Source organism: Phascolarctos cinereus, unplaced genomic scaffold, assembly GCF_003287225.1.
Source record: "Phascolarctos cinereus isolate Bilbo 61053 unplaced genomic scaffold, phaCin_HiC Scaffold_3;HRSCAF=262, whole genome shotgun sequence".
In the NCBI taxonomy this organism is placed as follows: domain Eukaryota; kingdom Metazoa; phylum Chordata; class Mammalia; order Diprotodontia; family Phascolarctidae; genus Phascolarctos; species Phascolarctos cinereus.
In genome coordinates, this window is record NW_027555736.1 from 155,090,646 (window position 1) to 155,234,824 (window position 144,179).

The 144,179-nt window shown below is 38.6% G+C and overlaps 1 protein-coding gene across 1 annotated transcript; it reads right to left on the reverse strand.

Moving 5' to 3' along the window:
* Positions 1–25,349: 25,349 nt before the first annotated feature.
* AQP9 (aquaporin 9) lies at positions 25,350–85,556 on the reverse strand. Its single transcript, XM_020981790.2, is given in 7 exon segments — positions 25,350–25,921; positions 30,156–30,261; positions 30,264–30,372; positions 33,978–34,096; positions 36,950–37,087; positions 45,458–45,584; positions 85,069–85,556. Coding segments are annotated over 7 exon segments (879 nt in total). The 5' UTR covers positions 85,183–85,556; the 3' UTR covers positions 25,350–25,755.
* Between the last annotated feature and the right edge of the window lie 58,623 nt (positions 85,557–144,179).

A 144,179-nucleotide genomic window follows, 5' to 3' on the forward strand; every position in this document is an offset into this window, starting at 1 on the left:
GGAGAACCAGTGGGGAGGAAAGGTTAGTAGGTATCCTTCAGGGCTGAAATTAGATTTAAAGGGATTAAGGCAAAGGGAATTGAACAAAAGGGTAGAACTTTAGGTTGTTGCAAAATGCTAAATATTCAAATGATCTGAATGGCCAGCACTGGGGCAGTGTCCATATAATGAGCAAAGGATCATTAAAGTAGTAGAAAAGGAAATGGCAAACCACTCCAGTGTCTTTGCTAAGAAAGCCCCCCAAAAGGTCATAAAGAGTTGGACACGACGGAAGAATGACTAAAGAGCAGCAGCAAGTTAGAAGTAGGCATGTGAATAAAACAGCAAGTCTCCAAACAAGTGGCTCATGGTGCCCCCCTACAGGGCTGAGACAGAGACTTGAATCGGGATGGGGACAAAGATTCACAAGGTAGGAAGACAATCTGAGGTCATGTCAGGCAGGACAGCCAAGAAACACTTTGAGCTGCTCAGTGACGTGAGTGCACCCATGACCTCAAGCGGACATTGGGTGGGCATTGGTCTCCTCCCCTCCATTCATTCTGACTAAGGTAGTGATTCTGGGCTTATTTTACTTGTGAGACAGTGTACATGAAGGTAAAACATTTCTTTAATACAGTGTTTGCCACCCACCCTACTTAACTCCAAAATTCTTATACCCCATGCTTATCCCAGGGTACTGAAGACTCTCTTAAAACAGTGTTTATGGGTTCTTTCACAATAGCCACCAGGATGAGGTAAAAGATGGCAGAGAGGGCTCTCTGTGCCTTCTTGGAAAGAATATAAAAAAATAAACTTCACCAACAACTTTCTCAGAACCATCCCTAGCTGCCTTGTTCACATATGGTTACTCAAGAACCTGATAAAAACATCTGATCTTTACCTCGTGCTCCCTCTGCTGGACATGGAGTAGGAGGACATTTCTTGGCTAAACAAGTTGCCTGGTGGAATCCTGGTTAGTTGATGAGGTGACTTAAACTGCAGATGATTTAATATTACTTGTCAATGTTTCCACCACAAAAATGCAAAGACTGAAAGCCATATTTGCAAACAAATAGAGGTACAGGTGCAAATAGTTTCCCGTGCTCTTAGAAAACAAGAAATAAGAGAATCATATGGTTTCAGAGCTGTATGGGATTTTATGTATAGTCTCAAAAATATTATCATAAAATCTTACTAGACTCAGAAGGGATCTCAGAAATTCTATGGTCCAACCTCACAAGGGACTATGTGGCCTTCACGTGGAGACTTCCAGTGATAAGGAACCAAATACCACATAAGGCAACCCAATCCACATTTGGACAGCTCTTATTTCAAACTTTTTCCTTAAGTAATTTGGCTGCAATAGCCTCTTTGCAAACTGAAGGTGCCTAATATTTTCCCATTCATTTTCCATTGGGTACCTAATAAATGGAATTTTGGGTTGGAAAGACTCAGCACTTATAAAGGGAAATAGGTCATGGGTTTAGAGAGATCCTTATAAAAATGATTTTCTGATATAGTCACACCAACTGTATCAAGTTGAAGTTTTTCTCTCTATAACTTCCGCTAATTGCTCATAGTTTGCCTGCTGGGAGTGGGCAGGACAATTTGCTCTTCTACCCAACAGCCCCTCAAATATTTGAAATCAAAGATCATGTCCCTTCTAAGCAAAGTTTGCAAAAAATGTGATTCAATTCGATTAAACAAACATTTATTATTCACATACAATGCCTGAGGCATTGTACCAGGTAGGGGGCCTACAGAAATAAAACAAAACACAAAAACAGGTCCCTCTTAGAGGCTACATTCTACTTGTTGGGGAAACACAAAATTATACATATAAGTAAATGCAATATAATTTTAGGAGTACTAGGTCACCAACAACTAGAGAAATCAGGAAGGGTTTCCCATAAGAAGTGACATGAGAAGAGCCTAAAAAAAATAAATAAGTAAAAATTCAGGTAAAAGTTTAAAAATAAAAGGGTAAAGAGGCAGAGATGGGGAGAAGGAGACCTGTGCAAAGGCATAGGCAAGAAATAAAATATTGTGTACAGAGAATAGCAATTAAGTCAGTTTGGTTGGAATGTGTGGGAGCAATTTGAAGTTAAGTATGGAAAGTAAATGTCTGGAGCAAGATTGTGATGAGTTTTAATATTATAAGATGAGGAGGTTGGATCTTATCGTAGAAGCAATAGGGAACCACTTAGAGTGCTTGAGCATGAGCAGATTTAACAAAATTTGCCAGCTGCATGAAGAAGAAGGGCTTGGAGAAAGGAGCCTGGAAGTAGGGAGAACAATTAGGGAGCTTATTCAATAGTCCAGTAAGGAGTAAGGAAGGCTTGGGGGGGGGGGAGCAGAGCCAAGATGGCAGAGTAAAAGCAGTGACTTGCTTGAGCGCTCCACCAAACCCCTCCAAATACCTGTAAAAATGGCTCTAAACAAATTCTGGAGCAGCAGAACTCACAAAAAGACAGAGTGAAACAAATTTCCAGCCCAAGGCAACCTGGAAAGTCATCAGGAAAAGTCTATTGTGCCCAGGCTGGGAGAGGAGTGCAGCAGTTCAGCATTGGCTCTGCAGGCAAAGACCAGGCCTCAGAGAACCTGGAGCAGGCCTCAGAAGACTGAATCATGGGCAGCTATGGCAATTTCCAGACTTCTCAACCCACAAACACCAAAGACAACTTAGAAGGTCAGTAGGAAAGGTCTGTTGGACCACAGTGAGAGAGGAGCTTGGTCCCGCACCAGTCCCAGTGCACTCCTGGGGAGGCAGCTGCTTCCAGAGCTCTCTGCCCACAGACAGAGGGGGAATCGAGTGACTGATCATGAGGGGATTGCAGGGATCTCTTTGCTGCCACTGAGGCAGGATTCTCTTACTTTGCCCATGCTTGGATCTGGGTCATAGTTCTGGGTGGAGATCCTGGGGCAAGGAGGAGCTCTGGCATGGTGGAACTTGTAGTGGCAAGGAGAAGGAATTCTCCTCACAGTTCTAAGGCAGAAAAGAGTGCTTGTGGTCACTCATAGACCAGAGCACAGGCCAGGATCATGCCACCTTGGAAGGACTGAAAACTTACAGGTCCCTAGAAGTATCTCTGAAAACAGCTACACAAAACCCCCGAATGTACTGGGACAGTACATTCTCCACACTGGATGCAGGCCCCTACCTTAACAAAGAATTTAAAAGTCAAATAATTGGCTGGGATCATGAGCAAACAGTGCAAAAAAGTCAGACCACATAATCTTACTTTGGTGACAAAGAAGATGAAAACATACAACCAGAAGAAGACAACAAAGTCAAAGCTCCTACATCCAAAGCCTCCAAGAAAAATGTGAATCAGTCCCAGGCCATGGAAGAGCTCAAAAAGGATTTGAGAAGCAAGTAAGAGAAGTAAAGGAAAAACTGGGAAGAGAAATGAGAGAGCAAGAAAATCATAAAAAGCAAGTCAACAGCTTGCTAAAGGAGACCCAAAAATAATACTGAAGAAAATAACACCTTGAAAAAATAGACTAACCCAAATGGCAAAAGAAGTCCAAAAAGCCAATGAGAGAAGAATGCCTAAAAAGCAGAATTGGCCAAATGGAAAAGGAAGTCCAAAAGCTTACTGAAGAAAATACTTCCTTAAAAATTAGAATGGAGCAATTGGAAGCTAGTGACTTTATGAGAGATCAAGAAATTGTAAAACAAAATGAAAAAAATGAAAAAAATAGAAGACAATGCGAAATATCTCATTGGAAAACAACTGACCTGGAAAATAGATCCAGGAGAGAGAATTTAAAAATTATTGGACCACTGAAAGCCATGATCAAAAAAAGAGCCTAGATATCATCTTTCAAGAAATTATCAAGGAAAACTGCCTTGATATTACCCTTTACCAGAGGGTAAAATGGAAATTGAAAGAATGAACTGATCACCTCCTGAAAGAAATCCCCAAAGGAAAACTTCTAGGAATATTGTAGCCAAATTCCAGAGTTCCCAGGTCAAGGAGAAAATATTGCAAGCAGCCAGAAAGAAACAATTCAAGTATTGTGGAAACACAATCAGGATAACACAAGATTTAGCAGCTTGTACAGTAAGGGACCGAAGGGCATGGAATATAATATTCTGGAGGGCAAAGGATATAGGATTATAACCAGGAATCACCTACCCAGTAAAACTGAGTATAATCCTTCAGGGGAAAAAATGATCATTCAGTGAAATAGAGGACTTTCAAGCATTCTTGATGAAAAGACCACAGCTGAAAAGAAAATTTGACTTTCAAATACAAGAGTCAAATGGAACATGAAGAGGTAAACAGGAAAGAAAAATCACAAAAGACTTATTAAGGTTGAACTGTTTACATTCCTGCATAGAAAGATGATATTTGTAACTCATGAGACCTTTGTCAGTATTAGGGTAGTTGGAGGGGGGAAAAGTATATGTATGTATGTAGATAGATAGATAGATAGAGGGCACAGGGTGAGTTGAAGATAAAGGGGTGATAAGTGGAGAATAAAATTAAGGGGTGAGAGAGGATTATACTGGGAGAAGGAGAAAGGGAGAGGTAGAATGAGTTAAATTATCACACAAAAAAAAAGAAAAGAAAAAGCTCTTACAGTGGAGGGGAAATGGGGGAAGGTGAGAGGGAATGAGTAAATCTTATTCCTACATTTGGCTTAAGGAGGGAATAACATACATACTCAATTGGGTATGGAAATCTATCTTACTCTACAGGAAAATGGGGGGGGGAAGGGGACAAGAGAGCAAGGGGGATGATAGAAGGGAGGGCAGATTGGGAGAGGAGGTAATCAGAAGTACAAGACTCAAGTGGAACATGAAGAGGTAAACAGGAAAGAGAAATCATTAAGTTTGAACTGTTTACATTCCTACATGAAAAGATGATATTTGTAACTCATGATACCTTTGTCAGTATTAGGGTAGTTGGAGGGGAAAAATATGTACAGATAGATAGACAGAGAGAGAGAGCACAGGAAAAAAAAAGTTATGAAAGCTTGAACCAGAATGATAGCCAAGTGACTAAAGAGAAGGGAACAGGTGTGAGAGATGCTGAAAAGGTCAATGGAACAAAACTTGGCAACTGACTGGATAGGAAGCACATTGAGAGAGAAGGGAGAGTTGAGGATGACTCTAAGGTCATAAATCTTACTGATTGAAAAGATGGTGGTGTTGATGGGGGATGGGCCCAAGCCGAGACCTTTGTCCCTCACCCCAAAAAGAATTTGAGTCCTATTTGTCTATGGGCCCCAGAAAACCCTTAAACTTTCCTTGAACTCACCTGGTCAAGGAAGTCTAGCAGTCTCCTGATTATTATTCCTATCAGCTGGATGTCCCTTGTAGACCTAGGCCCTATGTTCCAGTTCTTTGTTACCCTAATAAAGCCTAGCCCTACATTGTCTACTCTTGGATGACCCCATTCAACCTCCCAGACACTCCCATCAGGATTCTCCCAGGACCCACCCCAGTCACCCCAGCTTCAAGATCCTGCCTAAACTCCTCCTCCAGTACTGGCCACTCACATCAAGATGCCCCTTCTCCCAGCCCCCTCCAGTCACCCCAAAACTACTTGACCACTCCCAGATCCCTCCCATAGTCTTTCTATATGTAAGATCCATCGTGGCCACCATTTAGGGGCTGAGACTTCATCATGCCCACTCGTCCTTATGAGCTTCACAAATGTTCAGATTTCTTAATAGTCTGGCCTGGAAGGGCAGTAGGTGGCACAGTGGATAGAGCTCTGGCCTTGGAGTCAAGAGGACCTGAGTTCAAATCTGGCCTCAGACCAAACACTTGACACTTACTAGCTGTGTGACCCTGGGCAAGTCACTTAACTGCAATTACCTAAGCTCCCCCCCAAAAAAAAGTCTGGCCTGTATGGTTCATCTTTAATAAACCTTGTCTTTGGCTAAAAGAAGGCTTGGGTCGAATTCTTTCAGGCAGGACATAATGTTGGGGTCTCAGCACCCCTAACATCTATACCTCAATAGTACCCTTAAAAGAAACAGGGAAGTTTGGAGGAGGGGTGGGTTTATAAGGGAAGAAAATGCTGTAGAAGTATCCTAAAATTTCAATATTAGCCTTTTATTACTGGAACATTGGAGTCTAGCTAAGAGATGTGAATAATAAGTATTGCAACTAAACATTACTGTCTTGGAGCTTTCTTCACTTGCACCTCATAGATGCACAGTGTCCAGATCATGAAAGGCAACACTTCCATTATGCTTTAAACCAGCAGCTCTCAAAGTGTGGACTCCCAGGGGTCCTCAAGACCCTTTCAGGGGACCCAGGTGGCCAAAATTATTTTTAAATAATTCTGAGGACTTTTAATTCTGAATATGGTAAGTATTGATAGGTATAAACCACATTAAAATTTTAGGAAGGGGTCCTCAATAAATTTTAAGAGTGTAATTTTGTCCAAGAAGGTTGGTGACCACTGCTCTACCCTGCTCTCTCCTCCACTGTCTGGAGTATTGTATTCAGTTCTTGTCATAGCATTTTCAGAAGCTTATTGCCAGATGAGTGGGCATTTAGAACAGGATCTGGAAACCATCTCAAAAGAGTAGGGGTTGAATGAAGGGGTGGTTCAGTACAATGGTTAGTGTGTAAGACTGAGCAACTAGAAGACTCAGATTTGAATCCTACCTTTCTCACGTGCTAGCCATGATCTTGGGCAAGTAACCTATTCTCTCTGAACCTCACATCCTTATCTGTAAAGTAATAATAAAAACAATAACTAGCATTTACATCTACTTTAAAGTTTGCAAAATGTTTTATAAATGAAGTAAATAATTTAAAAATATGTTATCTTTACAGCAAACCTATTTCACCATTTTACAAATGAGGAAACTGAGGCAAAATACAACAGCTCACTTTGTTCAGTGAGTATTGAAGCTTTGGCTGAAGGATCTGTCAGGTTTAATGTAGAAAGATGGGAGTTTGTTCTCTTAAGATCCCTTCCATGTTGAAGAACACCCGAGAACCTAAAGGCACTTGGAGCCTCAGTCTGTACCCCTGGGTAAAAATGGTGGAGAAAGGAAGCCCAGAGATATGGAAGATAAACTTCACCCGCTTTCCCATTTTGCCTAAGGCTGGCTCTGTTTTTGTTTAAGCATACACACAAACAGAAGCTGTGTGCAAAGGGAGGCCAATACCAAGGGTGGCTGCATAAGTCAACTCCTCAGAGCCACTACTACCCCCATCCCTTCTTTTCATCTCAGAGAACACATGTGGCCATGGGGCCTTATTGTAGTCTTGCTTTATACAATGCTTTTCAAAAAAAAAAGAGGCCTGCTAAAAGGAAGGCTACGTTTTAGGAGATTTATATTAAAATGATCTTTGCTGGGGATTCAGTATTTTTTAAAAACATGATTCTTCATGAAAAGAGGATGAAAATCTCAACGAATAATGAAAGTAGACTCAAGACAGAAACCAAGTTCCTCCCCAACCCTTTCTAAAGGGAAAATATTGAGGAAAGGGGAAGAGTGTGTGTGTGTGTGTGTGTGTGTGTGTGTGTGTGTGTGTGTGATGGTCACATTTTTACGTTTTGAGAAATTTGGGCTGCTTCAATCCTTCCTGCCTGAAGGTTAATTCAGAACTACCATCCATTTCATTGTTTTAAGTTCTTCTAAAAAAATGTAAATAAAAGTCCTGGTTTGGAGTCAAATTATGCCTTACTAAGGGAATGTGAAGCAGACAATAAAGAAAATAACCTTGATGATAAATCCTTCAGGGTTCATGTGTGAATCACTGGTAGTCGCTTCAATTCAGTTTTTACATGCTGTACTCAAAAGAGGATGAATATTGCCGATAGTCTTAACAGGCTGCCAGAGGGGAAATTATGTACTGGGTGCAGTTCACCCAGAGTTCACTGCTGTAGAAGCAAGATCCTTACCAAATTCACCTGATTCCAACTATCTTAAAGTACTCTGAAAAAACAAAGGGTGAAATCAGTGAGTTCCTATATTGCTCCCTACTCAAAGATATGCACCTTAACAATTTTCATCTTAGACTTTTGGGGAAATGGCAAAATATTTTATTAGAAGATTTGTTTGTGATATCAACTCTGTTCAATGGAGTGATTCTGATTTTAACATCTGTCAATGAAGTATGCATTCTTAATCATGCAAAATGAGTTTTTAAAAAGACATTCTATGTACCATTCCCTCCATTAATTATATCTTACTATAATCAAATGGCTATTTTTGTTTTTATTTTTCAATCAGCAAACATTTATTTTCTACCCTTTCCACTTCAAAAATTGAAAAAAGAAGTTAATAGAAACTGTTACCTTTTAGTTTTCTGAAATACAAGGCCAGGTGTCTTCATCAACAAAAGGTGATCCCTGAAGAGTCCCAGATTGAAGAAGTGGCTTCATATTATGAATAGAATAGGACCTTTTTAATTTAAAACTGTGAGCCCCAATGGTCATATGAACTAGATTGAGGGGGCACTTTTCTTTTTATTAATTGAGGGAGGGCCCTTCAACTCCAAAGGGATTCCCTGTTGTAAAAAAGAGGAACTGCTATAATTGAGCTTCAAAGGTGATAGAGCCTTGAATATAGAAGACAAGATGATGCCTGTCCTGTGGGGGAGGAATTAAGGTGTGGGGTTGGCTCAGAGGTATGCTGGCAAATATTTAACAACTGGGGAAAAATGTATGCATGACACACATAAATTTAATCTGCATTACTATTTTCTCCATCATTTTATCAAGTCTAAATAATCAACAAAATAATAAATCAAGCATTAATTAATTAATTTATTTTTAGGCAATTGGGGTTAAGTTACTTGCCTAGGGTCACACAGCTAGTAAGTGGCAAAGTGTTTGGTCTGCAGCTGGATTTGAACTCAGGTCCTGCTGACTTAAGGGCCGGTTCTCTATCTACTGTGCCACCTAGCTGCCCCAAATCAAGCATTAATTTAAAGCATCTGCCAATTTCTTTCTTTTTTTTTTTTGGTTAGTTTTTGCTAGGCAATGGGGTTAAGTAATTTGCCTGGGTCACACAGCTAGTAAGTGTCAAGTATCTGGTCTGAGACCAGTTTTGAACTCAGGTCCTCCTGATTCCAGGGCTGGTGCTCTATCCACTGCACCACCTAGCTGCCCCATCTGCCAGTTTCTGAGGTATGAATGGCCACACAGAAAATTTCACAGTTAGCTCTATCAAACTGGTTCAAGATGGCTCCAGTATAGCATTAAGATGGATACTCATTAAGAACCCCATGCTAATTAATGTTATCACAGATACCTCAATTGAATCATTCAGTCAAAAGTATAAAGTAGGTATGAATAAGTCCTTAATCAATTTGAAAATCTTATAAGCACTCTAGTAATTTAAGGAAAGGCAGTTTCAGGGAACATGCCTTATGTGATGGAGTGAAATACTGCTCTCTATAGACTACAAAGATACTGACTCTCAGAGCCCAGGAGAGAACTACATTTAAGGTGGACTTCATGAAGACTCTATGAAGGGTGAAAAAAACTTCCAAGAACCAGAAGTTATGCTTTCTACATTTGTGATTCACTGCCTTTATGCTATAAGTTTTTGCCTACTCTCCCCATGCATCCTGCATATATTTGTGGGAGAATGTGCCCCAGATATCTGGGGAAAATAAAATGTTTTTACCAATTTTCTTACTATACCATCTTAATGAATACCTTTCCTAAAAGCAGATTGAGGCCACCATCTGATTATTAATAGGAATCACACTAGGAGAGAGAAGGAATGTCTTGTTTGACGAACAACAAAGAGGCCAGTGTCATGAGTTTGCAGAATATGTGGTGGGGAGAAAGGCATAAGAAGGCTGGACATAGTAGAAAAGGGCTGTTATGAGCTTTGAAAGCTAACCTGGATCCTGGAGACAGTAGGGAGCCACTGAAATTTATAGAATAGGGGGGTGATAGTGCTTTAAGAAGATCAATTTTACAGCTAAGTGGAGGATAGATTGGAATGGAGAGAGACTTAAAGGAAGGGGACCAACCAGCAGGCTATTGCAATAGTCCAAGAATGATATGATGAGAGCCTATCCCACGATGGTGGCAGTGTCAAAGGAGAAAAGTGATGTGACAAGTTGACAATGGATTGGATGTAGAGGGCTAAAGAGGGTCAAGAGTCAAGGATGATACCTAGCTTGTGAGCCTGGTTGACTGGAAAGATGGTGATACCCTTGACAGTAATAGGAAAGTTAGGAAGAGGGAAGAGTTTTAAAGAAAAAATAATTAATGGCTTAAATTTTGGACATGTTAAGTTTAAGAAGTCTTTGGGACATCTAGTTTGAGATACCTCACAGGCAGTTGGAGATGTGAGACTAGAGAAGTTAGAGTTGAATGAGTACATTTGAGAGTCATCTGCAGAAAGATGACAATCAAAAAACCATGAGAGCTGATGAGATCATCAAGTGCAATAACACAGAGGGAAAATGAAAGAGAGCCCAGGACACAATTGATATTACACACCAAGAAGGGAGCATACGACCTGACTGGACCATAAGTGACAGTAAGATACTTGTCTTCTGTGATATTTCTATTGTCTTTCCTTTTTTCTTTCCAGTTAAGTAGGAGAAAATAGACTGTGTTCCTCAGTGCTCTCTCTTTCTCTCTTTCCTCTCCTCTCCTCTCCTCTGCCTGTCTTTCTCTCTCTCTCCCCCCCCACCTTTTCTCCATCTCTCTTCCTCTCCCTTTCCCTCCCTCCTTCTACCTAGTAGAAGTTACTCTCTCTGCCCTGCTTGTCTTCCTTCCTATCCAGGGAAGCAAAGCACACTTTCTGTTTTGCTTGGTGTGGTGGAGAGGGTACAACACTTGGAATTGTTAAAGACATGGGTTCAAATCCTGCCTTAAAGAGCTGTGTGACCATGGGAAATTCACTTATCTATAAAATGAAAGGTTGGGATCTGATGGTCTCTAAAATCCCTTCTAACTCGAAGCTTAAGATCTATTTTTTTCTCTCTTAAATCTTGTTGGATAAGGCCATTCCTTGATTCCTCACCCTTTTCAAACGATGTAATGGCAAGCTTTTCTCAAATGATACAAGAGCAGGCCCTACTAGGCATAGGATAGAACAATAGGATCATGGATTCAGACCTGGAAGTGATTCTATCTATCTATCTTATTGTTAATATTCATTTAAAAAAAATTTGGATTCCAAATTCTCTCTCTCCCTCCTGCCCCTCCCCCACCCATGAGAAGGCAAGCAATATGATATCAATTACACTTGTGAGGTCATGCAAAACATTTTCATATTAGCCATGTTGAAAATAATAATAATAAAAAGCAAGAAACATAAGTATGCTTCAATCTGTACTTAGAGTTCAGCAGATCTCTTTCTGGAGATGGATAGTATTTTTCATCATGTGGTCTTTGGAATTGCCTTGGATCGTTGTATTGATCAGAGTAGTTAAACATTTCATAGTTATTCATTTTGATATTGCTATTAATGTATGCAAAAACATCCTGGTTCTGCTCATCCCATTTTGCATCAGTTCATATAAGTCTTCTCAGGCTTTTCTGAAACCAACCTGATCATCATTTCTTATAGTACAATAGCATACTATCACAATCATATAGTACAACTTGTTCAGCCATTTCCCAATTGATGGGCAATTTCCAATTCAATTTCCAATTCTTTGCCACCACACCAAAAGAAAAGCTACTACAAATATTTTTGCATATATGGTTCCTTTTCCCTTTTCATTGATCTCTTTGGGATATAGACCTAGTATCTGTATTCCTTGGTCAAAGGGTCTGCACAGTTTTATAGCCCTTTGGGCATAGTTCCAAATTGTTCTCCAAAAAAGGTTGGACTAGTTCACAGCTCTACCAGCAGTGCACTAGTGTCCCTATTTGCCCACATGCTTTCCAGCATTTGTCATTTTCCTTTTCTGTCATGTCAGCCAATCTGATAGGTATGAGGTGGTACCTCAGAGTTGTTTTAATTTACTTTTCTCTAATCAATAGTTATTTAGAACATCTTTATGTGACTTGATATCTTTAATTTTTTCTGAAAGCTGCCTATTCACACCCTTTGACCATTTATCAATTGGGGAATTGTTCATATTTTTATAAATTTGGCCCACTCCCCTATATATTTGAGAAATGAGACCTTTATTAGAGAGGCTTGCTGTAAAAAAAAAATTTCCCCAGTTTCCTGCTTTCCTTCTAATTTTGGTTACATAGGTTTTGTTTGTGCAAAACCTTTTTTAATTTCATATACTCAAAATTACCCATTTTACTTCCAATGATTCTCTTTATCCCTTGTTTTCTCACAAATTCTTCACTTATTCATAGTATGACAGGTAAATTTTTCCATGCTCCCCTAATTTACTTATGACATCACCCTTTATGTCTAAATCATTTACCATTTTGACTTTATTTTATTATATGGTATGAGATGTTGGTCTACACCTAGTTTCTGCCAAACTACTTTTCAGTTTCCCCAGCAATTTTTGTCAAATGGCTATTTCTTGCCCCAAAAGCTTGGATCTTTGAGTTTATCAAACACTGGATGACTTTGGTCATTTATTACTGTGAATTGTGCATCACTGGAAGGAACTCATTTTACGGATGAGGAACGCAAGGTCCAGAGAGATAAAGTGCTTTGTTCAGTGTTACAGTGGTAGCAGGGCTGGAATTTGAACCCAGATTTTCTTATTCCAAACTCAGTGCTCTTTGCACTGCTCTAACCTAACATATTGATAAGTAATCCATTGCTGCTTTTTTTCCTCCAGTAATAATTGTGTGTATGACCCTTACTACATAGACTTTTAGTATCGTTAATAATTTCAGTTTGATTATGTAGAACTCATTATGGATTGTGGGATTGTCTTACGCTGTGGGATTGGTAATAGCTTGTGCTCAACTTATGCTGAATTTGTGTGTTCATTATTAAGCTAAGAATTTCCCCTAGGACATATGTGCCTGATAATGCTCATTCAGTGCCTCTCAATCCCTCACAAAACTGTTTCAAATTAATGGGGTTCAGTTTTCAGTGTTCTAGTGGTTGGTGCCTAGAAGATCCCAAGAATGCTGGTCCCCAATAGATCGATATGGCAGGCTTGATAAAAGATAGTGGAAGATACAGGTATGGGGTTTAGCAGATATGTTTCAACAGTGGTTCTTGCTCAATTAGAAGAGAAAAGGCAAGGCTGGGAAGAGAGTGTTGGAACGCCACTGAGAGACAAGAGAAACAGAGATAGACTCTGATCTCCTTGAGGGAAAGACACAAGGGCAGGACTGAGATCCTGGGAGGGGCCTGTGTCTTGAACTCTCCCCAATGCTTCGATTGCATTGGCTTTGTTTGTGCAAAACCTTTTTAATTTCATATACTCAGAATTACCCATTTTACTTCCCATGATTCCTTCTTTCTCTTGTTTTCAGATCACATACTCCTGGTCATATTCTTGTTAGCCTTATAACTCAGACCCTCCCCCAAGGGTGTTTTGGCTGGAGCCTAGTGAAGGAGGGCTAGATATTCTGCACATACATTCTCCCCAACATTTCCAAACAACTCAAAAGTAACTTGACATCACTTGTGAACTTTGATATGTTCCAAGCTTTCCTGGGTTCCATGAAAAGACTGCTGAATTTGGAGTCAGAGAGTATGGGTTCAAATCCTGGCTCAGCTATTTATTCCTTATATGACTCTGAGCAAATTAGTTCATCTCTCTGGGCCCCAGCTATTCACAAAATGAGAAGATTGAACTAAATGACCCTGTAGTCCCTTCCAGGGCTAGGTGGCGCAGTGGGCCTGGAGTCAGGAAGACCAGAGTTCAAATGACCTCAGACACTTATTAGCTGTGTGACCATTGGCAAGTCACTTAGCCCTGCTTGCTTTAGTTTACTCATCTGTAAAAAAGGCTGGAGAAGGAAATGGCAAATTAGTCCAGTATCTTTGTGAAGAAAACCCCAAATTGGGTCATGAAGAGTCAGACATGACTGAACAACAACAATGTGATCCTTTTCAGCTCTGAATTCATGCTGCCGTGATCCAGCAACTTCAGCTTACAATTGTGTCTTTGCTTCACATTTTAGTGGGAATATAAATTGACTGAAAAATAATAATTATAGCTAACATTTAGCATTTACTATGTGCCAGACACTGTATCAAGCATTTTTAAGAAATAATTATCTCATCTGTTCTTCACAACACTGTGAGGTAGGTAGTATTATTATCCCCATTTTACAGATGAGGAAATTGAGGCAAACAGGTTAAACATCTTCCCCAGTGTCACACAGCTATTATCTGAGGCTGAATTTGAATTCAGGCCTTTCTGACTTCCAGTCTAGTGTTCTCTTCACCCATTGCACCACCTTACTACCCCTCCTAAGCCACAGCAAGGAAAAATAGGCTATCTTTCAGGGAGGAGTAGGAAATTAGAAAGTTTAGTGTTTTGGAGATGCTGCCTATTCAGATAGACTCTATCATGGAAGTAACTTCTTCCTAAGCAAAAGTACTATTCATGCTTCCTTCCTTCCTTCCTTCCTTCCTTCCTTCCTTCCTTCCTTCCTTCCTTTCTTCTTTTTTTTTTTTGGAAGGGAGGGGAAGGGGGTGAATGGGTGTCCAAGCTTCATAATTAATTTCTTTGTATTGTTTGCAGTTTTGCATATATGCCCATCATATATATCTGTAGTAGACCTTTTTAAAAATAACCAGAACCTTCTTTGTAGTTCATTCTGATAGTAGGATTTTTTTTCTCTATCATTCTCTTTCCTCTTAATTCAGTAGAAGCTAAATAAAGTACTTTTCCTTCATCTCTAAAATAAAGGAGTTGGTCTGGATGAGCTCTTGGATCCCTCCTAACTCTAAAATTTCATGATAATTCTAAAATTTATAAAATGACTTACAAACGTCTGTTTCCTGCCTACTGTTTACTTGTTCTTTTGTTGGGCTAGGTGGCACAGTGGATAGAACTCGGTCCTGGAGAGAAGACCTGAGTTAAAATCCTCCCTCTCTAGCTGATGATTTTGGGCAAGTTATTTAACCTCTGTTTGTCCCATTTTGTCTCTTCCCTTCCCCTTCCCTTTCTCCTTTGCCTTCCTTTTCTCCTTTCCTTTCTCCTCTTTCCTCTTCCCATCCCCTTTCCTTTTCCCATGTACAGACTCTTCTTCCTCTACCCAGCTCCAAATAGTTATTTGTGTTCAAATGCCTTTTGAAGTTCCACTTCCAGAGAGAGGTCAGGATTTAATTCTTTGTGTATTTGCAGAGACACTTTAAGGCTAAGCTAGTCAGTTGTCTCTCATCTCCATATATTGCTACTGACAGTAAGTGTTATTTATTTCTTTAGACACAAATCCTTATATGAGAACTGACACTAAACATTTCTTTGATGCTTAAAGGCATCTTCTGGATTGATTGAGTTTTCATTCGCTTCCTTTAATCTTTCTAAATTATTTACAGAAGAAACTCTGGGAACTTTATGAGCTTAGGCCTTCAGTATAGTCCAAGGCCTGTTTTGACCTATTTATAATACTTTAAAAAAATTTACGTGATTAAATTATTGTCTCAGACCCTATATATTTAGAAATTTTAATTCTACTTCCATGATGGCATCTTTTCTACATTCTGACCTATAACTTGTTATTAAAAAATAGACAGTCCATTCTTTATCAGATTTTTTAAATGAAAGGAAATATGTACTGAGTTGGGGAAAATTTAATTCTTTTGAGTAGATCTACTCCTATTGCCACCAAGCTCTCACTTCTCTCATCTGGCCTTCACACAGGTGCCAAAATAATCTTCCTATTCTATAGGTCTGGCCACTTCTCTGTTCAAAACCTTCTGTCATCACCTTCTTTGCTTTCTTCTTGTACTTTGTCCCTTACTAATACTGCATGATAGAGTAGATGGTGTGCTGAACTTTGGAGTGACCTAGGTTGGACAATCTACCTCAGACATTGAGAGACCATAGAATAGATGGACATGTCACATAACTCTCCACCAAAGCCCTTCACAACTTGTCTCCTATTTGCCTTTCCAGCCTTATGTATTGCTCCTCTTGGCCTACTTATCAGTCCAGCCAGATTGGCTTTATTTCAGTTCCTTGCACATGATCCTCCATCTTATCTCTCATATCCATGCCTTTATATGTGTCTGGAATTCACTCCCTCCTTATCTCTGACACTTAGATTCCCTAACTGCCTTCAAAACTAAGTCAAGCATCACCTCCTACATAGAGTCTTTCCTGAACTCCCAGCTAGTAATGTCTTCCCCTCCCTCAAATTATATTACATTTATTTTGTACAAAAATATTTACATACATATAAGTATAAACATAACACACACACACACACACACACACACATATATATATATATATATATATATATATATACATATATATATATATATATATATATATATATGTAAATGCTGTCTTACCAGTTAGAATAGTAAGATACTTGAGAGAAGGGACTACTTTAAGCCAGTGCCTGGCTTAAAGTAGATGCTTAATAAATGCTTATTTTTCTAAGATACATAGTTCTCCAATCATCATGAAGCTAAACTTTTATCACATTTGATGTTAAGCATATCTTTCACCTACAATCCATTTTTCTAAGTTTAGACTTGATAATAGCTCATAAATCTACTTTTCTTTAAAAAATTTTTAAATTTCATTTATATGCATTTAAAATCCTTCCCTCTCACTGCTCCACCCCAATTCAAGAACAACCAAAAAACTCCTAAAATAAAACCCTGATCCATGTATAATCCAACAAAATAAACTTCTGTATTGGACATATCCCAAAATGTATGTCTCTCTCTCTGCCTTTTAACTTCATCTCCTCTCTGGCAGGAGATGAGTGTCTTGTTTCATCTTCAGTCTTCTGGACTTGTGGTTTATCATAGCATTGATCAGAGTCCTTAAGCTTTCTAAAATTGTTTTCTCTATAATGATAGTCATTGTATAAATTATTGCCCTACTTCTGCTCACTTCGTTCTGCATCATTTCATAGAGGTCTACCTATATTCCTCTTAAACTGTCCATTTCATTCATTCATTCTTTCTTTTTGTAAATAGCTTTTTTTTTTCCAATTACATGTAAAGATAGTTTTCAACATTCATTTTTAAAAGATTTTGAGTTTCAAAGTTTTTCTTCCTCCCTCCTCTCCCACCTCCCCAAGATGGCAAGCAATCTGATAATAGGGTATACATGTGTAATCATGCAAACGTATTTCCACATTACTCATGTTGTGAAAGAAGAAACAGAACAAAAGGGAAAAGCCATCAAAAAAAAGTGAAAAGGGTATGCTTCGATCTGCATTCAGACTTCATAGTTCTTTCTTTGGATGTGGATAGAACTTTCCATCATGAGTATTTTGGAATTGTCTTAGATACTTGCAGTGCTCAGAAGACTTAAGTCAATCATAGTTAATCATCGCACAATGTTGCTGTTACTGTGTACAATGTTCTGCTGGTTCTGCTCCCTTCACTCAACACCAGTTCAGGTAAGTCTTTCCGGATTTTTCTGAAATCTGCTTTTTCATTGTTTCTTACAGCACAATAGTATTCCATTACATTGATATACCACGACTTGTTCAGCCATTCCCCAAATGTTGGGTATCTCTTCAATTTCTAATTCTTTGCCCCAATAAAAAGAGCTGCTATAAATATTTTTGCGCATGTGGGTCCTTTTCCCTTTTTTATGATCTCTTTGGGATATAGACCTAGTAGTGGTATTGCTGGATCAAAGGGTATGTGCAGTTTGGTTACCCTTTGGGCGTGGTTCCAAATTGCTCTCCATGGTGGTTGGATCAGTTCAAAACACCAACAATGCGTTAGTGTTCCAATTTTCCCACATTTTCTCCAACATTTATCATTTCCCTTTTCTGTCACATTAGCCAATCTGATAGGTGTGAGGTAGTACCTTAGAGTTGTTTTAATTTGCATTTCTCTTATCAGTGGTGATGTGGAGCACTTTTTCATATGACTATAGATAGCTTCAATTCCTTCATCTGAAAACTGCCTGTTGAGATCCTCTGACTATTTATCAATTGGGGAATGACTTGTATTCTTATACATTTGCCTTAGTTCTCTATATATTTGAGAAATAAGGCCTTTATCAGAAACACTGGCTGTAAAAATTGTTTGCCAGCTTTCTGTTTTCCTTCTAATCTTGGTTGCATTGGTTTTGTTTGCACAAACCCTTTTTAATTTAATGAATTTTAATGTAATTAATAAATTTAATTTAATTTAATTTAAAATTATCCATTTTTCATTTCATAATGTTTTCTATCTCTTGCTCAGTCATAAATTCTTCCCTTCTCCATAGATCTGAAAGGTAAACTATTCCTTGCTCTCCTAATTTGCTTACGGTGTCACCCTTTATATGTAAATCTTGTACCCATTTTTACCTTATATTAGTATATGGTGTGAGATGTTGTATACCTCATTTTTGCCATAATGTTTTCAAGTTTTCCTAGTAGTTTTTGTCAAATAGTGAGTTTTTCATGCCAGAAGCTGGAGTCTTTGGATTTCTCGAACAGTAGATTACTATAGTCATTGACTACTGTGTCTTGTGTACCTATTCTATCCCACTAATCCACCACTCTATTTCTTAGCCAGTATAAGATAGTTTTGATGATTGCTGCTTTATAATATAGTTTTAGATCTGGTATGGCTAGGCCATCTTCCTTCACATTTCTTTTCATTTATTCTCTTGATATTCTTGATCTTTTGCTCTTCCAGATGAATTTTGTTATTACTTTTTCAGGCTCTATAAAATATTTTTTGGTAGTTTGATTGGTATGGGACTGAGTAAATAAATTAATTTAGGTAGGATTATCATTTTTATTATATTAGCTCAGCCTACCCATAAACAATTGATGTTTTCCCAGTTGTTTTGATCTGACTTCATTTGTGTGAAAAGTGCTTTGTAATTGTATTCATATAGTTCCTGGATTTGTATTGGCAGGTAACCTCCAAGTATTTTTATATTGTCTACTGTTATTTTAAATGGAATGTCTCTCTTTCTTGCTGCTGGACTTTGTTGATAATATATAGAAATGCTGATAATTTATGTGGGTTTACTCTAAGTATGCCATCTTATCATCTGCAAATAGTGATATTTTTTTCCATTCTAATTCCTTCAATTTCTTTTTCTTCTCTTATTGCTAAAGGTAGCATTTCTAGCTTATCCCTATTATAGATAATGCTTGCTAATGGTTTTTAGATAGATACTACATATTATTTTAAGGAAAGCCTCATTTGTTCTTATGTTCTTATGTTTTTAATAGGAATGGGTATTGTATTTTATCATCTCCTTTATTTTGCCAAAGGCTTTTTCTGCATCTATTGAGATAATCATATTATTTCTGTTGGTTTTGTTAGTGATATGGTCAGTTATGCTGATATTGATATTGATACTGAACCAGCCATGCATTCCTGGTATAACGCCCACCTATTCATAATGTATCATGATATATTGCTGTAATCTCCTTGCATTTGTAATTTATTTACAATTTTTGCATCAATATTCATCAGATAAATTGGTCTAGTTTTCTTTCTCTGTTTTTGCTCTTTTTGATTTAGGTATCAGCACCATATTTGTGTCATAAAAGGAATTTGGTAGGACTCCTTTTTCACCTGTTTTTTTCCAACTAGTTCATATCGTATTGGAATTAATAGTTTTTAAAATGTTGGGTAGAATTAACTTGTGAATACATCTGGCCCTGGGGATTTTTTCTTAGGGAGATCATTCATGGCTTGTTCAATTTCTTTTTCTAAGATAGAGTTATTTAAGTATTCTATTTCTTCTGTTAATTTGGGCAATTTATATTTTTCTAAATATCCATCCATTTTGCTTAGACTGTCAGATTTATTGGCATATAATTGGGCAAAATAGCTCCTTATAATTGTTTTAATTCCCTCTTCATTGCTGGTGAATTCACCCTCTTCATTTTTGATGCTGGTAATTTGGCTTTCTTTTTTCCTTTTTTAAATCAAATTAACCAATGGTTTTTCTATTTAAACAGTGTATTTCCCTCCATCTTATTTTCCCCTTTTTTCTCTTACCTTCGACCCTATCCCTTCTCTCAAGTGTTTTACTTCTTACCACCCATAGCCTCTGTCTATGTATACTCCTTATAATTGCCCTTATAGTGATAAAGTTCTTAAGAGTTACAAATGTCATCTTCCCAAGTAGGAATATAGCTGTTTAACTTTATTGAATCTCTTATGTTTTCTCTTTCTTGTTTACTTTTTTATGTTTCCTTGAGTCTTGTACTTGAAAATAAATTTTTTTGTTCAGCTCTAATCTTTTAATTAGGAATGCTTGAAAGTCTTCTGTTTCATTAAATATCCATTCCCCACCCCCAAAGGATTATTATACTCAGTTTTGCTGGGTAGGTGATTCTTGGTTCTAATCCTGACTCATTTGCCTTATGGAATATCATATTCTAAGCCCTCCAATCCTTTAATGTTGAAGCTGCTAAGTCCTATGTAATCCTGACTATGGCTCCATGATTTTTTAGTTATTGCTTTCTGGCTGCTTGTAATATTTTCTTCTTGACCTGAGAGCTATGGAATTTGGCTATAATAATCCTAGGAGTTTTCATTTTGGGATCCCATTCAAGAAGTGATCAGTGGATTCTTTCATTTTCTATTTTGCCCTCTGCTTCTAGGATATCAGAGGAGTTTCCTTGATAATGTCTTAAAACATGATATCCAGGCTCTTTTTTTTATCATAACTTTAAAGTATTCCAATAGTTCTTAAATTATCCCTCCTTGATCTCTTTTCCAGGTCAGTTGTTTTCCTAATGAGAAATTTCACACTTTCTTCTATTTTTTCTTTCTTTTGATTTTTTTTCATTTCTTGATATGTTATGAAGTCATTAGCTTCTACTTGCCCAATTCTAATTTCTAAGAAATTATTATTTTTTTTTAGTGAACTTTTGTGTCTCCTTTTCCATTTGGTCAATTCTACTTTTTAAAGAGTTGTTTTCTTCAGTGATTTTTTTTGTATATCTTTTTCTATTTTCTGTTCATCCTTTACCAAGCTATTGATTCTTTTCTCATGATTCTCATGCATTACTCCCATTTCTTTCCCCAATTTTTCTTCTGCCTCTTATTTGATTTTTAAAATCATTTTTGAGCTCTCCCTAGAGTTCTTGGATCTGAGACCAATTCACATTTTTTTTAAGGCTTTCCATGTAGCCATTTTGACATTGCTGTCCTCTTCTAAGTGTGCCTTGAGCCTCCTTGTCACCATAGCAACATTTTATTGTTTTTGCTCATTTTCCCAACCTATTTTTTGACTTTTCACTTTATGTTAAAATTGGGCTCTGCTTCTGTAGTGAAGAGGGCAGTGTCCCGGTTTCTTGTGCTAGGACTTGGCCCCTAGCTGCTAGTTTGTACTGTGGGTGGCATCTCAATGCTGGCCTGCCTTAGGGGTGGGTCCTTGCTGTTGGCTTGTGCTGGGGTGGGGGGAGTGGGACCTTGTTGCTGGCCTGCACCAAGGGCAGGGCCTTGCTGCTGGCTTGCCCTGGGGCACAGGGCTTTGCTGCTGGCCCTCTGGGGTGTGATCTGCTGCTAGCTTACTCACAGGCCATCTACGCCAAACCACTCTTTTGTCCCACCCCAGTGAGGCAGACCTTTCCTGATGACTCTCTAAGCTGTCCTGGGCTGGAAAATCTCCCCCCACAACTTGCCTATTTCTAACCTACCTAGCATCATCCAGGCCCCAACCTATGGAATCATCTCTGATTCTTATCCTTTTCTAACCCTTTTTACCCAACCCTTTGCCAATTCTCTCAGTTCCATCTCCATATTATCTCTTATATCATTCCCCTTCTTTCTACTCAGCTATCTGACAACCTAGCTCACTCACACAACCAATGCTAGTTAATGTCCTTATAACCTCTTACTTGTATTATGGTCACAGTACCCTAGTTTCTCCCATCTCCGGTGAATCTTTCACAGAAACACCAATAATCTAAGGCACAGGTCTGACCATGATGTTGCCTTTGTTCAGCAACCTTCAATGACTTTCCATTGGATAATATGAAAATATCTTAGCCTGGAATTTAAAATTATTTACAATCTTGTTCTAACCTAATGCAGGTCTTGGCACATATTTGATATTTAATAAATTGATGATTTGAATATTTATTTCACATTACTTCCCTTCATGTGTTCTATATTCTAGTCAAACTGGACTATTAGCTGTTTGCCCTATCTCTTCTAGTCTTTCAGCCTTCATGAAACTATCAGGATGGTCCTTGGTGCCTGAAAAAGAGTCTCTAAATCTCCAGCTTTTGAAATACTTTTGCTTCCAGACCCAGCTCAGCTTCCAGCTCCTCCATTAATTCTTCTCTAATCGCTGCCACTTAAAACAATGTCTTCTTCCTCAAATTTCCTTGGAGTACAAATGGTAGTATAAAGGGAGAGACTACTAGGTTAGGAGTTGGTAAGGATGGTGAATCTGAATCCTGTCTTTTACATTTACTAGTTGTGTGACCTTGGGCAAATCACTTAATCTCTTTGAGACTCAGTTTCTTCATCTGTAAAATGGGGATGCTATACATTTAGAAATTACCTCAAAGAATACTTGTGAGCTAGAATGACATGATATACGTAGAGCCACAGGGACAGTGCTCTTCCAAGTCATGAATCAGCCAGATAAGAGAATAAGAATCAATGAGATATATCCACTGCAATCTTGTATGCCTTGGGTATGTCATTTCCCCAAATTGGTCCTCATGTGAACAATGAGTAGCTTTAGTTAGATAATATCTAAGATTCTTTTTCCCTTAATACCATGGGTACAACCATACTCTTAACAGTTTTTTTAAAGCTACTTTTATAGAGTTGCATTGTTTAAAACAAAATTAAGGAAAATTTTAGGTAGCTGGGACTATTTTGCTAGAAGACTGAAGGGAGCCCCAGGAACAGGTCTTCATATATTTGAAGGGTTCTTCTGAGATACTGGTGACCAGATACTAGGAAATGAGGGCTAAAAAAGGTTTAGAGGGGACTTTATCACCTGTCCTTGGTGAAAATGACACCTGAACTTTTACTGGGAAGTAGTGAAATTACATCACCAGGTCTACAAACTGTTGCTGGAAGAGGTTGTACAATCTCCCTTTCTGGGAGTCTTTTCAAAGAGAGTAGATTCTCATCTTCCTTGAATAGCTGGATTGTGAATCTAACAGAAGACAGGATTGTGGGCTAAGCAATCGATAACAGCATTGTGGATACGGTGCTAGGGAAAACTTGGACTCAAATTCCACTTCGAACACTAACTATATGACTCTGAGCCTCATTTCCTTATCTGTATACTGGGAGGTTTGGACTACATGGCCCCAGATCTATATCTATGATCTTTTGATGTCTCTGAGTGCCTCCCAATCTGAGGATTCAGAGACTTGCTATTTTGGATGTTGGAAGAAAAATTATGATTCACAGAGTCTCTGAGTTGGAAGAAACCTCAGAGATCCTCTAGTCTAACAACCTGGATAATTCCTGCTGTACTATTTCCCACAAATCCAGCCTTTGTTGAAATCCCCTTTAGTGAAAGGGAACCCATTATTCTTGAAAATAACCTATTCTTCTTTTGAACATCTGATTATTAAAGTTGTCCTTACATAAAGCAAAATCTGTCTTCCTGCAGATGTCATCTGTTATTCCTTGTTCTATTTGCTGAAGCCTGGCGAAGGAAGACCTCCTTAGGACATTTTTCTAGTACTTGAATACTCCTCCCTCCCATGTCTTCCTTTCTCCAGTCTAAATGTTCCCAGGTCCTTCAACCAATCTCCACGTTTCATGGTTTTCAGTCCTCTCACCATTTTCTTTGGGATATGTTCCAGTTGTCCATGCTCTTCCCAAAATGTTGTACTCAGAATTAAAAACTATACTCTAGAGAGAATCTGATTAGAGCAAAACACAGTGGGACTCTCACTTCCCATAGTCTGGAGTCTGGGCATCTCTTAATACAGTCTGGATCTTGGTAGCTTTTTCACTTGCCTTTTCATATGAATGATTGTCAAGCCAACTTCCCCCTTGGACACACGCAGTTACATAGTTGAGTTTTTTGAATCAAAGTGTAAGAACTTATATCTATCACTATTAAATTTAATCTCATTAGAGTTAGTAGCCCAGTGGCCTGGCCCATCTAGAATATAAAGTGTAATAGATAAAGCACAAGACTACTGTAACATGCCAAGTAGTACTTGACTGATAGTGGGCAAGTACTTTAGAGCTAAAGGACTCAGAGAAAGTGAAATAGGTCCTGTCACATTTTAGAAGATTGTGTAAGAATTCCTGCCCTCTAAAGAGGTGTCAGACTAGTGGGCACTGGGCTTCAAAACGCCTCTGTGTGGCCGGAACTAGTTTAAAATGTAATTGGGAAATGTTCAACAAAATAAATAAAAATACAATAAAACATAGATCATGTTAATTTGTGTTTTTTTAAAAGACATTATGTGGTCTGCAGGGATCCATGTTCTATTTGAGTTTGATACCACTGCTCTAAAGGAGATTAACCCAATTTTCAAATATTGCTGCTACAAAAAAATCCCATTTGGGCCTCCAAAATTTATACAACCCCCACAATAGTGTCCAGTGACATGATCTTCTTTCTTGGGTACTCTTTTCTATATTAGGTGGTGTGCAAAACACAACTGCCTACCAAATCTTTATAAGACAAAATGCTGACCAGAAAAGAGGTCAGTCCATTGTATTTAGCCTTCTTGAAAAGCAGACCAGGAGTGAACAAATACTTAATCCGTCCCATGGTACAGCCATTCATTGCTCAGTTGGCTTATAAAAATCCAGTGGCTCTGCATTGATAGTGTCTGAGAGCACCCTCAACAGATACAGATTGCATGGGAAACCAACACATTGGGAACAGAAAAGAGAGGTGAAAGATAGTAATTTTTTTGTAGCATATCAAAGTCTTGATTCCTATTCAGTCTTCCCCTGATTTATTAAAGACATGAATACATGGGCCGGTGCTCTTTTTTTTTTGTGTGTGGCTGATTTAAAAGACTATGAGAATATTTTATATTTTCTTTTGAAAGACATTTTCAGTTTTTTTTTTTTTTTTTGCAAAACCATTTCTAGGATGCATGATTTCACCAGTGAATGTGTTATAGCAGCAGAGTTGACAACTGGCCAGAACCTTAAGTTCTTCCTTTTTTTTTTTTGCTAGGCAGTGGGGTCAAGTGACTTGCCCAAGGTCACACAGCTAGTAAGTGTTATGTGTCTGAGGCTGGATTTGAACTCAGGTCCTCCTGAATCCAGGGCCGGTGCTCTATCCACTGCTCCACCTAGCTGCCCCCTAGAACCTTAAGTTCTACAAGCTTCCACTCAGAGATAAGTTGACTGAGTCAACTGTAAGTCTTTGAATATATACCTTGGTACTCAGAAAATAATCTTTAGGACTCACATGATAAAAGGTCTGGTGCATGATGGCACTGAATGAAATATTTCTTTATAGATAATGCAGCTGGGATAAATCCAAGTGAGCATGTCAGTAATCAAGCATCCTACCCCAAAGGGCTAACATCACAAGGATGAAACCACAAGGTAGGGGGAAAAATTCTGCTCTGTTAGAAGATTCCATCACAAGTGCTCTCCTAGGGGAACACCGAACCTGCAGAGCCAAAGGTAACAGCCTCCATCCCAACTTCTACTGCTTTTCAGTGGAGCATATATCCCATTGGGCCCAGTACAAGTAAATGGATTTTCCCCTAGCTTTCAGTCTTACAACTTCATTAAATTTGTACTTTTAGTGAATAGACACAGTTATAGACCCTTGGCTGCAATCAACTGTACAACCCAGGGTGGGGCACGCTATTACATTATCACACTAAGTTCATGTTTCTCCTCCACTTGTTTCCTCTTTTCATCTGAGTCTGGGTCTGTATGGTGGATTTCAATGCCGTAAATATAGATGAAGCCTCCTAAGGCGCCACCAAGGAAAGGCCCCACGACTGGGATCCACCAGAAGTAACTTCCAGCTCTGAAATGCAAACAAGAAATTCACATTACAATTCATGTTTAGTTTGGATGACTCATTTTTCTCTGACTTCCTCTGGCTTTCTACCCACCAAAAGCTGACTCCCTATGGACCTCTACTGTGTATGCATTCAGTTTCTTTTGTCATTTTTCCAGAGTTAGGGGAAGAGAGTAGGTGAGTGCAGTGAATATGCCCTAAAGAAGTAGTGAGGCAGGGATTTCCCAGGCTGTCAGGACCAGTGCCCTGCTGAGTTGATTTCCAATCAAACTAATCTACGTGATTTATTGGGTGAGTAGCAAACAAACAATAGGACCTGTGAGAGTTAAGAACACACCTATACTTAAGGCTGAGGAGCCTTAGATGCAGCCTGGGTAGTTCATTCAGGGAAAACTAACTGATCCTTTTTAATACGTGTGTGTGTGTATGTATACACATATATGTATATGTACACATACGTGCATATACATATATGTGTATGTATATATATACATATATACATATATGCATATATACACACATACACACACTAATCTTTATATATAATATGCTAACTAATCCATATATCCACATATATATATGTATATATATACATACATACATACATACATACATACATACATACATACAAACATTTTTAGTTTTCAACATTCACTTTCATAAGATTTTGATCCCTGGGTATATTAATATCAAATTAGAAATATGTGAAGTGTTTTTGAGGGCCTGGGCTGCTATTAAAATTTTGTCTTTCTATTCCAGGGTCTAGCATAGTTCCTTAAATCTACTTAATAAATGTCTGTTGGACTGACTTGAGTGTGCAAGTCAAATGAATGATTGAAAAAAATTATAAAATATTTACAATAAATATACAATAAAATAAAAATATTATTAACATTCATTAAGTGCAAAGTACACAGTAAACCACTGTTCATTTTTGAGGTCACAATCGCTTTCTGATAGAATTTGTCCCACATGTATCTCTCGCACTTAAGTGTTTAAAAAACTAATTTGGGATGTTAGAGTGTCCTTGATTCCACATTAAGGCAGCTGAAATTGGCCGTGATTTCTCACCATATTCTCTAGAGAGGCAGTAGTTTAGCTGGCCAAAGCTAGGAAACTAGGTAAAGCATTTGTTAAGCAGTTACTAAGTGTGAGGTACTGTGTTAGGTATCAGGAATACAAATATAATAATAACAGCAATGATGACGATGATGATACAGCCTCTTCTATCAAGCAGCTTACTTTCTGATGGGAGAAGGCAACACATAAAAGGGGACTGAAAAGGGACATAGGATGGGCAGAGCTTTGTATTATTGGCTGTCAAGGCAAACTAGCTTCTAGTACCCAGTACTGTTACTAACTAGCTAAATGATCTGGGGTAAACAGGGTAGAATCTTTGTGTGTTCTGCGTGGGCAAAGTTAAAAAATTGCTCTCTAACCCACTATGGAAAACCATGCCCCCTGGATATTTCTGTCCAGTGGAAGCTTGAGCCCACAACACACGGAGACTTAATTTAGCACCATATAAATCTATACCGCAGAAAGTGGAATTTTCTTTGTTAAAAATATGTACTCTATTACAGTATAATCTAGCTAATTAGTAGATAATAAACTCAAGTTATGGTCTATTCTGTTTTTATCTCAATATACTCAGCATTAATCTTCGTGCCTGTACATAATGTGCTTAATGCTTGTTGAATTGAATCATACATCAATCAACAACCATGTTGTTACTGCTGACATCAACAAAAATTAATAGTGCAGATATTAATGGCAAGTATTAGTTTGCAGATATTTTTTGCAAAAAAAACAAAACAAAACTCCTTTGTGTTGTATCCTGAGTGATCTCCTATCTACCTTGCTTTCCCCAGTCTTGGCTCTGTGGGAAAACTCTCTGACCTCTCTGGGCCTTTATTTTCCATGTTTAAAATGAAGGGATTGGATTAGATCAAGATTCTATCTGATTCTAATATCGTTAAGTCCTATTTTTAAGGTTTTTTTTCTTTTTTCTGGAAGGGAGCCTGATATTGGATGAAGCCGCCACCAGATGTCACTATTATTGCACAGTAAAGTTAAATTTTTTTTTCTCTCAGATCTGGGATCTCAGAGGCAAGTGACAAAAGTCTCCTTGTTCTATCTGTCCCTCTTAGACCCAAAGCCTGTGGCTTAGTCTGAGACTGAAGAAATAAGGTACAGCTGCAGATGAGGAATAATAAGAAAATCACAAGGGTCACGGGGGAGGGAGCCTACGACCTGAAGGCCACATGTGGCCTTCTAAGTCATTGGGTACAGCCTTTTGACTGAGTCTAAGTTTTACAGAACAAATCCTTTTATTATGAAGATTTGTTCTGTGAAGTTTGGATTCGGTCAAAGAGCCGCACTTGAGGACCCTGAGGGCCACCTGTGGCCTTGAGGCCGCAGGTTCCCCACCCTGGCAGCAGCTCCAAATTGAGGAAACAAGAACACATGGCTGAGTAGAAGCTGCCAGAATGGCTAAGGATCTAAACTGGTCCCTGAACAAGCTCATGGCCCTGTGAAAATCTTGGCCGTCTACCAAGCCTACTGCCAACAAATTGGTGCCGTAGAAGGGTGAGGTCACCCCATGGCAGGAGGGGAAAGGCTCACTAGAAAGCTCAACTCTACATTTCTACTTAAGTGCACCTGGCAACTGGAGAAATCTACCACTCTCAAGCTGCCAGTCCACAATGGCCAGCCTTTGTCTGACCACACTAAGCAAGGAGCATAGCACCAGGACAAGATTCGCTCTGCCCTGTGATCAGTGGTCACTGTGTCTCGTGCACTGTTCCTATTAATTCACTTGTCCCTTCTTGGCACATGGGTAGTCACCGCCCACAGTCTTCAATGTTTTGTTGAAGGCCTTATGATCTACTCGTGTTCTGTGTACAAACTTTTATCAGTTGGTCGGAAAAGCCTTGGTTCTTTGCCTCAGATCAAGGCCAACCCAGCCTCCCATCCTGCTTAGAAAGATGAAGCTAATAATTGTGTGTGTGTGTGTGTGTGTGTGTGTGTGTGTGTGTGTGTGTGTATGCCCACGTGAAAATTTAGGAACTCAGGTTCTATCCTCTCCATAGAAAACATCAAGCCAGAGCTTGCTTTGGTGTTTTTGCCATGCGTGAGGCTTAGGATGAGAGTTTGCTCATGGAATGATAGGGTGCTCTCTTGAAACTGGCTGTGACTGGCTGGGGCGGGGAGGTTTGGAACTTTGGAAGTAGATGAGACATAAATTCCTGTGGGAGGGAGGGAGCCTGTAGGATATTGGCCAATAGTTAGTCCAATATCCCCTTGGGTCATTCTGAGAAAAGGAGAAAGACCAACAATTATAACTAACATTTCTGTAGCTCTTTAAAGATTGCGAAGAACTCCTGTGTAGATTATCTCATTTCAGTTGTCACAGCAACTCATGGCAGATATGGTATTGTTATCCCCATTTTATGGATGAGAAACTACATCTTAGGGAATTGAAACAACTTGCTTGTGTCCACGCAGCTGGTGGGAGGTGAGGTCCAGCACTGTGCTCACTGTGGGCAAAGGCTCCCAAATCTCTGAATCCTACCATTTAGGGGTGGGGATGGGTAGGGAACAAGCATTTATAGCACCTACTCTGTGCTAGGCACTGTGCCAAACATCATCATCATCATCATCATCATTTCATAATAGCTAACATTTATATAGTGTCTACTCTGTGCCAGGCACTGCATTAAATGCTATAATTAGTAATAATAATAAAAAATTTGGTCATTTAACTTAGAAATTTCTCTATCAAGCTTAGTACAAGTTATCTCTGTGTGGGACAAATCATTTTCTACATACATCCCAGCAACAGATTTTTCCTCAACATAAAAATCAAAGTCTTTTTCGATAAAGAACTGGCCTCAGAATCAGGAAGGCCTGGGTTCAGATCCTGCCACTGATATACTGGCTGTGTGACCCTGGGCAAATCACTTAACCTCTCAGTGCACTGGGCAACTAAGACTATAAGTAGCAGAGCAGTTCCTTAGCTACATTATCAGGAGGTTTCTTCACTGGAAGTTCCCCATACCAGTACTAAAACAAAACAAAAAACAAAACAAAAAACAAACCCATACCCTTTCATCAGTGAGATAATACATGTGTATAATTTCTCCTAAATGCTATCCCTTTTAAATGTTCCCTTATCATCAGTCAAAAGCCCCATACGGGGCATAAGAGTTCTTTAACAGTTCCATCTAAGGTCACTTACGTGAAGACTTCAAGCCCCCACCCTGCCAGAGCTGTGAATACTCTGGGACCCAGGTCTCTAGCTGGATTCATGGCACAACCACTGTTCATTCCCAATGAGGAAGAAAGACAAGGATCAGTAGGCCAAGGACAATGGGTTCTAGGCCCTTGGGGACCCTCCAGTTTTTCTCATCAAAAACGGCAAATACTACCAGGAGAAGGAATGCGGAAGACATCACCTGGAGAGGGAGAAGAATGCATCAGTGAGTTAAATCTGTGGCCTTAGGGCTAAGAAATTGGGACTTACCAAGACAAGAAATTTAATGCCGTAGTTTTGGAGAGCAGAGGTTTTATTTGGCAAGACTGGGGATTTTCATTTTAGAATGCTTCCCAAGGGCAGAGATTCTTTATGCATCTCCAATGGCTTCTCTCCCTTGCCCCCAACCTACAGTAGCTCAGGGCTTCTTACAATCATTTCAATTGTCATTGACCCCTGCGACTGGGCCTTGAAGAGACCAATTTCTGAATGAGAGGAAAGTACTTAGTGTGAACTTTTCTGGACGTTGGGGCTCTGGATGAATTTCGCTAGAGTGACTAAAAACAGCTAACCAGTACTATCCTTAATTTGATCAGAAGGCCAGGAAAATACCCTGGATGCCAGGCCCTCTGGGTAGCCTTCTTTGGGGCTGTGAATCAATGAAATCTTGAATGATTTCAGAAGAGAAAAATTGAGGGTGTATATCAAAGAGGCAACTCCTTGAATGAATTAGTCAATCAACAAATTCTTATTAAGTTTACCTTCTACGTGTCAGGCACTGGTGATCAATGCTATCTGATCCTGACTCAGTTTTAGCCACTAGGGATATAAAGACAAAAATTAAACAATCCCTGCCCTCAGAGAGCTCACATTCTATTAAGGGAAATGTGCACACATAAGACCAGGATTGCAACTTCTCTTGACTTTTTTTGGCAAAGTACAAGGTATGCCTGAGGTTATTGTGTAAACACTCTTTGGGTTAGTCTTAATGTTGCCTTCAGCACTTCTTGTCATTGGGAAAGACCAAAGAATGGACATCTCTGAGGGAGATTATAATACAAGAAAGGACCATGTTAGTGTTTTCTGTTGAGAACAGGATATAATCCACAAGGAAGGATTAAAAAACTGATGGATTTTCCCCCATTTTCATGGTGTTACAGTGGCTCTGGTGGGTAATTCTTCGCTCAAATCCTGAGAAAGAAAAATTAAATCCTTGCCAGGGCAAGTTCAACTTGGTGAAAGTAAATAAATAGGCCTTATCATCTTCTACCTTAGATGGAAACAGATCCAGTAGGTCTCCTGTTTCTTTTAAAGGGAAAATCCTCATAAGAAATCCCCCCACACCCATCATGTGAAGAAACAGGGGGGTGGAATTCACTGGCAAACAGAACCATTCACCAAGGATCATTGTATCTTTCACCCACCCCAGTACCTATATATGTTCCTATTGAAACCCCTAAAGCCCTTAATGTCTGCAACCTTCCTCATAATCCTAGAAGTAAAACATTTCTTATACAGAAAGCTGCTAGTTTATACAGGCCTATAGGCCTGTACCTCTGGCTGAAAATGACAAAGTTTTCTATTGGCTGGCCCTACCCTACCTATAATTTTATCTCCCATTATGCACCCTCAGCTTCCCCTTCTTCTCCTGACATCCCTCCTTCCTGCTGATGGGTCTTTACCTTTTAATACATGAAATCATTGCTCTCCTAATCACCTTGGAGCATCCTTTCCCTATCTCAGATAACAGCTTAAGATCCATCTCTTTGGCTTTCCCCAGAAAGCCTCCTCTCTTCTGCCCTACTCTATCCTCCAATATACTTTGATAACGTATTATACTTGTATGCAAATATTTCTGTTGAACACATGCTGCTTAGTTTTGTTCCCCTTCAATAGTCTGTGAAATCCTTAAGGACAGGTACCATGTGAATTCTTTATGATGTAACTTCTAATTATCCAGTATGGTGTGCTCTGCCAAAGGGATAGTTACGGAATTCATGTCTTAGCTTAGCAAACATGAACAGGCTGAGTTTCTTGTTTTTAATGGGTCTTGTGGGGAAAACGTCTAGCAACTTTATTGGAAAATGCTGTATTATCCCTGAATAAATGGGGCTATCAATTCAGTTATACCTTGAAACAGATATAAAATACGATAGGAGGAATTTAAGGGAAATTTTCTTGACTAGGAGGATCATGGGAGACCAGAATAGAAGTTATAGGATCTCTTTCTCTGGAGATCTTTAAAGTAGGGCAATCACTGAACTAGAGCCTAGAGGAAGGATTTTCTTTTAAACTTCTGTTGTTTCCACCTAATTGCTTGGGGCTCCTTCCTGTGGCTGTGGCCTCAAGAATGTAGCTATCCCTTTATATTCCTTCATAACAAGTCTTCAGCCCCAATTTTTCTTAAGTTTCACAAGCTACTTTAAGTTTGGCGATTTAAAAAAAAACATAATTCCATTTTTTAATTAGCAAAGAAAATCTATTTTTTTTCTCTCTTTTACTTCCTTCCTTAACATTTCGGGGGGGGGGGGAGAAGAAAAACAGAACACTTGTAACAAATATGCATAGTCAAGCAAAACAAATTTGTGCATTGGCCATGTCCAAAAAAAATTTTCCTCATTCTTCACCCTGAATTCTTCAAATGTGGTGATTTCCATAAATTATATATAGGCTGACTACTAAGAGCATATAAAATGATAGAGTCTGGCTTTGGAGAAGTCTTAGAATCTAAGACAATCTAATCCTTTTATTAAGGGTGCGTGTTCTGTGAAATTTGGATTTAGTCAAAGGGCCACATGTGGCCTTGAGGCTGCAGGTTCTGCACTCTTGTCTTTGATGTTTGCTGGTTTCAAGTACCACTGTCAATCTACCTAAGTCATATTCCTGGCTATAGTTTTCTCCTTAGCTATAGAAAAATCAGTAATTTATTCCTAGTTCCATTAGTTTCTCCCAGACCTTTTCTTCCCTGGCAACTGGAGGTCTCTTTGAAGCCTAGCTTTGACTTTTTAACTAATCCCATTATCCTTTTCATCATTATCAGTTACTTATTATTTGTAATAACTATTATTATTAATAGGTAACATTTGTATATCTCTTTAAGGTTTGCAAGGTGGTTTACATGTTATCTCGTTTGAACCTTTTCTCTAAACATCTGTTGTGAACTCACTCTGTAGCTATCCCAGAGACAAGATAGGGGATAATTCTTCTCTTCAAGAAGAAAAAAAAAATTCAGAAAATGCTCCTTGGGCCCTAGTAAAAATGTACTATTATCCCTTGAGGTGTCAGTGTAGGTCTTTAAACTGCTAGAAAATGACCAGTAGTACAGTAGAATAGTGATGCTTTTTGGTCAATTGCCTACATGGATAAGATGCTGACAACCAATTTAAAGTGACAATAAAATGGACATATTTTATTATTTTATTTTTAATTTTTATTTTCAGTTCCAAATTCTTTCTCTCCTTTTACCCCTTATCTCACCTCTAGTGAAGAAAGGAAATACGATAAATTTTGGAGCATAGTTTGAATGTTTGAATGTCTGGATACCTTGGAAATTGTGTGTGTATGTGTGTGTGTGTGTGTGTGTGTGTGTGTGTGTGTGTTGAAGTCCATGAGCATTCTTAGAGGTTTAGTGGTAAATAACTAATTTTTAAAAAATTAATATGTACATTTAGCAGGATAGGTTGGGCCATGTCCATCCATCCCTCACTTGGAAGATTCAGCTTTTATTTTCTGATTAACTAATCCTGTTTCACGAGCATTCTGCTACCATATCCACCTCCACCTAGTCCACCTTGCAACCGAACTTACTTGGTCTGCAATTTCATTTGTTACAGTCAGGTATTTAATTGGATAAGTTGCAAAAATATGGGCTGTTGCATTTTCTCCTGTGACGATCAGTTTTCCCTCAGCAAAGGACCTAAGTGCGTCTATAAAAAAACAAAGCCCTTGTTTGTTAGTATTCTTTTGGGAAGCATAAAGGGGAGAAAAGCAGGACATAGAGAAGACAACACATTGCTTAAACATTGAGGTGAGACTTATTGCTACCTTAGCTTTCTCCAAATTTTGGATGATGATGGTCATCAAAAATGCCAAATCTCAGGGTGGTTCTGGAGCTCTCTAGGATCATCTCCAAGGTTTTGGTTAACATGAGGGAGGGGTACAGAAAGCCCACAGCTACTTCAGCTGGACCCCTCTGGGCCTGAGCCACCTCCTGGTCTAGAGGGATCTTGGAATCTACCCACTTTTCCTCTGGAATTTCAGAATTGTCCTGTGAGCAGGATAGACTCCATGGATCTGTGTGTGCCCCAAACAAAAACTCCATGGAGATTTCAGTGGTGCCCACCGCTGCCTTAGGATTTATAACAGAGTTGGGTGCATCCAGGGTTTCAAAATGGATATAAGATGAGAAATGCCTGATGTAAAGGAGTTTAGAATCTAAGAATTTTAGGGAGGGAAGGAGCTAGCTTTTAGTCCAACTGTATAGAAGAAAGAGCCCTGGAACCAAAGTCAGAGAAACCTGAGTTTACATCCCAGCTCTGCTTTTTACCACCCATATGATCTTGGGCAAGTCACCTTTCCCAGCCTCAGTTTCTTCTTTTGTAGACAGGAAGAATGGTTCACTAGAAAATGTGTTGGTTCTGGAGTTGGAGGACCTGGGGATGAATCTTGCTTCTGTTAAACTAGCTGTTTAACTTCTTTGGGCTCAAGTTTCCTGTAAAATGGGGAATTGGTTCCAACCCTGTACTTATGATCTTAAAATGAAGGGACTGGGCCAGCTGATTGTTAGAATCCCTTCAAACTCTAAATCCCATCATCCTCCATTAGAAGAGTGCTCCCACTGGTTCAGAAACCTGATTGTTAAATTTTCAGGGTGAACATTTACACCTGGGAAACTGGCCAAGCTACAAAACAGGGCTTGATTTATTGTTTTATTGATTATCTATACCAAGTATCAGCAAACAATGACCTGGCTGATTGTTTTTGTTTGGCCTACAGCTTAGAATGTTTTCTTTTTGGCCCTGGGCTTGTAGTTTGCAGGGACACCAGTCCCATCCCCCCCAACTCTAGACTTGAGAAAATGATGGAGAACATGTTAATAACAGATTAAATTTAAAAATAAGTCTTGTATTTTTGGAGAGCTGCTTGTTAAAAGTTTATCAGCACACCTTTGTAAGTCTCAAATGTAAGCAATCTGGAGAGGTGAACCGATATCATGCAGCTAGCTAGTGGCATGCTAGCTAGAAGTCATGTCTCCTCTGATTTTTTTTTTTTTTTGCTTTTTGGTGAGACAATCGGGGTTAAGTGACTTGCCCAGGGTCACACAGCCAGTAAGTATCAAGTGTCTGAGGCCGGATTTGAACTCAGGTCGTCCTGACTCCAAGACTAGAGCTCTATCTATTTCACCAGTGAGCTGATTTCAAATTCAGTCTTGTTGTTGTTGTTATTTTCCCATTTGACCACCGTTATCTCATCACAGAGTGAGAAAGGGGATCTGGGTAGTAGTGACTGCAATTGGCTAGCAGCAGAGCCTAGCCCACATTTCAGATCTGGCTTATTTTTCAGTTCTCCTATTGAAGATGACTTTACCTCCGAGTGGTGAGACCTTGAATTTTCAATTCCAGCACTTTCCCCTTCCCAAACACCATTTGCAGCAGGAAGTGTCTGCTGAGTTTGAATTTAGAGGACCTGAGTTCAAATCCCAGCTCTGCCACTAAGTAGATGTGTGACCACAGTCGAATCATTTTGCCAGAATTTTCTAGCCCTAAATCTACGGTCTAGGAAGCCTTTCCCAAACACCTCCTTCACCCCCTTAATTCTAATGCTTGTTTGTGCAAAGTTGTTTGCATGTTATCTTCTCCATTAGATTGTAAACTTCTTGAGAGTAGAGATTGCTTTTACCTTTCTTTGTATCTCCAGGGCTTAGCACAGTGTGATATTAATAAATATTAATTGACTGACTGATCCCATGAACTATTTCCTATGACTGGTATTAAATACTGTGGAGAAGCTGCAATATTATGACTCTCACTTTGGACCAGATTAGAAGAATGTTTTAGGGTCCAGTTTCATTGACTCAAAATATTAGTGCTTGAAGGTACTTTAGCGGTTATCATCTATAAGCCTCATTTAGAGATGAGGAAACTGAAACCTAGCAATATTCCATAGTTTGCTTAACACGGTGAGTTAACGACGTCTCAATTACAATCCCAAGTTGTGTTGACCTTCAATTCTGTGTTCTCATCAGTAGTTTTACTCAGCAATATTAACAGTCTTGTAGAAAGAACCAGGACCTGTGCCAGAGAAGGGGGCAGCTTTCCATTCAAAACCTTTGTTATGCTGACCTTCTCTCTTCCAAGTTTTTTCCCCAAAGCCATTCAAATTAACCGTTCCACTGGCCCACCTCCTGTCCCCCAACCAAATGGGAGAACACAGTGGAAATAGAAACTCCTGAAAAATGTCATCGCTTTATTGATATTCTCCCCCTCATGGGTTAGATCTGTCAGAGCATTGTACACATGTGAATTATCATCGTTATTATTCTCTGTCTTTAACACAGCATTAAGTTCCTCTGGAGACTTAATAAATTTGACCCAATAATGATTGTGTTCCCTTCTTCTCCGACACCCCTGTCTTCCTAGGAATATTCCCTTTCCCAGAGCTTATTGCTACACCTGGTGAATTCTCCCACTATCTCCTCATCCTCACTACAATCCTCAAAATAATTTTTACTCACATTTGGTCCTTTTCCCTTATCATCCCAACCCAAGTAGCCAACTCACCATGGTAAACTCCAAAGAGGGCTGCAGCCCCTAGAAAAGCTCCCAGGAACTGGGCCCCCGCATAGAAAGGGAATTTGAACCATTTCATCCGTCCATAGAGACACATAGCAAAGGACACTGCTGGGTTAATGTGACCACCTGCATGGAATATCAAATGATGGAGCGTGAGTCATGAGAGGGAGGGTCAGAATAGAGATAGAAAAAATTGTCTAAAATCTAACTAGCTAAGTAGTAGAAACAACAAGTCAAACTTCAAACTCTTCTACTCTATTTCTCACAATGAATAATCTGTTAAATCTAGTGACAGTCTATAAAATAAAAGTGAGTAAATGTCACTTTTAGATCATCAGAAATCATCATGATGGAGGGGGAAAAAAGGCCAGTGTATATATTTGATTAAAACCAAAGTCCACCAACTTCCCCACTTCCATTATGAGGATAATAAAAGCAACCTTGAGATTGTAAGGAGAGGACACTTCCAAGTGAATTGTTCCTGAAAAACACACCTTTATATATAGTTCAGGAAACTGAAATTCAGTTTGTTTCCTGTAGCACATGAAAAGTTGTTCTTTACTCTACCTAAACATGTTTCCCTTATATTAAAAAATAATTGTTAGGACTTGTAACCTTGGCCTAGACAGAGATTTCTCCATGTCTTCTGTGCTCCTGTCTGGTCAAGACCTCAGGCATGGTTTTTGCTCTGTGGAGTATATCATTTACTTTCCCAGATGTCTTTGCATCTGTACAGTCAGTAACCAGCTCCATCCCTTTTTCATTGTTCTTATCACAAGAATCCTCATTTTTACTGTACAGAAAAATAGCAAGAATCATCTTTGAGCTTATGGCATTCATGTCCCTAATGAACACATATTTTCCCCTGGGGAACATAATCCATATTTAGAAGAGATTTTAATTTAGGGAATTTGTTAAGTATTCATTCAGAATGTAGGAGGAAAAAGAAAAAGAAAAAAAAATTAAGAACCTAGGAAGACGAGGAAGTGGGGAACTGTATGCCAAAAAGAGTCATTGGCAAGTGTTTGATTAGATTTGAACATGATCCATTATGCCTCTGGACATAGTTGAAAGTGGGAGAAGGTAACAAAATATGGAATAATTTCGTATATGTGGGAGATCTCACAACCAGAACTAAAGAGTATCCTGTAAAATTTAAATGAGGAACATATAAAAGGAAGTACAACTTTAAATAAGGAGTAGCAAACGCATTCTTTCAAGAGCCAGAAACATCAAATAAGTTGAAGAATAGTTTAGATAAATTCATTAGTGACTAATTCATAATGGGGCATTCACAGAAGCTAAGGTTATTTTGAGTTATATCCTTTGTCTCTTGAAGATGACATCTATGGTCCCTTCTGATGCCTAGATACTAAGATCTAGAGAAGGAAGGAACTTTTGAGATCATCTAACCCAACCTCTTCATTTTACAGATGAAGAAACTGAGATCTGGAGAGGATTATGATATACCCACGGTCATACAGGTAGTGAGTAGCAAAGCCATGATTCAAATCCAGTTCCTTGGACTCCAAATCCAGTTCTTTTTCCATTACCATACTGAAGCCGTGCAGTACAGTGGGAAAGTCTGTTGGATTTGAAGTCAGAGGACCTGGGTTCAAGTCCCAGTTCTTCTACTTACTGTCTCTGTAATCCTGGGTAAGTTATGTAACCCTTCTATATTTTAGCTCCGATCTGTAAAATGAAAGGAAGTGGATTCAAAGTTCACTTCCAATTCAAAATCTATGATTTTATGACTTTATGTATCTGTCCATTGATATCACTTTCAGAGACTGCCTTTTGAGTTATTTAGACCATGGGTCTGACCTAGTGTCACTTTTCTTTTGTTATATTATTGATCTCACACCTAGTACTCAGAAATGCTTTGAATTGGTAAATTGACTGCACAGTAGTTAACAGTTAAAGAAATGTCTCTAGTTACTTTGGGGAAGGGATACCACCCTAAAGGATTGTGAAGGGACAAGAAAACATTACACACATCCTGCTCTTCTACAAAACACTGATCAAAAGCAACCTGTTTTTCCCTGCCAAGGATTTAGAAATGGACTTCATGTCCTATTTATATATTTACTGGAATTACATTATCACCTTGTGTACTCAAGCACTTTAGAAGACCTCAGGAACAGAAAAACAGGTAATGGAAATATCCTTGTCTTCCTTTTCCTAGGAGTATTACCTCCCCACCCCAAGTTCATGTTATATCTCATGGCTTTTTCCTCCCATTTTTGGATATGTTTAGCAATCAAGAATAGAGGAAGGATTAGAGTGGGGTCAGAAAAAAATGTTGCTCATCTCCACTTGAGTTACTGCCACCTCTCCTTTCCCGGAAAGGAGCCAAGAGAACCACAGGGTCAAAGGACTTGGGCATCATGGCAGTGACCACCATTTCTTCCTAAGCCAAGACCAGAGGAAGAGAGGGAAGTTGCCACCCCAGGACAATGACTTCTCTTTTCCTGTACTAGATTAGCACTGGGAGGGAGAACCATCTTGGAGAGTTGGTAATTTACATTTGGACTACTAGAAGAAATCACAGGTGAATTCTTGAATAGTGTTATGATCTGTCTCCTTGGCACAATAGTTCAAATTCTAAGACTTTGTGTCCACTAAGAGCAGTAATTAAATCTATGTTATTCTCAAGCACAGGTTCTGAAACATTGTAAATACAATTGAACTTCATTTATAGTGAGGAAAGTGCCTTGGATGGAGCATAAGGGTGGCAGGAGGTAGAAGAGGGATTTAGAAAGGGAGGTAGAAACTCCTAAGACAAGAAGGCCCCCAACTTTTAATTCTTATTGTTCTCTTTTGCCCTGCTAAGCAGAAATGTAGAGAACAGCAGCTAACATTTACATACTGCTTTAAGGTTTGCAAAACAATCTGCGACTGTTATCTTATTTGACCCTCACAAACTTATCTACTCTAATAACTTCAATTATCACCTCTGTACAAGCTACTATTATTACCCTCAGGCTGATAGAAATTAAGGGACTTGTTCATTCATGGCTACATAGCTAGTAGGTGTCTATAAGTCAGGATTCAATCTCAGGTCATCCTGATTTCAAGTCCAACACTTAATCCAAGGCACCACTCAGCAGCCCTGGTTGCCCCTCACTACTGCTATTAATAAGGGCCAGGTGGCCAGAGGTCCAGAGTGGGCAAAGGGCATTAAGAATTCTTTTCAGTTCAAAAATCTCTCTCCAAAACATCCACTAATTGGAATTCATGTGGGTTAAAAAAAATGCATCTTTTAAAATGCAAATATCTTTGCCAGGGTTAATCCTTTTGGTCACCTTAACATCAAATTTCTTTAATTATATTGTCTAAAAACACATGAGAATTATAGAAAATAATTTTGCTAAAGATGGGATGGGGGTGGGGAATGGACATGAGAAAGATCTCATGGGGACAAGGAGGGAGAGACAGGTAATTTTGGAGCAGGAGCTACTTCCAAGGAGGTTAGGGAGTTTTGAAAAATCAAAAAGCAGAATGAGAGTACCAAAAGTCTGGTAGGGAAAGAAAAAAACCAGGCCATGAAAGATGGAGAAAGGAAGATAAGAAGGCACCAATTCTCCTTAGTTTGCAATTTTGCCTAGAATCCTGATGGCTACTGAAAATTATCCGTAAATCATTACCATCTTGCTGTACCTGATGCCTATGAATTGCGTTTGAAGCAAGGCAGTGTGAGTTAAAATACTGGTCACATTCTATAGAACATACTCCCTGAATTAATCAGTGTAACTCAAACCCAGAAAACTTACTGTGGACTCCTAGAATCACAGGATTAAAGAGCTCCAGAGACCTGAGATATTTAGTTCCAGGCCCAGTGAATTTCTTTACTAGCTTGCCCAGACCCAAGAGGCTCTCAGGGAGTTATAATCAATCCCATACAGGAAAAATCATTACTAGGCAAGACTGCACTAATGGGGATCCTCTACGACAAGTGAATCTTGCCTTACACAGGGGAGAGTTTACTCAGCACCAGCCACTAGTCACAGACAACAACACAGCTCAGAAACAGAGCCAAAGTTAGATGACCTATCCTGCATTGCTTTCTTTCCAAGGTAGGCCATGCTTTTTCGGAGTCCCAACAGAGAGGAAATAGGGCTTTCTTTCTTTAAAGATGTGAAGAGTGAGAACAGTTTAGAATACCAGGGAGCCTCTGATAGGTGCTGAAACAGCTCCATGTTTGCAGGGCTTTGGGTGTGTGGCCTGATTGGCTATGTATGCCAGTTTAGTTCAGGTTAGCAGTCAGGGACCCTGGAAGCATGTCAAGAATCTAGTCAGTCAACAAGCCTTTATTAAGTGCTTACTATGTGCCAGGCACTAAGTATAGCCCCAGGTGTCCTGGAGGGCCTCTGAATGACTACATCAAGTTCAAATTCACTCTGATGGGCTTTGAATTCAATTGAATTCAATATAACTCAACAATTATTTATTAAACAACTATTATGTGCAGTGTACTATGCTTGATGGTGAGGAAACAAAGATGAAGCAACATATAATCCCACTTCTCAAGGAGTATTCTATCTAATAGGGAGATATAATCATCTGAAATACAATAATTGATTGTCATACAATCTGTAATATAAAAGTTGCATAGAAATTCAAAGAGAATATATAAGAGTTTTGAAGAGGAAGAAATCACTTACAATTATTTGGGAAGGCTTCATGGAGGTGATAGCACCTGAGCTGAACCTTGGAAGAAAGGAATGGTTTTGGTGGAAATGTTGAGGCATGGTAGACAATGTAGTCAAAGTTATGGAGGCTGGAATGGACGGGATATCCAGTATAGCACAATAGGGAGTACTATCTGTTAAAGTTGGGAAAGGGCCTTGAATGACAGACAAAGGTATATGCATCTTATTCATTAAGCAGGAGGAGCTACTGAGGGTTTTTGAGCTTAGAGTATTATGATCATCCCCATACTTACTGCTTCCCCCTGATCCCGGCCCTTTGTGAGATGAGTGGGTTCTGTGGCAATGGTTAAAGTCTTCAGAGTTTGAGGGAGTAGGGGACAATACCCTTGCAGATAAAGATCAGGAAAGAAAGGAAACGAGTACTTATCAGATACCTACTATGTGCCAGGCACAGGGTTAAGTGCTGTACAATTATTATCTCATTTGACCCTCACAGCAAGTCTTTGAGATAGGTGCTATTATTCTCTCCATTTTACAGTTGAGGAAACTGAGGCATATAGAGATCAAGTGACTTGCCCAGGTTCACACAGCTAATTAAGCTTCTGAGGCTAGATTTGAACTCAGGTCTTTCTGACTTTAGGCCCAGCACTCGATCCACTGTGCTACATAACAGCCAGTAGGCTGATAAGTTTTATTCAGTGAAGTCAAGGTTGATAGCTAAGATTCCAATCATGAAGCTGAAGGTGATATTGGAAGTACTGTCACATCCAAGACCAGTCAAGTCTGATGGAGTTAGTAACAAGCATTGTCTGAGGCCAAGCTTCAGGAGTGTGGCTAACAGAGAATCAAGAACGGCAAAGATTTCCCTCAGTTTGCTGCACTCAACATTCTGCAAGCATATGTGTGCTTTTATTTTCAGCCAAGCAGATCCTGACCTCTAGCTCTCTAGCTTCCTCTGAATTCCTCTCAACCGGATAGCTCCCACCACTGTAACTCTCAGTGGTCCTGATGGCAACCGCTATCCCTAAATGGTGGCAGAGGTAAATTAGAAAGATTGCATTGGTATCAGTGTGAAGGATGGTTTGGTGAAGAGGAAGACCAGTGTGTAGAGTACTGCTGTAGTTTTTGCAAAAGGAAAAGAGGACCTGAATTAGGCCTAAAAGGTTTAAGCAGGAATGGACCTTAGATACAAGCTGTTCCAATCCCCTCATTTTATAAATAAGTAAATTGAGGCTCAAAGTGTTTAAGTGACTTACCCAAGGTCATACAACTAAAAAAATGACGAAGCCAGAAATCAAAAACCGGTCTCTTGATTCTAGGGCTAATGTTTCTCTCACTATACCCTGTAGAAGTAGAAAAGAAGGAACAGAGGGGAAGGGCATTGTAGGAGTATAATTCATAGGTCTTGTCGACCTCTTGGATATGAGGATGGAAAGGAGGGAAGGGTCAAAGATGTCTTCCAAATTTCAAGCTTGGTTGACTAGAAAAGTGATGTCACCATCAGTAGACATAGGAACGTTTAGGGGGAGGGAATATTTGGGAATGATGATGGTGATGATGATTTAGCTTTGGACAGGTTGAGTTTGCAGTGTGTCAGCACATAGTTATGCATTAGATATTAGTATCTAATATTCAGCTGATTCTCAACCAAGTAGTCAAGGCATAAATCTTGTAGTAGCTTATACAAAAGTGATAATTGAAGTTACTAGAGTAGATAAGGTTGCCAAGTGGAAGAATGTAGTGAAAAAAGAAGAGAAAATAGAGTCTTAAAGACTGCCCACATAGCGGTAGGAGGAGAAGGAAGAGAAGCCAAGAGATGTAAAGAGGTAAAGAGATGACCAAAGCCAGGTGGTGTCATGAGACGGAAAGGAGGAGAGAATGTCAAGTAAGCAGGTATTCCAACAGTGTCAAAACTTACTGAGAAATGAAGAAGAAAATTAGGACACAAAAAAGGATTTGAGGGTAAAGAGATGAACATTGGTGACCTTGGAAACATCAGACTTAGTAGACTGGTGAGGGGAAAAGCCATATTTCAAGAGGTTAAGAAGTGATGGAATGGTAGAGAAAATTGAGACAATCAGTGTAGTTTGGTAGTGAAGAAAGGAATAGAAAAATAGGAATATAGTTTAGAAGATAGGAGGATCAAAGAAAGTTTATGGATTGTTTTCTTTTTTTATGAAGAAACCTAAATATGAGTACCAGTTGAAAGGAAGGAGCCAACAGAAAGAAAAGGTTTGAAGGAAAAAAAAGGGAGTGGGAATGTTTAACAGAGCAAAGTTTCAGAGGGTAGGAGAGTGAATGGGCATTAAGGGCACAGATGGAGGGCTGGTCTTGGTGAGGAGGAAGGCCACATCGTCCTCTGAGGGAAGGAAAAGACAAAATTTTTACGTGTGCAGGATAGAAGCTGAGGGAGTTCACTTTGAATAGATGCCATCTTTTCTGTAAGGTAGGAAATGAGGTCATTTAATGAGAAAGTGGAGGGAAGGTAGAAGGAAGATTTGGGGATTTGAGTTAAAGAGGTTTGGAATGGTTACTAACTGATTTGATAAGAAGTCAATAAAAGATTAATAAAAGCAGGCCTGCACAGCCTGTGGCTCACAACCCTCTTGTGGCATGACAAAGGATTTTGGGCAGCTCGCTAAAAACATAGAAGAAAACATCCTCTACATTTTTTGCGGGCCTCCCAAAATCCTTTGGCATGCCTATGGGCTCATGGCTGCAGATTGTGCAGGCCTGAATAAGAGGATTATCCAATAGTAGTATAGACCCAGATGAAGTTAAGAAAGTCCAAATTTCAAATGCACCTAATTAGCAATGGACTTTGTCAAAAAAAAAAAACCTCACTGTCGCAAGGGAGGGAATAAAGAAGGTGGATGATGGGGGTTGTACAGATTTGAAGATTAGCAGGGCAGAAGTTCTGGAAAGAGAAGAGATCAAGAAATTCAACAATTCTCTGGCTACTTGAGCTCTTCCCTTTTCTATTAAGTTAGTCAGAACATTTAAAGTAAAAAACTCATAATTATCCTAATTATCTAATCATCTGGTTGTATTGGACCTCCCAGGATAGTTCTTAATGGAATCAACATCATTTTAGTTCAGATTTATTCTCTCTTCCAGGGAAGAAGGCTTGAACCAGATCTAGGCTTCAATGGTTTATTGCAGGGGAAGGCTCTGCCACTTGCATATGGTAAACTGGATTCGTGGAGTTATTTTTATGATTTCTTTTTTCGTGACAGAATTTTTTTTTTTTAATTTTGGTAGCTAGGTGGTACAGTGGATAGAACACTGGGCCTGGAATCTGGAAGACCTGAGTTCAAATCCAGCCTCAGATACTTACTAGCTGTATAACCCTGAACAAGTCACTTAGCCTCCATTTCCCTCAGTTTCCATTTCTGTAGAATGGGAATAATAAGAGCAGCTAGATAGTACAATGGGTAGTATACTGGACCATCAGTCAGGAAGACTCATCTTCCTGAGTTCAAATATGGCCCTAGATACTTACTAGCTGTGTGACCCTGGGCAAGTCACTTAACCCTGTTTGCCTCAGTCCCTCATTTGTTAAACTGGAGAAGAAAATGGCAAACTACTCCAATGTCTTTGCCAAGAAAACTCCCAATGGGCCACAAAGAGTTGGACACTACTGAAATGACTCAACAACAAAGGCACCTGCCTTCCAGGGCTGTTGTGAGGATCAAATGAGACAGTGATTGTAACGCACTTAGCACCGTGCTACATGAATGTTAGTCATTGTTATTACTATGCTAAAATATCCTCATTCTCAATGGTAGTCCATGGGGAGTGGAAGACAGCAATGATTGGAGAGGAGTAACACGAGGAAAATTACCAGAGATGCCTCCTGTCACATAAACAGCCATTGCAACAGCCGCAGAAAAGCCAATATTTATGGTCACAATTCCACCTGAAGCCCCTCGGCTAAGGACGGCTTGGGCTACAGAGCCACATCCAAGGACCTGGGGAGACAAAGAATGAAAAGCAGGTAAATGAATTGGTTGTGTCGGAATAAAAGGCAGAGGAAGTGTACACTAAATATATATTTATAGTGGCATCTATTGTAGCAGCAATGTACCCAAAACAAAGTACGATGCCAATTGATCGGGGGATAGATAAACAAGTTTTGATAAGGCAATGTAATGGACCATTACTGTGCTGTAAGAAATGAAGAACAGGAAAAACCTTGGGAAGACTTGCATGAATTGATACAAACTGAAGTAGACAGAACCAGCAAAATAGTCTACATGACAACTATAACAGTGTAAATGGAAAGGATAACATAAAACAAAGTAAAAACTGAACACAGTTGGCTGCAAAGAGGAGATATGAGAATGTACCTCTCTCCCTTCTTTGCAGAAGTGGGATACTCTGCATATGAGATATGGCATAGACTGTTGAAGATGGTTGATAGATTGCTTAGTTTTGGTAAACTGCTTTTTTATGCCTTTTTAAATTCTTTGCTAAAATAAATGACTAGGTAAGGGAATAGAGGGGAATATAGCAGAAAAGAAAGAGAAAGAAATGATAAATAGATGTGTAGAATGGTTTTACACATACACACATGCACACACGTATATTTGCATGTGTATACATATACACATATATGTGTGTCTAATGGTAGCTATCACTAGGGCAGGGGGCAGGGAGGGAAGAAAAAAGAAAAAAAAAGAAAGTTATATTAAACCTTTATTACATACTTAGAAGGAATAGCAAGTTATGCATAATAGATTTGTAGTTTCATGTACAGTTGTCTTTTTTTCTATTCTGCTATGTTGTGGAAATGCTTGTTTTATTTCTTAAGTTCAGAATAAAATAAATAAACTTCTAAAAAAAGAAAATGAAGATGATACAAAAACAAAAGATACAGATAATTTTTTTAAAGACTCAGGCACTGCCCTCTAGGTACTCCCCAAATTGCTGTTCAGTGGTTTCAGTTGTGTCTGATTGTGACCCCATTTGGGGTTTTCTTGGCCAAGATGCTGGAGTGGTTTGCCGTTTCTTTCTCCAGCTCATTTTACAGATGAGGAAACTGAAACAAACAGGGTTAAGTAACTTTCCCAGGGTCACACAGCTAGTGAGTGTTTGAGGCCAGATTTGAGCTCAAGAAGATCAATCTTCCTGACGCCAGGCCTGGCACTCTATCCACTGTGCTACCTAGCTGCCCATGCTCTCCAAATAAGTCAAATCAAGTCAAGAAGCATTTATTAAGCACTTACTGTATGCCAGACACTGTGCTAAGTGCTGGGAATAAGAAAGGCAGAAACTTCCTGCCCTTTCCTTCACACAGTCTAATGAGACAGACAACAGGCAAACAGCTATGCACGTATAAACCATATATAGGGCAAATTGGAGGTAATCCAGGGGTCAGTCCGACAGGACGACAACAACAACAACAACCACAAAGAGACACCAATACAATTGTATAAAGAAGGGCACAGAAAACTATTCAAGTGTATCTTTGACAGGTGGAGGCTGACAAGAGTTGCTGTTCAACAAATGGGATCAGGAAGAAATTGACTTGATGCCAGCAAAGGGATTTCGAGAGCTATTTAGATGATGGAGGAGAAGCAGTTAAGTGAGGAAGAATGAGGAGAGTCCACAAAGAAGGTTTGGCTTGAGAGACACTAATTAGAAGCCTTAGTATAATGGAATGAGTGTGAGTGGATCTGTCCTGGTAGGTTGGGGAGATGAGGAAGTATGGAGACAGCCTAGTTTAGGGATTTGAAATGAGGTGGAGCTCTGCCCCAAGACTTCCTCCACATTGACAAAGGCCCAAAATGTTTATTTTGGTAATGTGTGATTCACGTCTAACAGAGGGACTCCACCTAGAAGTCTCTTTCATTCTGAGCTGGAAAAATCTGCTAATTAGGGGCAGCTAGGTGGTGCAGTGGATAGAGCACTGGCCCTGGATTCAGGAGGACCTGAGTTCAAATCCAGCCTTGGACACTTAACACTTAATAGCTGTGTGACCCTGGGCCTAACCAAAAAAAAAAAATCTGCTGATTTAAGGGACCATAGGGAGTAGGACCATTCCCCCTACAAAACTGCTCATTTTCTTTTACTTTCTTTTTGTTTGTTTGTTTGACCAAATTTATGATTTTTCCAGTGTAGAACTCCCAGGGAGGACCTTTTTTTTTATACCACTGGAGACTTGTACCCTGTGGTTTTAGAGAGTTGCCCCCAGACACTGAGATGTTAAGTGACTTGTCCAAGGACACATGGCTAGCCTATATACGTGAAAGGATCCAAACCTGGATTCAAAGCAGGAGAGAGAATATTCAGTTAGGATTTAAGAAATTCGGTAGTAATGATTCTTCCATCCTGTTCCTTGGCGTGACCTCATCACATCCCTTAAATTGCACCAAGGGGAATTTAAGGAGACTTTGAATCCCTATATGTCCCAGGGTCCAATGGCCACTGTAACTACTCTTGTTTGTTTCACTCACTTTACCCTAAATTCTGTACTTTTTCTCTGTAGCTTTTCCTGTGTACATGCATTTTCTCCCCCGACACATCTATAAGCTCTGCACATAGCAGCTTAATAGATATCTGTTCAATGAAGGTCTAATGTAACGATCAGTGTGCAGTAACATCAAGTTGACGAGTGTTTTGGAGGGTAGAATCAAGATTCACGATGACCTAGGAAGATTAGAAAAATTAGAAACTTCCAAAACATTCACTAAAACAGAAATTTTAGAATATTTAACCACACAAATACAAAATTAAAGAGAATAGCTTAGACTCATAGAATGTAAGATCTGAAATGAGAAATTATGTAATTCCTCACTGTCACTGTAATGACTGCAGCAATCTAAACAAAATGAATCCCAAAATGAAGCCAATACTGAGTAATTGTCCTGACAAATCTTGGCCCCAGAGAAGAGTCCCTTACTCTTTTCAGTAGAGAAATAGAGTGCTATGTGTAAGCAATGTTATATGTACTAACAGAGTCACTGGGTCAGTTGGTTTTGCTTTACCGTTTTGTCTTTTGTTTGTTACCAGAGAGGCCTTAGTTTTAGGGGGAAGGGAGTCGGGGTGGAGAGTATCCAGAAATGACTACAAGAGAAAAACAAGAGACATCAACAAAACTTGGAAAAGTATCTGTAAAGGACTCGTACTCATAACTCATCCTCCATTTGTTTCAAGGACCAACCACAAATAAATAAGCTTAAACTGTAATGAGAGAGATGAGATCAAAAAAGAATTCTCCGACAGTGATGACTGCTAAACAGGTCAGTGAGGGATGTTGTCAAAGAGCTTTCTTTAAATATTTTAGAGTCATTATATTTGGAGCAGGAAGGAACCTGGGCTGTCTCCCTCATTTGATAGCCCAGAGAGACAGCCCAACTCAGACACTCACTAGCTGTATGACTCTGGGAAAGTCACTTAACTAACTTGCCCAAGGTCACAAAACAGATCTGGGAGTCAAATGCAAGTCCTCAGATTGCAAATAAATCTCATGCTATGTACCATGGTGCTTCTCTTTCTCTCTGAAGATCTTCAAACATTAGTACAGATTCCTATAGATGTGGGATGGTTTGGGGGCAGTACCTAATATCAGAGGAATGGACTGTGGAGGCCCTTCCAACCCTAAGACCTATTGACTTTTCAGACTACTAATTTTTAGAGAGAATTAGGAAGACTAGTTATGTCTGGAGCAGGCATACAGTTTAGCCATCATATTCACATGGCTAGCTTCAAATTTAGTCACTGATTTAACTGCCTACTCTCTAATGAACTGAAAATAAAATTGATTCCTATTTTCACTTTTCAGGTATCCCCCTAGGACCATTTCATCTCTTCTCAGTTTCTGGCGGATTTGTCCTTATTTTTCTAGGGCCCTTATCTATGGAAGTAACCCCAAACTAAAACCATGCTTGTGGTTAAATCTAGCTCAGTCCTCAGGAAATAAGGTCTAAACTCACTGGCAATTTGGCAGTGTTTCCCTGAAAGGGCAGACCGTAAAGAGATGATTAGTCAGAAGAACAGGGTCAAGAAGCACGTCTATATTATAATGAGAATCATAGAACTTGAAGGGTCCTCAGAAACCATCAGGTCCACCCCTTCATTTTACAGATGAGGAAACCTCAGACCCTAAGAAAGTTGAGTGATTTGTCTAAGGTCACATAGGTACTAAGTATCAGTTGTGATTTGAACACATGTCCCTTGACTCCAGATACAATCCCTGCCCAGGAAGAGATGATATTCCTTTAAACATAACACTGACTTGGACAAACCAGTAATGGGTCACTAAATAATGATAATACACAAAAGATCTATGATGTCATTAGCATAGAATTCCCATTGGGGGAGCATTTTCTGACTTTTATAGTTTCTAATGCACATGCACTAGAGAGCTTTAAATCACTTTATTAGTTGAACAATGTCTTTGCTCAGTCAAATTTCATTGTAATTAATGTTGCCCTCAGATATTCTAGATGCTAAAATGCCTTTTGTCCTTTACTAGGAAGGACAAGCCACATGGTGAGCAGCTGAGAAGAAACAAGAAGAGAGCTAAATTCTATCCTAATTAGACATCACCACTGTGCAGGGCAAAATATTGCAGGCAAGATTTTCCAAAACCCTACAAAATTTTAAATTTTTGATTGCACCCCTGAAAACGATTTTATTCTCCTAAAAGTTGAATCAGCCTATTTCTTTCCCTGTCTGATTCTCTCCCATTTCACCCACACGTGTGTCCATCCTATCAGGAAGGCAGACCTTGAACATGTTCATTGATGATGTTGTTTGCTAGGGGAACTGGTGATTTAGTCTGTGGTTGCCTTTCTTTGAGTGTTCAGAGCTCTATTTCCCCTCTCTTATCCTCAACTACAGGAGCTTAGGATTGGCTCTTAGAGGGATTGGAGTCAGAAGAGATCTGGATTTCAATCTCAGTTCCAACATTAATTGGCTATGGAGCCATTGACCAAGCCTCACTTTGCTCATCCATAAAATAGTAGTATCCACATTCCGAGGTTATTATGAGATCCAAAATGAAACAATTCATGAAAGAGGTTTTTTTTTACAAAGTTCAAAACACATATGATTGTCCATTGTTGTTGTGTTGTTTTGATGGCAAAACCTTGACCAGAACTCCTTATTACTAATTTTTCTTTAAGGGGCAGTTTGGTGGAGTGAAAAAAGTGTTGTATTGGAGTCAAAAGACATGAGTTCAAATCCCAGCTCTGCTAATGACTGACTGATTTCCTGTGTGACCCTGAATTTCCCTAGACCTCAGTTTCCTCATATGTCCTTTCAGCTCTAGGTCATGATATTCTACCTATTTGGAAATGTAAAAGGGGCTGCCTCTATGCTCCAATGGACATAGAGTGTAAGTTCCTGGGGGTCATGCTGTGCCCCATCTATCCACCTCCACCTTTGCATGGAATACCCTTTCCCTTCCTCTTTACCTCTTCAAGTTCCATAAAAGCCCAGTTTAAGGGCTTCTTCCTCCATCAAGCTTTCACTGACTATTCTGATCCTCATTGGTCCCTCACTTCTCTCAACTCCTCTTGCCCTTCATGCTATTATCTCATCCCTGCCAAGGTCTGACGAAAAGGAAGCGAGCCTAACAGAAGCAGGAGGTATTAAAGTTAAATAAAAGTGAAAAATTTCTTAACAGTGATTGTTTCAAACAGTTCAGACATTTTTGTGGCCAAGTCTTTGTGACCCTATTTGGGGTTTTCTTGGCAGACACTGGAGTGGTTTGGCATTTCCTTTTCCAGCTCATTTTATAGATGAGGAAACTGAGGCAGACAGGGTTAAGGGACTTGCCTGGGGTTACACAGCTAGTAAGTGTCTGACACTAGATTTGAACTCGATCCAAAACATTTTCCAATTATACAAATCTCAGTTTTTCCATATGTAAAATGATGAGGATTGAACTAAATGACTTCTAATTTGCCTCCTAGCCCTAATATTCCACCCTATTCCATGCTATCCCATCCCATTCAACTGCATCCCATCCCATCCCATTCCATCTCATCCCATACTATTCTATTCCTAAATTAATTTTACCTCCCTAACTATATTAATACTAGGGCAGCAAGATGGTGCAATGGATAGTGTGCTGGGCCTAGAGTCAGGAAGACTCATCTTCCTGAGTTCAAATATGGCCTCAGATGCTTACTAGCTATGTGACCCTGGGCAAGTCACTTAACCCTGTTTGTCTCAGTGTCCTCATCTGTAAGAGGAGCTGGAAAAGAAAATGGCAAACTATTCTGGTATCTGTGCCAAGAAAACCCAAATGGGGTCATGGAAGAGTCAGACATGACTGAGCAACAACAAAATGTACTTAACCGAGAGCTTTACAAAGAACTCCAAATGTGAACTATTATTATTGTTCTTGCCATTCCCCAGGCCTACAACAGTCCTCCCTCCTCTTCCCCCATATCCCATCCTTATCTGTTGAAATCCAATTCAATGCTCAACTCAAATGCTGCCTCTTTATGGAGCTTGTCTAAGTCCCCCTGTTAAGAAGTGTCTCCTCCTTCCTTTAAACCCTTTGTATTCCCTTTATGTGCTTGTCATGTTCTATTTTGTGCTGCTATGACTTGTCTTTTCACTCCACTTAAGCCATAGGAGAGGGGAAATAACTTACTGGTGGTTTACCCAGCATCACCCAATTTCCTGACCTTGAGGTTGAATAGGCTTGTGGGAAGAACTTCCAAGGAGGTTGCCACCACAAGCCTATGTTGTGTTGGAGTGCCTCCGTTATCCTTTTAAGATCCAGGGACTTAGGGAATGCTAAGCAAAGCATTCAGCCATCAGGTGGGTTCCTTTTCCCATCATGCTTTTGTATTCAGTGCCTCTGTGGTCAGGGCCAAAAGTGGGATTATACTCTGATTATGTGTGAACTCTTCAGGGCATTCTGATGGCTTAGTGTAAAGGAAAAAAAAATATGTCTGGATACAGGTTGTTCTAATGGTAACTGACGGGTGGGTGCATGCACTTTAAGATTTGCAAACACTTTACAAAAGGATTTTTTAACCTGGGGGTTTGTGAATTAAAAAAAAAAATTACCTGTATTTCAATATTTTTTTTGCATATTAAAACATTATTCTGAGATGTCTGTGGGCTTCACCAGACTGCCAAAGAGTTACTTGACACACAAAAAAGATTAAAAACTCCTGTTATAGGAGAAGCTGCTTTGTAAGAATCCCCTGCCAATGATATATTTGCAGTGGGTTGAATATAGTGTCAGCATTTCTCCTAAGTCTGATTTGTACAAAACTTGAATAAAACCTATAATTGGTTTTATTTTTCCTTTCAAAGAGATATCATTTTGGGGATGTGAACTATTTCAAGCTAAATTGCTGAGGAGGTTGATTGATGGGTGAGCAGAATGTCATTATTTTCCCATTTCTGATTCACAGCAGTGGGTAGAACTTCTCTATTTATCTTGAACTTTACCTGCCTTCAGATGTTTGTCCTCCATAACCAATTGAATTAACAAATCAACCCAAGAGGAAAAAGGTAGGTCCATCATGTCTCAGAAGACTTCTCCAAGGCTTCTCTAAGCCTGGAATGGTACCTCAGGTACTGGCAGCTCTCTTAAATTGACTGTGGGTAAGTCGTATAAAGGGAGTGTCAGAATGCTAGAAAAAAAAAAACTCTTTGGTTTGGCAAGAAAGCTTTTCAGTAAATGTCAATCAGCTTTTATATCCCTGCGCCACCTAGATGGCAAAGGCATTTGACAGCTGTGCTTCAGCTAGGTTGTAAACTCCTTACCACATCATGTACTTCTTTGGTCTTGCTTACAATGCCCAGCTAGTACAGTTCTGGGCACATAGTGAGTGAGTAACAAATATTTGGCATAATTGAAGACAGGATGATGTCCTCTATATTTTGTTAAGCATGGAGTTAGGAGAGACCTAAGTTAGAATCCCAGTTCCAATACATAACTGTGACCTTGAACCAGTTACTTAACTTCTCTGAGACTTAGTTTCTTTATCTGTCAAATGGGGATAATCCTGTCTTTATTACCTACCTCATGAGGAGGAGAGTGCTTTGTAAACAAAGTACTCTAGAAATTATTTTTATAAGCTATTATGGCCCTGAAATTCTGTGACCTTAGAGGCCATGTAGTCCAACCCATACCTGTAATGGAATTCTTTCTATAACATCTCAGACAAGAGGTTATCACTCTTCTTTTTAATACTGCTATAGAGGGAGAACCTCCTTCCTGAGATAGCCAGTTTCCCTTCTGGTTAGCTCTAACTGTTTTTCTTTCTATGGAATATAAATCTTCCTCTCACTACTTCTAATTCTGCCCTTTGGAACCGAAGAGAAATCTCATGCCCTTTCTACCTGAAGAGGCCCAGTTCAAGTGTCTTCTATTCTACTGCATGGTGATTTACCAGCCAATGCAAGTCTACAGGGAGCTTGCCTTCTTTGAACTAACAGCACTGGTGGTCTATAATACTCATTGTGCCATTAACCGTCTATTGCCTCCTGGTATCTTTTGGATTGTTTATCTTGTAGATGCAAAATACTTTGCAGATATTGATGCCTTGTCTTGCCTGGAACTTAGCAGCTCTTTAAGGGCATGGCTTATCCATCCACTACTTAGTACCACAGCTCTCTCACTATCGGTGCTTGATAGTGTTGGCTTGATATGATAAATGAGAGGTCGCTTCTTCACTTTATGAAGGAATGTGCCACAAAATTCTTTGAATTAAAAAAAAATCCTTTAGATTAATCCCTTGGTGCAAGGTCAGCAAACTACAGCTAGTGGGCCAGATGTAGCCTACGACATGTCTTTGTATAGCCTTTGAGCTAAGAATGTTACACATTTTTAAACAAAAATTTATTGTATTTAAAAATGTAAAAAAATTATCAGCTCAAGGGTAACACAAAAGCAGATTTGTGGACCAATACCTTCATGCATTTCAGGTGCCTCCCATCCAATCCAATCCAACCCAGCCTAATCTAATCCAATCCAATTCAATCCAATCAATATTTTTTGTTGTTCATTCTCCATTTTGGAGGAGGACCAATGACATCACCTGGTAATGTCTTGACTTGCTTGTGAATTGGATTTAATTGGATTTCTGCACAGTTGCAGAAAGTTGTCAGCTTCACTCTCTCTTCCAGAGTCAAATGAAGTCCAGTGGCCAGACAAAAGTCAAGACAACTGGCAATGGTATGGGATGCAGTGGGTGACGTTGGCATCTTCGATGCCTAACCAAGCTCTAAGCCCTCCACAGCACCTGCTTCAGCTGCCTTCAAAGCCATTGGAACAAATTGTTTTCATCTGTCCATTCCACTGGGAGAAGTCTGTACGTGCTTGGGGTAGACATCCCCCTAATTCACCAACAGTTTGAGGCCTGTTAGCCTTAATCTGCTTTAGCCCATCTGTCCAGGCAGTTTTACTGAGGTGTGGCCTTTGCACATGCCACAGCTTTTTGGAGCCACAGGTGAGAGTTGGTGACAGGTGGACACCAAAGGTGGATGAACAGCCCTGAAAAAGTCTTGGCAAGCCCTCACACCAGAGGTGCTAGTCTTCCCTGAACACCAAGCCAGGCATTGTGCTACCCTGGGAAGACAATAAAAAGACAGTCCCTGCCCTCAAGGAATTTATAATCTAAAAGGCAGCTGAGGGGAGATGCACACGAAAGGAGGCAGAAAAGAAGTTGGGGGAAGACCAGGGAACATCTTATTTTGTGGAGTTGAAAGCAGTCAAAGCAGCAGATGCAGAGTAGAGTAAGTTGTTTGTCTAAGAAAAGTCTCATTCCAATGCCTCACAATAATGTGGAGGGAACCCTAGGTTTGCAAATGATATGCTAGTGGTGAGGAATCTCTGGCAGATACTTCCAAGCTGGAAAGGCTTTGAGTACAGTTCTGCCACCAGACTGCAAATGCTCTCCATGCAACCAACAGGCCTCTAACTAGAAATTCTTTCACATGGGGCAAAAAGAGGTAGGGAAGGAGGGTGGGGATGGTGATGGAATTGCTGGGAACAGAAGTGTGCCATGCAGCACAAGGCAGCAGAGGTCCAAGAGACACAGAAATGGTGTAGACTGCCATGGAGAAGAAGCGCGCCCCTAGGGTGTCAAGATTCCTAAATACTTTATAATTGTCAAATATTCTTGGTGAAGTTTTTCTTTTTAATTCTCTGGGCAGTAAAGAAAATCTATTAAAATGGATTCAATTTTTCATTTTTTTACCACTGTTCTACCACTTCTGGGTCATTTCACCAAAGGACAACCACTACCCACAGATTCTAAGGTGTTCTGTGGATTTGCACTCCTCAAATTAAAGCTCATAAAATCCCCAATCGTGAGTTCTCCCTTAACACTCAGCCAGTAGACACAATGAGATCAAAGCTATCTACCATTCCATTTACCAAGATGGCACAGTAAAAACAGTAGCTATAAAACATTCCTTCCATCAACCTGGGGCACACTGTCCCACAGATAGATGTGAGAGAATGGGCGCAAATTTAGAGAACAGTGATAGTGGCACAACACACGTTGATGGGGCAATGCTTCTAAAATTATGGGGCCTTAATGTCTTTGTCTCTTCAAGGAGTCATTGTGATGTTCCTGACCAGGCACAGAATCTTTGCTGAGTGGGTTGCTGAGTTTAGCTCTCATCTCAGGGTCTGCTTCTCTCCAGTCTCGACTCTCAGTTGTCAGAGCTAGCTCTCCCTTGAATCCATGGGGTTGGCTCTCTTCTCTACTTCCAGAGGTTACGCTCTTTGAAGTTGCTTCCTCTTTTTATCAAGTCTCTGTCTGGAGAGTGCATGTCTCAGCTCCCTTCTGGATGCAATGTCTCCCACTGGGTGAATAGCCCTGCTTCCAAATGCCCTTCCCCCACCCCTTTGCTCTTGGCATAAGCAAGGGGACAGGGGGAAAGGGTCACCCTCCACCAAGCTGGTGAGCTCAATCTTATAAGGGACAGTAAGGGGTTAAGATCAATCATCATCAGTCAATGGAGTTGACGAAACCTTTTCACTCAAGGAGAAACTTTTTTCCTTCTTCATAGGAGGACACAGAGAAAAGATGCATCTTTATGATTATATCTACATCTTTATACTTCATTACCTGCTCCTCCTTTCTATGACCACATTCATTGGTAAGGGCGGGGGGCAGGGATGATGAGGATCTGTTGATGAAAGAATACTCTTCTACCCTGCGCACACACACACACACACACATACATACTTAACACCACACACCATACATTACATGCAATGAGACAGTGGGAAGGAATCTTGGAAGAGAGGAAAAATGGAATATGAGCACAGAATCCCTTCCAACTGATTTAATGTATGAATGATTATGGGAGTGATGTAAAAGATATGCTTTCAGTCATCCTCATTTATCTAGACTTGACATGTCAGTCATCTTTAGTTTTTTCTTCTCCCTTATTTCATCTAATAATTTACTAAGTCCTTTGATTTTTCCTGTCTAGTTTTTTTTTTAATCTATCCCTTCCTTCATAATCCCATCACTTCTGTCCTAATCCAGGTGCTCATCCCGTCACATTGGAACTAACTATATCAACCTCCTAATCTCCCTATCTCAGTTTTCCCCTAGTCTGTACACCACTTTCAGATTAATCTTCCTAAAATACAATTTTCATTATGCCAGTCCCTTACTAAAAAAAAAAAAACAATGGCTCCCTATTTCCTGGAGGATAAAGTCTTTATACACCTATGTCCATGTATATCATCTCCTATTAGAATTTAAACCCCTTGAGAGCAGGGACTTTTATTTTATCCATAACTCCCAGCACATTAGATTCCATCTCTAAGATGTTTAATAAATGTTTTTTCATTGAATGATTGATATTGTACCTGCTTCCTCTTTCCTTTCTGTCTTTCTAAATCCTATCTATTCTTCACTGATCAGTTCAAATATCTTGTGAGAGATGATCTTTCAGAAGTGAAGCCTCCTCAAAGGGTCAATAGTTCTTGTTAATAGTTCTTGTATTGTTTTCAAAACCCTCTCCCGCTCAGGCCCTGTTTTTAAGCATGTAGCAGAAAGAATCGCCCTACCCCCAACCTGAACTGCTTGCCCTTGCAAAACTTCCCGCCTTTTCTTGTCTCTGGGCAAACTTGTGTCTCTGTTGCTGGGGCCTTCAATAGATTGTGCCCCCTGAAGCCCAGCCAATGGGATAAGGGGAAGGGGGTTAAGGAGGAGGAGCTCGAGTTAGGGTATAAATAAGCCTTGATTTCTGTAATGAATTTGTACTCTCCTGGCCGGCAATGGCGACTAGGGATGGTACCCTTTCTCATGAGAAAGCAATAAACTCCTTTCTGCTTTCAAGATATCTAAGATCTCTGTCCCACACATTGTCTTTCATGAAGCCTTTCCTGCTCACTTCTTCCTCCTCTGACCTCCTAAGTCACTTATTATCTGTATTACTCATGTTGTCATGTAATCATACTCTACTTTATTAGTGGTTCTCCATGAAGGTGCTACTGCAATGCTCCACTGATGCATGGAAGTGATCCTGGGTTCTTGAAGGCTATACCAGTGGAACACAAATTCTAGTAGGTTCTATGGAGCTGGAAAGGGTTTGAATACAGGCCCCATGATAAACTGTCTATCTGCCATCTGAGCAAAGTTCAGGCCAACCTGGCTACAAGGTAATGATTTTTTTTGACCTGAATAATTATCTTACACCATCCAGAAAGTCTTCAAGGGTTTGTAATCTGCATTAGTAAAGGGAGATGACATTGTAGATGATTGAAGTATTAAATCTTCTTAATTACCTTTCCTTGTGGATGGTTGTTTTTTCTTCCCAGCTATAGTGATTGTAAGCTACTCAAGGATAGCTACAAAGAACTCTGTGTGCGTATTGTATTCTCCTCTGTATCCTCCTCTGCATCCTGTATTTTAAGTTAGAAAGTCAAAAAAACATATACAATGCCATTCTAAGAGAAAATAATGTGTGGGAGGTAATGAGTGGAAGGCGACTGAGATGGATAAAGGAAACTTCAAAACAATGTGGACAGTTGAGGATTTACCACTTGCAGCAGAACTAAGATGATAAGCAGTTTATAGAGAAAAATGTGAAATTTAAATGGATGTGGTAATGATCATGCTCCAGTGAGGAATAATGTAATCATTTATTTGACAATGTGCTATAGTTTAAAAGCATATTAACTCAGGTGAGATGAACAACTCATTAAATTTAAAGGGCAAGAATTTTGGGGAGAAAGGCGGGACACGTTCTGAATCTGCAGTTTCATCAGTGTAGGGAACTTCACCAACACAAATTGATAGATGATCTGCAACTTATAGGCAGAGAGCTGCCTGGGGCACAGGGTGATCCAGGGGTGGGGGCCCTGCAGCCTTGAGGTAGCATATGGCCCTCTAAGTCCTCAAGTACAGCCCTTTGACTGAATCCAAACTTCACAGAACAAATCCTCTTAATAAAAGGATTTGTTCTGTAAAACTGGGACTCAGTCAAAAGGCCACACCCAAGGACCTAGAAGGCCACATGTGGCCTGGAGGCCGCAGGTTCCCCACTCTGGAAGCATTTGCCCAGGACTGGACAGCAAGTATATGTCAGAAGGAGAATTTAAAGACAATATTCCTTCCCCCTCTCAGGCTGGTTCTCTTAATCTGAGATACCTTGCTGCAGGTATCACTAGATCTGTTTTACAGATGAGGTTAAGAGCATCTTGTTAATGAAGTCTGGGAAGAATGGCTCAGCAATAGATTTGACAATGCTGCATAAATCAACATGATGAGGCAGAAAGGGTTCTGGGTAGAAGTCAAAAGACCCGGGTTGGAATCTTGGCTCTGCAACTCATGAATACAATCACTAAGGGTAAGAGGCTTAACCTTGCTGGATCTCAGTTTTCTCATCTGTGAAATGGGGAGGAAAGGTGAAGAAAGGTGCTTTGAAGACTGTAAAGTGAGACGCAGAGTGATGTAGTAAAGAGAGTGTTGGATTTTGTGTAAGAAGACCTAAGTTTGTATCCTGACTTTGCTACTACTACTTTTGTAAGCTTGAGTAAGTCATGATCTTTCTGGTGTTTCATTTCCTTATCTATAAAATTATGGTGAACTGGATGACCCATAAAGCCCCTTCTAGCTCCAAAGCAATGGAAAGTGTTAAATATATAAATAACTCCACTGGGGCTCACTCACCCCCAGAGTGATGTCTATAACTACTTCTAGGGTGAGTGACTATTCTCTTAACTCTAAATCACAAGCCCCCACCAATGTGCTTTACCTTTAACAATCAGACAGTAGACTCATTTCATTAGTAAAGGTATTTTCTCAAATGTCATAGCAAGAACAGTAGTTACAAAGCATCGTCTCCCTCTGTGTCCAACCCCATGAGCTTATAGTAGCACAAATATACAGAGTCTATTGTGGGGAAGGGTTGTCCTAATCTTCCAGCACAATTGCTGTAAGGTACATGTATGAGGAATACCCATAGGTGGATAAGGCAACCCTCAACTCTCAAACTGCTAGGTTTCCATACCTTTCTTTGCCTGGAATGTCTTCATGAATTTCACTATGGACTGTGGTGTTGATGATGGACAAGTTACTCTGCTGCTTAACTTTCTCCTCATAGGGTTTGGTGTCCAATGAATGACTGGAATGACTAGAAAACCGATCTGCTGATAGCAGGTTGAGCAACTCCTTCAAGTCATTGTGCTGGGTGCTTGGGGGGCTTGAATGCTTTGGATTGGGGCAAGACGGCTGCTGGGTTACTAGTTTGCTGCTACCAGGCTGGGCCAGGCAGGTTGCTCAGCTGCTTTTCTTTTTGTGTGTGTGTGTGTGTGTGTGTGTGTGTGTGTGTGTGTGTGTGTGTGCATGGCATGTCTGTTGGACTGGTCAAACCAAAGGATTCACTGGGTTCATTCTTTAATAGATGTAGTAGTCTTTTTCAAAGCTAGGAAGTACTTCACTCTCTTCAGCAGAATGCTTCACCTAAGGCCAGGGCACCTAACTTTAGGCTCCATAGAAGCTTCTTCCCTTTGACTCCCTCAGAGCCTCCACTCTGAGATTGTTGTCACCTTCAGGTAATGTGTTGAAAGATGCCTTGCCTCTCTAGTTTCATAATCCTTCTGGACTTAAAACCCCCTTCCCACAGTAAGGCACTCCCCCTGACATTAGGGTAATCAGTTTAAACTCACTCAGTTTCACCTGCTTACTCCTTTTGTAAATAAGTGGCTAGAGATTGAAAAAAAAATTAATTCAGTTTATGCCCTGGAGGCAAATCAAGTTTCTTTGACCTCTTCATATGAAATTGATCTCATACTTTTTCTAGGGCAGGAGTGTCCATTTTGTATACATTTCAATGACTTTTTTTTTCTTTGAGTACCTCCATATCTTTAGCTTTGGCTGAATACAGCATCCTCTCTTACATGTAAGTATGTTATTATTATTACCAGCAATAATGATAAAGATAATGACTCTATGAATTAATAATATCTTTAAATTTTTAAGAACTGAGTCTATAACTACATACTTGCCCAGAATGCATTTTCTCTGGCTGACCCTCCATGCCTGGAATGTTCTCCTTTCTCCTCTCTACTTACTGGCTTCCTTGGTTCCCTTCAAGTCCCAGCGAAAATTCCATCTCCTAGAGGAACCCTTTCCCCAACAAACACTGATCCAAAGGATTGTTCTAGGTTCAGTGAAGGAAACAAAGATGGAGAAGACAGGGTCTTCTTAAGGAAAAGCCCAGTTGGGAAGATAAGACTACTATACTATTAAGACTGCACTAATTAGCAGAATGTACTAAGTTCAGTAAGAGATGCCCTGGATGTTTAAGAGGAAAGAGTATATTCAGTTGAGAAATGAAGAAAGGTTTCAAGGAAGCAGAATATTAATTGGCCTCGAAGGATAGGCAGGGGTACAATAAGCAAAATGGGTGGTGAGGTATTATTATGAGGTATTATCATGTTATTATGTGGAGGTAGGCACAGTCAGGGGTGGTGTTTAGGGAACAATGAACATTCCAGTTTCCTTGAATCATAGGATAAATGTATAGGAGTGTTGTGAGATGTTGCTAGAAAGAGACATAGCATGGAAGGGGTCCAAAAGCCAGGTTGAAGAGTTTGAATTTAATTCTGAATGCAATGGAGAGCCACTGAAGATTTTGAGGAGGGGGAAGGTACCATTCCTAAAGCTGTGCATTGGGAGAATAATTGACATTTACATGGCTTTATAGCATTTTAAGCTTTGCTAAGGACTCCTCCACAAAAAACCTGGAAGTTAGATCATCTGAGTATTATTACCCTCATTTCAAAAATTGAGGAAACTGAGTTTCAGAGCAGTTAAGTGACTAACCTGACTGCTTAAGTGTAAGAGCTGGTATTCAAGCCCAGGTCTGCTGATTTTAGGGTCAGCATGCTTTCCACTACAACTTTCCAAGGCCTCACTGACTTGCTAGAAGCTCATAGAATGGGGGTCATAGAACCTGGTGTTGGGTGAGGTGTGGTGAGGGGAGAATATGGCAAAACTTTAAATAACATCCAATACAGAGGTTCTACATCTTGCATCATGGACTCCTTTGGCATATCTGCTAAAGCCTATGGACCCCTCCTCAGAATAATGTTTTTAAATGCATAAGTAATAAAATCAAAGAATAAAGCCCATAAAAACTCGCAAATGGAAAATTACTCTTATAAGAAGCTATTGCTAAGGTCACAAGTTAGACCAAGGCAAGACTGGAACAAGAAGCAGAATGACGCAGACCGACTGGAACAAGAAGCAGAACGACGTAGACCGCTTACACAACAGTAACAAGAATGGAAATGAAATGACAATGACAACAAAACCCAAATGGTAGGCTGTGAAATTTGAATAACTAAGCTTGGTCCTGAGCAAAATATGCAAATGTGCTTCCCTCCTTTCTTCACACTTACAGAGGTGGGGGACTGAGAGTAGGGAACACTGGATATATTATTGAACTTTGCTGCTATGGCCATTAGTTTTGCTCAGTATTTTTTTCCATTAAAAACAATTCCTTGTTATAAAAGATAACTCTTTGGGAAGAAGAATGGGTTATGTTGGGAAAGAGAAAAACAAGTTATCAAAAAAAACTGAGGCAAGTGCAGAACATGAAGCAAGAATTTGTGTGTGATATAGTCCTTGATGTTCTCCTTCCCAATGCCCCACCAACCCAGCTTCCTGTGTGTGTGCCCTCGGGCTTTCCATTTATCAGCAGAGGAGGGGAGAGATTGTTTAACTAAGCTAAAAAGCTTGCAGCCCCTGCAAATTGCGTCAGCTACATATATATAGTGTGCAGGTGTGGATTATACATAAAGGCTTCCATTATACAACATGAAAAATATGCCAAATATGTAGGTCTTATTCAGGTAGGAATTATACATATCATATGAGTTACACACAATGGGACATTATGTCCACTCTGTTATCTCGATGTCATCATTTCCGTAAGCAACATGGGCCTACAAGAATGACATCTTCAGTCATCACCCCCAGGAGTGTCACATACCATCTGGTCACTGGACAGATAATTATTTCATTTCTGCTGTGACCCTCTGTTAGTTCTGAGACCTGAGTCACTTCATTCTCTGTGGAAGAAAAGGTATCCTTAGACCTACTGGCCAATTCTGGACTTAGATATAGCCTCATCTGAATAAAGTTGTTTCTAGTTCCTAAGGAGTTGGACTTCGTAGGTAACCTCTGTTCTCTTGGAGTAGTTAGAGAGGAAAAGGTCAACTTCTGAATTTAACCTCTACCCCTGTTGAGACAGAGGTCTTGTTTAGTCTGATATTTATCTTGGCAACATTCATTTCACCCTTGTGCTCTTTGCCAGCGCTATCCTTTAGTTTTCAGGAAGAACCTATGGTGAAGGCATGGATTGTCAACAAGGTAGATAGGGCCCAATCCCTAGCTCACTACTTATGATATCATGAAGACATTTTTGTTAGTTCCAGTCAATGGTGAAAACATGGAAAGATTGGCTGAGGCGGGGTATGCCAGGATCACAGTGTATACCTTCCTACTGACATCTCTCACTTTCATATGTAGTCAACATAGTCTGTGGAAGTCTATACCTCAGGTTTTCATCGTAGAAAATTGGAATATAATTATAAATTGGCATCCCAATGTCAAGGCAGCTGTTCATCACCTATGGTCTTCCAGATCACGTGGGTCAGTCTAGTGTGCTTCATCTACTGAGTACTCCATGGACACTAGGAGCTAGGCTGTATAGATAGAGTGCTAGACCTGTGGTCAGGAAGACCTGAGTTTAAATCTAGCTTCAGACACTTACTAGCTGTGTGATCCTGAGTAAGTCACTTAACCTGTCTTCCTCAATTTCCTCAGTCGGAAAATGGGAATAAAAGTAATATCTACCTCCTAAGATTGTTGTAAGGGTTAAATGAGATAATATTTGTAAAATGCTTAGCACAGTGCCTGGCACATAGAAGGCATTTAATAAATGCTTGTTTTCTTTCTTCCCTCTCTTCTTTCTCTTTCTTTTTTGCCTTCTTTTTTCTCTTCCTTCCTTCCCCTCCCTTCCCTTCTATAGTAGTCTTCAACTTCTGCACAAACTGGAGGTCCTTTTCTCCCTTCTGTTCTGAGGTAGTTAGGGCCTTAAACTACATGCCCTCTGCACCATCAGTGTCTCTAAACTGGCCACCTAGCACCCACAAACATTTGGATACTCTAATCTTGGGGCATCCTATCTTCGAGGTACATACAGTGTCCATGGCAGACCCCTGGACATTTTTAAGACCTCTGTTTCTTTATCAGATTCCAGTCACTCCTGTAGCCTATGTATGCCATGTTCTAGCCAGGGCTCAGAGGCTTTCTCTACAGGTAAATAGATAGGCCTCACTGAAAATTATGGTCTTTGCCTATGGGAGTCCCCTCTGGTTATGCTGTTTCCATGGTGACATATAGTAGGTCCTTATTAAATCCAAGCAAATTACCCACGTTGACGCCCATGGTTTCCACGTGTAGTCAACAGGGGCCTAACTCTTTTGCAGATGGTAGAGGTTTATACCTCAGGATTATACATCCTATTCTATGGATCAAGTTCATGATTGCTGGAGTTGGGCCAAAGAGGACACTTTATCACTCTTCAGTAAAGCTCTAACACATTCCATAGCAAATCCTTCCTGCTTTGTGAAGGAATTCATCTTGTTGGGCAAGTTGTGGCCAGAAGGAGAGGGCTTAGTAATAAATTTCCAGATACCTCTTTTCTGGGTATTTCTCTGGGAACCTGGAATGTCTCCATAGCATCAGGCAGCTCGTTTAAGGAAGCAGCTGTTGGGTGTTTCTTCCTGAAGAGCTTTCCTTGTATTGTATGGCCTACTAAAGAGTCCTCAAAAGTGCACAGTCCTTTCAATGATACCTTTGTCATAATCCATAAGTACTCCCCCAATCAACAGTCCTTGGTGAGGGTGCAAAACCTTTCGTTATGTACCAGTTCCTCTCCACACTGGGCAACCAGGCTAGCCATCAATGCCCCAACACATAATTACACCATGTTCTCTTTATTCTTGTACCTGACTTCATGTCACATCTTTCCATCCTCCAACAACAAACTCCAATTTCCTGGTATGTCAGAATCAAATTTTAAGTTCTCTCTTTGGCCTTTAAAGCTCTTCACAATCTGTCCCCTTCCAACCTTTTTAGTCTTATATTTTATTCCCCTGCAAGTACCACATGGTCCAACAACATTGGCCTCCTTGCTGTTCCTCAAACACAACATTCCATCTTTCTACTTGGTGCCTTGACAGTGCCTGAATCTACCTCTGGAATACTCTGCTCCCTTTGAGGAAAGCTAAGAGGTACAAGTCAGGGTCTTGAAGGAGACTCAGCTCAAATCTTATCTTCTGTATCAGGCCTTTCAAGGTCCTACTAGCTGTTAGTACCTTCCCCTTTCAGATTACCCCTCCCACCTATATTCTGTATACATCTTGTATGGATGTAGTTATATATGTGTTGCTTCCTTTTCCCTCCTTAGAATGTGAATTCTTCAGTGCCAGGGGCTGTTTTTGCCTTTCTTTGAAATCTTTATGCTTAGAATCGTAGCCAGCACATAGTAATTGAAAATGCTTGTTGACTGGCTTTATGCTTGCAAGTCCATCCAATTTGTGAACTTCTAACTTCTGGTACAAGGGAACTAAGGCTCCTTCCCCCTCAAAAAAAGTCTTGGACAAGCCCCCAAATGTAATCTTTGTGTCAGACCATTGTAAGAGAGCTGAGAGTGCTTTGAGAAACACAAGTCAGAATCTAATATTCCCTGGGAGGCCGTTGATGTGGTTGTGAATTATTTAGATCAGGGGTGGGGAAAATACTTACATAAAAAACATCATATAATTTTTTTAAATGGAGGGTAAATAGGAGGAAGTATCTTTCACAACTCTGGTTAGGGGAAGAATGCTTAACCAAACAAAAGGTAGAAAAGATCCTACAACTGGATAATTTTTATTTAAAATTAAAGTGATTATTCTGGAACAAAATCAATGAAATTAGAATAAGAGGAGTAACTATTCAGCAAGAAAAATATGTTCATCAAATAGACATCTAACATGCAAAACATGTGGGAAATAAACACAAATATATAACACCAAATGCCATTCTTCAATAGATATGGTCAAAGAATATGAACAGTTTTCAAAAGAATTGCAAACTGTAAATGTCTGCTTGACAATATTGCCCAAATCACTAATAGGAAGAGAAATGTAAATTTAAACAACTGAGACTTCATATAACAAACACAAATTAGCAAAGATAATAAAAATGGGTAGCATAAATAATGGAGAGATTTTAGGAAGACAGGAACATAAATACGTAGTTGGAGATGAAATACGGTCCAACCAATCTGGAAAGCAATTTGGGATTATAGCAAAAAAAAAAAATCACTAAACTCTACATACCTTTTGACCTAGCGATACCAACTGCTAGGCACATACCCAAAAGATGTCAAAAATAGGGGGAAAGGTTTCATAAAAATAGAAATATTTATATGCATCTTTTAAAGTATCAGAGGTCTAGAAAGAAAGTGGTTGTTCACTGAGGCATGGCTAAACAAATTGTGGTATGTTACTATATCATAAGAAATAAAGAGAATGAAGAATTCAGAGAAACTTGTGAAGATTTGTGTACACTGATGCAGAGCAAAGCAGGACCAGGAGAACAATTAAATGATGATCAATGATATAAAAGAAAACACCAAAAGCTTTCATTACCCTGACCAAAGTAATAACCGGTGATGACTTCAGAGGACTAACAGTGAACCATGCTGCCTGCCTCTTGGTAGAGAAGTGGTGGACTCTAGGTTTGAAATGAAGCATACATTTCCAGACATGGCCAATGTGTTGATTTATTTTGACTTCACTTATTCCTTATAAAAGCAGATTTGATTTGAAGCTGGGTGGTAGGGGTGGGGAGGAGGTGAAGAGCGCAGGAAGGGATCATTAGGAAGTAACAGTGAAATGAAAAAAAAGGGCATCAATAAAAGATTTAAAAAGGAAAAGAAGTAATGTGTTTATTCTTTAGGTCTTCAAGCAAAGGTCACATAACCATTTATTGGGTAGGTTGTAGGACTGAGGTTTTTACATAGGTATAGTGTATCCTAGGCATCCTCTTAGGTCCCTTCCAGCTGTGAGATTTAGCAAATTTTGATTAGATTAAATTAATGCTGGGGCAGCTAGGTGGCACAGTGGATAGAGTGTGGGCCTGGAGTCAGGAAGACTTATCTTTATGAGTTCAAATCTGGCCTCAGACACTTACTAGCTGTGTGACCCTGGCAAGTTACTTAACTCTGTCTACCTCAGATTCTTCACCCATTAAATGAGTTTGAGAAGGAAATGGCAAACCACTCTAGTATCTTTGCCAAGAAAACCCCCAATGGGGTTACAAAGAGTTGAACATGACTGAATGATTGAATTAATACTAAACTACTCCTTTTGTCAACATCAAATCGACAGATCCAGCTGCTTCTGCTTCCTGATAAAAAACTGTAAAAATATTTTGATAGCATAAAGGTGAATGTTTGTTTTGCTGTTTATGCAAGAGAATGAATACATCTTCTTTGCCTAATAGTCGTACCAAAGATAAACAAGAAGACACAGGCCTCCTTTGACACCGAGGCAGACAACAATAGAAGTGCAGTGTGTGGGAGAAGCACTTGATGTCAAAAAACAAGCCCTGGGGATAATAATAGCTAGCATTTATGTTGCGCTTTAAGGCTTGCAAAGCACATTACAAATATTATTTCATTTTATCCTCACAATAACTCTGGGAGATAGGTGCTATTATTATCTCCATTTCACAGATGGTGAAACTGAGGCAGACCAGAAATTGAGTGACTTGCCCAAGGGTCACACAGCTACTAAGTATCTGAGGCCAGGTTTAACTCAGGTCTTCCTGATTCAAGGTCCAGTCCTCAATCCACTACACTGTCTAGCTGCCTGGAGTGAGTCTGGAGCCCTTAAGCTCAATATGAATCATAGGTGGCCTGAGGCTGCCTTAATAGATACAAAATGACCAGAATGAATGTACTCATTGTTCTGTACTTTCTGCTCAGAGCACATCTGAAACATCCTGTCCAGTTCTTTATAAGAGACTGATAATCTGGAACATGCACAGAAGAAGTCTGTAAGTCTAGTGAAGGAACTCAAACCTACATCACTGAGACATTATCTATGAAGAAGCCAGGAATGTTTTTTTTTTTCTGGAGACCTTTTAAAGATTTAGCAAGCGACCTAATAACTTGTCTTCAAATTTTTGAAGGGCTATCACATGAAAGAGGGATTGAATTCATTCTGTTTTTTCCCAGAGAGCTAGGGCCAATGTGTGGAAATTGCGGAGAGGCATGTTTCAATTGGTAAGACATTCCAAATGGTTGGAATTGTCCAAGAATAAAAAGGGCAACAGCAGTAGGTAATAAGACTCCCATCACTGAGGGTATTCAATTGGAAGTTAGATGAGGACCTTTTAGGGATTGTAGGATTTAGAGGGTATCCAGTTCAACTCCTCATTTTACAGATGTGGACACTGAGGTCCAGAGAGGGGAAGTGTTTTCCCCATAGTGACAAAAGTAAGTAACAGAACCAGGTTTCAACCCAGGCACTGATTGCAAACCCATAGCTATTTCTACTATAACATGCTACCCCTCTGTCACTGAGGGGATAAATGAATGGTCCCAATAGGGGTTGCCCCAATGACTTCTAAAACCCCTTCCAACTTTAAGATTCTGCAAGTCCAAGTTTAGAATGAAATCTTTCACAAGACTTATTTTTAGCAAACTCCAAAGACACATTAAGAGCTTAGCAATGAGAGGAAATATGGATATGAACAAAAGATAGTGTTGGAGTTAGAGTCAGGAAGACCTGGATTCTATTCCTGCCTCAAACACATACTAGCTCTATGACCCTGGGCAAGTCACTTTCTCTCCCTAAGCCTCAGTTTTCTCATTGGTAAAGTGGGGATATTAATAGTATCTACCTTTCCGGGGTTGTCATGAGTCTAAAATGACATAACACATATAAAGTATTTTGCCAGTGTGAACTATGATTATGATTACAGTAATAGAATAGAAGACACCAATCTTCCTCTAGAATAGACTTGAATAATGTATCCACATCCTGTCAAGTAGGGCTTTAGATGATACTCTTGGGAAGAGCCAAGATGGCAGAGAAGAGGCAGGAAGTTGCCTGAGTTCTCCCCAATTTCCCTGGAAACAATTTCAAATCTCCAATACCCCTAGATGATGCTTACTATATAGTATTTCAAAATTTCCCCTTAATTGTCCTGAAACAAAGATAAGAAGAATTATTTGGGTGATTATTCCCAATATTTGTAAGATGTAAGTCCTATAATTGCCTTATGGATTTAGCTCATTCTTTAAGAGGACAAACAATGTAATACTCTAGCCAAGTCCCATTTAGAAATGCAGAATCCCTGAGTGAACTCCATAACCCCAGGAGTCTTGCAACTCATCCCAACAAACTAAATGGCCATGCTAGGTTTCAGTCTTACCTGGATAACTTTCTTGGATGTTAGAAGCTAGTTAAAAGGAGTGCCCTGGTACATTATTTTATGATCAAATAGTAGGCTATCCAGGGTATGTCAAAAACAATCTGACCAACTTAGAGATCCTCTGTTTTTACACCTATCCCCTTATTACTCAAAGATCCAATTCAATATTCATCCTGCAATTCATTCAACAAACATTTTGATTGAGCTGATTATGTGCAAGACACTGTGTTCACTCCTCAGAGAGATGGGTGAATAAGACACAAGTCACCTTCCTCAGAAATCTTGAATCTCTCTCCCTCCCACCCCCACCTTTGATCAGTTGCTGAATCTTTCTGTTTCTATCCATGAAATGCCTTTTATATCTAGCCTTTCTTCCTATTCTAGTAACTTCCTACCTGGTACCCCTGTCTTTCATTTCCCCTTTCAAATCCATTCTTCATTCTCCTGTCAAAGTAATCTTCTTAATGCTAAAGGTTTTATCATGTCATTCCTTTGCTAAGAGAAACAAACAGAAAACTTGAAGTGATTTTCCTTTTAACACTAATCTCGGTTGTTTTCTATTCATATCCAATTGTTTGTGACCCCATTTGGAGTTTTCTTGGCAAAGATACTGTAGGAAAGGTTTGCCCTTTCCTTCTTCAGCTCATTCTACAAGTAAGGAAACTAAGGCAAACAGGGTTAAGTGACTTGCCCAGGGTTACATAGTAAGTATTTGAGGATGGATTTGAACTCGGGTTCTCCTGACTCAAGTCCCTGTGCACTATCCACTGCACCACCTAGCTGCCCTATTAAATGTAGCCCTTATTGTCAAGGGGGCTGATGGGAAGTGTAGTTTTAGCAGGCTGGAAGGAAGGCTTGGGAGGTGGGAACTTTTACTCTTGGCAATGAGAAGGGAAAAGCCAAGGGCTGATGTGACTGCAGTGTGATAACGGCAAGGCAAGGTGCTGCCACCAGACACTGAATATGATTATGAGAAGTTGGAGCCTTGTCTAGCTCACTGACCCACTTAGGAAGTTAGTTCGCTATACAGAATTTGCTGTTTGTCTAGATGTACCTGCTTGCCAGTAATGTGGGACATGGTGAAATTATTCCCTCCCTACTTTCTTTGCCTCATCACTGGCGTCACTACCACCTGGACAGTTTCCTGCTGTTTTTATCTATTGACTATAATTTTGTAAGTGATCTCCTATCTCCTATCCTATCTTTATCTCCAGATAAAGATAAACTGATTTTTGTTGCATTTTGAGAGTGTTATAAAGAGTAGACCATGCAAGGCAGAGAAAGTGAAAAGGGAACTTGAGATGATTGCTTTAGACTTAACTGTGAGCTCTTATTAAGCTCCCTCCCTGACTGCACAAAAAAGAGATTCATATACAAACTCTTTGGCTAACACATACTGGCTGTGTGACCCTGGGCAGGTCCTGTAACCTCAGCACTCTAGGCACTTTTTTTTTTCTAGGCAACTTTCTAAGACAATTGCCATATTGCCTCTAAGACAATAAGTGGCAGAAAGAATGCTTCCTTTCATTCAGAAGGAATTTCCTCATCTTGGAGTTCTCTATAAAGATGAAATCCTCCATTAGCTGGCATCCAGCACCCTTCACAATCTAGATCCAACCTGCCTTTGCTGCCTTATTTCATGGTCCTCCTTCTTGTTTACCTTATGCCCTAAATAACTAGAATGAATTAATAGCAGGGGATGAAATGTTTAGACTCCCTTTTTTAAGGGCATGAGATACCCCTCTGTGTTGCCACTTTACTTCCCACAGTTTAAAAAATAATAAATTCTAATATAGTCAAAATTGTTCATGACTTTGTTGTCCCATTCAGCCTGTTCCACAACTGGGAAGGATGGCTAAACAAGTCCCTAGTGGTAGAGACAATCGAAGTTATTTTGGCTAATGAATGTTCTGAAGCATCTTATGGGACTAATACTGTCTTGAAGGACACGACAGTGTTACAGACCTGGGGTTCACTACTTAGGGCAGAGTTTTCACTGATTTGTGCCAGAGACCCTCACTTCTCCTAGGAGGAGAAACAATCAGGGTCAGACAAGGTCCCCATGTGCCAAGTGGTGGCAGACTTTCCAGGCATAGAGTACCTTTTAACCCCCCAACTGGCAAATAAAAACATCAGTCAGTACACAAGAGATCACAGTGACTCAAGGACAAAAAAACCTGGAGAGTCTGGTTAAAAATGAGGAGATGTCTGTGTGGGCAGAGAGAATACCAAGACCAGAAGTGATAGCCTCCTTGAAGATCAAGCTGAACTTGGGAAGAGGCCAAATTAGGAACTAAGGGGTTTATTTATAATGAGACAGGAAAGACCAACTTCAAGGGAGGGAGAACAGGTAGGTGGGTAAATGTCCGTTCCCTGTCAAATACCACATCTAAGATCACAAAATCATAGATTTAGAGCTAAAAAGGACCTTCAAGGCTACTGAGTTCAACCTCCTCATTTTATAGAACACAAAGTCAATATAAAACAGTAATCTTACAGCTAGTAATCTTGTCACCTAGTTAACCTAAACAATGAATTAAAAAAAATTTTTAAGTCACTTAAGGGAAACTGGATTCAATGCATTACTTTTATTGGGACCTGTGACTGGATCGATGTCCAATACAGCTGATAGGCAGTTAGGTGTCCCAGGGAATAGAGTCTTAGGCTTGAAGTCGGAAAGATCTGAGTTCAAATCTAGTCTCAGACATTTACTACCTGTGTGACCCTGGTCCAGTCCCTTAACTCTTTGGCTCTATTTCCTCATGTGTAAAATGGGTATAATAACATGACCTACCTCCCAGCATTGTTGTGAGGATCAAATGAAAATATTTTAAAGTGCTTAGTACAGTGCCTGGAACATAGTAGTGCTATAGTAGTGTTAGGTAGCAGTAGGAAGAGGAGGAGGAGGAGGAGGAGGAGGAAGAAAAGTTGTAGTAGTTGTTGTTGTTGTCATTGCTATTGCTGTTATAGTAGTAGTACTGATGAGTTAATTTCTCTGGGACTTGATGAGTTCACTCCTGGTGGGATGAAACTCAGCATGGGTCAGCTCTCTCACCTAACTTCCAGCACATAAGTTTGGGTTCAAATCCAGATTCCAGGGTATATATAGAATACAGTATATCTTTAGATAGATTCCATACTGTCCTCTAAACAAATTATCTGTATTAGTATATTAATCAGTTTCTTCTAGAGTTTAGTTTGAACATGACTGAACCAAGCCCTTTCACTCTGTTTGGAAGCTGATGTCATCACTATAATTTCATGAACAAAGCAGGAATCCGTTCTAGGCGCAGGTAGACATGTTCAAATGCAAAAGGTGGTAAAGGGCAGGACAGGATGAGGAAGCATTCTCATTTTAGTTAAGTTAGGTGACGCTGAATCAAACAGATTCTTAGGGGTAAGAATCATGGACTTGAAAAGAGAAAGACCTGCATTCAAATCTTATTTCTGACAGCACTAGCTAGGTGTCCTTTAGCGAATCACTTAATCTCACTGAGCCTCAGTTTCCTCATCGGTCAAATGGGAACAATAATAATAATAGCATAATAGATCCATCAGTCCATTTTTTGTGTGTGCATCCATGACCTTACTTAAGCCATCTCATACCAATGAATTTTAATGTTATTGTCAATGATCTTCAGAGAAAGGAGTTAGATCCTCTTGGTCAGAAACTTGTTTCAGCATGTAAAAACCTTTATTGCCATGAAATTGTAAGCTCTTCAAATGTAACATTAAATGTCATAGTGCCTGATAATTAGCAGGCACTAAATGATGGATGATTGACTGGCTAACCAAGAGTCCTTGTCACTCCTTCTTTGATTCAACGAACATTTATTAAACATCTCTTTGTAGTAAGCATTATTCAGTGTGCTGGGTGGGAGCCAAGATATAAAGTTTAGGTAAAACAGGGTTCCCTCAACTTGTAGAATTTATAATATGACAGTGGCATAAGGTTTTTACACTATTACAATTTAGTACTATAACTCTTAAGTAATCACAACTCCTCCAGTATTAACCGGCAATTTCTGAAATATGCTACATGGGGTAATAACACTAAATTTTCAGTCAGAGGAACTGGGTTCAAATCTGCCACTTACTATGGTGTTGATAAGGGGAGATGAGAACCACTGTTCTATATGATCTCCAAGATACTTTCTTTTTTTGGGAAGGGTAGGCAACGGGGTTAAGTGACTTGCCCAGGGTCACACAGCTAGTAAGTATTATGTGTCTGAGGCCGGATTTGAACTCACTGCGCCACCAAACTGCCCCCAAGGTACTTTCCTCCAGGTCTTAATCTATGGTGATGTGTTGAACTGCACGAAATAACCACACTTCCTGGAGGGGAAGTCTATCTGGGATTCGTCTAAAAAGACTTTCTCTGCCAAGCTGAGCTCAACCCAGGTACAGGTGCTGCATATCAAAAGTTGTTTTATTTTTTAATTCTGGAAAGAAGTGCAGTAAAATTTATAATACTCAAAGGAAACATTGATAAGAGTGCCAAAGAGGGTAAGGTCATTTGAGGAATCCCCAGGAAAAAGAAATGCAGCCCATGAGCAAATAAATCACTTCTGTCTATCTGCGGTTAGTTAGTCTATAGAATGATCCACTGCATGGTCAGATATTTGTGGAGATTGAGGGAAAGAATACAGGAATGGATTATAGAAGATATTTGTATAATAATAATAATAACAGTGAGGTGGTGGGCCTAGAGTCAGGAAGACTCATTTTCATGAGTTCAAATCTGGCCTCAGCTACTTATTAGCTGTGTGACCCTGGGCAAATAACTTAAGACTCTTTGCCTCAGTTTCCTCATCTGTAAAAGGAGCTGGAGAAGGAAATGGCAAACCACTCTAGTATCTTTGCCAAGAAAATCCCAAATGGGATTATAAAGAATGAGACATGGGGGCGGAACCAAGATGGCAGAGTGAAAGCAGTGACTTGCTTGAGCTCTCCCCCAAACCCCTCTTATTACCTCTAAAAAATGGTTCTAAACAAATTCTAGAGCAGCAGAATTCACAAAAAGACAGAGTGAAACAAATTTCCAGCCCAAGACAACCTAGATGGTTGATTGGAAAGGTCTATTGTGCCAGGCTGGGAGATGAACAGAGTTCAGTGTGGTGTGCGCAGGCAAAGACCAGGCCTCAGAGAACCTGGAGCAGCCCTCCAAGGGCTGAGTCATAGGCAGCTGTGGTGGTTTCAAGACTTCTCAAACCACAAATGCCAAAGACAACTTAGAAGATCAGTAGGAAAAGTCTGTGACAGTGGTGAGAGACAAGCTAGGTCCCAGCCCCAGTCCCAGAGCACTCCTGGGGAGGCAACTGCTTCCAGGGTTCTCTGCCCACAGACAGAGGAGGAATCGAGTGGCTGATCAGGAGGGGATTGCAGGGATCTCTTTGCTGGTTCTGAGGCAGGATTCTCTTGCTTTGCCCGTGCTTGGATCTGGGTCATAGTTCTGGGTGGTGGTCCTGGGCCGAGAAGGAGTGTTGATATGGTGGAGCTTGTAGTGGCAGTCCCAAGGCAGAAAAGAGTGTTTGTGGTCACTCATAGACCAGAACACAGGCCAGGAAAGGAGTAAACACCTCACCCTTGATCATACCACCTTGGAAGAACTGAAAATTTACAGGTCCCTAGAAGTATCTCTGAAAGCAGCTGCACAAAAACCCCGAAGCTTGGGACAGTACATTTTCCACACTGAAAGCAGACCCCTACCTTAACAAAGTATTTGTAACTTAAGTAATTGTCTGAGATCATGAGCTAACAGCACCAAAAAAGTCAGACCATAGAATCTTTCTTTGGTGACAAAGAAGATCAAAACATACAACCAGAAGAAGACAATAAAGTCAAAGCTCCTACATCCAAAACCTCCAAGAGAAATATAAATCAGTCTCAGGCCATGGAAGAGCTCTAAAAGGATTTTGAGAAGCAAGTAAGAGAAGTAGAGGAAAAATGGAAAGAGAAATGAGAGTGATGCAAGAAAATAATGAAAAACAAGTTAGCAGCTTGTTAAAGGAGACCCAAAAAATACTGAAGAAAATAACATCTTAAAAGTAGCCTAACTAAAATGGCAAAAGAGGGCCAAAAAGCCAATGAGGAGAAGAATGCCTTAAAAAGGAGAATTAGCCAAATAGAAAAGGAAGTCCAAAGCTCACTGAAGAAAATAAGTCCTTAAAAAGTAGAATGGAGCAATTGGAAGCTAATGACTTTATGAGAAATCAAGATACTGTAAAACAAATAAAAAAGAATGAAAAAATAGAAGACAATGTGAAATATCTCATTAGAAAAACAACTGACCTGGAAAATAGGTCCAGGAGAGAGTTTAAAAATTATTGAACTAACTAAAAATCGTGATCAAAAAAAAGAACCTAGACATCATCTTTCAAGAAATTATCAAGGAAAACTGCCCTGATATTCTAGAACCAGAGGGTAAAATAGAAATGGAAAAAATCCACCAATTACCTCCTGAAAGAGATCCCTAAAGGAAAACTCCTAGGAATATTATAGCCAAATTACAGAGTTCCCAGGTCAAGGAGAAAATATTGCAAACAGCCAGAAAGAAACAATTCAAGTATTGTGGAAACACAATCAGGATAACACAAGATTTAGCAACTTCTACACTAAGGGACTACAAGGCTTGGAATATGATATTCTGGAGGTCAAAGGAGATAGGATTACAGCCAAGAATCACCTACCCAGCAAAACTGAGTATAATGCTTCAGGGGGGAAAATGTACATTCAGTGAAATAGAGGACTTTCAAGCATTCTTGATGAAAGGACCAGAGCTGAATAGAAAATTTAACTTTCAAATACAAGACTCAAGAGAAGCATGAAGAGGTAAACAGGAAAGAGAAATCATAAGGAACTTATTCAGGTTGAACCATTTACATTCCTACATGTAAAGATGATATTTGAAACTTATGAGACCTTTGTCAGTATTAGGGTAGTTGGAGGGGAAAAAAATATGTATGTATAAATAGACAGAGAGCACAGGATGAGTTGAAGATGAAAGGGTGATATCTGAAGAATAAAATTAAGGGGCAGGAGAGGATTATACTGGGAAAAGGAGAAAGGGAGAGTTAGAATGGGGTAAATTATCTCACATAAAACAGACAAGAAAAGGCTTTTACAGTAGAGGGGAAGGGGGAAAGGTGAGAGGGAATGAGTGAATCTTATTCTCATTGGATTTGGCTTAAGGAAGGAATAGCATACACACTCAATGGGGTATGGAAATCTATCTTACCCTACAGGATAATAGGGGGGAAGGGGATAAGACAGTGGGGGGCTGGGGGTGAAAAAGGTGAGGGCAGATTAGGGAAGGGGGTAATCAGAAGCAAACACTTCTGAGGACGAACAGGATCAGAAGAGAATAGAATAAACAGGGGGTGGGATAGGATGAAGGGAAATATAGTTAATTTTCTACAACATGACTACTTTGGAAGTGTTTTGCATGACTACACATGTATAACCTGTCTGGAGTTGCTTGCCTTCTCAATGAGGGTTGTTGGGGAGGGAGGAAGGGAGAAAATTTGGAACCCAAAGTTTTAAAAACAAATGTTAAAAACTATTTTCACATGCAACTGGGAAATAAGACGTACAGGCAATGGGGTATATAAATCTATCCTGACCTACAGGAAAATAGAAAGGAAAGGGGATAAGAGAATGAGGGGGTGGAGATATAAGGGAAGGCAGATTAGGGGAAGGAGTATTCAGAATGCACACCATCTTGGGGTAGGGGGAATGCTACAAGATGGGGAGAAAATTTGGAACTCAAAAAATTTGGAGCTCAAGATCTTGTGGAAAAAATCACAAATATAAAGAATGAAAAGAAATATGAACTCACATGAAATAATATAAAACAAAGAAAGTATAACCAAAAGAACAATATACACATCCACTAAAGATATGTAAAGAAAAATGACATTAATGGAAACCTGGTTAAATACACAGAAAAAGGGTCATGGAAAAATCAGGAAATAATCAGCAATCAATTACTTTTTTTTTCATCAAATTGTTACACAGTTTGTTTTTTTTTCAATTTTCTTTAAAATTAAGAGAAGCTGCATTCACAATTACTTTTTTGATTATCATTGCTTTCTTTTTTATATATTTGACTACTTTTACTTGTAAATGGAAATTAAAATTCCTTCTGAAAATGAGTTTATATAACAACTCTTTTATTCAATGTTAAAAAACTGCTATTTTATTCACTTGTGTAATATTCTGCCTAATATTACATATTAAAAAATAGTAGCATGACAAAAAAAATGAAGTCAGACACAACTGAAACAACTCAACAATAACAACAATAATGCCTCATTTTGTATAGCACTTTGCAATTTACACATCCTTCCATACATGCTATCTCATTTCAACCAATGAGGCAGAGGGGGCAGTTATCCTTAACCTCGTTTTATAGATGAGAAAACAAATAGTGGCAGTGCTGTGATTGCAACAGAGGCACAATCCATTATACCATACTACCTGTGAAGAATAGAAACAAGGAAAAAAATCATAGTCTTTATTACTTTTGGGGTTTTCTTAGAGCAGGAACAAGCCTTTAAGTTAAAAATAGCAACATTTATATTCATAAGAACCATAAGCAGTGAGTGAAGGAGTAAAAGGTCCATTACATATACTTAGTAATCTACTTGGTGTTCTTCGGATTTTTTTTTTTGTACTGGCTATCCCCGCTCCCCGAATCCCTGGCTTTCTTTAAGACTCAAGTCAAATGAGAATGGTCTTCCCTGCCACTAGTGGTTTACCCTCTATGCTTACCTTCCATCTACTCTGAAGCTACAGTGCTGATACAGATCTGTTTTTGTTTACATTCTGTATCTCCCATTAGAATTTAAGCTCCATGAGAAGAAACTAAGGTTGTGAAGGGGAAATAAGAATTTTTATACCGGCCAATTTTTATATGGTTGTAGTGAGGAAAGATTTTACAAAAGTTCTTTAGAAAGACCAATTATTATTTGTACTCACAGAGCTGCCACCCTAGGTCAAACACTCATCATCTTTTATATGGATGATGGGAGGCAATATAATGGACCTGCAGTCACTTTCTCCTCTTCAATCTACCCTCTACACTGCTGCCAAGATCCTTCCTTAAAACACAGCTCAGTTCATGCCACTTCCTTCCTCAAGAATTTATGGTTGTTCCCCATTCCCCAAGTGGGGATGAATGTTCAAAGGTTATGAACAGTTCAGTTTCCAGAGTATGAAATCCAAGCTTCCGATAACAATATGAAAAAATGTTCTAAATCATTAATAATTAGAGAAATTCAAACTAAAACAGTTCTTTAGGTACCACCTCATACTCATCAGATTGGCAAAGCTGACATAAAGGAAAATAACAAATGCTGGAGCAGCTGTGGAAAAAGGTACAGTAATGTAGTGATGTCAAATTCTAAGCTGTACATAAAAATTTCCTCTAGTCACACATTGGCTTAGAAAACTACAAATTAACATTTGTATGTTTGTTTATTTTGTTAAATATTTCTCAATTATATTTTTGTATGCTTTTTTTTTTTTTGTATTTTAATCTACTTTGGGCCTTACTTGGCAGTGGCCCCACATTGACACCTCTTTTTTAAGGCAAGCTGGTGGAGTTGTGAACTCCATTCTGGAAAGCAATTTGGAACTCTACACAGAAACTACTGAACTGTGTATACCCTTCTATCCTGTAATAAACTTCCAAAGTGATCAAAGAAAGAGGAAAAGAACCGGTGTGCAAAAACAGTTATAGCAGCTCTCTTTTTGTGATGGCAAAGAATTGGAAACTGATGGAGTGCCTATCAATTGAGAAATGGCTGAACAAGTTATGGTATGTGAATGTGACAGAATTCTATTGTGCTATTAGAAATTTTGAAGGCTTTAAAAAAACCTGAGAAGATTTGCATGAATTGATACAAATGGAAATGAGCACAACCAGGAGAATAATTGATAAATAAAGACAATATTATAAAGAGAAACAGCTCTGAAAGACTTGGGAACTCTGATCAACACAATAATCAACCACAGTTCCAAAGGACTAATGATGATAGATGTGATCCGCCTCCAGAGAGAGAACTGATGGACTCAAGAGTTCAGACTGAAGCATCTTTTCTTTTCCTTTTTTAAAAAGAAATGGTTAATGTAGGAATTTGTTCTGCTTGCCTTATATGTATTTGTAACAGTTTCATTTTTCTTGTCTCAGTGCATGGAGGAAGGAAAGGTATGAGGGAGGGCATTTGGAACTTAAAAGAAAATAAAATGGAATTTAAAAAAGAATTTGTAGTGGCCCACTCTTCTTTCTAGGATGAAATACATCTTAGTATTTAAAGACTTTCATAGACTGACTTAAGTCAGCTTTTCCAGACTGAACTCATGTTCTCTTTCCTGCTGTTTACATGCAAGTCAAACTGGCTACTTCCTGTTCCTCAAATCTGGTATTCCATCTCCTGCTTTCTGATCCATACACTGCCAAGCAACCTAAGTCAGAAAATTAAAAAAAAAAAAAATCTTTTTATGACTCAGTTTCTCCATCTGCAAAATGGGACTGATCACTTTTTTTGACCTCTAGCCCCTTGCTAGCCCCTTGCTAGGAAGATATATGAAATCATAGAAGTTACAAGTACTTTCAGCTTTTTGAAGAAAGGAAACAGCATTTATACCAGGTACTGTGCTCTTATTCAATTCTCAGTTCAGTCCTGAGAGGTAGGCACTATTATCCCCATTTTAGAGTTGACAACGGTTAATAGAGTTGTCCAGGGTCATACAGCTAATAAGTTTCTGAGGCCACACTTGAACTCAGGTTTTCTGGACTCTAGGCCCAGCACTCTGTACACTATGAAACCACCTACCTGCTTCTTTGGGGTAAAGGGAATAGAAAGACTAAGGATTATGGGTAAAAATTGGAAGGCAATACCCTTTCATGAGTAGGAAGAATGTCAGATAATCCCATGTCTTTTATTTACTACCTCTGTGACTTGGGCCTACCTTTTTATAGCTCAAGGTCTCCAGTGTCCTAGTCTGTGGAATGAGTAGTAGGTTCTACTACTAACTCAGTAGGCATATGATTATACCTTTGAATACTTCAGTTTTTCTATAAAGAACAAAGACCCCTAATACTTGTAGCTTTCCTACCTTTTAGGACTTATGGGCTCCACATTAGGATCTTAAACTAGAAGTGGTTCTAAATAATTTCCTATTAAATGAATTTCTTTTAATTAATTCAATCCATAACAAGGGTATTTTCTATTTAAATCTCAGTTCTGACAATATATAATTTGATTTCCAAAGTTCTTAGACTTGGATCAGAATTCCTCTTCCCCCCTACCACATGTGCCCCCCAACCCCTATGTGGGTTTGAACATATATTCTGATAATAACATAAAAATCTGATGATGTTCTGAGTCCAGACACAACTGACCAGCCTATGACAAACAACTCTCCTCCCTATCAAGCGGAGATTACTAGCTCAGTGGAGGGATGCCTAACCAGCCTCAGGCAAAATTATTATAGGTACAATTTGTCTTGGGCATGCTCCCACTTTGCAGTGCAGGTGTCTTTTCCCTTTTCCTGTGGGCCTCCTACTTACCCCTATTCCTGTCCCATTACCCCCAGGGGCCTGTTCTCTCTGAGAACAAGCTGTCCTAGTTAAAAAGCTGCTCCAAGGGCCTCCCCCACAAGATATCAGTGGTTGATACAGACTTAAGGTGGTATCCATCCTAGGGGTGTTTGATTTTAATGGGGAAATATTAAAGTCCCACATCTACCAATAGACCATCACCTACTTGTAAAGCTTGTCATGGCAGCATGCCATTCTGTTTGTGGTGATCTTTCACATAATGGGGAATATAACTGCAGTTAAGACCATTTCATCTGGGAGACAAAACTGAGAATGTAAATGTGGAAGAAATAATGGAAAACCAGAAGGGTGAAGGGTCTTGAAATAATCTCATTTGAAAAATAGTTGAAGAAACTTGAGAGCTGGATAAAGGGGACAAAAAGGAGACATGACAAATTTTCTCAATATTTGAAAGTTTGTCATGTAGAAGAAAGAGTAAACTGTATTCCTCTAGAGAACAAAACCAGAACCAATGGATGGAAGTTACAGGGAGGCAGATATAGAGTTATACATAAGGATGTACTTCATAACAGTTGGAGTGGTCCAACAATAGAATGTACTAACTTACGAAGCAATGAGTTTCCCATTGTCAGAAATATTCATGTAAAGCCTGGGTCAGCCTGTTAAAGATAGTATAGAAAGGATTTTCATATTGGGAGGGTAAGTTGGACTTATTGTTGTTCAGTCAACTCTTCATGACTCCATTTGGTCAAACCCATTTGGTTTGGTCAAAACTCCCATTTGTCGTTTTCTTGGCACATACTGGAGTGGTTTGTCATTTCCTTCTCTAGCTCATTTTCCAGATGAGGAAACTGAGGCAAACAGTTAAGTGACTAGCCCAGGATTACGCTTACTAGCTAGTAAGTGTTTGAGGCCAGATTTGAATTTAGGAAGATGAATCTTCCTTACTCCATGCCCACCACCCTATCCTATCTGTACCACCTACCTGCTCCTTACATTGGACTAGATAACTTCAAATATCCTTTCCTAGGAATCTATGATTCTAAATATCTTCTCTTCTCTCTAGAAGCAGATGCATTAAGGAAACTGAAACTTCCCTTCTGGATTGATTTTGCCCAGGAGTAGAATAAGCCCTGTGAGGTATGGTTTTGAATGACTCCTATGCAAAAGTTTCCCTTCTGCTGGGTTCTTTGATGTGTGAAATCCCAAAGTTAGAGAATCATTTCCTTTGATGAGGCTTTTTTGTTCCATGTTAAAGTAATCCCTACTAGGTTCTGAAAAAAAAACATTAAATCTCTGCCACTTATACCTTATTGTGAATAACTTTATCAATTTTTTTTTGGTGGGAGCAGGACCTAACTAAACCACCAAGAGTCAGAGGCAGGTTATAAAGAGAGGGGAAACAGGAGGATTGGTATCCCAATAGGTGACAATCCTCTTCACAGCTTTGCTTTATGGCCAGTTCTGCTTCCCCTCCTTTTTTAAAGTCTCATATATAGTGGATGTGTGAGACCCTGGCCAATTCTCTCCACCTCTCAGTGCTTTCTGAGAAGGTGCCAACCTGCACTGATAGAGGGAATCAACTCAGCTAGGAATTTCCTATATCAGTGAAATCACAGGTCCAATCCTTATGCCTATCCATTTAGAGTTCAAATAGCTTTTAAGAAAATCACTGCATGCAAGAATTTTTGTTCTCATCAATGAAAAATTGACATGATTTGCATCTCTTAACATAGAAGATGGTGTCAGTGGAGAAGCTTCTAAATTTACTCCCAAACCTCTGCCTTTCTTTTTAAGAGATCCTCAGCCTTTTGGTAACTAATAAACAGTATATGGAGAAATCAAGGCATCTGGGGGGGGGTTTAATTCTAATGATAAAGATAGGAATTAGGCCTGTGATTTCTTGGATGGGAGAACCTCTAGATGGGGAACTTGCTCAATCAATGCAGGTCTACATCCTCTTTATAACTTAAAAGTCTTAGACTGTTGCCTAGGGGCCACTGAGAAATTAAGTGACTTGTCTAGGGTCAGAAAGCCAATTGGGTCAAGGAAGCAGGATCTGAATCCAAGTCTTCCTGGCTCTGAGGCCAAATAAACCACTCCACTTCTCTCTGCCACTTGCCTTTAACTCTGAAAATTTGTTACCACATACTGTCAAATAAATAAGCAAAAGGCCGGCCATGTATTGAGCACCTATTATATGTGGTTAGGAGCAGAACAGTGCACTGGATAGCTTTGCTGAGCAAATCCATATTTATAGTAGCTTTCAAATCTTGAACCCTAAAGGGGTCAGGATTACGAAATACATTCCCATTGAGAAATGGAGGCATCTTGTCTTCTGGCTCTCCCTATTCATAACTTCCCTTTCTTTTTTCCTTTTCTGCAGAATACCCCATACTCTTAAACCACTTTGTTTCAATTATCTGCCCTTCAATTTTCCCTGGTACTAGAACTAGCTTCTAAAAATGCAGTTTTATGCTCTGGTCACCCAAAGACTTAGAAAATAAAACAATACAACCATTCCCACCTTACAATGTATCATACTCCAGGAAATAAATCTGGTACCAAGAATGTGGGTAATTGGTTACCCTGACTCTTACCAGTGACCCCACTTCCCACCCCCCTCAAGTTTGGAGAGAATGGATTTTCGTAGCTACAGGGGAGGACATTCGGGACATAACCTAGGAAATGAGCACCAAAGCTCCATGCTTGGGCTGTTTTAGCAAAAAGAGTACCACAGAGTATTTTGGAGCCCAGAAGGCACTCCAAAGGTCTCCCCACCTGAGAACAGTCACTTCCCATCTCTAGACCCACTTTGTATAACTAGGGGGTTGGACAAGACAATCTCTAAAGATTCCATTCCAGCTCTGAATCTATGATGTTATTACTTTGTTCAATTTATTTTTTTCCCTAGTTCAACATTTTCATGATTGGTTTATCTGACATACTAACTAAAAAAAAAAGTTTCCAGCATGCTACACACAGTAGACACTCAATGGAATTTAAATAAAATAAAATGGAGTTGATGTCAAAGGATAACATACAGATGTCACAGAAGGCTCTTTCAAAGCCTAAAAGAAGTTAAATATCTCCAATATATTTCTTTTGAATAAGAACTAGGGTTTGTTTATACTTGCCGTTAAAAACCCTACATCAAGGCTATTTTTTTCAGAAGGTGATGAATTTTCAGAACATTCCTTCAATATTCACTCAGGCCCCTTAAGGTTAAGAAATTATTCAGATTAATAACCTGAGGATTCTTAGAAATTGATCTCAGGTATGGCTAGAAGATGCAGGGAACCATTGAATTAGTAATTCTTAGGTAAGAGAGCCCAAGTCCAAAAGAAGAAGAAGGAAAAAAAAAAGACTTTAGTGATTGAAAGGAAAGGAGTTACCTGAACACAATGTCTAGTATCCTGTTCTAGTTCTGCTTAACGCATTGTACTTTCATTATCCAGCCATTGATCTGTCAAATACGATTGTTGCTGAGGCTTTGCTTAGCTCTGATAGGATATCACAGATATTGGAAGACATGTGTTTATTGATTATCCATAACTATTTCAAGTGGCTGCTTTTTACTACAGAGGCCAGTTTAGAACATCCTAGTTAAATCATTCATGTGGAGATCAAATGAAATAATATATTTAAAGCCCTGGGCAAACATTGAAATGATGTAGAAATGATTATTGTTATTATCATTATTAATTAACAAGGCACTAAAACTTTCCTATCAGTCTGTGTTCATAAAATACAGTACTTTGCACTGAAAATATAGGTTAATAAATAATAATTGGAGAGCCATGATATGATGTTTTCTTATAGCAATATGAAAGAGATATGGCTATGTTCTAGCCAAAGGGGAAGAAAAAAAGAAACATACAGATCAGAAGCATTCTTGAGCTAGAAAATAAAAGGAAATCAGATTACACTTACAACCAATGTGAATGTCCCCAGGAATTCTCCAATCACTTCTTTGGCCAATGAGTTCTTCAGGATGATTTTCTCTTTGAAGGTTTTTTCGGTCTTTCTGTCCATAGCCTGAATCATGCAGCCACAAATCCTGGAAAGAGTAGGTAATGCTTGTCAGTCAGAGTTCTGGTGACACTCTTCAGTTCAGTTAATACTCCTCAGTTAAGGTTAGAATGGATGATCCTTGCAGCAGTTGGACTTATGACTTCACTGACACATGGAACCTGGAGATTTTGACATCTGCTTACAGATTCACAGAGACAGCCGACAGAATTCTCCTACTGTACAAACATGGACCCACCAACTCGCTGTGACCTAATACTTCATCTGGTGAGGTTTTCATCCCCTATTTTCAGCTGTTTGTTTATGTTCACAAATTGGAACCTCAGTTCTCAAAACTAATTCCTTTTGAGCCTGATGGATTAATCATTACCTTAATTTTCAAGGTAATTTTTTGCCGTCTTTTTTTTTTTTCCAGGAGATGAGAGAAGAGATGTTATGCTGGATGTCTTGCCAAACCACAGCCTATGGGCTTGAGTCCAGAGGAGATTTATGTGTTACACAATTACTGCCTTCCAAATTTTTTCTGTTCTGATGTAAGTGGCTGGGATGAGGCTTGGAATTGTAAAATCCAAAGTATATATGTCTAAAACAAACATTCCTTTTTGGTTGAACCTAGACAACATACATTGGAAAAAACTTATGGAACTGAACATCTACAAGTTTTTGGTCCTTTTTTTTTCCTCTTCTTCGAACATTACTTTCATGAACTTGACTGAGATTGGCCAGGATCATCTAATCCAGTTTATAGATGGAGAAACTCAGAGAGGAAAAAAAAAAATTAAAAAACAACAAACACAAAATCTCGAAGGATTTACCTTGCCCAAGTTTAAGTAGTGAGCCCACAGGAACTGGTAATACTAGAGAAATATCTGAGATAAGTTAGGTAGGCAATATCTTGAGATCTCTTGGTATTGTCAGATCAATTAAATTTTCTCTTGAAGGAACATCCCAGTTAAAAACATCAGATTTTCTGATATCCTTTCCGTTTACAAAACAGCATTTGGGCCCAATAAGAAGGGACTAGATTGTTATAGCCTAAATTTCTATAGAGACAGTGCTTACTGAGCCTGAAGAATTATGTTTAAGTGAAAAAATACAGGGAAGGAAACAAAAGATGAATGTGGTCTACTTAGTCACAATTCAGAAAAGTTAGCCATTTGTTAAGAATGAGGTCCAATTATCTTTGTTGGATACAATGAAATTAACTGGCAGACCATTATTTAGAACTCACTCCTGGTTATGTCAAGTACCAAAGTCTTTGTTTCCAAACTTATATGGAGCTAAAGAAATAGAATCCACTAATATCTGAGCTGTATCAAAAGCTTTCTAAAGCCATAGGACCTAGTATCAAAATTGGCTTCTCAACCCTCTCAGCAGTTGCTGGCCCCCTTCCGTGCCCGATCCTAACTCTACAGTAGGTCATTGGTCATTTCATTCCGCGGAGATAGGCAAGTAGGAAGAAAAATTCTAGTAGTGGAGGAGGGAAAGTTCGTGAATAGTCCGTGGAAACAATGGACTGTTCCTCTGCTTCCGAGGAAGCCTTGCGAATAATGATCTACTGCAATATTTGCTTCCTGCAGTCTGTTCCATATATCATCATTTAGTGAGCCGGTGTGGTCTAGGGCATTGGATACTAGATATGGAATCAGGAAGACCTGAGTTCAACTATGGCCTCAGACACATCAGCTGAATTAATATGGGCAAGTCACATAACCTCTGTTTGCCTGTTTCTTCCACTCTAAAATGAGCATAATAATGCCTGCCTCACATTCTTCTTTGTAAGCTAATATTTGTAAAAAAAAAAAAAGCACTTAGCACAGTGCTTGGCACGGAGTTGATGCTATAAAAATACTTATTTCTTCCCTCCCTTCTTGTTTTCATCATCCTAAACACCTAAACAAAATTGTCTAAACTTTGAAACCAGTCACAAAAATACACAAGCTCTTGAAAGGAAAGGAATGGTGGTGGTGTCTATATATACATAATTCCTGCCCCCACAGGCCCATAATAATCCTTTTCTTTGTTTGTTTTCTTTTGCTTTTTGGTGAGGCAGTCAGGGTTAAGTGACTGGCCTAGGGTCACACAGCTAGTGTCAAGTGCCTGAGGCCAGATTAGAACTCAGGTCCTCCTGACTCCAAGGCCAGAGCTATATCTACTGAGCCACCTAGCAATCCTTTTTACTTGCTAACTCGTCATTGGAAGGTTAGTAGTTAGGTATCTTTCAACTCTTAACCTTGTATTTCTGTATTTATACATGTATTCATTCATTTGACACACATAGGGAACTTACGTGTAAATTCACCGCACTAGATGTTATGGTTATGGAGAAGGTAAATAACAAAGGTGTAGTTACTTGACAGAGTGGGTGGCTAGGTTGCGCAGTGGATTGAGTGCTGGGCCTGAAGTCAGGAAGACTCATTTTCCTGAGTTCAAATCAGGCTTCAGATACTTCCTAGCTATGTGACCCTGGGCAAGTCACTTAAACCTGTTTGCCTTAATTCTTCATCTGTAAAATGAGCTGAAAAGGAAATGGCAAACTACTCCAATATCTTTGCTAAGAAAACCCCAAATGGGGTGGATATAAGTTGACTTCAATGGAATGATAAAAAAAAAAAATCTAATCAAGTGGGTTAAATGGATCCAAAGTGGATCAATCTGATCTAGAAAATGTACTGAGAAAGGCGGAGGTAGACAAGGGTAAATTACATTACAGGAAAAGACACAAAAACCTATTGCAGCAGAGGGAAAGAAGGGAGGGGGTGAGCGTTGTTTGAACCTTACTCTCATCAGATTTGGCTCAAGAAGGGAATAACATAATCAGTTAGGTATAGAAATCTAACTTGCCCTATAGGAAGTAGGAGGGAAAAGGGGAAAGAAAAGGGAGGGGGGAGAAGGGAGGGAGAAGCAGTAAGACTAAAGGGGAAGAAAAGGGAAAGGGATAATAAAGGGGGAGGGACTGAAGGAGGCATGGTCAAAAGCAAAACACTAGTGAAGGGGGGGAAAAAGGAGAAAAAAAGCATAAATGGGGGGAAAAGGATGGAGAAAAAGACACAGATAGTAATCATAACTGTGAATGTGAATGGGATGAACTCTCCCATAAAATGAAAATGGATAGCAGAATGGATTAAAAACCATAATCCTACAATATGTTGTTTACAGGAAACACATTTGAAAAAGAGTGACACATACAGGGTAAAGGTAAAAGGCTGGAGCAGAATATATTATGCTCAGCTGAAGTAAAAAAAGCAGGGGTAGCAATCCTGATCTCAGACAAAGCAAAAGCAAAAATAGATCTAATCAAAAGAGATAAGGAAGGAAACTACATCCTGCTAAAAGGCACCATAGACAATGAAGTAATATCATTACTAAATATATGCACCAAATGGTATAGCATCCAAATTCTTACAGGAGAAGTTCAGGGAGTTACAGGAAGAAATAGACAGCAAAACTATACTAGTGGGGACCTGAACCTCCCCCTCTCTGACTAGATAAGTCTAACCACAAAATAAACAAGAAAGAAGTTAAGGAGGTGAATAGAACATTAGAAAAGTTAGGTATGATAGACCTCTGGAGAAAACTGAATGGGGATAGAAAGGAATATACTTTTTTCTCAGTACATGGCACATACACAAAAATTGACCATGTACTAGGGCATAAAAACCTCACAATCCAATGCAGAAAGGCAGAAATATTAAATGCATCCTTTTCAGATCATGATGCAATAAAAATTATATGTAATAAAGGGCCATGGAAAGATAGACTAAAAAATAATTGGAAACTAAATAATCTAATCCTAAAAAATGATTGGGTCAAACAACAAATCATAGAAACAATCAATAATTTCATTCAAGAGAATGACAATAATGAGACAACATACCAAAACTTGGGATGCAGCAAAGCAGTTCTTAGGGGAAGTTTTATATCTCTAAATGCTTACATAAATAAAATAGAAAAAGAGGAGATTAATGAATTGGGCATACAACTAAAAAAACTAGAAAAAGAACAAATTAAAAATCCTCAACTAAACACCAAATTAGAAATATTGAAAACCAAAGGAAAAATTAATAAAATTGAAATTAAGAAAACTATTGAACTAATAAATAAAACTAAGAGCTGGTTTTATGAAAAAACCAATAAAATAGATAAACCTTTGGTTAATTTAATTAAAAAAAAAAGAAGAAAACCAAATTACTAGTATCAAGAATGAAAAGGGTGAAGCTACCACCAAGGAAGAGGAAATTAAAACAATAATTAGGAATTATTTTGCCCAACTATATGCCAACAAATTTGACAGTCTTAGGGAAATGGATACATATTTACAAAAATATAAATTGCCCAGATTAACGAAGAGAGAAGTAAAATACTTAAATAACCCCATCTCAGAAAAATAAATTGAACAAGCCATTGATGAACTCCCTAGGAAAAAATCTCCAGGGCCAGATGGATTTACATGCAATTCTATCAAACATTTAAAGAACAATTAATTCCAATACTATATAGACTATTTGGGAAAATAGGTGAAGAAGGAGTCTTACCAAATTCTTTTTATGATACAAATATGGTGTTGATACCTAAACCAGGAAGAGTCAAAATAGAGAAAGAAAATTATAGACCAATTTCTCTAATGAATATAGATGCAAAAATTTTAAACAAAATACTAGCAAATAGATTGCAGCAACTTATCACAAGAATAATACACTATGACCAGGTAGGAGTTATACCAGGAATGCAGGGCTGGTTCAGTATTAGGAAAACTATCAGCATAGTTGAGCATATCAACACTAAAACCAACAGAAACCACATGTTCATTTCAGTAGATGCAGAAAAAGCTTTTGACAAAATACAACACCCATTCTTATTAAAAACACTAGAAACCATAGGTATAAATGGAGTCTTCCTTAAAATAATAAATAGCATATCTAAAACCTTCAGCAAGCATTATATGTAATGGGGACAGGCTAGAAACATTTCCAAGAAGATCAGGGGTGAAACAAGGATATCCATTATCACCACTGTTATTCAATATTGTACTGGAAACTTTGCCTTAGCAATAAGAGAAGAAAAAGAAATTGAAGGTCTTAGAAATAGGCAAAGAAGAAACAAAGCTATCACTCTTTGCAGATGACATGATGATATACTTAGAGAATCCTAGAGAATCAAGTAAAAAACTACTTGAAATAATAAACAACTTTAGCAAAGTTGCAGGCTATAAAATAAACCCACATAAATCATTGGCATTCTATATATTTATTACCAACAAAGCCCAACAGCAAGAGATAGAAAGAGAAATTCCATTTAAACTTACTGTAGACATTATAAAATATTTAGGAGTCTACCTCCTGAAACAAACCCAGGAACCCTATGAACACAATTACAAAACACTTTTCACACAAATAAAGTCAGATCTAAATACTTAGAAAAACATCAGTTGCTCATGGGTAGACTGAGCTAATATAATAAAAATGACAATTCTACCTAAGCTAATTTACTTATTCAGTGCCGTACCAATCGAGCTACCAAAAAATTATTTTATAGAGTTACAAAAAATAATAAGATTCATTTGGAAGAACGAAAGGTCCATAATGTCAAGGGAACTAACGAAAAGAAATGCAGGGGAAGGTGGCCTAGCAATTCCAGATCTTAAATTGTATTATAAAGCAGCAATCATCAAAACTGCTTGGTACTGGCCAAGAAATAGAGTGGTGGATGAGTGGAATAGGTTAAATATGCAAGACACAGTAATCAATGACTATAGTAATCTATTATTTGATAAACCCCAAAACCCCAGCTTCTGGGATAAGAACCCACTCTTTGAAAAAAAACTTCTGGGAAAACTGGAAAAGAGCATGGCAGAAACTAGGCATAGATCAAAATCTCACACCATATACCAAAATAAAGTCAAAATGGGTTCGTGATTGAGATATAAAGGCTGATATTTATAAGCAAACTGGGAGAGCAAGGAATAGTTTACCTATCAGATCTATGCAGAACAGAAGAATTCATGACCAAACAAGAGATAGAGAACATCACAAAAAGCAAAATGGATAATTTTGAATATATTAAATTGAAAAGTTTTTGCACAAATAAAGCCAATGCAACTAAGATTAGAAGGTAGAAAATTGGGAAAGAATTTTTACAACCAGTCTCTCTGATAAAGGCCTCATTTCTAACATACATATAGAGAATTAAGTCAAATTTATAAGAACACAAGCCATTCCCCAATTGATAAATGGTCAAAGGATATGAATAGACAATTCTCAGATGAAGAAATTAAAGCCATCTATAGTCATATGAAAAAATGCTTTAAATGATTATTAATTAGAGAAATGCAAATCAAAACAACTCTGAGGTACCACCTCATACCTATCAGATTGGCCAACATGACAAAACAGGAAAATGATAAATGTTGGAGAAGATGTGGGAAAATTGGAACACTAATGCATTGTTGGTGGAGTTGTGAACTGATCCAACCATTTTGGAGAACAATTTGGAACTATGTCCAAAGGGCTATAAAACTGTGCATACCCTTTGACCCAGCAATAGCACTTCTAGGGCTATATCCCCAAAGAGATCAAACAAATGGGAAAAGGACCCACATGTACAAAAATATTCATAGCAGCTCTTTTTGTGGTGGCAAAGAATTGGATATTGAGAGAATGCCTATCAATTGAGGAATGGCTGAGCAAATTGTGGTATATGAATGTAATGGAATACTATTGTGCTATAAGAAATGATGAACAGGCTGACTTCAGAAAAACCTGGAAAGACTTGTATGGTCTGATGCTGAGTGAAGTGAGCAGAACCGAGAGAACGTTGTACACAATAACAGCCTCGTTGTGTGATGACTAATGTTGATAAACTGAACCCTTCTCAGCAGTACTAGGATCTAAGACATCTCCAGAGGCCTTGTGATGGAAAATACTATCCACATCCAAAGAAAGAAATATGGAAGTTGAATTGCTGTATTTTTTCCTCTTCTGTTGAGTTTTGTTTCCTTTTTCTGATGGTTCCTCCTATTGGTTTTAATTTTTACTTACAACCTCACTAATGTGAAAATATGTTTAATAGCAAAAAAAAAAAGAAAAGAAAAGAAAAGGATGATGGATTTGGAGTTGAGAACTTAGGATCAAACTCCAGGTCTGCCAATGTGGATAAGTCCTTCTCTGGGCCTCAGTTTCTCATCTTTCACTGAAGAGGTTGTACTAGATCACCTCTTTTTAGCTTTGAGTCTATGATGCATGATCTTCTGTTCTCATGCTGCATCAATCCAGGTCTTGGGGGTCTTGTGGCAAAACAACCCTTCCAATTCTTAGAATCTAGGCAGATGTGAAAGCCAGACCGTATACAAAGCCTACAAGCACTGTTTTTGGTGCCATCCCACCTCCCTTTCTGTGCCCCTTTTCTAACCCTCATGCCACTGAATAAAATTTCAAATGTCTTTCTTTAATTGAAATATTTCTATTAAAAATCTTTTAATTGAAAAAAAAAAAGAAAAGCCAAGAAAAAAAAAAAAGAAAACCCCAAGTGGGGTCATGAAGGGTCGGACATGACTGAAAAAAAGACTGAACAATAACATTTGACAGTCTCTAAGGAAGGACACAGAAGAATGGAGGAAGTTTGATATATATGGAAATGTCTATAATACAATGTAGAAATAGGAGACGTATAAAAAAGAGACAGAAGTAAATAGAAGGAAAGGTTACTTCCAGCTAATGGCAATCATGGAAAGTTTCATGGAAGATATTGGCATTGAGTCTAACCTTGAAGGACGTGCAAGATTTCAAGTAAATAGTCCTTGTCTGAAGGGCTAAAACAAACAAACAAACCCTAAACTCTGCATATGCTTTGACCCAGCAATGCCACTCGTAGGTCTGTATCCCAAAGAGGTCAAATAAGAAGTAAAAGGACCCATATATACAAAAATATCTATAGCAGCTCTTTTTTTGTGGTGGCAAAAAATGGGAAACTGAAGGGATACCCATTAATTGGGGAATGACTGAACAAGTCACGATTGTGAGGCAATACTACTGTGCTTTAAGAAATGGAGAAGATGATTTCATAAAAAACCTGGGAAGACATACGAGCTGATACAAAGTGAAGTAAGCAGAACGAGGAGAATATTGTACACACTAACAGCATTGTAAAGATAATCAAAGATGAAAGACTTCCCCTTCCGATCAATACAACAAACCATGACAATTCCAAAGGATTCAAGAAGAAAAAAATGCCATTCATATTGAGAGTGAAATTATAAACTTCTTTTTTTACTTCATTTTTATTGCTTTCTCTGCCTCCCTTTGACAACATGGCTAATACAGAAATTTGTTTTGCGTGCCTCCATAAGTGGGGGTGGGGTAAAGAGAGAAAGAAAATTTGGAATTGAAAAGAATAATAAAGCTGTTCCCTTACAAAAATAGTGCAAACATCAATCAATGAAACAATAGGTATTGTTCAGTTGTTTTTCAGTTGTTTCCAACTCTTCTTGACCCAATTTTGGGGTTTTCTTGGAGTGGCTTGCCATTTCTTTCTCCAGCTCATTTTATAGATGAGGAAACTGAGGCAAACAGGATTAAGTGACTTGTCCCTGGTTCACACGCCTAGTAAGTGTCTCAGGTCATATTTGAACTCAGGAAGATGAGTCTTCCTGGCACTCTATCTGCTGCACCACCTAGCTGCCCATATCAAATGCTTACTATGCTTACTATTGGATCCACTGAAAAGTCCTGGGGATACAAAGACAGAAATGAAACAGTCCTTTTCCTCAGAGAACTTACTTCAATGGAGTGGGGATAGAAGGGAAAGGGGAAAGGGATGAAAGGAAACAAATGCCTTACCTACCGTGTGCCAGGCACCATACTAAGTGCTTTACAAAAATCTCATTTGATTCTTACCACAACCCTATGAGGTAGGCGCTATTATTTTCCCCATTTTACAGTCAAAGAAACTGAGGCAAACAGATTCCCAAAGACTTGACTAAGGTCACACAGCCAGAAAGTGTCCGAGAAAGACAATATATATATATATATATATATATAAAGTATATACATAATGTATATAAGATAATATAAGATAGCTAGAGGCAGCTAGATATTGGATAGAACAGTAGATCGAGGCAGAAGACTTGAATTTAAATCCAGGTTCAGACACTTACTAGCTGTGTGATGCCTGGCAAGTCACTTAACCTTGGGGTGTCTCAGTTTCTTTATGTGTAAAATGGGGGGGGGGAAGAGTACCTACCTCTCAGGATTGTTATGGGGCTCAAATGAGATAATATTAAAGTGCCTAGTACAGTGTCTGGCTGATTGTAGGTGCTATATATATATATATATATATATATATCAGTAATTTTCATTATTATTCATGTTATTATTATTATTAAGTGTACTAGTAGCTAGGTTTGTTTGGGAAACAGCGAATATTCCAGTTTGGCTAGATCAAAGGGTCAGAGAATTGTGGATTTAGAGATGGAAGGAAGCTCATCCAGGCCAATCACCTTCTTTTATAGATGAGGAAGCTGAGACCCTAAGAGGTGAAAGGTCCGAAAGGCAGTAAGTGGCAGGGTCAGGATATGATCTCTGGTTCTCTGAATTCAGACCTGGTAAGTGCAGTATAAAAGTTAGCTGCTATTGTTATCTTTTCATTGCATAGAGGGAAATAAGACTAGAAAGGTAACCTGGCATTAGCTCATGGAAAACCTTGTATAGCCTTGTGTGAGAAGTTTGTGCTTTGTCCTATGATTCACGAGGCAACATCCCAGTTTTGGAACAGGGGAAAGGCATGATCAGGCTTGTGATTTGGGGAGATTGTTTTGGTAGTAGTGTGTAGAATGGACTGAATAGGAGAAGATATTAAAAATGGGGAGATCAACTAATAAGCTATTGGAACAGTACAAGCCAAGGTAATGAGGTAGCTATTAGTGTAGCTAGAAGGGATATACACAGACAGAGGGTGTGGGTATAAGGTGAATCTGAGGGAACGACATAAAAAATTAAAGGTGAGAAAGAGGAGTACACTGAGTGCAGAAGGAAGGGAGAGGTAGAATGGGGTAAATTATTTCACATGATGGAGCAAGAAACACCTATTACAGTCAGCGGAAGATGGAAGGGTGGTCTGTGGGCATTGCTCAAACCTTACTCTCATCAGTATTGGTTTGAAGAGGGAATAATATACACAATCAGTTGAGTATAAAAATCTATCTTACCTAAAATGGAAGTAGAAGGGGAGGATATTAAGTAAAGGGAGGGAGACAGAAGGGAGGGCAAATTGGGGGAGGCAGTAGACAGAAGCAAAACACTGGTAAGGCAGGAAAGAGTGAAAGGAGAGAGAGGAAAAATGAGATAGAGGGAATACACAGTACTCATAACTATGAATGTGAAAGGGATAAGTTCTCCATAAAACAGATGTGGATAACAGAGTGGATCAAAAACCAGAATCCTATAGTATGTTGTTTACAAGAAATACACTTGAAGCAGAGAGACACACACAGAGTAAAAGTAAGGGGCTGGAACAGAAACTATTATTTTTCAGCTGAAGTAAAAAAAAAAAAAAACAAACAAGTAGCAGTCCTGATCTCAGACAAAGTAAAAGCAAAAAATAGACCTAGTTAAAAGAGATAAAGAAGGAAACTGCATATGCTAAAAGGTACCATAGATAATGAAGTGTAATATCAATAATAAATGTATATGCACCAAGTGGCATAGCATCTACATTTTTGGGGGGCAGGACTAGGCAATGGGGTTAAGTGACTTGCCCAGGGTCACACAGCTAGTAAGTGCTATGTGTCTGAGGCTGGATTTGAACTCAGGTTCTCCTGAATCCAGGGCCAGTGCTCTAACCACTGTGCCACCTAGCTGCTCCATATAGCATCTAAACTCTTAAAGGAGAAGTTAAGTGAATTACAGGAAGACATAAACAGCAAAACTATACTAGTGGGAGACCTCAACTGTCCCCTTTCAGAACTCAATAAATCCAACCAAAAAATAAACAAGAAAGAAACTGAGGAAGTAAATAGACTATTAGAATAGTTAGATATGAAAGACCTTTGAAGAAAACTGAATGGGAACAGAAAAGAATATACCTTTTCCTCAGCAGTACATGACACCTACACAAAAATTGACCACATATTGGGGCATAAAAATCTCAAAATCAAATGTAGAAAGGCAGAAATATTAAATGTATTATTTCTGTATCATAATGCAATAAAAATTACATTCAACAAAGGGCAGTGGAAAGATAGATTAAAAATTGATTGGAAGCTAAATAATCTAATGCTAAAGAATAAGTGTATCAAAAAACAAATCATAGAAATAATCAGTAATTTCATTAAAGAGAACAACAGTGAGACAACATACTAAAATTCATGGGATGCACTCAAAGCAATACTTTGGGGAAAATTTATTTCTCAAAATTCTTACATTAACAAAATAGAAAAAGAACACATCAATGAATTGGGCATGCAACTAAAAAAAAAAACTAGAAAAAGAACAAATTAAAAATTCCTAACTGAGCACCAAATTGGAAATCCTGAAAACCAAGGTGAAACTATTGAGTAATAAAAAAAAATCTATTGAACTAATAAATAAGTCTATGAGCTTGTTTCATATAAAAAAAAAAAAGATAGATAAGCCATTGGTTAATTTGATTAAAAAAAAGGAAGAAGAAAACAAATATGCAGTTATCAAAAATTAAAAGGATGAAATCACCACCAATGAAGAAGAAATTAAAACAATCATTAGGAAATATTTTGCCCAATTATATGCCAATAAATCTGATAATTTAAATGAAACTGATGAATATTTATGAAAATATAAATTACTTAGATTATGGAAATAAAGCAGGATCAGGAAATAGAATGTTAAATAACCTCATCTTAGAAAAAGAAATTGAATAAGCCACTAATAAACTCCCTAAGAAAAAATCCCCAGGCCAGATGGGTTCACAAGTAAATTCTACAAAACATGCAAAGAACATTAATTCTAATAGCATATAAACTCTTTGGAAAAATAGGTGAAGGAGTCCTACCAAACTCCCTTTATGACGCCAATATGGTGATGGCACCTAAATCAGGAAGACCTGAAACAGAGAAAGAAAATTATAGACCAATTTCCCTAATGTATATTGATGCAAAAATTTTGAATAAAATATTAGCAAGGCTATTACAGCAATATATCACAAGGATTATACACTATGAGCAGGTGGTATTTATACCAGGAATGCAGGGTAGGTTCAACATTAGGAAAACTATCAATATAATTTACCATATTGATTAAAAAAAAACAACAGAAATCATATGATTATCTCAATAGAAACTGAAAAAGCATTCCACAAAATACACCAAAACAATTTTTACAGCAAGTAAAAACACTACAGAGCATAGGAAAAAAGGGAATGTTCCTAAAATGATAAGTAATATCTAAAACCATCAGCAAGCATTACATATAATGGGGATAAGCTAGAAGCCTTTCCAGTAAGATCAGAGATAAAGCCAGGATGCCCCTTATCACCACTATTATTTAAAGTAATACTAGAAATGTTAGCTACTGCAATAAGAGAAGAAAATTTTTTTAAAAACTTAGAATAGACACTGAGGAAACAAAACTATCACTCTTTGCAGATGGTATGATGTTATACTTAGAGAATTAACTAAAAAACTACTTGAAATAACTAACAACTTTAGCAAAGCTACAGGATATAAGATAAATCCACATAAATCACCAACATTTCTTTATATGACCAACAAAGCCCAGCAGCAAGAGATAGAAAGAGAAATTCCATTTAGAATAACTGTGAACTATATAAAATACTTGGGAGTTTACCTGCCAAGAGAAACCCAGGAACTATATGAACACAATTACAAAACACTTTTCACACAAAGTCATATTTAAACAATTGGAAAAATATCATTTGCTCATGCATAGGCTGAGTCAATATAATAAAAATGAGAATTCTGCCTAAACTAATTTACTTATTCATAAGTACCATACCAATCAAACTACCAAAAAATTATTTGATAGAGCTAGAAAAAATTCCAACAAACTTTATCCAGAACAAAATGTAAAGAATACCAAGGCAATTAATGAAAAAAAAATACAAAGGAAGGTAGACTAGCTATACCAGATCTCAAACTATATTATAAAACAGTAATCATCAAAACTATCTGGTACTGGCTAAGAAATAGAGTGGTGGATCAGTGGAATAGATTAGGTACACAAGACACAATAGTCAATGACTATAGTAACCTAGTGTTTGATAAACCCAAAGATCCCAGCCTTTGGAGCAAGAACTCACTATTTGACAAAAACTTCTGGGAAAACTGAAAAAAAAAATAATAGGAGGCAAACTAGGTGTAGACCAACATTTCACAACGTGTACCAATATAAGGTCAAAATGGGTGCATGATTTAAATATAAAGTGTGACACCATAAGTAAATTGAAGAAGAGCAAGGGATAGCCTACCTGTCAGATCTATGGGGAAGGGAAGAATTCATGACCGAACAAGTGATAAAGAGCATTACAAAATATAAAATAGATAATTTTGATTATACTAAAAAACTTTTGTACAAAGAAAACCAATGCAACCAAGATTAGAAGGAAGGCAGAAAGTTGGGAAACAATTTTTATAACAAATATCTCTGATAAAGATCTCATTTCTCAACTACGTAGAGAACTAAGCTAAATTTATAAGACTGTAAACCATTCCTCAGTTGATAAATGATCAAAGGTTATGAACAGGCAGTTTTCAGATGAAGAAATCAAAACTATCTATAGGCGTCTGAAGAAGTGCTCTAAATCACTTTTGATTAGAGAACTGCAAATTAAAACAACTCTGAGGTACCACCTCATACCTATCAGATTGGCTAATATGACAAAAAAAAAAAGGAAAAATGATAAATGTTGGAGAGAATGTGTGAAAATTGGAACACTAATGCATTATTGGTGGAGTTGTGAACTAATCCAATCATTCTGTAGAGCAATTTGGAACTATGACCAAAGGGCATCCAAGTTGTGCATACCTATTGATCTAGCAGTACTTGGTCTATATCTGAAAGTGATCATAAAAAGGGAAAAGGACCTACATAGGCAAAAATATTCGTTGCAGCCCTTTTCATGGTGGAAAAATATTGGAAATTGAAGGAATGCCCAACAATTGGAGAATGGCTGTGTACAAGTTGTGGTATATGAATATAATGGAATACTATTGTTAGAAATGAGGCCTTAGAGACCCTCAGCCTTCTAGTCAAAAATGAAATTAAGCTTAGAGTGAGTAAAGAATCATGGTCCAGAACCCTGCACAACTCCCAGAAGAGAGTGCGTGCAATACAGAAGCAAGAGAAATGTTAGAACAATATAGAACGCCACGACTACTTCTCTTCCAGACCTGGATTGGTCCGTTCCTTTCCAGGTTGCAATCTTACACGTCCACCTAACATGTCTTGTCATACAACCCATGATTCGTAATATTATATTAGCTAGTAAAGCATGGTAGTTCAAGAAGCCCATGCCCTTTGTCCTACTTAGGGTCCGTTGAAACCAGTTCTGCCCTCTGGACTGAAAAGCAGGAACTTTGGAGTCTATTTTCAGAGACTAGGGTCTTTCTCATTGGCTGCTCTTTTCCCCTGTTTTCCTGTTGTTGCAAGACTTTGCAAACTTGTTAAAACAATGTAACTTCTTTGCTGATGTTGTAAGATGTCAAAGGTTATCTTAAATTGTGGGAGCACAATTCCTTGTCCTTTACACTGTTGTGCAATAACAAAGAATAAACAGGAAGATTTCAGAAAAACCTGGAAAGATTTGTAGGAACTGATGCAAAATGAAATGAGCAGAACCAAGAAAGCATTGTACACAGTATCAGCAATGTTGTGTGATGATCAATTATGAATGATTCAGCACTTCTCAGCAACACAATGTTCCAAGACAAGTACAAATGACTCACAAAGGAAAATGCTATCCACATCTGGATAAAGAACTGATGGACTCTGAATGCAAATCATTTTTGACACTTTGTTTTTTGTTTTTTTCCCTTTTGATCTGTTTATTCCTTCACAACTGAGACTAATATGGAAATTTGTTTTACACCATAACACATGTGTAACCTATATCAAATTGCCTACCATTTTTGGAAGAGGGGAGGGGAAGGAGGCAAAATATTTTGAAACTCAAGAACTTGTAAAAATAAATACTAAAAATTGTCTTGATGTGTAATTAGGAAAACTACTAAAAAAAAAAAGATTGCCCAGAAACAAAGAAGGCATTTTGGCTTGCCAACTATCTGATTTTAATGCTAGATGGTCTGTCCTCTACTTTTCTTTTGTTCCTTGCTGATTTCTTTTAGGTTATGGGTAGATTTCATGACAATACACTATAGTCCTTAAAAGATTTATTGGCGTACCTGTTTGTAGCTAATAGAGTCTGGGAGTGCCACCAAAGGAATTTCTATTCAGGAGACACTGAGGACATGCCACCACTCATTGCTGCCAACTACACTCAGAGTCATTCTTGACTCTATAGTTTCTCTCATCCCACATAGTGTCTCACCTGCCAAGCTTTGTCACCTCTACTTATACAGAATCTCTTGTATTCATCCTTTTCTCTCCATTTAGACACCTGGGCAGTTCAGGACCTCATTCCTCTTGGCTAGACTTGGCTAGTCTCCTAATTGGTTTCCATGCCTAAAGTCTCTCCCCTTTTTAATCTAATCACACAGCTGGCAAAGTGATATTCCTAAAACACAGACCTGACCATGTTACTCCCCTATTCAATAAGCTTTAATGGTTCTTGGTTGCTGCCTCTAAGATCAAATACAAACTCTTTTGTTTAACATTTAAAAGCCCAACCTGGTTCTCATCTACTTTCCAGGCTTGTTATACATTACTCCCTTCACACACTGAATGGTCCATCCAAACTGACCTTCTTACTGACCCTCACAAATGACTTTCCATCTCTTATCTCTATGTTTTTGTATGGGTTTTCCACCATATCTGCAACGCATTCCCTTCTCACCTCTACTTCTTAAAATCCTTTCAATTCAAAGCTAAATCCAAGCATTACCTCCTACATAAGGTCTTTTGTAATCTTCCCAGTTACTAGTGACTCCCCACCCCTCCCCCATAATAACTTTGCCTTTACTTTGTACATAATTTGTGTGCATATATATAATATATATATATGCACATATGTTTGTACACATACAAATTTGTACATGTAAGTATATATATATTTGCATACATATACATACATACATACATGTATATATAGTTTTCTTTGAAAGAATGTAGGCTTTTGAAAGCAGACACTTTCATTTTTGTTTCTGTATCCACATTGCTTTAGAACAATTCTTGACATATAGTAGGTGCTTAATAAATGATTGTTGATCGATTGGATTTAAGACATGTTGAGTTGTCCTCTAGCTGCTCATGTTCATGAAAGGTATGATGATAGAAGCTAGGTCTTGGGTCTGTTGGTGTGTCAAGTAGAAAAACTCTATTTGTGGTCTAGTAATTTTCTTATGATGGGGTACAGAATGAAAAACAAATCATTTAGTAGGAATAAATTCATATTTGAGAGAGAGAGAGAGAGAGAGTATCCAGCATGAAGCACTGATGTGTTGGGACTACAGAAGAAGTATATAGTAAGATTGGGGTTGACAGTTGTAGTGAGTATGCGAGGATTCATGTCAGAGTGGGTACACAGGTAGGGGAGGTAGATTGCTATGCTGTAGGTCCTGGTGCCATGTGCTCCCACCCTCCATTAAGTTATGCCCATTTTCGGGGGGGAGATGCTTTGATTCTATATCAGAATGGCAATTTTTTTAGCTCATCCTGGTCTTTGGAGGAGAAAAGAAGGTGATTGGGGAGCATAAGAGGACTTAGAAGACTAGACCTAAGTAACAGCTGTATCACTGCGAATGCTAAGTCTTTAGCAAAAACTATTCAAATTAGCCAGTTATAACCTTGTGCTAATAAGGACAAGCTCATAGGTTTGATTCTGTGTGCCATTTAACTTGATTCTGTTCCATGGCTATAGACAATACCCCTAACCCCATCCTGATGTGTTGCACAAATGCACAATGTTAGTCACACAGAGTATGGAAGATTCAATCCAAACCCATAATGATTATTGGGGGGGGATCATATGCACTATTAATGATGGGTATAGGGCAGCAGCATTAATATTGCAAGCCTTATGTCATGATCAGAGAAGGCCTGGCATAGTAGATAGACAGATGGCCTTGGAAAAAGGAAGACCTGGGTTTGAGTCTCACCTCCAACAAATTGGTTATATGATCCCATGCAAGTCACTTAATCTCTCAGCACTCTAGACAGTCCTCCAAGACTATAAATTGCAAAGAATGTGTCAGCCTGCATTGGTTGAATGAGTTTTTTTTCATTTAGGAATTTCCTTTGGTGTCCACCTACTACCCAGCTCTCACCTCTTTGAGAGCAAAGGATGAACAACAACAAGAACTACTCTGACCTGTGACACCAAGAAGCTGTAGCATATGCAATGGCCACACTCCACTAAAACCATTTCAGTAGATGGGCTAAACCAAGTTGAGGGTAACCCAACAGGCTTCAAATCTGTCAGTGAGTTAGGGGGATGTCTACCCCAAGCATGTAAAGACTTCCCCTAGTTGAATGGGCAGATAAGAACAATTTGTTCCAACGGCCAGGAAGATGGCTGTAGCAGGCACTATGGAATGCTTGGAGCTTGGTTAGGCACTGAAGACACCAATGTCACCCACTATATCTTGGGCTATCACCAGTCATCTTGACTTTTGTCTTGCCACTAGACTATGATGACTCTGGGAGAGAGAGTGAAGCTGAAAACTTTGTGTAACTCTGCCTCTCTTAAATCCAGTTTACACACAAGTCAAGACAACCCCCTGTGATGTCTTCAAAATGAAGGACAAATAAGAACAACATAGCATTTTAAGGTTTGCTAAGCACTTTATAAATTACTATCTCTTGTAATCCTCACAGTAGGCTTGAGAGGTAAGTGCTGTTATTATCTCACAAACACTTATGTACATTCACATTGTTTCTTTCCATAGAACATAAGCTTTTTGAAAGCAGGAACCATTTCATTCTTTGTACTTATATTCCTAGCACCTAGGACAGTGCCCAGTATAGAGCAAGTGTTTAAAAAGTGCTTATTGAACTAAATTGAAAAGTACCAAGTCAAGGGTATTCTCTTCCAAAGCCTTCTTCACTAGTTATAGTTCTGTTACCACTTTAAGAGAATGATCCATCATATTTAGAAAAAAGGGGAAGAGTTTACTTCTTTCATAATTTAATTGGGAATGAAGGAGGAGGAATGGTAATGGAAAGGGTCTTAGTTACTGAACATGTTATATTCAAGTAATATCACCTCTGCCTTCCCTCAGTCCTAATATCCTTCTATTCCTCTCTAGGTGGAACATCCTGTCTCAATGGCTCCTACTCTACATCTCTAGGGCTTTCTGGGTCACCCTGATAGTTCTTGATTTTTTTTCTCCATGAGACACAAGGGAAACTATACAAATGAATGAAAACTAACAAATAATCATAAGTTATATCATTCTTAGCTTTTTAAAAACAATGGCTAGATACATGTTATAATGAATTCTGGATATGAAAAAAACCCTTCATAACCTAGCTCCTTCCTGCCTTTACAGTCTTCTTATACCTTACTCTCCAACACGTACTCTTAGATCTAGTCATAACTGACCTCTTGGCATCTCCCAGCTTCATTAGGTCTGGACATTTTCTCTCGCTGTCCCCCATACCTGGGATGCTCTTCCTCATCTACTCCAACTACTGATCTACCTGGCTTGCTTTTTTGTTGCTAAGTCATTCCAGTTATGTCTGACATTTGGGGTTTTCTTGGCAAAGATAATGGAGTGGTTTGTGATTTCCTTCTCCAGCTGTTTTACAGATGAGGAAATGAGACAAATAGGATTAAGTGACTTGCCCAGGGTCACATAGCTAATGGTGTCTGAGGTCGGATTTGAACTCATGAAGAGAAGTCTTGCTGACTTCAAGTCCAATGCTTTATCCTTTACACCACCTAGCTGTCCCCTGGCTTCCTTTAAGTCCCAAGTAAAATCTCACCTTCTTCTGGAAGCCTTCCCTAACCCCTCTTAATTCCAGTGCTTTTCCTCTTTTAATTATTTCATATTTATCCTGCATATAGCTTGCTTTGTATAAATTTGTTTGTGTGTTGTCTTCTCCATTATACTGTAAACTGCTTGAGGACAAGGACTATCTTTTGCCTGTTTTTGTATCCCCTGCACTTAGTACAGTGCCTGGGACATTGTAGGTGCTTAATAAATATTTATTGAATTAATGAAATAAGACTTTACTCCTGTAAAGAGGTATATATAAAGAGATTTACTGCTCTAATTTCCACTAATGCTTCAATCCTTTGCCCTTCTTATTAATGTGAAAGACATTTGCATTTTAAAAATGAATTTATAAATATAATAAAAATAAAAATAACAACTGTAGATGATAATGAGTTCCCAATATGCCTCTGAACCTAGACTTAGAGGTGGTAGGGACATTAGAAGTCATCTAGTTCAATATCCTGATTTTATAAATGAGGAAACAGAAGCCCATACAGGTCAAATCATTTGTCCAAGATGACAGAAGTAGGGGGGCGGAGCCAAGATGGCGGAAGACTTACTTGAGCTGTCCCCCAAACTCCTCCAAATACTCATATAAATGGCTCTAAACAAATTCTGAAGCAGCAGAACCCACAAAAAGACAGAGTGAAACAAATTTCCAGCTGAAGACAACCTGGAAGTTTGATCAGAAAGGTATATTGCATTGGGCTGAGAGCACAGCACAGTGCGGCATGGGTGCGCAGGCCACAGTGAACCTGGAGCAGGCCTCAGAGGACTGAATCGTGGGCAGCTGTGGCGGTTTCCAGACTCCTTAATCCAAGAATGCCAAAGACAACTTAGAAGGTCAGTGGAAAAAGTCTGTTTCTGTCGGTGCTGAGAGAGGAAGGTGGGGTTTTGGCTCCATTCCCCAAGAGTGTGGCCCGGGGTGGGGGGCAGCTACTTCCCGAGCTTCTGGCCCACAGACTGAGGGGGAATCCAGTGGCTGATCAGAGAGGGACTGCAGGGATCTCTTTTCCAGAGCTGAGGCAGGAATCTCTTGCTTTGCCCCTGTTTGGATCTGGGTCACAGTTCTGGGTGGTGGTGCTGGGGTGAGGAGGAATGCTGGCATGGTAGAGTTTGTAGTGGCTGTGGAGAGGAGCCCCTCCTCACAGTTACAGGACAGAAAGGAGTACTTGTAGTCCCAGGCCAGGAAAGGAGTAAACACCTCGCCCCTTATCATACCACCTTGGAAGAACTTAAAATTTACAGGTCCCTACAAGTATCTCTGAAAATAGCTGTACAAACCCATGAAGCTTGGGACAGTACATTCTCCACATTGGAAGCAGACTCTTACCTTAACAAAGAGTTTAAAACTCAATTAATTGGCTGAGATCATGAGCAAGAAGTGCAAAAAGAGTCAGACTATATTATCTTACTTTGGTGACAAAGAAGATTAAAACCAACAACCAGAAGACAACAAGGTCAAAGCTCCTACATCCAAAACCTCCAAGAAAAATATGAATTAGTTTCAGGCCTTGGAAGAGCTCAAAAGTGATTTTGAGAAGCAAGTAAGAGAAGTAGAGGAAAAACTGGGAAGAGAAATGAGAGTGATGCAAGAAAATCATGAAAAACAAGTCAACAGCTGGCTAAAGGAGACCCAAAAAATACTGAAGAAATAACACCTTAAAAAATAGCCTAACCCAAATGGCAAAAGAGGTCCAAAAAGCCAGTGAGGAGAAAAATGCCCTAAAAAGAAAAATTGGCTAAATGGAAAAGGAAGTCCAAAAGATTACTGAAGAAAATACTTCCTTAAAAATTAGAATGGCAATTGGAAGCAGTGACTTTATGAGAAATCAAGACACTGTAAAACAAATCCAAAAGAATGAAAAATTAGAAAAATGTGAAATATCTCATTGGAAAAACAACTGACCTGGAAAATAGATCCAGGAGAGAAATTTAAAAATTATTGGACTATCTGAAAGCCATGACCAAAAAAAGAGCCTAGACATCATCTTTCAAGAAATTATCAAGGAAAACTGCCCTGATATTTTAGAACCAGAGGGCAAAATAGAAATTGAAAGAATCCACACATCTCCTCCTGAAAGAGATCCCCAAAGGAAAACTCCTAGGAATATTGTAGCCAAATTCCAGAGTTCCCAGGTCAAGGAGAAAATATTACAAGCTGCCAGAAGGAAACAATTCAAGTACTGTGGAAACACAATCAGGATAACACAAGATTTAACAGCATTTACATTAAAGGACCACAGGGGATGGAATATAATATTCCGGAGGGCAAAGGAGATAGGTTTACAACCAAGAATCACCTACCCAGCAAAACTGAGTATAATCCTTCAGGGGAAAAAGTGGTCATTCGGTGAAATAGAGGACTTTCAAGCATTCCTGATGAAAAGACCAGAGCTGGATGGAAAATTTGACTTTCAAATACAGGACTCAAGTGGAACATGAAGAGGTAAACAGGAAAGAGAAATCATAAGAGACTTATTAAGATTGAACTGTTTACATTCCTGCATGGAAAGATGATATTTATAACTCATGAGACCTTTGTCAGTATTAGGGTAGTCAAAGGAAAAAAATTGTATGTATGTATATATAGAAAGATAGATAGAGGGCACAGGGTGAGTTGAAGATTAAGGGGTCATATCTGGAGAATAAAATTAAGGAATGAGAGAAGATGATACTCAGAGAAGAAGAAAGGGAGAGGTAGAGTGGGATAAATTATCTCACAAAAAAAACAGAAAAGTCTCTTACAGTGGAGGGGAAGCAGGGGAAGGTGAGAGGGAATGAGTGAATCTTATTCTCATAGGATTTGATTTAAGGAGGGAATAACATACACATTCAATTGGGTATGGAAATCTGTCTTACCCTACAGGAAAATAGGGGGAGAAGGGGACAAGAGAGCAGGGGGATGATAGAGAGGAGGGCAGATTGGGAAAGGGGTAATCAGAAGGAAATACTTCTGAGGAGGACAGGGTCAAAAGAAAGAATAGAATAAATGGGAGGGCAGGATAGGATTAAGGGAAATAGAGTTAGTTTTTCACAACAGGTCTACTATGGAAGTGTTTTGCATAACTGCACATGTATAACCTATATTGAGTTGTTTGCCTTTTCAATGAGGGTGGGTGGGGAGGAAGGAAGAGAAAAAATTTGAAACCTAAAGTTTTAAAAACATATATTTAAAAAAAAGTTTTCACATGCTACTGGGAAATAAGATATACAGGAGATGGGGTATTGAAGTCTATCCTTCCCTACAGGAAAACAGAAGGGGAAGGGGATAAGAGAAGGGGGAAGAGATAGAAGAGAGGACAGACTAGGAGAAGGGATATTCAGAATGAATGTCATCTTGGGGTGGGGGAAGGGGGGAGATGGGGCAAAAATTTGAAACTCAAAAACTTGTGGAAGTGAATGTTGAAAACTAAAAATAAACAAATTTATATTTAGAAGATCACAGAAGTAACAAAAGTAATAAGTGGTAGAAATAGGATTTAAACTCAGGTCCCTATGACTATGAATTAAGTCTTCTTCCCATTGTCCCATGTAAAAATATTTTTATGTGAATACAAAAAATGTGAAAATTATAACTGGTAAAATAGAACTAAAGCAAGGGTTAGTTTCTGAGAAAATGATAAAAAGTTCTTATGTTGTTGGCATGATTTGATAGCAAAATGGACAAAAAAGAAAAAAACCTTGAGCAGAATTTGGTCATTTTTGACAAGAACCTTTAAGGAAGAACTGTAGAGTCTCCTGAAAGGTGAACCCTCTAAAATATTTTCCTGCTCTGCATCTATGGTGCTTCATTGGGAAACAATTATCATGATATTAAAAATCCAATAAGCTCTATTTTGGTTGGATTGAATAGACTATTGCAATCCCTGGAGAACACTTCCTTTAGTGTCCTTTGCAATTTGGGCTTATTGATTTTATGGGTACAAAGAGAAAGACAAGCTGTTTATCCAGGTATTTGTCCAGGGAGAATTTACTTAAGAGAATGTGTGTTGACCAAAGCAAGCAAAGTCTCTGTTTCAAATGGACCGCTTGGGATTTTGTACTTTCTTTTTTTTATTCCAAGATAACTTCAAAAGAAGACTGATGTTGCCTCAATCCAAAGTACCACAAAAAGGCGTATATCAAAACATACACAAAATAAGATTTGTTTGGGGTTTATTCTATCATCTGGAAACAAAATGGAAGCCAATACAGGTTTTTTATTTTTCTTGTCTTTCTGTCATTAAAAAAAAAATCAATGAAATTTGACAGATGGGAAGCAACATGCATCTATTGAAAATCTGTTATTACCAAGAACTTTGTGAATATTATCACATTTGATCCTCACAACAACCCTGGCTGAGAAGTGCTATTATTATCCTTTACTGTTGAGGAGATTGAGATAGACAGTGATCAAGTGTCTTCCCCAGAGTTGCCCAGCAATAAGTGTCTGAGGCCAAAATTGAACTCAGGTCTTCCTGATGCCAGGCCCAGTGCTCTACCTGCTGCACCATCTGGCTGCCACATGTAAGAAATTACATAAAGAAAGAGTCTTTATAAGGATTAATGATTAGTCATCATCTTAATGGACAAGTTGTCTGATAACATTAACATTAAGTGAAACTTCCCTTTACTTTCATTAGTTGATTGCAAAAGGGATGGAATGACAAATGAATAACTCTTTTAGACAATTTTATAGCCGTGGGTACTTCATCATTCACTCCCTACACACCAATTCAAAGGACCATAGAATTCTAGAGCTGGATGAAACCTTAGAGACAATTGAACCCTCTCTTCATTTTACAGTTGACCAAAATGAAGCCTAGAGAGGCTGGGGGTGGGGAGTGGAAAGGAAACCTGTGACCTAGAGGCTTCAGGTTCCCACCCCTGTTAACAGCCATTTGTCTCAGGATGTGGTTTGTAGTAGGGCAGAGACTATAACTCAGGTTTTCTGACTCCCAATTCGGTGCTTATTTTACTTACTATACAATGTTTCTACTTTGTACTATTAATACAAATTTTATTTATGAATTGTGATGAAATTCTTCAATTTTTATGTGATTGTGCTTAGTAAGGTTCAGTCCATGGACTTCAATTCAATTAAATAAACATTTTTTTAAGCCTCTGTCCTTAAGGAACTTACATTCCATCAAAGGGACTCAGGATGCTTATGTATGTATATAAATTTAGAAACAATTAGAGGAGAAAGAGAATATTAACAAATGGGGAGGGGGCTGGTATGGGGTAGGGGGGGCAGGTCAGGACAAACTTCAGAGAGCTAATAATCCATAATTAAAGTGACTGGATGTCCAGTATTTTCTGAAACAGTCTGAGTTTCATTTTCCTGTGAGCTTCATCAGAATCCAGGCTATTCCTTTATTTTATTTTTTAGTCCTCAGTCAGAACTTCTGGCTCCTCACAGGAGTCCATTCATTTTGGGGCAAGAAGTTTTATTCCCTCTCAAAATAGCAGGGGACTATATAGCTCAAAACAGACTGGAAAGAACCAAAAATGCTTTGATTCAGTAGGATTGTAATATCACAAAGTTGAATGTCTCCTTCAGGTGACCCTGGATATAGAAATAGCCCCACAAAGCAGGGACCTGAAAGCTGCTATGACCAGCCAGGCCCAGACATATTGGTTCTTCATCTCCTGTTTTAAGAGAGCAAATTCATAGATGCAGAAGCCAGGTGTCATGAGCTAGGGCAAAGGTTACTGCCTACCTTTAAACTATTTTGTACACCAATGCCAGATGTAATTTCCCCAAAGCATAAATTCTATTATTCTGTTCCCTTATGTGATGTCATGGAATGTTTATTTATTGCCTACCTATCAGATGAAGCCTAGAGATCCTCATAGTCTGGCATTATCTGACCTCTTCAAGATCAGGCCCTGTATTGGCCAGGATACCCTACTCCTCATTTACCTGCTCACAGCACAGTTTTTCCCATCCTCCACACTTGTGCTCATTCAGTTGCCCCCATCTAAAGAGAGGCAGCATGGTACAGTTCATAGGTTCCCAAAGTGGGTGATACCACTCCAAGGGGGGTAATGCTGGAATGATCTAGGGGGTCGTAGTAGCCTTGATAAGAGGGTGGTGGAAGCATAAGGAAAGAAGAGAAGAGAATTTTGAAAAACCATTGGTACCTGTTTCATCTGCTGTGTAACAGAGTTAAAATTGCAGTGATTACATTGTTTTCCAAATAAACACACAAAATGCAGGTTACAACCTATCGGTGATCAAGTCCGCTGACAGGTTTTAACAAGCAAGTGTTGACAGGTGAACATGTAGCACATTGTCAGGAAGTCCAGCATGCACTGGCAGGAATATGTGCATGTAATGACTTGTTTACAGTACAATACTATACGGTTACATGACACAGTATTGCATCATCAAAATTTCAATACAGGAAAAAATACACAAATTTATAATAAATTATTAAATTTAAGATGTGTCATTTAAAAATATATATATATTTTTTGAAATTACACAAATTTAAAAAAACATTGAAGGGTTAAAGAATGTAGATTTCCAGGGGATCGCTGAGTAATATATATTTTTTGAAAAGGGGGTAGTAGGTCAAATAAATTTGGGAACATCTGATATAGTTGATATAGTACTAGATCTAGGATCACAAAGACCTGGTTTTGAATATTGCATCTAATACATATTTACCTGTGTAAGATAATGGATTAGAACTGTGAGGGAAGTCCAACCCCTTATTTGGCAGATGAGGAAACTGAGACCCAGAGAAGTTAAGTGATTTGCCTAGGGTAACACAGGTAATAAGTAGGATTTGAACCCACATCTTTGTGATTTGGAGTCCAGCACTATATTCCCTACACTAAGCTACCTCTATCTAGTTGTGAAGTCAAATGATATGATGCATTAAATGTTCTTCATAAATCTCAAAATACTATATAAAATGTCTGCTCTTATCATTTCTGTTCTTCCTCTCTACCTTGTGCAAATTCCTGTTCTTTCAGGGCCTAACTCAAGCCCTACTTCTCCATAAAGTTTTTCATGAGTAAGCCCAACCCACAATACCGTCTTCTCTGGATTCCAGTAGCGTTTATAGTCAGTGCTATGCAACATGGCACTTAATGATATATTATGGCCTTTTATCCTTCTCTAGCTATTTGATGTACATATCATGTCTCTCCAGTGAGAATCTTAAGAATAGAGACTTCTTGATAGGTGTGATGTGGTACCTCAGAGTTGTTTTAATTTACATTTCTCTAATCAACAGTGATTTAGAGCATTTTTTCATATGACTATAGATGGCTTTAATTTCTTCATCTGAGAACTGCCTGTTCATATCCTTTGACCATTTATCAATTGGGGAGTGAGGGGGAGAAAAATTTTAAATTCAAAAGTTTATGGAAGTGATTGTTGATAAATCAAAATAAACTAATAAAAAAAAGAATAGAGACTTCTTGTATCTGCTGCAACAATTATTGCAGGCACATAATAAAGAAGTGGTGATTGTACTCCATCTTTTGCCCCAATTTCTCTGATATTCTCCTTAACCTTGTCACCTTCCCCCCCTCCCATATCTATTGATTTGAAATATGGAGACCATATCTATTTGTTTTCCAACAAGATGCATTTGAAAGGAGGGCAGGGTTTTAAAATGCAGGAGGCTGTCTCCTAAAATTCTTTGCTTTTTTCCCATAAATGTTCAAACCGACTTATATTTTGTTATGCTATTTTCCCCCTTAAAGTTGCCAGGAATTTGCATATGGTGGGGAAGGGAGGACATGAATGAGTAAGATTATGTTACCTGAGAAATAAATTTTGATGAGAAGCTTAATGATGATCTCTATACAAGGGATAATTGTGGGATACGTTATATTGTACCTACTCCCCTAGATAGTAAAACTTCTCTCTGTTATAAAATGCAACAAATATTTAATAAATACATGTGAACCAGGCATGTAAATACTCCATGAATATAGCTGAATAATTTATTAGTTACTTAATGACTAATAAGGTTCAATATATATATATATATATATATATATGTGTGTGTGTGTGTGTGTGTGTGTCACACACACACACACACACATATTGCATATAGCTAATATCACTGGGTTGTCCTGGTGAAAGAATTCGTTACCATAGTGACCAGTCTCTTTGTGATAATCCTCTTCAGACTTAATTAGGCTGGTCCTTGGTTAGGAAACATTCTGGCTTGCATTCTATACCTAAAGCCTTTTCTGCATGTTAGATCCTGCCGGGGCTTGTACTGTGCAAACATAATGTTACAAAACCCAAGGTCACCTCCCCAGTATGAGAAGAGAACTTTGATATCTGAAAGAGGAGAGAACATAGTGAGCAATTAAAAATTTGGCTGAGGGCAGAGTTATCAAACACATAGCAGGGAGCTGATGGCAACACTACTGGGTGCTACTGAACCAGATTAAAATGTAGTTGGGAAATATTAAACAAATAAATAAAAATACAATAAAACATAGATTTTGGTAATTTGTTTTTTTTTTAAGTCGATATGCTACTACAGATATCCTTGTGTATGGTTTAGCTGTTAGTTTCTATTTGAATTTGACACCACTAGTTTGTCAGAGACAGTGCTGAACTTGGGAATTATGAAGACCTGGGTTCAAATCCCACCTCAGACACTTATTAGATGTGTGACTGGGGAAAATCATTTCACCTCTCTGGGCCTTAGTCCTTAAAATGAAGGGATTGGATGCCGAGTGAAGTGAGCAGAACCAAGAGGACTTTGTACACAATAGCAACCACATTATGCAATGACTAAGAATGTTAAACTGAACCCTTCTCAGCATTACGAGGATCTAAGACATCTCCAGAGGCCTCGGGGTGGAAAATGCTGTCCACATCCAAAGAAAGAACTATGGAAGTCGAATCGCTCTCACTTATTTTTACCTTCTGTTGAGTTTTGTTTCATCTTTCTGTTGGTTCCTCCTATTGGTTTTAATTTTTACTTACAACTTCACTAATGTGAAAATATGTTTAATGGGCATGTAAATGTAAAGCCTATGTCAGATTGTGCGCCGTCTTGGGGGGGGGAGAAAAAGGGAGAAAAAATTGTCAACTCAAAAGCATATGGAAAAAAAAATTTAAAAAATAAAAATTAAAAAAAATAAATAAAATGAAGGGATTGAACTTGAAGAGATCCATTCCAATTCAGAATCAGTGATCCTGAGTCATTACCACCAAAACAAAAGCAGTTGAGGGAATATCAGTCAATCGGTCAGTAAGCATTTATTAAATGCCTACTGGGGAAACTTTTCATGTTGGAAGGTTGCATTAACACTTAACTGTAACCAAGGCCACATTTAAGAAACTTCAATTAGAAATGCTTTAAAATGTACATTGTTTTGTAAAAATCTAAATATTCTGTACTTGATAATTTCAATAAATGAAACTATTTTGATAATTTTAAAGTTAACTAACCTTTTAATGACTTTGTTGTTTCTGCTTTTTGTTGGAAAACATTTGAATATTTGAAGGTCTGCAGTTTCAGTTGATGCTTTAAATAAGTATCAGTCATTTGTGACCTTGGATTAGGTAGAAGAAATTAGATTCACAGCAATAAGTGGTTGAAAAGCAAGAAAGTATTTTTTCGGGCATGTTGCTGAAAGCATAGGTATTCTGCATTTTTCTATATTTCAATTGAATCTTTCTTAGCATCAAACAATGACTTTAAAATGTCGTCTACTGAGAGCTCAATCAATTCCATTTGTAGTTCTTTAGGTGCCTTGGTGATATCAAGTAGGTGAGGCTGAAATGCTAATTTGAGTGTGATGTCATGATTCTTAAAATGAAGGGCTATTAGAGGCATGATAGAGAATTATTGAGTGCAGTCTGGGGGAGAAATGGATGACCAACTCATATGCCTGCTTTCTTCTCTGTGAACAATCTTTTAAAAATTCATCTGGATCAAATCTTTTGGGGTGAGAATTCAACATTTGACCATTTATTCATTGGAGAATGACTCTTATTTTTACAAATTTGGCTTAGTTTCCTATTTATCTGAGAAATGAGGCCTTTATCAGAAAAAAAGTTACTGTAAATCCTCCCTCCCATCTGCTGTTTTCTTTCTCATTTTGGCTGCATTAGTTTTGCTTGTGCAAACTCTTTTTAATTTAACATAATCAAAATTATCTACTTTACTTCCCATAATCCTTTCCATCTTTCTTTTGGTCACAAACTCTTCCCTTAGCCATAGATCTGACAGGTACATCTTTCCGTGTTCCCCTAATTTACTTGTGATATCACCCTTTATGTCTAAATCATTTATTCATTTTGATCTTGTCTTAGTATACATGTAAGATGTTGGTCTATGCCTGGTTACTGCCAAACTGCTTTCCAGTTTTCCCAGCAATTTTTGTCAAATGTTGAATTCTTACCCCAAGAGCTTGGATCTTTGGATTTATCAAATACTAGATTACTATAGTCATTTACTATTCCACTGATCCACCATTCATTTCTTAGCCAGAACAAGATTATTTTGATGATTACTACTTTGTAATATAATTTGAAATCTAGAACTGCTAGTCTTCCATCCTTAACACATTTTTTATTGATTTCTTTGATATTCTTGATTTTTCTTCTTCCAAATGAATTTTAACTAATTTTTTTCTAGTTCTATAAAAGGATTTTTTGTAGTTTGATTAGTATGGCACTGAGTAAGTAAATTAATTTAGGTAGTATTGTCATTTCTATTATATTGGCTTGGCCTACCCATGAGCAATTAATATTTTCCCAATTATTTAGATATGTCTTTATTAGTGTGAAAAGTATTTTATAATTGTGTTCATGCAATTGCTGGGTTTGTCTTGGCAGGTAGATTCCCAATACTTCATATTGTCTGCAATTATTTTAATTTCTCCTTTCTCTTTCTGCTGAACTTTGTTGGTAGTATGTGGAAATGCTGATCATTTATATAGGTTTATTTTGTATCCTGCAACTTTGCTGAAGTTGATTGTTTCAATCAGTTTTTTAATTGATTCTCTAGGGTTCCTTAAGTATACCACCATATCATCAACAAGGAGTGATTGTTTTGTTTCCTTATTGCCTATTTTTATTCCTTCGATTTCTTTCTCTTCTCTTATTGCTATAGCTAGTATTTCTAGTACAATATTGAATAATAGTAGGGATAATGGACATCCTTGCTTCATTCCTTTTCTTATCGGGAAGTCTTCAAGTTCATTTATTACAGATAATGTTTGCTCCTGGTTTTAAATAGATTGTTGTTGTTTAGTTGTTTAGTTATGTCGAACTCTTTGTGACCCCATGGACCATAGCATGCCAAGCCCTTCTATCCTCCACTATCTCCTGAAGTCTGTCCAAACCCATATTACTTACTTCCATGACACTATCTATTCATGTCGTCCTCTGCTGTCCATTTCTCCTTTTGCCTTCAATCTTTCCTAGCATCAGAATTGGTTTTTTCTTTTGAGTCCTGTCTTCTCATCATATGGCCAAATAATTTAAGCTTCAGTATTTGTCCTTCCAATAAATAATCAAAGTTAATTTCTTTAAATGTTGATTGATTTGATCTCCTTGCTGTCCAAAGAACTCTCAAAAGTCTTCTCTAGTACCACAATTTGAAAGTGTTGATTCTGCAGCACTCAGCTTTCCTTGTAGTTCAAGTCTCACAAATATGCATTACTACTAGAAAAACTATAGCTTTGAATATGCAGACTTTTGCTGGCAAGGTGATGTACTTGCTTTTTAGTATGCTATACAAATTTGCTGTAGCTTTGCTTTTAAGAAGTGTGTTTTAATTTCGTTGCTGTAGTCACCATCTACAATGATCTTTGAGCCCCAAAATATAAAGTGACAATGTACAGCCTTGCTGTACTCCTTTCCCAATCTTAAACCAATCAGTTGTTCCATATCTTGTTTTACTGTAGCTTCTTGACCCATATATAGGTTTCTCAGGAGAAAAGTAAGATAATCTGGCACTCCCATCTTTTTGAGGACTTGCCACCATTTGTTGTGATCCACATAGTCAAAGAATCAAAAGTATATGTTTTTCTGGAACTCCCTTGCTTTGCCCACAATCCAGTGAATGTTGGCAATTTGGGCTCTAGTTCCTCTGCCTCTTTGAAAACCAGCCTACACCTTCGGTAATTCTCAGTTCACATATTACTGAAGCCTAGCTTGCAAAATCTTAAGCATAGCCTTGCTGGCATGTGAAATGAATGTAATTACTTGGTAGTCTGAACATTCTTTGGCATTGCATTTCTTTAGGATCGGGATAAAAACTGACTTTTTCTAATACAGTGGCCACTGTTTAGTTTTCCAAATTTGCTGGCACACTGAGTACAACACTTTAATAGCACCATCTTTTAGAATTTTAAATACTTTAGTTGGAATTCTGTCACCTCAACTAGCTTTATTGTTAGTAGTAATGCTTCCTAAGGCCCTCTTGACCCCATGCTTGAGGATGTGTGGCTCAAAGTTAGTAACTGCAGCATTATGGTTAGCAATAATGTTAAGATCTTTCTTGTATAGTTCTTCCGTATATTCTTGCCACCTCTTCTTAATCTCTACTTCTGTTAAGTCCCTACCATTTTGTCTTTAGATAGACACTACTTATCATTTCAAGAAAAATGCCATTGATTCCTCTCCTTTCTACTTTTTTATAAATAGAAATGGGTATTGTATTTTGTCAAAGGTTTTTTCTGTAACTGTTGACGTAATCATATGATTTTTGTTGTTTTTGTTATTGATAGTTTTCCTAATATTGAACCAGCCTTCCATTCCTGCCATCAATCCTATCTATTCATAGTGTGTGATCTTTGTAATATATTGCCATACTCTCCTTGCCAGTATTTTATTTAAAATTTTTACATTAATTACAGAAATTGATCTATAGTTTTTTCCCTCCTCTGTTTTTGCTTTCCCTGGTTCAGGTATCAAAAGCATATTTATGTATTGTTGGACTCTAGTTTCTAATCCATTCTACTATCCATTTGTGTTTTATAGGTGAATTTATTCCGTTCACATTCACAGTTATGATTATTAACTGTGCACTTCTCTCCATCTTATTTTCTTATGTTTATCCTTTTCTCTCTCTTCATCTTGTCCCTCTTCCAAAGTCTGTTTTTCTTGTGAACACTGCCTTCTTTTTTCTGCCCTCCTTTTATCACCCTTCTTTTCTCTTATCCCCTTCTCCTCCTGCTTCCCTGTTGTGTAAGAGATTTCATTACCAATTGAGTATATATAGATATCTAAATATACATACACATATAAACATACACACATATACAGCTATATAAATATACACGTGTGTGTGTGTGTGTGTGTATATATATATACATATATATATATATATATATATATATATATATATATATATATATATATGCATGCACACACAAGTATTCCTTTTTGAACCATTTAGATATGAATGAGGTTCAAGCATTGCCTGCCCCCCTATTTCCCCCTTTACTATAAAAGTTCTTCCTTGCATGCCTTTTTTATGTGGATAATTTCCCCCATTCTTCTTCTCCCTTCCCCTTTCTCCCAAGACATTCCTTGTTCTTGCCTATTTTTTTTACATCATCCCAATATAATCAACTCCCTACCTCATCCTCTTTCTACATCAAATCCCAACTGTTCTAATAATGATAAGGTTCTTAGAAGATACATGTATCATCTTCCCATACAGAAATGTAAACAGTTTAACCTTATTGAGTCCCTTATAATGTCTCTTTCATGTTTATCTTTTTATGCGTCTCTTGAATTTTGTATATGAGGTCAAATTTTCTATTTAGCTCTGGTCTTTTCATCAAGATACTGGAAAGTTCTCTATTTCATCAAATATCCATTTTTTTCCTTTGAAGGATTATACTCATTTTTGCTGTGTAGGTTATTTTTTGTTTGTAATCCCAGCTCTTTTCCCTTTCAGAATGTATTCCAAGCTTTCTGCTCCTTTAATGTGGTATCTGCTAAATCCTGTGTGATCCTGACTGTGGTTCCACAATATTTGAATGATTTCTTTATGGCTGCATGGAATATTTTCTCTTTGACCTGGGAACTCTGAAATTTGACTCTAATATTCCTGGGAGTTTTCATTTTGGGATCTCTTTCAGGACATGATTAGTGGATTCTTTCAATTTCTATTTTATCTTCTGGCTCAAGGATATTGAGGCAGCTTTCCTTTATAATTTCTTGCAGTATGATGCCTAGGCTCTTTCATTGTTATGGATTTCAAGTAGTCCAAAAATTCCTAAATTATCTCTCCTCGATCTATGTATTTTCCAGGTCAGTTATTTTTCCTATGAGATATTTCTCATTTTCTTTTATTTTTTTTCATTCTTTTGACTCAATACTTCACTTGTATTCTTGGAACTTCTAGTTTTAGGAATGCCGACAGACTGGTTTTGTTTTGTTTGGGTTAGTTTCGATTTCTTGAGGCTTCAGGTCCAGGCTTGAGGTGTGTGGCCACTCACTGGCATGATCCCACTGCTGCTTAGCAAGGAAGGTTTGACCTACTCCATTTATGACCTGGGTCAGTTCACCCTTTCTTAGGCAGTCTGGTGGCTCCCCAATTTTCTCACTCTCAGGAGCTCATCATATTTGGTGTTGGGCTTGGTAGAAATACTCAATCAGTTTTCATTCTCTCAGAAATCTGGAGCAGAAGTTACAGACCTGCACAACTGTGTCTGGAGTTTCTTCTAATATACCGGGTGAAGGGCTTACTATGTCCAAGAGGAGACATGGGGCTATGGCCCCTTGACAATTATGATAATATACTATTCCTTCTGCTTAATTGGCCATAAGTAAAGAGGAATTCTTTAATTGGCCATAAGTAAAGAAATACTTCTTGTGTGATTGAAACTGTTATGTCACACTCAAATGATTCAATTAGAGTCCATTGAAATGCAGAAGGGAAAAGTGGATTCAGTAGGGTGGAGGCTGAACCAAGAAACTAATTGGATAAATTCACACAGACACAAACTTAGATTAATAAAATGAGCACTGCCACCTATAAAAGGGAGTAGCTAAAGGTCACAGATAATCTCTGAAAATCATCAAGAGAGTTTGGTGTTTTCCCTGAAGGAACTGAAGGGGGTTGGGTTTAATTATGCATAGGACTGCAGATCTTATTGTTTAATGAGATGAGGTGAATGGTCCCCTGGTGTTTAAATATACAGTAAAAGGAATGCACTATCTCTATTGTCACTTCTAGCTCTAAAAATATTTTATGCTTCTAGTTCTTTACAAAAGTTCTAGTTCTAGTTTTTCACTTACTTCTGATTATACTAAACTCTTCCCTTATGGATTTGTTGTTTGGTCATTTTCAGTTGTGTCTGACTCTTTGTGACGTCTTTGGAGGTTTTCTTGGCAAAGATACTGGAGTGGTTTGCCATTTCCTTCTCTAACTCATTTTATAAATGAGGAAACTGAGGCAAACAGGGTTGAGCGACTTGCCCAGGGTCACATAGCCAGTAAGTATCTGAGTCTGGATTTGAACTCAGGTATTCCTGACTCCAGGCCTGACGCTCTATCCACTATGCCACCTAGCTGCCATAACTGTTAGATATGGATATCTAACTTTCCACAGAGTTTAACCCTTGGCTGAGGGAGAAGGAACCAGCACACCCCAGTAAGTGCAGAAGCAGTGGGGTAGAGGTGTTACTGGCTGTGGACACTTACAGGAGGACAGAGTTCTTGCTTTCTGTTCCAAGTCAGAAGAGAGTACTGAAGGAGGGTCTGAGGCCAGAGGCCCACCTTCCATACTCCAAGACTAGAAGTGATTGCAACAAATTGCTATAAATATTTTTTTTAAATGAGCAGGCAAAAGAGAAAAAATCGAACCATAGAAAGTTACTATGGGAATATAGAAGACCAGGGTTCATCTTCAGAGGAGGATAATGAAGCAAAAAAAGCCTCTTCTACCCCCAAAGAGTAACGTCGAATGGTCACCTGCCCAAAAAGAATTCATAGAAGAACTTTAAAAAGACTTTAAAAATCAAATGAGAGAAATTGAGGAAAAATCTAAAAAAAAAATAAGAATAATCCAAGAAAAACAAGAAGATTATGAAAAGAAAGTTAGTTAACCAACTGGAAAAGGAGATACAGTATCTTAAGGAAGAAAATGACTCCTTGAAAATTAGAATTGGGCAAGGAGAAGCCAGCAAAGTTATAAGAGACCAAGAAATAATAAAACAAAAGATATAAAAAATTAAAAAAATAGAAGAGAATGGGAAACATCTCATAAGAAAAACAACTAATCTAGACAACAAATCAAGAAGAGAAAACATAAGAATAATCAAAGTACCTGAAAGCTACAATTTAAAAAGAATCTTGCTACAAAAATGCAAGAAATAATTGAAGAAAATTGTACTGAAATGTTAGAACAAAAGGAGAAAGTAGAAATAGAAAAAAATCTGCTGATCACCACCTGAAAGAGATCCTATGAGGAAAACTTATGGGAATATCACAGTCAAATTCTGAAACTCCCAGTTCAAGGAGGAAATATTATGAGCAACAACAACAACAAAAAAAACCAATTCAAATATGGCAGAGCCACAATTAGAATCACACAAGACCTAGCAGTGGCTATACTGAAAGACCACAAGTCCTAGAACATTGTATATCAAAGTGCAAAAGAACTGGAGTTGCGGCCAGCAAAGTTAAGCATAATTCTGAATGAAAAATATAGACATTCCATGAATTGCCAGACTTTCAAGATTTTATTGCAAAAAGACCTGAACTTAATAGAAAATTTGACATACAACATACAAGAGAAATGTAAGGTAAACATCAAAGACTAATTACAAGGGGCTCAATAAGGGCATACTGTTTACTTTCTATATGAGAAAATGTAAATTGTATGTCTAAGATTGTAATTAGTAATTGAGTAGTTTGAAAGAAAGATTGGGGTAGAGCTGAGTATGAGGTGATTCTAAAAAGTAGTACCATCTAAGAGGAAATATCTTACACAAATGAGGTGCGAGAGGAAGAATTGGTACAGAGGAATTAGATGGGGGATGAGGGCTGGTAGTTTTGGAAACCTACTCTCATTCATAATGGGTTAAAGAAGGAACAAAACATATACAATTCAGAGAGAAAAAAGCCAAATGGGATAGAGAGGAGAGAGAGAACAAAGGAGGGGTTTTTAGAGGGAATCCTACTCACATCAAATCTGGGTTAAAGAGAGAACAATATATACACTTAGAAGAGAATAAAAGTCTTCTAAATTGATAAGAAATAAGAGAATGAGGGAATAGAATAAGGGAATAACTAGACAGTGTAAGGTTAGAATATTGCTGTGGTGTAGGAAATGATGAGTTGGACTTATCAAGGAAGATATTGTCCACCTTCAGAGAAACAGAGAACAAACAAGTATAGTACAGTCTTATACAGATGCATATGAATGTATATGTCTATATATGAGTATGATTATAGATAGCTAAGTATGTGTATGTGTAAGTGTGTATGTATGTATGTATGTGTGTCTAAGTCTGTATGTATATGTATGTATGCATATATGTGTGTATGTGTGTCTATATGTGTGTATGTATACACACATATATATCCATGCTTAATTGCAGCCTTTGGGGGGGGGCAGGAAGAGAGGAAAAAAAGAACAAAGCAAAAAATGCACAGCAGAGAACAAAAGGAATATTAGAAAGAAGCAAGAAAAGATGGACAGCTCTGAACACAATGTGTAGTATTTATTATATAGGCTTTCTGGAAATGGAAATTTATTGCAGCATATTTTGAATCTTCTCTTACATTCTGTTATGCACATGGCAATGCTTTTTTTAATCTTTTCTTATTTTGTATTTAAGTTTTTATCATGTTTCTCTGCCTTTTCTTATTGTGCATTTAAGTTTAAAATAAATTAACTAAAAAAAAGAATTCCCCTATAGCCTATATTTTAATGATGCCTATTACATCTCTCTCTCTCTTCTCTGTGTGTGTGTGTGTTTGTGTGTTTCTCTCTCATTCTCTCTCAGAGATTCTTTACTTAGGGTCTATAAACTTGTGTTTTAATATATATGTATGTATGTTAATAACTTCCAATATTAATTGATTTCCTTTAAAATCCTATGTATTTTTAATCATTTTTAAGCATTATTCTGAGAAGCGTATAGGCTTCACCAGTTTTCCATGACACACAAAAAGTTTAAGAGCCCCTACTCTAGAGCAAAATTATCTAATCGTTCTGTGGGTTTTGGTTTTGTTGTTAGGCCAGGCACAAGGCCAACAATTCCTGGAATTCTGGCACCCCCTACGGATCTGGGGGTGGAGCTGACTCAATAGCTGGTAGATATGGGAAGAGTTTCTCCTCTTTTAGCAGTTATGCTAACACTATATCTGGAATGCTTGCCTTTTTCCCCTCTCCCCCTAGACCTGGTAAAACCTTTAACTTCTTTCAAAACCCAGCCCAACCACTACCTCCTACGTGAGACCTTTCCCCCAACCTTTCAAGCTAATTGCATTACCCTCTTGAAACTGCTTTGTATCACAAGCAAACAGATAGCAGGGTATGCAGTGGCGTCAGACTCAAGTAGAAAAGATCCTTACAGGCTGCATGTTGACTTAGTGAACCACAACTACACAGCCATATGTTGTATTGTATTTTTATTTATTTTGTTAAACATTTCCTAGTTACATTTTACTATGGTGCAGGTCGTGCTAGGGCAGTTTTGTGGGCCACATGTGGGCCTGGAGTTTGATCCCTCTGGTGTAGTGGGTAGACAGCTGACCTCTAACACATGCTGACACAGTGTGACAGTATTCTCAACATCTTCCTAAAAGTGTAAGTTGAAGAGAAAAAAAAAACCCATAAACTGCAAAGGTTTCAAGTTGCACTGGTAGAGGGAGATTCGTCATCAGAGAGTTCTCTACAACGATGAAATCACAGGTCTGGTCTCTCCTTATTTGGCCAGAAACTCTGAGGGTCCTTCTCTCAGATGGATTTTTTTAAAAATTTAATTATTGGGGCAGCTAGGTGGCACAGGGGATAGAGCACTTGCCCTGCAGTCAGGAGCACCTGAGTTTAAATCTGGCCTCCAACACTTGACACTTACTGGCTTTGTGACCCTGGGTAAGTCATTTAACCCCATTGCCTAACAAAGAACAAAAAAAAAATCAGTATTTATTTGACTAAGTAAAGAGGCCATTCTCTGCCTCATTTCTTATTAAGCCTTAATCATCAAATGGACATTGCCTCAGTCAAACTGAGACCTGTTAAAGACCTTAGTTTGAAAAGGCCAAGGTCTCCCACTGTATCCAGGGCCATCTCTAGTCATCCTGATCTATATCTCACCATTGGATCCAGATGGCATTGGAGGAGAAAGTGAGGCTGGTGATTTGCATAGCCTTTCCTCACTTAAATCCAATTCACTTGCACATCATGGCATCACCTCCTGATGTCATGATCCTCTTTGAGAAGGAAGGACAAACACAACAATATCTCATTATTTGGTATTTACTTATTCATGTATGGCGGCCAGATGTGCAGTGGATATAGCTCTGGGTCTAGAGTCAGGAAGACCTAAATTCAAACCCAGTCATACTAGCTGTGTGTGGGCAAGTCATTTAACCCTGTTTCCTCAGTTTCCTCATCTGTCAAATGAGCTGGAGAAGGAAATGGCAAACCACTCCAGCATCTTTGCCAAAAAAATGGGGCCATGAAGAGTCAGACATGACTGAAAAATGATTTTACTACAACACTTATCCGTGGAATTGCTCAGTCTCCTTGGTTGAATGAATATAAGCTCTTCAAGGACAGACAGTTTGGGCTCTGTCTTTGTTTCCCTAGAATCAACACTAGCACTGATGTAGGGACTTGGTAAATGTTTGTTGATTTGAATTGAATTGTTGATGAGATCTGAAGGATATGGGGGAGACACATGGTGAACTCGATATTTATTGGAAGAATGAAACCCCCTAAGTATTTTCACCATGATCTCTTGCCTGTGTTTGAATGGCACCAATACAAATTTGTTCACTAGACTGGAAGTCAAGAAGATCTACCCTTGCCTCTACACTAGCTCATGTATAGTTTTGAGAAAAGGGATTTCACCTCTCTTGGCCTCAGTTTCCTCATCTGTAAAATGAAGTGGTTCAACTAAATGATCTTTAAAGTCCCTTTTAACTCCCAAATCCTATGATCTTTGATAAACTAACAATTTGACAACAAGCTTGAATTGGCTGCTTATATGACTAGTAGTAAACATTTTGGGACACTGGAACATCATTTAATATCTCTGCAGCAGTAGCATGTCATGTCCTTGGAGAAGGAACATACGTCCCAGAACATCGGACAGAGATTTCAAAGCTAAGTAAAATCCGGCCCACTGAGCAAGCATCCAGGTCTTGCTCTGCTGTGGTGTGTTATCCAGAACAATTCTAAAGTGAATTTCTTCTTCCTTCCACATCTCAAGCGGGCATAGTTCTATTAACCTCCCAAATGAGAAGTGAAGAACAAAGCAAAAATGTCTACTTTATTTTATGGAATGGAGGGCTTCTGGAATTCTTGTGTGCCTTGATATATTCATGGATCTTGTAAATGTGTACTCCTTCCAGTGTAGATTAGAAGCCTTCTGCGCTCCCTCATTCTGTGCAACCCTTATCCATGCCCTTTCATAGGTGTTTCATAGAGACTCCACACAACATACTGAAGGCATTCCTCTGGACTTTTAGCATTCTGTGCTGCAGTACTCAAGGTATGTCAGATCCCTTGCTCCATTGCTTTTCTTATGTGACTAGCCCACGTAATACAAGGGAAAGACCACATACTCTGAAGTTTGAAGACTTGGATTCGAATATTACCTCTGATGTTTACTTGTCTGTGTGACATGGAACAAGTCTCTTCATCTCCCTGGGCTTTCAAGTTCCTCATTTATACAATGAAGGTGTTGGAATAAATGGCTTCTGATCTATATCTATGCACCTATAACCTCACTTTCCAATTCTTTGAAAAGAATGAGAATTTTGCCATGCGTTCAGGAATATAGACAGAGAAAGCCAATTCATTACTCCAGTTTTACTTAGTAATGCTTAGGAAAATTGGGACATCTAGCTAGTTGCCTGAGAAGGCAGGATGGAAATGGAAAGGGGCACACCAAGATAGGCGAGAGATTTTGTTACCAGCCTCCAAAGACAGCAGAAGGATGTAAGCACAGGTCACACTTCTAAACTAGGGAAGGGAAGAAGTGACCAAAAAACAAAACAAAACCGTTGACCTAGACCAGTTTGGCCTCCAAGTTTAGGGTAATGGGTATTTAAAAAAAAACAGTTTCACTAATATCTGAAGAATCCTTTTAACAACCACAGGCAAAATGGTGAGTTATAATAGTAATAGCCCTATGGAAGTTGGCATGGGTTGACCCTAAATGAGTGCAAACACTACTGACCATAGTGAAAGAATAAAGTACAGTAGACAGAGTTCTAAATGGAGTTAAAGGATCTTGGTTTGGCTCCTTTCTCTCCCTATTTCCTCTAGCTGGAAAGTAAGACAGATCTCCCAGATCTGACCAGTAAAGAGCTGGTCAGAAGCATCAGGCTACATTGGCAGAAAGATGGTGGTACAATGAAGATGACTGAAGATTTCTGTGATTGACACCTGGTGGGCAGAATTAAAGCAACTGATAGGTGAAGAGGCAAAATTTTGCCAAACGAAAGGTTCAAAACCTGTTCCTTTTCTCAGTTTGTTGAAAATAACAATAATAATATTTAACATTTATATAGCACTCTAAGGTTTGCAAAGTGCTTTACAAATATCTCATTTTATCCTCAAAACAACCCTGGGAGAAAGATGCTATTATTGTCCCCCATTTTAAAGATGAGGAAAGTAAGGTAGAGAGGTAAAGTGATTTGCCCAGTGTCACACAGTTAGTAAGTATGTGAGGGTGGGTTTGAACTCAAGTCTTCCTGATTCCACGTCCTATGTTCACTGTGCCACCTAACTACCTTGCTAGAAGTATGAGGAAAGATTTTTTTTTTCATTTGTTTAGGCAGGCTTATAAAATCATAGATTTAGAGCCTGAAAGGGACCTTAGAGGTCATCTAATCCAACCTCTTCATTTTATGGATGAGGAAATTAAGGCCAAGAAAGATTAAGTGACACCCAAGGTGAAACTCAGGTAAAGAATGATTTTATTCCATTTTTTCCCCGTTAGTAGCTTTAATTAAATGTTTTTATTTCAGCCCTCTGATGATGTCCCTGGCCTATAAGGTAGAATTTGCTTTGGATTGGAGCTTGACCCATATAATACCTCTCACTCTAACAAGTCTTATTGAACCTGCGTGGTGTGAAGGCTCCCTAGGGGAGGGAGAGATACCTGTTGTACACAAATTAGCTTGATCATACCTTTTATACCATTTCTTTCATGCAAGCCAACATTGGCAATAAATTGTAGTCTACTTATGCCCTCTTGCATCCCTTCATTGTCTTTTGGGTAACGTGAAACTTTGATTCTCTGGAGACTATGATGTTCCATGACTCATATGGAAGTTAAAATATGACTTAGGTTTAAGCAAAATTTTTGTTAACTGAATTCAGTTTAAAGTGCATCAGAAAGTTTTGTTATTTAAATGACTTTGATAGCAAATCTTTCAAAAGATGAAAGCAAAACATTCTTTTTTTGAAGTAAATAATCAAAAAGTCTTAGCTCTCATGTAATGTATTTGTTTAAAACAAGAGACAGCTCTACTGATTCCTTTTTAATCTTTGTTTTACTAATACGAAAGGACACTGGTTAATATTGATCCTTCTATCTGTACTCACTTGTATTTTAACATTTGAACATCAAGTGTCAAAGTTTTGTAGTCCACAAAAGTGCTCTGTATGTAAAAAGATATAAGGGGAAGTTTCTCAGACCAGTAATCCTTAACCTGCCTCTGAAATTATTTAGAACCTTCCAACCTCAAAGGATTTGGATACCAGGGTCTAACACCAGAGTTTTCAGCTCATCACTAAAAACCTGCTCCCCTTCTGACTTATCTGTTTCTGTCAGCAGCATCACCATTAACCCTGCCTACCCCATATACAAAATCTTGATCTTCTCTTTGACTTTTTTCCTTTCCCTCACTTCCACATCCAATCAATTATCAGCTTGTTGATTCCACCTCTGAAATTTTTTTTTTGTAATCCATCCAATTCTTTCTATTCCTACTTCTGTACCTATAGGATGGACCTTCATTATCATTCCCCCCCCCCCACCATCTAGATGACTGAGACACTTTCTAAACTAGTCTTCTCACTTTAATTACCTTCCTTTCTAATCCAGCCTTCATATCTATTGCCAGGTAAGTCTTCCTTATGAATAAATATAATTCTTCTCCTTTGCTCAAAATCTATAGCAGTTCCCTATTACTTACTCAATTAAGCCAGAATCCTTTTCCAGGCCGTTCAAAATTTGATAGGACCCTTCTTTTCCAGCCTTCTTATACCATACTATTCCCATCCATTGTACAGCAATAGTCCAGACATGCAGTGATAAGGCCATGCACCAGAGTTGTGGCAGTGCCAGAGGAGAGAAGGGGACATATGTTACAAAGGTAGAATCCAAAGAACTTGGCAATTGATATGAAGACTAAGAGTGAGGAATTTAGGTTATGAGCCTAGGTGACTGGGAGGATGATGGGATCTTTGACAGGTCATGGAGAGATTAAGAATAAGGGAAGGTGGTGCGGGGAAGGAAGATGATAAGTTCAGTTTTGGGCCATGTTGAGTTGAAGATGCTGACAAATCTAAGAAAGATTTGGATTCAAATCTCACTTTTGACACAGATTGGCTATGTGGCACCGGGCAAGTTACTTAACTTCTCAGTGCTTTAAGCAATTCTCTAAGACTATAAGTTGGTGAGAAGGTGCCACTCTGCATTGGAAGAGGGAGTTTCCTCATCAGGGAGTTATGAGTGAAATCAAAAGTCCAGCCTTATTCCTATCTATGTCTTTTTCAGTGCCCAGCACAATGCTTTCCTTAAGAATTTTTTTAAAGTTCTATATGAATGATGCTGAAATTGTAAATAAATGTCTCAGGAAGGTGGAGTCAAGATGGTGGAGTAGAGGGAGCATTCCAGCCACACTCTCCCAACATTCCTCCCCAAATAACTTTAAAAACATGCCAAACAAATTCTGGAATGGCATAGCCAACAAAAGGTGGGGTTGAGCCATTTTTCCAGCCTAAGATACCTTAGGTCGTCAGTAGGAAAGATCAGTGACAATGAGGAGGGGGGCTGGCTTAGAGCACAGCATGGTGAAAATACCAGCCATGGGCCTTGGAGGCTGCTGTGGTACAGCAGCAGCAGTTTCAGAAGCTTTCACAATCCAGAAAGTGTGGGGAAATATTTTATATGTCATTTGGAGAACCTCATTTTATTAATATTGCTTGAACTAGTTTGATTTTGTCTAACCCAAAAGCTTACTGTAGAAGTCAGAGACCTCTCCAGCAATCTGAATGGCTACAGGGAATGCTTAAGATCCCACCAAGATTTTGTCTTGAGTCTACCCAATGATTATGTTTTAGATTCCTCAAATCTGAATATTAATGTTTACATCTCGAAGGACCTTGCCTGGGAATTGCCCTCTGCAAAATTATTTAATTGCTACATGTTGTTCATGCTGGTACACTTCTTTGAAATCCTATGTAATATAAACCTCTCAGAGATTGAGGAAGGAGCCTTCTTTGGGCTTTCCTTCCCTACCAAACAACCTAATAAATTTCTTCAGATTCTAAGATTTGTTCTTGTGAATGACAATGGTAAAGGGATTGGACAACTGGTCAGAAAGAAATTATTAGGGAGTCCTATGTGGGCACTGGGCACAAGACTCAGTATTGCTTGGCAACTCCATTGACTATTACCCTAAGCCAGGTCATAGTTCCAGGGTAAAGAGGAGTGTTTTCAGTTACAAGGGAACAGAAGCCCTTTTTGCAGTTCTGGGCAGAGAGAGGAATGCTAATGATGACAGTGATAAGAAACCAAGAGTGCAGACCAGGAAGTAATGACTACATCTCTCCTCAGATCACACAACCTTGGAAATACTGAAAATTTACAGACCCCCAGAAGTAGCTATGAAAACAGCAGGGTGAAAAAGCCTGAAGCTTAGGATAGTGACAACCCCTCCACCCAAGGTGAGCAGAGCCCACACTAATATAAAGTTAAGTGTCAAGAAAGATGTTGGGAAAATGAGCAAACAGCAAAAAAAGAACCTAAGCATAAGAATCTACTATGGTGACAGGGAAGCTCAAGACACAAACTCAGAAGAAGACAATGATGTTAAAGAAATGAACAGAATTTTTAAAAAGTTAGATATGATAGACCTCTGGAGAAAATTGAATGGGAATAGAAAGAAGTAAACTTTTCTCAGCACAAAAATTGACCATATCTTAGAGCATAAAAGCCTCACAAACAAATTCAGAAAAGCAGAAGTATTAAATGCATACTTATTGGACCACAATGCAATAAAAATTACCTTCAGTAAAGGACTTTGGAGACATAGATTAAAAATTAATTGGAAATTAAACAATCTAATTCTAAAAAATGAGTGCATCAAAGAATGAATCATAGAAATAATCAATACTTTAATTAAAGATAATGACCACCCTGAAGCAATTTACAAAAATTTGTGCGAATTGAAAGTTTAAAAAAAAACTATTGGGCTAATAAATAAAACTATTAGCTGGTTGTATGGTGGAAAAACCCAACAAAATAGATAAACCATTGGCTAGTTTGATTTAAGAAAAAAAAGAAGGGGGAGGCAGAGCCAAGATGATGGAGTGAAAGCAGTGACTTGCTTGAGCTCTCCTCCAACCCCTCCAAATACCTGTAAAAAAATGGCTCTAAACAAATTCTAAAGCAGCAGAGCCCACAAAAAGACAGAGTGAAGTAAATTTCTAGCCCAAGACAACCTGGATGGTTGATTAGAAAGGTATATCGTGACATGCTGGTAGAGGAGCGCAGTGTGGTGTGGGTGCACAGGCCTCAGCGAACCTGGAGCAGGCCTCAGAGGACTGAATCACAGGCAGCTGTGGTGGTTTCCAGACTTCTCAACCCATGAACACCAAAGACAACTGAGAAAGTCAGTGTGAAAGTCCGTTTCTGCAGTGCTGAGAGAGGAGCGTGGGGTCTCAGTTTCTGTTCCCCAAGAGCACAGCACAGGGGCAGCGGCTGCCTCCTGAGCTTCTGGCCCACAGACTGAGGGAGAATCCAGCAGCTGATTAGAGGGGGATTTCAGGGATCTCTTTGTCAGTGCTGAGGCAGGAATCTCTTGCTTTGCCCATGCTTGGATCTGGGTGTCCTGGGGTGAGAAGGAGCGCTGGCACTGTGGAGCTTGTAGTGGTTGTGGAGAGGAAACCTTCCTCACGGTTCCAGAACAGAAAGGAGTACTTGTGGTCACAGGCCAAGAAAGGAGTAAACACCTCGCCCCTTATCATACCACCTTGGAAGAACTTAAAATTTACAGGTCCCTACAAGTATCTCTGAAAACAGCTGTACAAACCCATGAAGCCTGGGACAGTACATTCTCCACATTGGAAGCAGACTCTTACCTTAACAAAGATTTTAAAACTCAATTAATTGGCTGAGATCATGAGCAAGAAGTGCAAAAAGAGTCAGACTATATTATCTTACTTTGGTGACAAAGAAGATTAAAACAAACAACCAGAAGAAGACAACAAGGTCAAAGCCTACATCTAAAACCTAGATAGAATTAATTCCAATACTATATAAACTATTTGAAAATATAAATAAAGATGTCCTACCAAATTCCTTCTGTGACACTAATATAGTTTTGATACCTAAATCATAAAGAGCATAAACAGAGAAAGTAAACTATAGACCAATTTCCCTAACAAATATTGATGCAAAAATTTTAAATAAAATACTATCAAGGAGACTATAGCAATATATTACAAAGATCATATACTGTGACCAGGTGGGATTTATACAAGAAATGCAGGGCTGGTTCAATATTAGGAAAACTAAAAGCATAATTGACCATATGAATAACAAAAACAACAAAAGTCATGTGATAATCATAATAGATGCAAATTTTTTTGAAAAATTATGACACCCATTTCTATGAAAAACACTAGAAAGCACAGGAATCAATGCAGCTCTTCTTAAAATGTTAAGAAGTATCTATCTTAAGTCAAGAGCAAGTATTATCTGTAATAGGGATAAACAAGAAGCATTCCCAGTGAGACCAGGGGTGAAGCAAGAATGTCCATTATCATCATTATTAATCAATATTTTATTAGAAATGCTAGCTATAGCAATAAGAAAAGAAAAAGAAATTGAAGGAATAAGCATAGGCAATAAGGAAACAGGACTAACACTCATTACAGATCATACAATGGTATGCTTAGACAACCCTAGAGAATCAGCTAAAAACCTAGTTGAAACACTTAACAACTTTAACAAAGCTTTAGGATATAAAATAAATTCATGTAAATCATTAGCCTTTCTATATATTACCGACAAAACCCAGCAAAAAGAGATAGAAATAAAATTCCATTTAAAATAACTGCAGACATCATAAAATACTTGAGTCTACCTGCCAAGACATACCCAGTAACTATATGAACAAAATTACAAAACACTTTTCATGCAAATAAAAAATAGCTCTAAACAACTAGAGAAATAGTAATTGTTCATGAGTAGGCCAAGTAAATATAATAAAAATGACAATTCTACCTAGGTTAATTTATTTATTCAGTGCCATACCAGTCAAACTACTAAAGAAATACCTTACAGAGCTAAAAAAAAATATATAGTAGCAAAATTCATTCAGAAGAAGAAAGCACAAGAATATCGAAGGAGTCAATTAAGAAAAAATGTGAAGGAAGGTGGCCTAGTCATACCTAATTTAAAACTATATTATAAAGTGGAAATCATCAAAACAATCTGGTACTGTCTGAGAACCAGAGTGGCTGATCAGTGGAATAGATTACCCTTATTCTCTCATGTTTGATAAACACGAAGATCTAAGCTTTAGGGGTAAGAACTCAACATTTGACAAAAACTGCTGGGAAAACTGGAAAGCACTCTGGCAGAAACTAGTCATAGACCAACATCTCACACTGTATACCAAGACAAACTCAAAATGGCTAGATTATTTAGACATAAAGGGTGATATCATAAGCAAATTAGGAAAGCATGGAAAATAATATCTGAGGCATTATGCCCCCTAAAATCAGTGTGATCTTAGGCTACATTAGGACAGGAATGGCTTCTAGAACATGGGAGGTGTGAATTTCACTGTATGCAGCCATAGTCAGCTCATATCTCACATAAAGTATTTAGTTGTGGGCCTCAAATTTTAGGAAAGACATTGGTAAGCTGGAAGATAGTTGATACAGAGAGTAGCCTTTAGGTTCATACCCTACAAGGACCAGTTGAAGGAGACATATTTAGTTTATCTAAGGGAAGATTTAGATGGGCCCTGATAGTAATCTTTGTCTTTGAAAAGCTGATTCATGCAAGGGGGCTTAGCTTTTTGTCTTCTTGGTTTCACTGGGAAGAATTCAGAGTAAAGTTGAAAACTGCAAAGACCCAGTTTTACATTTCATTTATATGAGAGAAAATTTCTGAGAATTGAAATTTGCCCTGCAATGGAATGAGTTGTCTTAGAAAGTAGTTCATTCAACCTCACTAGGTCTTTGAGCTAAGGTTAGATGATCACTTCTTGAAGATGTTATCAGTCACCTCCTGAAAGAATTCCCCAAATAAAAACTTCCAGTAATATTACAGCCAAAATTCAGAGATCCCAGATCAAGGAGTAAATACAGTAAGTGGCCAGAAAGAAATAATTAAAATACTGCAAAGAAACAGGATGGCACATGATTTAGCAGCTACCACTATAAAGAAGTAGAGAGCTTGGAATATGATTTTCTGGAAGACGAAGGAGCTAGAATTACAACCAAAAATGACCTACTCAGCAAAACCAAGTATAATACTACAAGGGGAAAAAATGGACCTTTAATGAAATAGGGCATGTTGTTGAGGAAATCCTTCTTCAGATATGGGTTTGATTAGATAGCCTCTGATATCCCTTTCAGCTCTGTGATTTACTGATTCTAGAATTTCAATCATAGCAATTTATTACTATTATTAAAATATTTCAATGTGTTGTGCTTCCTTGTGACTGAGCACTGTCTTCATATTTCATATTGAAGAAGAGCATATGATTATGCAGTCACAAGGGGCTATCAGATGTGTAGAACCTTTTTTTTTTGGTTTTTTGTTTGTTTGTTTTTGACTATACCTATTATTTCACTAAGGTAGGGAGCTCCAGGTGAGAAACTTCCTGTACCAATGAAGATCATAGGATCATACATCTAGAGCTGGAAGCCATTTCAGAGACCATTGCTTCTAAACTCCTCATTTTATAGATGAGAACACGGAAGCCCATGGAAATTAAGTGACTTGCCCAGGGTTACCCAGGTAGTAAGCATCAGAGGCATGTTTTGAGCAAGGTCCGCTGACTCTATAGCCAGTGGTCTTTCTACTGCACCATGCCACCACCTTTCCTGCAACTTATAATCTTAGAAAGCTTCCTGGGGCACTGAAGGTACCTGACTTGTCCAAGATCACATAGCCATTATATTTTAAAGGTGGGACTTGAACGTAGCAGGTTTTCCTGATTCTGGAATGAGTTCTCCATTGGTTACATGGCTTTATAGAATCAAAGAACACAGAATATTGAAATAAGGAGGGACTTTGGCAATCACCTAATACAATCTCTCCCCCCGCCACACTCCTCACACACACAACTCTTACTAGAGAAGAAACTGAACAATGGAGACGAAGAAAGGAAAGACATTTATTAAACACCTAATAGGTGTCACATGCTGAGCTAAATTCTTTAGAAATATTATTTCATTTGACCCTCACAACAGTTCTGGGAGGTGGGTGCTATTATTATCTCCATTTTACAGTTCAGAAAACTGAGGCAAACAGGTTAAGTGACTTGCCAGGGTCACACAGCTAGTAAGTGTCTGAAGCCAGATTCAAACTCAGGCTTTCCTGACTCCAAGACCAGTGCTCTATGCACTGTGGTGCCACCCAGCTGAGGTGAAATGGTTGTCCTTGGACCTATACCTAAACATCCAGTTTCCAGATTCTTATTCCAGTGCCTTTTCCACTATACAAAGATATCTGATCAAGAATGTTTTCTCATGTCTGAGCCAAAAGGGGTAAGGAGAAGCACAGAATTTTTGTGTGTGTGAAGGGATGTAGATTATAATTAGAAGTTTTAGCAAATAAAACCCTTTACTTGTTGTGGGCATAAAACTTAGAGCTAATTCATGAGACTTCCCATGGACAGTAGGATGGATTACCAACTGTCACAAGAGTAAGTGATTGCCAAATTATTGTTTCCATCTACGTGCTTACTTTAAATGTCCATGGTTAAAGGAGAATGTGCTAGCATGTGGTTTTCAGTTCTTAGCCCAGATGCTTGAATTTTCTCTTGAAAGGTAAAAAAACTCCCTGAGTTGGCTCAGACCTTGTATTTCTAGATCTTATTTTTGTTACCTGCGCCTGAGAAACTATGAACATGACAAAACAACATATTTAGGAAAGGATAAAGAGGAAAAAAAATTCCTGTAATTTAGCCTGAAAAAAAAAAACTACTTAAAATTCTAAGCCAAATAGAGCAGGCCTGTTCCACTATAAATATTTCACACAAATATATTCAAAATCCCTTATTTCCTGTCCTAGATTGGTGTTTACATACCCTGGGTTTTCTTAATGCTGTGGTTACTATCCCTGACCAAAGAAACCATTTGAGTTTCTAAATCAATTTTAATTTAAGCTCTCAAATAAGATCTTAAATGGGATAAGTCCCACAAAAAATTATTCTGATCCTCTCCTGACCCACCCAGCTTGTCTTAAGTTATTCCTAGACACTAGTCAGTAGTCTGTTAGCTATTTATTATAAATCTGATTGAATCAATCATTACACATTTAAATCAGTTACTATGTGCTAAGCACAGTGAGTATATAAAAGGAGGCAAAAGATATTCCCTTCCGGCAAGAAGCTTATAATGTAATAGGGAAGGCAGTAGCCAAATGAATATGTATATAGCTAAAAGCTACATACAAGATAAATAAGAAATAATAGAGGGAAGGCACTAGAATTAAGAGGGGTTGGAGAAAGTTTCCAGTAAAAGATGAGATTTTACTTGGAACTTAAAGGTCTGTAAACCTACACTCCAGGCTTGAGTGAAGTGAAAGGTGCTTTATTTGCTGGATTTACATACATATGATAATAAATAATAACCAATATATTCAAAAGGAAATCATATCTTTTGTGTCATGTACCCCCTTGGCAATCTGGTGAAGCCTTTGGACTCCTTACAATAATGTTTGTAAATGAATAAAACAAATTACAAAGCAAAAAAATTATATTGAAATACAGTTATGAAAATGGTTTTATAAACAAGTTCACAGACTTTCAGTTAAGGACTCCACTGTAAAAAGAAAAAGGTGGAGGAAGGGCAATGAACTGAATTTAATTACTCTTAAGGCACTAGGGATTCAACCTGTAGAAAAGATTCCTCTCAGTTAAAAGCTTTTTCCTTTCTCAAGTATTTTGAGTACAGTGTAGAGTTTTTTTAGATTTCTCTTTTGCCACCCCAACCTCCCTATTACTCTCTACCTTGAATTATACTTATTTATGCATGTCAAAGTATTCTATTTTAAAGAAAATGGCCAAGAGCAATAAAAACAATTCAAAAAATAGAATTTAAAGGAACTTTTTTAAAAAAGGGATTTCCACCATTATCCTATTAATGTACTTATATTCTCTTTTTAAAAGGCCAGGGTATGATAAATGTATGAATAAATAAAGGAAGGAATGAAGCATTTATTAAGTGTTTGCTATGTGCAAAACACTGTGCTAAGCATTGGGGAACAAAATAGAAAAGTAAGACAAGAAAAGTCCTCATTCTCAAGGAGCTCACATTGTAACAGGGAAGACAACACATGTGGAAGATTTCAGCTCCAAGTCAGATAAAAGGTCCCATGGTTCTTAGGGCACAGTAGCAAAGCAGATGGTAATACCTCTTCTTTGATGTCATTCCAATGGATAAAATATCAATTTCTGATGTTGAACCACCTGACCCGGGGTTAGAAATATTGCCATTCCAAAGGCTCTTTGGTTCAGGGTTCTGGGCTGTCTCACCCAGGGCCTGAGAAGAGATGGTAGTTATGGTAGTGATTCAACTCACAAAGAACATATTTCTTATTATCTCTCGGTATGCCCTTTCCTTTTTTGTAGGTGGCAGTTGGTTGGAAGTTGGTGGGAATGGCAGACCCTTTGTCCACAGGAGTTGCCTCAGTAGACAATGGCTGTGAGAGCTTGGCTGGAAGTAGGGCCAGTGGTCTGGTGAGAGGTGAAGTGGGGTGGTACTGCCCCTCCCAGGGCTTCTGTGCTTATCCATCCATGTGTGTTTTATCCTAAGTTTCCTAGTATATTGTAAACTCCTGCACAGCAGGGACAGGTTATTATTTTTTCATCACCATTGCCTAGCGTGATATCTAGCACATAGCAATCCTTAATAAATATTTGTTGAGATGAATAATCCCATGTTACCCATCAGTCTTTTTGAATTGTGTTGAGGGTGAGGTTGGAGAAGTTACTCATTCTTTTTGGGTTGTATTGAGGGTGGGGTTGAAGGGATGGAGGCAGTGGATGAAAGCTATGATTTCATTAGTATAGAGACCTCCTACAGCAGCTTCTTCCACCAAGGCATAGTAGCACCTTATTTGTAACTTAAGAGTCTTAGAGAGTTGTCTGCGCAGACTGAGAGATCTGGGTTTTCATAGTCAGCATATGTTAGAGGCAGAAGTCTTCCTATCTCTTAGGCTAGCTCTGTCCAGTATGCCATGCTGTATCTCCTTTCTTATCTTGCTCCATCTGAAACTGAAGAGGAAAATGTCTGTGGTCAGTGATACCAGAATATCAAATGTGACACATAGTAAACAAGGCTATATTCTCTTGGGGACAGCAGGGGCAGTCTGTGGCCCAGAGCCAGAGTGAAGACTTTAGTTCCTTTCTTCATTTATGAAAATCCTGCAGTCAGTGTCTCAATCTCCTAATCCAGAAATCCTGACCTACCATTTGTTGACTTAAGAGAAATGCCTCATATAAATAGGAGTGACTTGTTAGAGTGTTTTACTTTATTTGAAATGACCTGAATGCCTCTCTAGTGTTGCATTTGTGATAGCTAGTCTTTTTTTTTCTTTGTCTTCTTTCTATTTCTTCCTTTTTTCTTTTCTTTGCCTTTTCCTTTAGAAGACTGAATTTTTGTTCACTAATAGAAGGACATAGCTGCTGTGTCCTATATGTGTATGTTTCTTATAACCTGGCTTGGATGAACAAATAGACAATTGGATTTAGGATAGAGACTATCTGTTTTGATAGAAAGAAAGTCATAAGCCATTAAAACCAGCTTTTGGAGACTGAATCATCAAGACATTTGACCAGATTTTCACCTCCCTTTCATCAGTGAAGGTCTGAACACAGAATGGTTGGCAATTGTACTTCTCAAACACTCATGAAATTGCTGGTGGATAATGAATATATTTCCCCAAATATTCAATGACTCATCCATGTCCACACAATGTGAAACAAAAAAACAAACAAACACAAAGGCTGTTTTAGTGTGGGTCACATTCACTTCCAAACTTTACTTAATGGATGATTTCAGTCTTTTGTTAACTTGGTATTTATTGACCAGGAAGACTGGTTGATTAGAGACTATTAAATAATCTGATTTGTTGTGGTTAGCTGTGCCATCATGCATAGCCTGTTGGCTTTTATTACACAATTGGCTGATGCATAAGGCTCATCTATTTCTATATCAGATCTTTGTAGATAATTCCCAATAACATATTTCTTTTTTAAAATTCAATTTTATTTTATTTTTATTTTATTTTCAGTTTCAAATTCTTTCCTTACCACTTACCAAATGGATAAAGCAAAAAACAAAAACAAAAAACCAAAGACCATTACAAATATGTAAAGTCAAGCAAAACATATTCTCTCTCTCTCTCACTTTCTCTCTCTCTCTCTCTCTCTCTCTCTCTCTCTCTCTCTCTCTCACTCACTCGCACTCACACGCTCTCTCTCTGTCTCCCCCCTTCCTATCTCTTTCCCTCTCCCTCTCTTGCTTTTGCACATATTTATGTACATATATATATGTATATGTATAGACACACACATCAGTCTGCACTCTAAGTCCATCTCTCTCTGCTTTCCAGAATGGTTGACTCAGTTCCCAGCTCCACCAATAGTACATTGATATGCCTGTTTTCCCACAGTTCCTCCAGCATTTTTCTTTATCTTTTTCTGTCAACTTTGCCAATCTGAAGGGTGTGAAATGGTACCTTACTCCAACAATATATTTCTTCCTACAATTCCTCCCCAGAACTCCACTGCCTGCTATATAGTTCCATCTGTATGACCCTTATAAACCATTTATCATGTCTGAGCTTCAGTTTCCTCATCTAGAAATGTGGGATTTAGATTCTTTTTAGAAATCTCTTCCAGCTGTAAATCATATGATATTGTCCAAAACTAAAATCATATTCTCATCCTTTTCCCTTATTTTTTTTTACTAAGCAATGGCATTAAGTGACTTGCCCAGGGTCACACAGCTAGTAAGTGTTATGTGTCTGAGGCCAGATTTGAACTTGGGCCCTCCTGAATTCCAGGGTCAGTGCTCTATCCACTGTGCCACCTTGCTGCCCCTTATATCTTAATTTCTAATGATCCCAAATCCTCTCTTAATTAATTCTACTGTACTCTCTCTTTTAATTATTTCCTATTTTTCCCATGTATAGCTGATTGTGCATATTTGTTAGCTTATTGTGAACTCCTTGAGGGCAGAGACTGTCTTTTGCCTCTTTTAATATCCCCAGTGCCTAGCACAGCACCTGGAACATAGTAGGTACTTAATAAATGTTTATTGACTAACTGACTGGCATTGCTACTCCAGTTACCCAGGCTTATCTGGTAGCCTTAGAATAATATTTGACTCCTTCCTTTCCCTTACCTCATAATCAGTGGATCCCCATACTCTAATGAGTAATGTATAAACTACTGAATCAACTCACTTTTTCAGCCTTATTTCATACTACTTGTCTTTAAAGAGTTTTAAGTTCCAGGTAAATCATACTACTTACCACTTTCCACTCCATTTTCTTTCTCCTTTCCAATATTTGTGCTTTTGCTTATACCCTTTCCCATTCCTGGAATGACTTCTTCACATCCCCATTTCTTCCTCTTCAAATTTTCCTCCTTCAAGGCCTAATTCCTCCACAAAAGTTTCTTTAACTTCCCTTAGATTACAGTGATCTTTTCCTAAACAAATTTTTTTCATAGCATTTTCCCTACACTTCTCCTTTGCATTTGTTTGTCTCAATCTCCCTTGTATCAGTTTCTCTGGTTGCTGTTTCTCTTATTTCCATTGTGAGTTCCATGAAAGCAAAGTCTAGGCCATATCTGTTTTTATAGCTCCTCTTCAAAACATGGTGCCTTGCACACAGTAGGTGCTAAGTAATTACTGAAGTGCATTGTTTGAATTTGAATTTTTTTGAATTCAATTGACTTGAACAGCTTAACCAAGTAGGGCTGAGTCTAACTTGTCTATAAAATTAGGGGGTTGGGGATGGGATGCTTATAATCTAGCCACTGCTTAGATTCTTACAATCTACCCATGATTTAGATTCTTATAATCTAGCCAATAGCTTACTAATGTTCAGGCTCCTTAACAGTCTGCCTAATATGGCAAATATTCTAATAAATCTTGTCTTTGGCTGAAAGAAGGCTTGGGTCAAATTCTTTTGGGCAGGACCCATGTGTTGTTATTTTGGGATCCCAGAACCCCTGAACCCTAAACCACATCATTTTGGTGTCCCATACGGGGAAACTGCCTAACCCCAAGTTCTTCTCCAGCCAAGACTGGAAAGTATATAAACCTCCCCTCTCTCCTTTCTTGCTCTGCAGTTAGGGTTGCTCTCCAAGCATCAAGGCTTGGAGGTGCTTTTTGGGCAGACAGTTATGAGGCTGTCTCTCACTAGGCCTGACATTCTCAGGCATTCAGTCCACTGGGTCAGTTCAAGGCCATGGACCTGGGTACACCTTCCACAGCATAGAGGACAAGGACTGTTGCCCTATCTGGAAGTATATGCTCAATTCTGTTAATTCCCTTGGTGCTAGGGAATTGGTGAAAACTGCAGTTGCTTTTTGGTTCCCTGAGGCTTACTTACTCCTGTCCCTCTGCACCTCTGATTCCTACTTCATGGATGTTACAGGGAAAGTTAGAACAGCTAAAAATATCTTGGCATATTCTGAAGGCTTTGTGATTGATCATTAAGGAGTTTGGAAACACCTGTACAACCTGGTCACTCCCTTCCCTTGAGTCAAGAGGGTATCTGTTAACCCCTCTCATAGGAGAAGAGAGTTTCACCCTTTACCCTCAACTTTAATTTCACCCTCCCCCACCTGGGAAAGGAAGGAGGGGTGAAGGGCAGCAGCTACAGCATGGGCCCCATTGGCAATGGGCTTGGGCCCTAGGGCAACCTTTGACGGGAAGCATCACCCAGGTTCAGCACATCCTGCTCAAGGTAAAGAAGCTAGCCTCTGAACTTGGGTAAGCACGATCTTTTAAATTTGTAGTTTTAACTGTTAATGATGTGAGATATTAATTCTCTGTGTAAAGTAATTTGGAAATGAATTTAACAATTTAACAAAACTGGAGTCACCTGAGTGGTAATGGGTTTGTTTCAAGTTTCAAGTTGGTGGACTTGTTGTATCAGTTATGTCAAGCAACTTTTCAGAATTTGGTGACTGCTAAAATAATTTGGCTATTATTGGTTATTGTTTTAATGTGTAAACTTGCCAAAAAGCCTGCTTGGGTTTTATCTTGCTAAGAATTTGCAATTATATAGAAATCCCCAATGATTGGCTTTTTACACCAGGACAAATTTAAATTTGAGATGCAAATCCTAGAAAAGTTTTTCCTAAGCTGTGATTAATGAAACTTGCTGTTTGAGGTAAAAGCTCCTAGGATTTTATTTTGAGTTATCCTGATGGGTCATAATCCATCGATAATCAATAATCTGCCATCTGAGAGAAATATCACAAGCTACTCAGAAAAGGTGATACTGGTGGGAAGTCAGCATTGGGAAAAGCTGAGAGGACAATTTTAGCCTCAGTCTAAGATGGGATCCTCCTGGCTCAGTTTCCCCATTATGTTCCTTTGAAAGGGAATGTTACTCACCTAGCTATTCCTGAGTCTGGCTATGAGGTGGATTTGATACTGCATGGTTGGAAAACTGAGTTTTCCAAACAGAGCTAAGGATGTTTTATCCTGTCATTTGGGTCCTGCAGTCTTTTCTGTCAGATTTTTGTCTTCCAGACTACAGGCTATTCAACTACAATTCATAGCAAACAGCAGGTACCAGCCAATGTCTATTGTTCCCTGGATGTAGCCTGTGCTCAGTTCCAGTCAACCTCCTCTTTGGGACCCCCTCAAAGCAGGGACAGTTCTACGCCCCTTGCTAGCAGGAAGCAGTTTCAGAAGACGAGAACTTACACCAAAAGAATTTGTGTCCTATTTGTTTGAGGGGGGAATGATGAGGATGGGATCTAGACCCCCAAGAAGGAAAAACTCTGGACTTTCCCACATGGCCAAATCTCTGATGTTCTCCTGAGCTATAATTCCATACCTCCCTATGGCCCGAGGCTACTTCCCATCCTTAATCCTATCTAGGCTCCATTCTCCCTTGGCCACCCCAGGAGTTCTATTACCTCATAGACTACTTGGCCACTCCTAGGTCCCTCCCACAGGCTTTCTGTATATAAGGTCCATCTTGTCTCCATTAAGATGCTGGGATTCTTATAATCTAGCCATTGCTTAGATTCTTAAAATGTAGCCATGGTTTAGATTTTTATAATCTAGCCAATAGCTTAGCTCAGGCTTCTTAAGAGTCTGCCCAATATGATGGATGTTCTAATAAACCTTGTATGTGGCTGAAAAAAAAACATGAGGGGGTTGGACCAGATGGCCTCCAGCTCTAGATCTATGATCTCCCACTTCCATGAGCTCACATAGGCCATCTCTTATGCCTGGAATTCACTCCCTCCTAATCTCTCCCTCTTAGAATCTTACCAGTCTTCAAGGCTCAATCCAAGTACCACCTCCTATGTGATATCATTCTGCTTATTAATATGGTCTGCCTCCTCCAATTGTTTTTCATTGTATTTACCTAGGTATACCTTGTATCCTGCTAGCAGGATATAAGTTTACAGGTAACATGGGCTGTTTTGATTTTGGCTCTATATCCCCAAATATGAGAGGCAGTATAGTGTAGTGGATTGCAAGGTGGTCTCAGAGTAGACCTGAGATCAAGTCCTGCTTATGACTCATATGGGCTATGTAACCCTGGGGAAGTGAATTAGCCTTTCAGTTCCCAAACAATCCCCTGAGAGCGGGAGTGGGGAACCTGCATCCCCGAGGCCGCATGTGGCCCTCTAGGTCCTCAAGTGTGGCCCTTTGACTGAATCCAAACTTCACAGAACAAATCCCCTTAATAAAAGGATTTATTCTGTAAACCTTGGACTCAATCAAAAGACGCACCCAAGGACCTAGAAGGCCGCAGGTTTCCCACCTCTGCCCAAGACTATAAGGCTCAGGGCAGGTGCTCATTTGCAATAGTAGAGGGAGTTTCCTTATCAGGAATTCCCTAAACCAATGAAATCACAGGTCTGATTTTTTTTTTAAATTCCCACACCTATCACAGTGTCTTGCACTTAGTTGCCTGTTGATAAATATTTGATAATTTTAATTTTTGAATTGAATTACTCAGGAGACAAATGGCTTCAATAATGTTCACAACCTCTGATGATGAGAAATCCATAAATGAATTGAGGAGTGATTTTAGAACATAATTGGAAGACTAGAACAAGAAAAAGGTAAGTGAAAAGCTAAATTTACATCTTGATTATTTCTTCATGGATTACTGTCTCCCTAAATGGCCTTTGCTTTCTTTCTTTCTTTTTTTTTTTGTACTTTCTGTCATAGTTTTTGTATAATGAGCAGTTAGTTAACCAAGAGTTAAAGAATGGTGAATGCTATTAAAATGTTGTTACTCCTCAGGATGTGAAATTCCTCCTGGATGAAGTGGCAGCTGGGCTTGCTGTCAGCATAATGTAATAATGATGCTCACCTTTCTGTTCACCTTTTTAAAAGACACTGTTTCTATTTAATAGGCAATTATGGTTCTTGTAGCAGAAGATATTTAAGAGAGTACTTTGGATTTTATATAATGAATCAAGCCTTTGGAGAAATATTGGAGTGTAATGGAAAGAGAACTGTATCTGGCATTAGAAGACCTAGGTCTGAATCCTGGCTCAGCTACTTACTACCTGTGTGACCTTAGGCAAGTCTGTCACCTAAACCTCTCTGGACTTTCATTTTCTTATCTATAAAACAAAAGGGTTGAACTAAATGATCTCTAAATCCTGGGATCCCTAAATACTGTGAGCCAGAAAGCTAGGAAGGCTAAGTTCAGAGAAACTTATCACAAGGTTAACTATCAGTGGGGTTTTTTTTTACATGAAAAAGACCAGCTACTAATTCAGAAAGGAGTTGGGCTTTATATTGGTGGAGGGAGTACCCTCTCAAATATTCAAATGGATCTATGATCTCATCAATTCAAAGTTCCCTCAAATGATGGAGATGGCAACCTATCCATGCCTACCTATCATGTGCAACTCTTGTCCATATTCTCCCATAAGTTGGTGGACTCTAAAAGGTCCATTTAATGTGCCAATGGTTCTTCTTGTTTTCTAAAGACATTGAGAGGGTATCAGTGGAACACCCTGGTTGCCTACCTGTCAACCCTTGCCTTCACCCAGTTCTATAGGGTGTCCATCCCAAAGCATGCTATG